General features: G+C 44.2%; 1 protein-coding gene and 1 pseudogene across 5 annotated transcripts; both read left to right on the plus strand.

Moving 5' to 3' along the window:
* The first annotated feature begins 16203 nt into the window (after window positions 1–16203).
* LOC129820847 (E3 ubiquitin-protein ligase Midline-1-like) lies at window positions 16204–79126 on the plus strand. 5 transcript variants are annotated; one of them, XM_055877879.1, is made up of 11 exons: window positions 16204–16409; window positions 50444–51165; window positions 53655–53720; window positions 69066–69161; window positions 70704–70811; window positions 74677–74825; window positions 74940–75067; window positions 75726–75869; window positions 76548–76709; window positions 77130–77337; window positions 77575–79126. In XM_055877879.1, exons 2-11 carry the CDS (start codon window positions 50500–50502, stop codon window positions 77921–77923), a joined length of 2076 nt encoding a protein of 691 aa, XP_055733854.1. In that variant the 5' UTR covers window positions 16204–16409; window positions 50444–50499; the 3' UTR covers window positions 77924–79126. The 5 variants fall into 5 exon arrangements, with proteins under 5 accessions (XP_055733854.1, XP_055733850.1, XP_055733855.1 ...); XM_055877875.1 differs by lacking the exon at window positions 16204–16409 and adding an exon at window positions 21514–21756; XM_055877877.1 differs by lacking the exon at window positions 16204–16409 and adding an exon at window positions 39278–39489.
* Window positions 79127–88040: 8914 nt separating this feature from the next.
* LOC129821570 (conserved oligomeric Golgi complex subunit 3-like) lies at window positions 88041–118534 on the plus strand (annotated as a pseudogene).
* The last annotated feature ends 25645 nt before the right edge of the window (window positions 118535–144179 follow it).

Consider the following 144179-nt stretch of genomic DNA (forward strand, 5'->3'; position numbering starts at 1 on the left):
GAAACCTAGAGAGGAACCAGGCTATGAGGGGTGGCCAGTCCTCTTCTGGCTGTGCCGGGTGGAGATTATAACAGAACATGGCCAAGATGTTCAAATGTTCTTAAATGACCAGCATGGTCAAATAATAAAAATCACAGTAGTTGTCGAGGGTGCAGCAAGTCAGCACCTCAGGAGTAAATGTCAGTTGGCTTTTCATAGCCGATCATGAAGAGTATCTCTACCGCTCCTGCTGTCTTTAGAGAGTTGAAAACAGCAGGTCTGGGACAGGTAGCAAGTCCGGTGAACAGGTCAGGGTTCCATAGCCGCAGGCAGAACAGTTGAAACTGGAGCAGCAGCATGGCCAGGTGGACTGGGGAGAGCAAGGAGTCATCATGCCAGGTAGTCCTGAGGCATGGTCCTAGGGCTCAGGTCCTCCGAGAGAGAGAAAGAAAGAGAGAAAGAGAGAATTAGAGAGAGCATACTTAAATTCACACAGGACACCGGATAAGACAGGAGAAGTACTCCAGATATAACAAACTGACCCTAGCCCCCCGACACATAATCTACTGCAGTATAAATACTGGAGGCTGAGACAGGAGGGGTCAGGAGACACTGTGGCCCCATCCGATGATACCCCCGGACAGGGCCAAACAGGAAGGATATAACCCCACCCACTTTGCCAAAGCACAGCCCCCACACCACTAGAGGGATATCTTCAACCACCAACTTACCATCCTGAGACAAGGCCGAGTATAGCCCACAAAGATCTCCGCCACGGCACAAACCAAGGGGGGGGCGCCAACCCAGACAGGAAGATCACGTCAGTAACTCAACCCACTCAAGTGACACACTCCTCCTAGGGACAGCATAGAAGAGCACTAGTAAGCCAGTGACTCAGCCCATGTAATAGGTTTAGAGGCAGAGAATCCCAATGGAGAGAGGGGAATCGGCCAGGCAGAGACAGCAAGGGCGGTTAGTTGCTCCAGAGCCTTTCCGTTCACCTTCACACTCCTGGGCCAGACTATACTCAATCATATGACCCACTGAAGAGATGAGTCTTCAGTAAAGCCTTAAAAGTTGAGACAGAGTCTGCGTCTCTCACATGGGTAGGCAGACCATTCCATAAAAAGGGAGCTCTATAGGAGAAAGCCCTCCCTCCAGCTGTTTGCTTAGAAATTCTAGGGACAATTAGGAGGCCTGCGTCTTGTGACCGTAGCGTACGTGTAGGTATGTACGGCAGGACCAAATCGGAAAGATAGGTAGGAGCAAGCCCATATAATGCTTTGTAGGTTAGCAGTAAAACCTTGAAATCAGCCCTTGCCTTAACAGGAAGCCAGTGTAAGGAGGCTAGCACTGGAGTAATATGATCAAATTTTTTGGTTCTAGTCAGGATTCTAGCAGCCGCATTTAGCACTAACTGAAGTTTATTTAGTGCTTTATCCGGGTAGCCGGAAAGTAGAGCATTGCAGTAGTCTAACCTAGAAGTAACAAAAGCATGGATTAATTTTCTGCATCATTTTTGGACAGAAAGTTTCTGATTTTTGCAATGTTACGTAGATGGAAAAAAGCTGTCCTTGAAACAGTCTTGATATGTTCGTCAAAAGAGAGATCAGGGTCCAGAGTAACGCCGAGGTCTTTCACAGTTTTATTTGAGACGACTTTACAACCATCAAGATTAATTGTCAGATTCAATAGAAGATCTCTTTGTTTCTTGGGACCTAGAACAAGCATCTATGTTTTGTCCGAGTTTAAAAGTAGAACGTTTGCAGCCATCCACTTCCTTATGTCTGAAACACAGGCTTCTAGCGAGGCCAATTTTGGTGCTTCAGCATTGAAATGTACAGCTGTGTGTCATCCGCATAGCAGTGAAAGTTAACATTATGTCATCGAATGACATCCCCAAGAGGTAAAATATATAGTGAAAACAATAGAGGTCCTAAAACGGAACTTTGAGGAACACCGAAATTTACAGTTGATTTGTCAGAGGACAAACCATTCACAGAGACAAACCGATATCTTTCCGACAGATAAGATCTAACCAGGCCAGAACTTGTCCGTGTAGACCAATTTGGGTTTCCAATCTCTCCAAAAGAATGTGGTGACCGATGGTATCAAAGGCAGCACCAAGGTCTAGGAGCACGAGGACAGATGCAGAGCCTCGGTCTGACGCCATTAAAAGGTCATTTACCACCATCACAAGTGCAGTCTCAGTGCTATGATGGGGTCTAAAACCAGACTGAAGCATTTCGTATACATTGTTTATGTTCAGGAAGGCAGTGACAACACTGGATTAGTGATGAAACTGTGAATTGTGTTCATGATTGAGTTTTTGCATAACTTTCTCCATGACTTTCACTTGCGTCTCTCAGCTTCTAAATTGCTGCTGACTCACCATTGTTGTCTCCCCTGCACATTGTGCACAAGGCAGAGAATGTGATTTGATTAGGGATTGCAGAGTGATTAGGATAACACATCCTCAGTATTGCCTTAGAAGGGACCATAAAAAGACTTCATCAATCTCTTTTATATGAATATTCATGAGACTTAGAGCCCAACGTTGTTTGGATTTTCCTTCCACTCTGATAAACAGCAGAATAGAAATGGACTGTAAGTGAATTACTGTGACTGTGTGTGTGTGTGTGTGTGTGTGTGTGTGTGTGTGTGTGTGTGTGTGTGTGTGTGTGTGTGTGTGTGTGTGTGTGTGTGTGTGTGTGTGTGTGTGTGTGTGTGTGTGTGTGTGTGTGTGTGTGTGTGTGTGTGTGTGTGTGTGCGTGCGCGTGAGAGAGAAAGTGTGTGTTCAGATTAAGGAGGAGCAGGAATTGCTGAGGTAGAATAAGTTAAGACTGGTGTGAACATGAATCATACCATCTGAGACAAAGAGGAAACTGATATGACTGGTCCAGTGAGTTACCAGGTACCACAAAGAGGAAACTGGTCTGACTGGTCCAGTGAGTTACCAGGTACCACAAAGAGGAAACTGGTCTGACTGGTCCAGTGAGTTACCAGGTACCACAAAGAGGAAACTGGTCTGACTGGTCCAGTGAGTTACCAGGTACCACAAAGAGGAAACTGGTATGACTGGTCCAGTGAGTTACCAGGTACCACAAAGAGGAAACTGATCTGACTAGTCTAGTGAGTTACCAGGTACCACAAAGAGGAAACTGATCTGACTGGTCCAGTGAGTTACCAGGTACCACAAAGAGGAAACTGAACTGACTGGTCCAGTGAGTTACCAGGTACCACAAAGAGGAAACTGATCTGACTGGTCCAGTGAGTTATCAGGAACCACAAAGAGGAAACTGGTCTGACTGGTCCAGTGAGTTACGAGGAACCACAAAGAGGAAACTGGTCTGACTGGTCCAGTGAGTTACCAGGTACCACAAAGAGGAAACTGGTATGACTGGTCCAGTGAGTTACCAGGTACCACAAAGAGGAAACTGATCTGACTGGTCCAGTGAGTTACCAGGTACCACAAAGAGGAAACTGGTCTGACTGGTCCAGTGAGTTACCAGGTACCACAAAGAGGAAACTGATCTGACTGGTCCAGTGAGTTACCAGGTACCACAAAGAGGAAACTGGTCTGACTGGTCCAGTGAGTTACCAGGTACCACAAAGAGGAAACTGATCTGACTGGTCCAGTGAGTTACCAGGAACCACAAAGAGGAAACTGGTCTGACTGGTCCAGTGAGTTACCAGGAACCACAAAGAGGAAACTGGTCTGACTGGTCCAGTGAGTTACCAGGTACCACAAAGAGGAAACTGGTCTGACTGGTCCAGTGAGTTACCAGGTACCACAAAGAGGAAACTGGTATGACTGGTCCAGTGAGTTACCAGGTACCACAAAGAGGAAACTGATCTGACTAGTCTAGTGAGTTACCAGGTACCACAAAGAGGAAACTGATCTGACTGGTCCAGTGAGTTACCAGGTACCACAAAGAGGAAACTGAACTGACTGGTCCAGTGAGTTACCAGGTACCACAAAGAGGAAACTGATCTGACTGGTCCAGTGAGTTATCAGGAACCACAAAGAGGAAACTGGTCTGACTGGTCCAGTGAGTTACCAGGAACCACAAAGAGGAAACTGGTCTGACTGGTCCAGTGAGTTACCAGGTACCACAAAGAGGAAACTGGTATGACTGGTCCAGTGAGTTACCAGGTACCACAAAGAGGAAACTGATCTGACTGGTCCAGTGAGTTACCAGGTACCACAAAGAGGAAACTGGTCTGACTGGTCCAGTGAGTTACCAGGTACCACAAAGAGGAAACTGATCTGACTGGTCCAGTGAGTTACCAGGTACCACAAAGAGGAAACTGGTCTGACTGGTCCAGTGAGTTACCAGGTACCACAAAGAGGAAACTGATCTGACTGGTCCAGTGAGTTACCAGGAACCACAAAGAGGAAACTGGTCTGACTGGTCCAGTGAGTTACCAGGAACCACAAAGAGGAAACTGGTCTGACTGGTCCAGTGAGTTACCAGGTACCACAAAGAGGAAACTGGTCTGACTGGTCCAGTGAGTTACCAGGAACCACAAAGAGGAAACTGGTCTGACTGGTCCAGTGAGTTACCAGGAACCACAAAGAGGAAACTGGTCTGACTGGTCCAGTGAGTTACCAGGTACCACAAAGAGGAAACTGGTCTGACTGGTCCAGTGAGTTACCAGGTACCACAAAGAGGAAACTGGTCTGACTGGTCCAGTGAGTTACCAGGTACCACAAAGAGGAAACTGATCTGACTGGTCCAGTGAGTTACCAGGTACCACAAAGAGGAAACTGGTCTGACTGGTCCAGTGAGTTACCAGGTACCACAAAGAGGAAACTGATCTGACTGGTCCAGTGAGTTACCAGGAACCACAAAGAGGAAACTGGTCTGACTGGTCCAGTGAGTTACCAGGAACCACAAAGAGGAAACTGGTCTGACTGGTCCAGTGAGTTACCAGGTACCACAAAGAGGAAACTGGTCTGACTGGTCCAGTGAGTTACCAGGTACCACAAAGAGGAAACTGGTCTGACTGGTCCAGTGAGTTACCAGGTACCACAAAGAGGAAACTGGTCTGACTGGTCCAGTGAGTTACCAGGTACCACAAAGAGGAAACTGGTATGACTGGTCCAGTGAGTTACCAGGTACCACAAAGAGGAAACTGATCTGACTGGTCCACTGAGTTACCAGGTACCACAAAGAGGAAACTGATCTGACTGGTCCAGTGAGTTACCAGGAACCACAAAGAGGAAACTGGTCTGACTGGTCCAGTGAGTTACCAGGAACCACAAAGAGGAAACTGATCTGACTGGTCCAGTGAGTTACCAGGTACCACAAAGAGGAAACTGGTCTGACTGGTCCAGTGAGTTACCAGGTACCACAAAGAGGAAACTGGTCTGACTGGTCCAGTGAGTTACCAGGTACCACAAAGAGGAAACTGATCTGACTGGTCCAGTGAGTTACCAGGTACCACAAAGAGGAAACTGGTGTGACTGGTCCAGTGAGTTACCAGGTACCACAAAGAGGAAACTGATCTGACTGGTCCAGTGAGTTACCAGGAACCACAAAGAGGAAACTGATCTGACTGGTCCAGTGAGTTACCAGGAACCACAAAGAGGAAACTGGTCTGACTGGTCCAGTGAGTTACCAGGTACCACAAAGAGGAAACTGGTCTGACTGGTCCAGTGAGTTACCAGGAACCACAAAGAGGAAACTGGTCTGACTGGTCCAGTGAGTTACCAGGAACCACAAAGAGGAAACTGGTCTGACTGGTCCAGTGAGTTACCAGGTACCACAAAGAGGAAACTGGTCTGACTGGTCCAATGAGTTACCAGGTACCACAAATAGGAAACTGGTCTGACTGGTCCAGTGAGTTACCAGGTACCACAAAGAGGAAACTGATCTGACTGGTCCAGTGAGTTACCAGGTACCACAAAGAGGAAACTGGTCTGACTGGTCCAGTGAGTTACCAGGTACCACAAAGAGAAAACTGATCTGACTGGTCCAGTGAGTTACCAGGAACCACAAAGAGGAAACTGGTCTGACTGGTCCAGTGAGTTACCAGGAACCACAAAGAGGAAACTGGTCTGACTGGTCCAGTGAGTTACCAGGTACCACAAAGAGGAAACTGGTCTGACTGGTCCAGTGAGTTACCAGGTACCACAAAGAGGAAACTGGTCTGACTGGTCCAGTGAGTTACCAGGTACCACAAAGAGGAAACTGGTATGACTGGTCCAGTGAGTTACCAGGTACCACAAAGAGGAAACTGGTATGACTGGTCCAGTGAGTTACCAGGTACCACAAAGAGGAAACTGATCTGACTGGTCCACTGAGTTACCAGGTACCACAAAGAGGAAACTGGTATGACTGGTCCAGTGAGTTACCAGGTAACACAAAGAGGAAACTGGTTTGACTTGTCCAGTGAGTTACCAGGTACCACAAAGAGGAAACTGATCTGACTGGTCCAGTGAGTTACCAGGTACCACAAATAGGAAACTGATCTGACTGGTCCAGTGAGTTACCAGGTACCACAAAGAGGAATCTGGTCTGACTGGTCCAGTGAGTTACCAGGTACCACAAAGAGGAAACTGATCTGACTGGTCCAGTGAGTTACCAGGAACCACAAAGAGGAAACTGATCTGACTGGTCCAGTGAGTTACCAGGAACCACAAAGAGGAAACTGGTCTGACTGGTCCAGTGAGTTACCAGGTACCACAAAGAGGAAACTGATCTGACTGGTCCAGTGAGTTACCAGGTACCACAAAGAGGAAACTGATCTGACTGGTCCAGTGAGTTACCAGGAACCACAAAGAGGAAACTGGTCTGACTGGTCCAGTGAGTTACCAGGAACCACAAAGAGGAAACTGGTCTGACTGGTCCAGTGAGTTACCAGGTACCACAAAGAAGAAACTTGTCTGACTGGTCCAGTGAGTTACCAGGTACCACAAAGAGGAAACTGATCTGACTGGTCCAGTGAGTTACCAGGTACCACAAAGAGGAAACTGATCTGACTGGTCCAGTGAGTTACCAGGTACCACAAAGAGGAAACTGGTCTGACTGGTCCAGTGAGTTACCAGGAACCACAAAGAGGAAACTGGTCTGACTGGTCCAGTGAGTTACCAGGTACCACAAAGAGGAATCTGGTCTGACTGGTCCAGTGAGTTACCAGGTACCACAAAGAGGAAACTGGTCTGACTGGTCCAGTGAGTTACCAGGTACCACAAAGAGGAAACTGGTGGGACTGGTCCAGTGAGTTACCAGGTCCCACAAAGAGGAAACTGGTCTGACTGGTCCAGTGAGTTACCAGGTACCACAAAGAGGAAACTGGTCTGACTGGTCCAGTGAGTTACCAGGAACCACAAAGAGGAAACTGATCTGACTGGTCCAGTGAGTTACCAGGTACCACAAAGAGGAAACTGATCTGACTGGTCCAGTGAGTTACCAGGAACCTTAAAGAGGAAACTGGTCTGACTGGCCCAGTGAGTTACCAGGTACCACAAAGAGGAAACTGGTAGGACTGGTCCAGTGAGTTACCAGGAACCACAAAGAGGAAACTGGTCTGACTGGTCCAGTGAGTTACCAGGTACCACAAAGAGGAAACTGGTCTGACTGGTCCAGTGAGTTACCAGGTACCACAAAGAGGAAACTGGTCTGACTGGTCCAGTGAGTTACCAGGTACCACAAAGAGGAAACTGGTCTGCCGTTGGCTTATTAAACAGAAAAAGGAATGCGTACCACAGGAGGTTGGTGGCATCTTAATTGGGGTGAACGGGCTCATGGAAATGACTGGAGCAGAATAGTGGAATGGTATCAAATACATCAAACACATGGTTTCCAGGTGTTTGATGCCATTCCATTTGTTCCGTTCCGGCCATTATTATGAACCGTTCTCAGCAGCCTCCTGTGAATTTCATTCTTATTTTCAGGCAACCATTTAACTGTCAGGCAGCTACTGTACTTAGCGGGTTTCCATTCCATGTAACTTTACACTATAAAGCTTATCATTTGAAATAAACATTATGGCATATATCTTAACCTAAAGCTTTTTGGTTAAAATGACACCAATGCCATGTTATTTTAGGAAAGGATAAAATACATATAACTGTGCCAACACTTGTAAAAGTGGGAATCTGGTAAATTCATTTTGGTTTCCTTTAAAAAAGCATCTGGTGGTGTTTGAACACTCTAGAGACTCTTTGTAGACTTCATATTAAAGGGACTGACGCAGTAGTATTTTCTCTCTACATTCATCTGTAGCGTCTTTTCCTTTTAGCAGATGCTCTTATCCAGAACAACTTTAGGTAGTGAGTGCATACATTTTTCCTACTGGTCCCCCATGGGAATTAAACCAACAACCCTGGCATGGTGCAAGCACTATGCTCTAACACACTGAGGTAAACAGAACCTTTCTCTCACTGCTGGACAGAATTCCTTACCCACCTCTTTTTTTTCAGCTAATATCTCATGAATATGTGGATTTCTCGTGATTTTTGTATTTACGTTTAAAAGTGTGAGTTTTTGTTGCTCTTGCTTTATCACCTCTTAAATTCCACTTCATCCTCAATACTGTTCTCCTTAATGATAAGTACAGTAAACCCATACAGTAAATCACAGATCAATAGAGGCAAGGCCACTAGTGAGTGTGAGTTCCCCAGACCTGGGTGTTGTGAAGGAACACGACTCTGTGTTGATGTGAGCCCCAGTGCTGTGCCAAAATAGCGACTGTGGAAGGAGAGATGCTGAGTCTGTGTGTCAGTCACCACAACGTGTGGTTGGATACTCCTCTGCTGTTGTAGGCTGGAGCACAAGCTCTCGTTCTCAGAGAAGACAATCAGAGCTCAAGGGATAAGGCGACTGTTTAACCCATTTTGAAATGGGAGTCTATTGTTCGAGCCAAGTTTGGGGAATGAGTCCTGCAAATACTTTAAAGCATGTGAGATACATATGGAGAAGGAGTGAAAGAAGGATATTCTGCATTCCTCAAGTAGGCCAAAGCAGTTAAACTTTCAGCTATGTCAGTAAACTGATAGACTACTCAACACCATCTAACCAGAACCTTCTCAATTCTCATGTAGGACAACAATGATATATGCCGACAAGTGATAGCTAACTTATATCCACTGTGATAAGCTATTCTGCCATCCAACAACCCAGCATGGGACCATTCCCAGTGAGGGAATAAAGTAGGGTTAGTGTTTTGATGATCCCTCAGAGCTAGTAGTCTAGTTAGGATGGAAGGATGGAGCCACACCCAGAGATCAGACCCAGAGCTCAGACCCAGACCTAGACCCAGACCCAGAGCTCAGATCCAGACCTAGAGCTCAGACCCAGACCTAGACCCAGACCCAGAGCTCAGATCCAGACCTAGAGCTCCGACCCAGACCTAGACCCAGACCCAGAGCTCAGACCCAGACCTAGACCCAGACCTAGACCCAGATCCAGACCCAGAGCTCAGACCCAGACCTAGACCCAGACCCAGACCTAGACCCAGACCCAGAGCTCAGACCCAGACCCAGACCTAGACCCAGACCCAGACCCAGACCCAGAGCTCAGATCCAGACCTAGACCCAGACCCAGAGCTCAGACCCAGACCTAGACCCAGACCCAGACCCAGAGCTCAGACCCAGACCTAGACCCAGACCCAGAGCTCAGACCCAGACCTAGACCGAGACCCAGAACTCAGACCCAGAGCTCAGACCCAGAGCTCCGACCCAGACCCAGAGCTCAGACCCAGAGCTCCAACCCAGACCCAGACCCAGAGCTCAGACCCAGAGCTCCGACCCAGAGCTCCGACCCAGAGCTCCGACCCAGACCCAGAGCTCAGACCCAGAGCTCAGACCCAGACCCAGAGCTCAGACCCAGAGCTCAGACCCAGAGCTCAGACCCAGACCCAGACCCAGAGCCAGACCCAGAGCCAGACCCAGAGCTCCGACCCAGACCCCGAGCTCAGACCCAGATCTCCGACCCAGGTCTCTAACAACTGGGCTCCAGCAGTGCTCAGCCTGTCCTATGATAGGCCACAGTAGTCTAGATAGTAGTAGTCTAGTCTCCACTTTGTTCAGTTTTTTAAGACTGTTTGTTTGTGGGAGGATGCAAGGCACAGTACAATAGAGTCTGTATTAAAGTTAAGTGATGATTTGATCAGGGGTATCATGAATGTACTAATGACTACTATAAGTTTAATTAAGCAGTTGTTAGCTGTGTAAATGTATGACCTGGACATTTCTCATCTCATCTGAATTGAGAAAAACATATTTAATGTGTCAATCAGCAGTTGAAACAATTATAAAGCCAAATCCCCATCCCTGTTTTGGTAAAAATCTGAGGGATAGGGCTGGACACATTCCTAGACAGAACTATGGATGCAAGGACTGACCATCCATGATATCAAAATTTTAGTTTTAACCATGTTTTGAGGCTACCGTATATAGTGTTTGTTTACATTTTGCTTTGTTTACAAACATTGGAGTAAAACAAGCTTATATTTTTGGTTCTCATGGAGTGTGACAGTTGAACTGAGCTCATGAGGTGTTTCTAAGTTATATTCTTCAAGAATCAATGGATTCATTTAATTAATTCAGAAGCCCAGAAATGGATGAAGCAACTGCAGATTGCCCCTTTAAGTTATGATGATGCTTAATGAAGACATCTCATAGTCTAACAGTGTCTCAGAAAACCCTCAGAACCTGCTGGAAGCAATTATAGGGCTCTCCAAGCAGTAAAGAATGTGGCTGGCTTTCACCACAGTCCTACAAAAGAATGATACATTTTTTCAAGAGAAAAATAAAGCAAACAGTCTTTGGCTATGGGCTATTCTGTGGAACTAAACACAACACAAGACCTTATTTTCCCATAAGTTACTCCCTGTTTAACTGGGAAAACGACAGATATTCAGTATCACATTGTGCTGCTCTAAAAACCACAGATTTATCTGTGCTGGACATTTGAGTCATACATTGTCTGCAGGCTTTGTGTCCAAGTTGTGGGTTTGTAGAGTGAGCCAGGCTAGCTAGTCATAACCTGCCTCATCGTAAACAGTCTAATCCTGACATGTGTCTTTGAAAGGAGATTACATGACCTCTGACCTTTTGAGGAGTCAGGTATCAGGAACACAGTGGACCACCAGAGGTGAAACTCGAAAGTCATCTCTTTATGCAAAAGTTATTGTATAGTCTTAATCGTGGTAGAAGTGCTGTTTGATACACATACCAGCACTGTTATGATATTTTAAGAGTCTACAGTGTATCGGTAGATAAGAACTGTACAGAGTAATATTGACTAGGGAATGCCCCACCCAAGCAATATGGGAAATGTAGACATCCTCCATATTACACTGTTAAACAGCATACAGTTCCTCCAAGTCCCTTTCTATGCTCCTGATAACATCCTACACTGTGTCAGTTCAGACCATGGCTGCTGTTGGTTGGCTACAGCTCATGTGATGCCACAGTGCTGGCAGGCAGGGCCGTAGCCATGGAGCCAATCACGCTGTAGTATACCGTAGCAGCCTACAGCCAGAGGAAAAGCATCACTTCCAGGTCAATGACTCCTATAGCCCCTCATAGACAACTATATGTTATCCGGGCTAATCAGAAAGCAGCTCAAAGGTTGTTTACATTCAGTGGATCTCTTGCTGTGGCGTATATACATTTGGCTTTCCAGTTCCACGCGCTAGACACTAAACCACAGCTTCTCAAACTGAAAACATCAAACAAAGGTTATGAGGATACTAGGCATCGGCATTGCTATTCTATCGCTATTCTATAAGTCATATTTTTGACAGAGTTAAAAGTAGGTTCATTAGTTATTGTAGGACTCTGTGATGCAGCTGTAAACGCATTTCTATATTGATTTATACCACAGCGTTATTGAATACTCGCTTCTGATTGGCTAGAAGGGAATTCTCAAATGTCTATTAAAACCAGATAACTTACAGTTGGAAAATATATCGGGACTCTGTTCGAATAGATATCCCAGACACCTTGAAATCATGACGCAACATGTGCCTACACAACTGTACATGCTGCAAAGTTACAGAGAGCTAAACCAACAACCACACATAATGAAGTTGTATACATTGTAAATGCAGGTTCAAGGAGGAAAAATAGACATCTATTTATTGGGAGCATCTGATGACCTGACGTGGTGAGTGCTGACCATGAATTTCTCTGGTCCCTACTGTTGCAGTCATGACACAAGTGACTCTATGCTGTCAAATCCTCCCATGTTTCTAGTTTGACCATCTGTTTCAAGCAAATATTTGTTCATTTGGTTGTCATCTTGGCAGGTTTGCTAGCAACAAACTATTTAGCTAAGGTAGCTAGCTTCTAGCCTAGAGTTTGATATGCAATGCGATTTCCTCGTAATGTCTTGACGAGAAGCCAACATTTTCTAGCTTTGCCAGGCAAACTTAGGCATCATCTTCCATTTGGATGAATCCAACTGAATGTCAATAGAAAACAGCTTAAACAAACGCAAATGCAGCTACTTTGCTGTTATTCTGTCTGCAGAGGTCGTGACTGTGTTCGCCATAGTTAGTTGGCTAGCTAGCGAGCATGGGACAAGAACGTTGCCAGCGAGCATGGCAGTGAAACATGTAAAACAAACAACCAGTGCTTGTCTTGGGTCTAAGCTGTCTGGAGGGTTGTACCAGCACCTCCATTTTATGGGGAACTGCGTTTCAGCTCCTCTATAAAATAAAATGGCCTATCACCGGCCTGGATTCACACAAAAAGTTTGATCAAAGCGGAATGAAGACAGGAGCGGCATTGAATAGCAACGGAGAGTGGGAATTCATGTCCTTATTTCGCTTTGTTTAAGTTTATTTGCTGCTAGTCTGTGAATCCGGTGTATGCGTGCCAGTCTACAGTATATGGTGTCAGCTTCAGAATGCACAGATTGAGAATGTGCCAGCCTGAATGGGCAGGATACGGTGTTCCAAGTTGTCAAATGAGGGTTCTTATGGTCTTGAAAATCTTAGAAAAGTCATTGAATTTTAATATAGTGTTTTGCTCTTTCCTAAATATATCATCACTCACTTAAAAGTTGACATATCAGACATCTTCAGAATTAGGCCAGCACACACACAGTGTGATGTGCATCATCTGTGTGTGAGTGTGCCATGCCGTTGCCCGAGGAGAGAGACACATTTCAGAAGCAGGTAGCCAATCAAAATAATGATATACTTACTATATAGTCGATTCAAAACATAGCTTGTAGCATGGCTACTGATCTCGCTAGTTAACTATTTAGCTATAAGCATTAATGTCTTTGACTCGTGCCGAAAATCTCCCCCCTGACAGAACCCCCCCCCATAATAATTTCCTTAATATTGTGGCTAGAGTCAAATACTTTCTGTGGCGCACATCAGAGTCAAATACTTTCTATAGAACAATCTTCACATCAGGATAGGCAAGCAAAATTACTAATTAATGTATGTGTGTTATATTAAACATAGAGGAGGGTGTCAAATGTAGGCAAACAATACACATTTCAGAACAACTATGGCTGAATTATTATCCTTACGCTTTCAAAAATACTAGTTGAATAAGACATGGGAGAGATGACGAATTTTGGCAAAGAGATTTATTTATAGACTAATACAAATCAGTAGCGGATTTAGGTACGGGCGACATGGGCAGCTGCCCAGGGCGGCGTCTTGCCGGGGGCGGACATGGGCTCCCCCGGGTGCGGGAGGGGGCGGGCGCAGGCGCTGAAGGGGGGAGTTTGCCAAGGGCGCCATACAAGCTAGAACCACCACATACACTTGAAATAAATAGCTCAAACCGAAAACTAAGTGAAGAGCAGATATCTCAACTAGCAAGCAAGTCGCAGCAATGAAGAACGCGAAGGGGGGAGAATTCTGGCAGGGGGGAGATTTTTGGCACAACACCAGCACTGTTGAGAAATAAATCTGACATTGTTATTTGAAAGCTGGGATTCCCCTCTATTTAATAGTAGGCTATGTAATGCAGACAATGTTAAAAATATCCAAAGAAAAGCCTAATTGACAAATAACTTCCATGCTGTGCATAGATCTCCCCTGAAACATGAATATTTTAGCCTTTTCAAGGTTATAGATAAACATGTATTAGCTACTTTGCTTTGAAGTAGCCTAGCTTATCCATTTTATCGCTGAATCATTGAATCAGGGAATAATTGTAGAAAGATAGAAAACTATTTGGTTGTAATGTTACAACCTTTTATGTAAAGGGTTGCCAGCCGTCCTCCAGGAGGAATAAGCCTACTGGGTGTGCTGGCTTTTGATTGGAGCCCTGCTCTAACACACAACAGTACATGTATATATTATTAAATCCATTCCTTTACTTTCAGATTTGTGTGTATTGTGTGTATTGTTGTGACATTGTTAGATATTACTTGTTAGATATTACTGCACTGTTGGAGCTAGAAGCTACAAGCATTTCACTACACCCGCAATAACATCTGCTAAACATGTGTATGTGACCAATAAGATTTGATTTGATATAGCCTGAACACCAGCTTCTCAACAGGACCTTGATAAGCAGACTCGGTGTGTTTCAGGGCTAGATCAAAAGACTGCGCGCCCAGTACTTCTCCAGGTGCAGGGTGGACCACATGGTTTTATACAGTAGCCTAACAGTGCAGTTATTCTACTTTGTGGAGCCTTGATTGATTTGAGAGCGCAATGGCAGGAAATAGTAGGTCTACATGGGATCAGAGACCAGCAGCCTTCTAGTGTCAATACCACATTTATGAATACTTTTTAATGTAGGCTATATAGAGACGCTACCAATTATTTATAATTTTTGTAAAAATTGTTTAAAAGTCATGGAGAAGTCATGGAAAAGTCATTGAAATTCCATCTGTCAAAATGTGTATGAACCCTTAGCAGTGAATAATCAGAGGTCTCTATAGCATACTGTCGTTTGAGAATTTCTGTGAACATAGTCTAACGAACTGACTTGGAAAAAGACAGCTCCTGCACTTCTTTCATCCAACTGGGTCACGTCCATAAATATACAGCCAAAAGATAATAAAGTATGAATTTGCTTATAATGAAAATATCAACTACAATAAAAAAATATTCTACGGATAAATTTATGCTTGAGTATTGTTTTCTTTGGCAGCTGTGGTATAAGAGGAGATAATTCCTCTGTTCTGTACATTACCTTGGGGGGATGAACTCCTCCAAGGGACTCAGCCTCGTCCTGCTGCGTCGTCCATTATTTCCAAGGTAATGTACAAAACGTGTGCGTTTATCCCTTATTTGATTCATTAGCCTTGTGTTTTTCAGAAGTGAGCCTTGGGGGAGATCCTCTTACTGATGGGGCAGCAGAGAAATTAAAATATTGAACCTTTGCCATGGTTACCGTGGGCACATCCACATCAGATGCTAATCTACATTGCCAATAGAACTGTCTGTGGGGGACAATAAAGGTAGAATAAAACAATGATAGGGTTCTCACAAAATGATGCAGATTTAGTTCAGTACAGTGTCGTTGATACTGGATTTAACCCTCAATTTAACGTTAAGTCTCCTGGCTGGTTGAATGCAGAAATATTCAATACAGCCTCATAATGAATCTGATAAACATTTATCGTTAAAACATGCTCGCATTCACTTGCATTACATCTCTGTTCTCACAGCTGACCATGCTAACATCGGAGGCATCAACGAAGACGTCGCCCTTCCACCCTAGATCCTAGAAAATAACATCAAATTGATCAGAAATACAGTATAGACATGGTTAATGTTGAAAAGGACTTTTGTAGCTGGTACTGTGTATATATGAAACAAAATAACCACTTTCAATTTATTGATGAATATTCAACGCCTTCTGGATCAGATGAAGCTGTATTTGCTGCCTGTCTAATGTTCATCTAAAACCTCACTGTCACTTTTTGTCGTCTTGGAATTGAACATTTATTTGACTATTCGTGATCTCGTGAGTAGCTTTCATTGACCAGTGTTGTCTATCTATTGCGATGATGAATGGGTGTGTGGATGGGATGCAGCGAAGCAGTCGAGCCTTGGAGGCTGACCCCATCTGGCTTCAGCCTGGTTATGTTCTATAGTGAGTTCCAGCCCCATCCCCAGCCTCATCACAATAGAGTCCCCAAGGTTCCCCCTGCTCCCCAGCCTTTGTCTTCACATTGGCTTACCTTTTGTCTCATGGCGTGGAGAAGGGATAGATGGGAAATAGAGCCTAGCCCTTAATGGAGGCAGCGTCCTTGAAATAACCCAGTAGAAATGACGCTTCCCCAGCATGTTACACGCTTCCGTGAGCATACAGCCAGGGCTGGGGCTGAGGCAGAGGGAGGGAAGGCACCACAGTAACTAGGTGGCTGTGTTATGTTTGGAGGCAGAGTTTCATCCATGTGCCAGTGACATGCAGTAGAGGGTTTGATAACCGTTCAGTGGGAGTTGCATCATTCCTCTCTGTTGGATAGGACCACCCTGGAACATATTATGTGAGTACTGCTTACTCTGTGAAGGCTTGTATATTGTGGAAAGTTGTTGTAATTTATGAGTGTAGCTATTTATTATGATGTCATAGAGAGCGGTAGAGTCTTCAGATTCTTTACATGCTGATTCATGATATCAACAGTATACTTTTACTTGTAAGTGAGTTACAGGAATCCTTTAGATTTTCGTTTCTAGTTTGAAGTGTTTGAAGGATATCACATTACTTTTGTGGAGCATTATCCTCTTATTTAGTATATTTATGAACCTAAATAAACTATTGTTTGATGATGGGGAATAATGTGGCTAGTTTTGATACACCTGTACCTGAAACCCTATACATTTGAGAAGTGTATTATGTTCAGAAAACTTCATGTATGAATCTGTTTAGTTGCAATCATATGGACTAGTTAAACAGTTCAATAACCAGACTAAACCAAGAGTCCTGGGAGAAGTAGATTAATTATTGGATGGTCGTTGTGAACCCAGTCCATAATATGACACATCCTACATCTGACTCACCCATGTGCTTTAGACTCTTCGAACCATTAGGCCTCAGTGTTTCTCTATTCCGTCCCTTATCTTGTCTTTCAGGAAGGTTTTTTCCAACCTGAAATATCTTCTAATTGTCGTGCCAAGCACCACCAAGGAAATAGCCCCTGGCTACTAATGGCCTTATTTAGAACGGATTAATATTAATCTGTTTGGAATATTTGTTCTATATTATGGTAGTCATCCGAGCAAACGGTAAATGCTTTATATATATACATATATATTATATATATACACACACTACTCTTCAAAAGTTTGGGGGCACTTAGAAATGTCCTTCTTTTTGAAAGAAAATCACCTTTTTTGTGCATTAAAATAACATCAAATTGATCAGAAATACAGTGTAGACATTGTTAATGTTGTAAATGACTATTGTACCTGGAAACGGCTGATTTTTTATGGAATATCTACATAGGCGTACAGAGGCCCATTATCAGCAACCATCACTCCTGTGTTCCAATGGCACGTTGTGTTAGCTAATCCAAGTTGATCATTTTAAAAGGCTAATTGATGATTAGAAAACCCTTTTGCAATTATGTTAGCACAGCTGAAAACTGTTGTCCTGATTAAAGAACAATAAAACTGGCCTTCTTTAGACTAGTTGAGTATCTGGAGCATCAGCATTTGTGGGGTCGATTAAAGGCTTCAAATGGCCAGAAACAAAGAACTTTCTTCTGAAACTCGTCAGTCTATTCTTGTTCTGAGAAATTATGTTTATTCCATGTGAGAAATTGCCAAGAAACTGAAGATCTCGTACAACGCTGTATACTACTCCCTTCACAGAACAGAGCAAACTGGCTCTAACCAGAATAGAAAGAGGAGTGGGAGGCCCCGGTGCACAACTGAGCAAGAGCACAAGTACATTAGAGTACAGATGCCTCACAAGTCCTCAACTGGCAACTTCATTAAATAGTACCCGCAAAACACCAGTCTCAACGTCAACAGTGAAGAGGTGACTCCGGAATGCTGGCCTTCTAGGCAGAGTTGCAATGAAATAGCCATATCTCAGACTGGCCTATAAAAAGTAAAGATTAAGATGGGGAAAATAACACACTGGACAGAGATATACATTTTTCTTTGCAACTCTGCATATGTGGTAACTCCTTCAAGACTGTTGGAAAAGCATTCCAGGTGAAGCTGGTTTAGAGAATGCCAAGCGTGTACAAAGCTGTATCAAGGCAAAGGGTGGCTACTTTGAAGAATCTCAAATATAAAATATATTTTGATTTGTTTAACACTTTTTTTGCTTACTACATGATTCCTTATGTGTTATTTCATAGTTTTGATGTCTTCACTACAATTCTACAATGTAGAAAATTGTCAAATAAAAGAAAAACCCTTGAATGAGTAAGTGTGTCCAAACTTTTATATATATATATACACTACCGTTCAAAGTTCGGGGTCACTTAGAAATGTCCTTGTTTTTGAAAGACATGCAGCTGTTTTGGCCCTTAAAATAACATCAAATTGATCAGAAATACAGTATAGACATGGTTAATGTATTAAATGACTTTTGTAGCTGGTACTGTGTATATATGAAACAAAATAACCACTTTCAATTTATTGATGAATATTCAAAGCCTTCTGGATCGGATGAAGCTGTATTTTCTGTGTGTCTAATTGGCCTCTAAAACCTCACTGTCTCAGTTTGAAGCTGTATTTTCTGCCTGTCTAATTAGCCTCTAAAACCTCACTGTCTCAGTTTGAAGCTGTATTTTCTGCATGTCTAATTAGCCTCTAAAACCTCACTGTCTCAGTTTGAAGCTGTATTTTCTGCCTGTCTAATGTTCGTCTAAAACCTCACTGTCTCAGTTTGAAGCTGTATTTTCTGCCTGTCTAATGTTCATCTAAAACCTCACCGTCTCAGTTTGTACTCTATGTAATACCTCAGTTAACTATGACACTGTGAGATGTGGCTTACACAATTATGTACCAGAAGTTCATTGTTATCGGTATGATTATGTTGTTGAGGGAAGTTTGTTTAGAAGTGAGTTATAGTTAAAAACCTTAAGGCTTTGACTCTTTTCTCTCAGAAAATCATAAATGCAGCTTTGTTTGCCAGCCTGGATTCAGGATCAAGTTGGATTTCATGTGGGCGAGGTGGAGACAGTTGCTAAGCCGCAGTCAAGACATGTCCTTTTGGAGTGTTTCAAAATAACGTTGCCTCTCAAGACTTATTTCAGCTCCAAATGGGTGTGATATTGGACTTGACCTTCTGCTGCTAAACTAGTTGTTACCAGTAAAAAGAGTCTTGTCCCCAAATAACCTGGACTGCTGAGGCAATGACACTGCAGCATCTGTCATAGTGGCATTTCTAAAAAGCTGAGTGGAAATGTTATTATGGAGCAATCCTGTTTCCTCTGGAGCTTTACCTGGAAACTATACAAAGGGAATAGAATAAGAGCTATTTCAATACAGGCCTTCCAGGAGGATTCCTGTCACGTGCTGTAATAAGGGTGGGGGGGGGGACGTACTTCTGTCAAGCGAAGTGAGAATAATCTAACGTGGCGTGTATATACAGCATGTGCGAAGTAGTTCTTGGTACATCTTTTTAGTCTTATCTTTAGAAACGAGGGACATTTTTCATAATGATGTATGCATTTCATATTTCACAATTATCACGCTGCTTTTGACCCATTTTATTGGAAGCTCCTCTCAAGCTACGATGTGAAGAGAGGGTCAGGTGACGCAGGTATACTAGACACCAACTTGAGCGCTTCTGTTGGGAAGCCTTTGTACAAACCTTCCATCTGTACCGCTCCTCAAGCCTCTCCATGTCAAACCGTCAGTTTGAGTATATTTGGGGTCGGTGGGAACAGAAAGACCCTTCACACGTCCAGTCCCATTGTGCGGAGAAAGCCTTTGTAAACAAATTGCTTCGCCTTTTGAAAACATTCTACCCGTCTTCACAGTAGGCGGTGGAGACAAGGAGAGCAGGAGTGACTGGCAGCCATGGGCCTGACTCGGAGACAAGCAGGCTTTCATCTGAGATGGAGCGAGAGAGCTGAGCTGAAGGACTTGCCATGAAAAGATTAGAGTGCTGTTTGGCACAAGAATCAAGATGCACTGTGGATCTGTTGCACACCACCATGGCAACCAAAGCCTTACCAAAGCACTGCCAACTCTCCTCAATGCCATCCCTTCTCATGCAATTAAAAAGGATCTTACTGTATGGGTTGAATACTTTTTTCGTACTGTACTCGCTTGTAACTGTAGCATATGAGCAGTGAAATCGTACGGTGAACAATAATGCATCTACAGTACATAGCTAAGTACACATATATTTCATGTGTCAAGTCTCTTATTGCAAAATAATAGGAGTAAGTTATCTCCATTATCAATATACAGGCCAGCTCAGCTGTCCCAACTCCCTATCCCAAAATCCCCATATCCCCATCCCGTATCACCATATCCTCACCCCCATATCCCATATCACCATCCCCATATCCCCATCACCATATCCCAATATCCACACCCCTATATCCCATATCCCCATATCCTCACCCCCATATCCCATATCACCATCCCCATATCCCAATATCCTCACCCCCATATCCCCATCACCATATCCCAATATCCTCACCCCCATATCCCATATCCCCATATCCTCACCCCCATATCCCACATCACCATCCCCATATCCCAATATCCTCACCCCCATATCCCCATCACCATATCCCAATATCCTCACCCCCATATCCCATATCCCCATATCCTCACCCCCATATCCCATATCACCATCCCCATATCCCCATCACCATATCCCAATATCCTCACCCCCATATCCCATATCCCCATATCCTCACCCCCATATCCCATATCACCATCCCCATATCCCCATCACCATATCCCAATATCCTCACCCCCATATCCCATATCCCCATATCCTCACCCCCATATCCCATATCACCATACCCATATCCCCATCACCATATCCCAATATCCTCACCCCCATATCCCATATCCCCATATCCTCACCCCCATATCCCATATCACCATACCCATATCCCCATCACCATATCCCTTATCCCCGTCCCCATATCCCTTATCCCCATCACCTTATCCCCATCCCCATATCCCCCCATCCCCACCCCCATATCCCCCCATCCCCATGTCCCATATATCTCCATGCAGGGCACTGCTGTACCCTAATTACCAACCAGGGATGTCTCCTTGGAAGCCAGACTCCCCAATCCCCGCCACCAAGTTTGATTGACAGCCTCCCACCACAGGAGGGGGATTATTTACCTCCTAAAGTCTCCAGGGACTAAGTTAACGATCCCAGCCAACAACACAACACAAAGAGGAAGTTAATGATCCCAGCCAACAACACAACACATAGAGGAAAAGCCTGAGAAGTCACTTCTGCCTGCTGGAGTTATTTGAAGCACACTCTGCTTCCTTCTGAGGGGGATTAGAGAAGAGAGAGAAACGATTGTGTGTGTGTGTGTGTGTGTGTGTGTGTGTGTGTGTGTGTGTGTGTGTGTGTGTGTGTGTGTGTGTGTGTGTGTGTGTGTGTGTGTGTGTGTGTGTGTGTGTGTGTGTGTGTGTGTGTGTGTGTGTGTGTGTGTGTGTGTGTGTGTGTGTGTGTGTGTGTGTGTGTGTGTGTGTGTGTGCGTTTGAGGAGAATTTCAGAAATAGTGGCAAAGGCAGATAAAGCAGGAGAGACCAACCAAGGCTGAGAGAGAGAAAGAGGCTCCTGAAGTAAGAAAACTGATGTTCTCAGCACTTTGCCACTCTTCAAGGTGTCTGTGACAGTGCTGTGTTCAACTGTCACCCAGGCTGTGTGTGGAGAAGTAACTGGTAAGGGATAATGGCAATGTTTTTGTGTTTTTATTAGCAAATACAAGATATGACATTTAATCATGGTAGTAAGTGTGGTGGTGGTGATTTATCCTTTGTAGGGTGATGTCTCTACTGTTTAGTTTGTTTAGTTAGCAGTCTTACTCTTATTTTACTTATAGACTTAGACCATATTATACAATGTGTCATCAAAAAGAAAGGAGGACCAAGGCACTCTTCATATAATTCAAATGCCTTTATTTGTAACGCATGTTCAATGGAAACAAAAAATAAAGCTGATCCGGTTGAAGAAGTAACTGTATACTAAGGTCAAATTCAATAAGCTTGGCTGCAGTCACTTTCTTTATGTGTGTGTGTGTGTGGGGGGGGGGGGGGTGTGGGGGGGGGGGAATATTCAATCAATAATTTGTTATTTCCCTCTGGCTTTGTTTGCATTGTTCATCTGTAAGTTTCATCAGCTGGAACATGATGGGGAAGTATGCATGAAGTCGCTATCGATTGACAGTGTCAGTATTTGCGTGCAGCTGTTGGCCAGTGTCCTATACAGTACACAGGGCTGGGAATAAAACAAATACAGCTGAGACTAATACAGCTCCACTGTTGTTGTTGTGGCATCAGAGGAGCTGATATGCCAGTGTTGATTAGGAAGCAGAACAGTATGATCCTGTTAAATGTTGATTTCCCGCCTACAGTAGATGGACAATCTCAAAAGTAATGATTTATCATTAGAGGATCATAAACAATAACTAATAATGCCTATACTGCCAGAAAAATTTTAATATCACCTTTCTAGTAAAACTAGTCACATATCACAGTTTTCCTGTACAACAAAAGTGGGAGCTTGAAATAATCAAAATGATTTCTAAATATAGTGAGAATCAAATTATAAACAAAATGTCTTATAACTGTAAAATATATCAACAAATCAAATTTTATTGGTCACGTACACATATTTAGCAGATGCTTTGTGGGTGTAGTGAAATGCTTGTTTTCCTAGCTCCAACAGTGTAGTAATATCTAACAATTCACAACAATACACACACATCTAAAAGTAAAAGAATGGAATTAAGAAAAATATAAATATTAGGACGAGCAATGTCGGATTGGCATTGATTAAAATACAGGAAATAGAATACAGTATATACATATGAGATGATTAAAGCAGTATGTAAACATTATTAAAGTGACTAGTGTTCAATTATTAAAATGGCTAGGGATTCCATGTCTATGTATATAGAGCAGGAGCCTCAAAGGTGCAGGGTTGAGTAACCGGGTGGTAGCCGCTAGTGATGGCTATTTAACAGTCTTATGGTCTTGAGATAGAAGCTGTTTTTCAGTCTCTCGGTCCCAGCTTTGATGCACCTGCACTGACATCGACCTTCTGGATGATAGTGGGGTGAACAGGCCGTGGCTCGAGTGGTTGATGTCCTTGTTGATCTTTTTGGCCTTCCTGTGACATTGGGTGCTGTAGGTGTCCTAGAGGGCAGGCAGTGTGCGCAGTGATGCGTTGGGCAGACCCCACCACCCTCTGGAGAGGATGCTCTCAATTGTGCATCTGCAAACGTTTGTGAGGGTTTTAGGGGCCAAGCCAAATTTCTTCAGCCTCCTGAGGCTGAAGAGGTGCTTTTGCACCTCTGTGTGGGTGGACCATTTAAAATTGTCAGTGATGTGTATACAGAGGAACTTGAACCTTTTCACCTTCTCCAATGCGGTCCCATTGATGAGGACAGGGGTGTGCTCCCTCTGCTGTTTCCTGAAGTCAACGATCAGCTCCTGTTGGCGTTGAAGAGAGGTTATTTTCCTGGCACCACTCCACCAGGGCCCTCACCTCCTCCATGTAGGCTGTCTCGTCATTGTTTTATAATCAGGTCTACTAGTGTTGTGTTGTCTGCAAACTTGATGATTGAGTTGGAGGTGTGCATGGCCACACAGTCAAGGGTGAACAGGGAGTACAGGAGTACACCCTTGTGGGGCCCCCGTGTTGAGGATCAGCGAAGTGGAGGTGTTGTTTCCTACCTTCACCACCTGGGCGGCCCGTCAGGAATTCCAGGACCCAGTTGCACAGGGCGGGGTTCAGACCCAGGGCCCTGAGCTTAATGATGAGCTTGGAGGGTACAATGGTGTTGAAGGCTGAGCTGTAGTCAATGAACAGCATTCTTACAAAGGTATTCCTCTTGTCCAGATGGGATAGGACAGTGTGCAGAGCGAATTGAAGTGGGTCTAGGGAGTCAGGTAAGGTAGAGGTGATATGATCCTTCACTAGCCTCTCAAAGCACTACATGATGACAGAAGTGAGTGCTACTGGGCGATTGTCATGTAGATCAGTTACCTTTTGCTTTCTAGGGTACAGGAACAATGGAGAACATCTTGAAGAAAGTGGGGACAGCAGAATGGGAGAGATTGAATATGTCCAGCCAGCTGGTCTGCGCATGCTCTGAAGACGCGTCTAGGGATGCAGTCTGGGCCGGCAGCCTTGCGAGGGTTAACATGCTTAAATGTCTTACTCACGTCGGCCACGGAGAACGGAGCCCACAGGCCTTGGGAGCGGGCCGTGTCAATGGCACTATATTATCCTCAAAGTGGGTGAAGAAGGTGTTTAGCATTCCCTGGAGCAAGACGTTGGTGTCCACGACGTGGCTGGTTATCCCTTTGTAATCTGTGATTGTCTGTAGACCCTGCCACAGACGTCTCGTGTCTCAGCCGTTGAATTGTGACTTACAGAGAGAAAGACTACACTGTTTGTATTCAACCATATTACCCGCCACCTTGCCATGGTAAAATACCGTGCTTCGTGCTTTCAGTTTTGCGCTAATGCTGACATCTATCCACAGTTTCTGGTTTGTTTAGGTTTTAATAGTCACAGTGGGAACAACATCCCCTATACACTTTCTGATGAACTCCGTGTATACGTCAATGTTATTCTTAGAGGCTATCCGGAACATATCCCAGTCTGCGTGATCAAAACAATCTTTAAGCATGGATTCCGATTGGTCAGACCAGCGTTGAATAGACCTTAGCACTAGTATTTCCTGTTTGAGTTTCTGCCTATAGGAAGGGAGGAGCAAAATGAAGTCGTGAAATGATGATCAATGGTGTTTACTCTCAGGTGTGGCCGGATATTGGGAGGTTGTTATTTGTAGATGATGTGGCCTTATGGAAGAGAGGAAGAAATGTGCCTTACTTAGTCAGGAAGGTACTGGAAGCTATTGATGAGATAGAGTGGTAGGCATTAATGTTGGAATTCAGGTTCTCTGTAGAGAATTTAGACAATGTTCTTTACCAGGGGGAAGGTGGAAGATGAGGTATGCTTGAGGTTATATGGGAGAAACTTGGAGAGCTTGGGGGCCTTCAGGTTTCTTGGGGTAAACTTTGATACTAGACTGACCTGGGCAGAACACATTGAGAGAGTGGTGGGAAAGTGTAAGAAGGTGCTAAATGTGACGCGCTGGGAAGGAGTGGGGGGCTGGGTGTTCCTCATTGAGGACCATGTATGTTACATTGATCCTGTCTGACAGGGAAGGAGTGGGAGGATGGGCGTTCCTCATTGAGGACCATGTATGTTGCATTGATCCTGTCTGACAGGGAAGGAGTGGGAGGATGGGCGTTCCTCATTGAGGACCATGTATGTTACATTGATCCGGTCTGACAGGGAAGGAGTGGGAGGCTGGGCGTTCCTCATTGAGGACCATGTATGTTGCATTGATCCTGTCTGACAGGGAAGGAGTGGGAGGATGGGCGTTCCTCATTGAGGACCATGTATGTTGCATTGATCCTGTCTGAGGGGGAAGGAGTGGGAGGCTGGGCGTTCCTCATTGAGGACCATGTATGTTACATTGATCCGGTCTGACGGGGAAGGAGTGGGGGGCTGGGTGTTCCTCATTGAGGACCATGTATGTTGCATTGATCCGGTCTGACGGGGAAGGAGTGGGGGGCTGGGTGTTCCTCATTGAGGACCATGTATGTTGCATTGATCTGATCTGTAATAGACTATGGCAGTATAGCGTATGGTTCTGCAGCCCGGACCTGATTAGAAAGGCTAGATGTCATACAGGGACAAGGACTCAGAATATGTAGTGGGGCGTTTCTGACCTCCCCAGAGGCTGCATTACAGGTGGAGATGGGGGGAAATGCCATTGCAGATTAGGAGACAGCAACTGGCAATTAATTATTGGGTCAACCTACAGAGACATGGGGTGTCTCATCCTGCGAAAGGGATTTTACAGGCATGCTTGGAACATGAGCAAGGACAGAACACAAGCTTTGGGTGGGAGGGTAATACCCAGGCGAAGGAGATGGGAGTGTATGGAAGGGAGTTTAGTCCAACAGTAGCTATTCCTGTAAATCCATCATGGCTATTCCCACCTCCAGTAGGTGATCTAGAAGTGTTGGAGAGACTACAGGAAGATAGGGAGGGTGTTGAGCCATCTGATTTGTTTAATAGACGTCTGGATTGTGTGTATCAGGATGTTGTGCCATTTACACAGATGGTTCAAAAGATCCAATGACAGGACGTACTGGGTCAGCATTTGTAGTGCAGGAATGTGGGGTGAGAGTCAGGAAACGTATTACAGATCATCTGGCTGTGTATACAGCGGAGATGATGGCCATAGTGTTGGCCTTGCAGTGGATGGAGGAAGTCAAGCCAGACAGAGTAGTTATTTGCTCTGATTCATGTGCAGTGTTGATGAGTCTCTAGTCCTTTAGCTCACATAGCAGACAACATGTTTTATGAGATGCTACAAGCCCATTGCAGGATTAGAGTAATGAATATACAAATAAGATTTACTTAGGTCCCAGCCCATGTGGGGGTGGAGGGGAGCGAGGCAGTTGATGTACTGGCTAAACAAGCACTTAGTACTGGAGATGTTAAGGTTGTAGTTTCCATGAGCAAGGCAGAGGCAAAAGGCCTGATATGGACAGTAGTGGTGCAGAGATGGCAGGCGCAGTGGAATAGAGATACTAAGGACAGGCATTTATTTAAAGTACAGAGGAAAGTCAGGGAGATGAGGACAGCAGGAAGGGACAAGATTAAGGGTGGGACACAGCCAGTTGAATAAGACCTTAAGTGTGATAGGAAAGCATCCAACAGGAAATTGTGATTATTGCCAGGAAACCGAGACAGTTCAGCAAGTATTGCTACAGTGTGGGCAGCATCAGAGGGAAAGAGAGAGGCTGAGATCTAGTATGAGGGAGAAGGGGATTCAGGAAATTAGTTTAAAGAGTATATTGAGTAGAACGTCATTAGACATAGTCTCAAATATGTTGTTATCTTTTTTTAAGAGCAACTGGGCTGGCAGGTAGGATTTAGATTCTCCCTGTCTATGGCCCACACTCCAGAATGGTAATGCACCATGACATTGGATGCCAACCGCCGATAAACCCCACTGAAGAAGAAGATGGAGTCGTGATCTGATTTGCCGTAGGGAGTGCGGTGGAGGGCCTTGTAGGCATCTCGAATGGGGAATTTTCAGTAGTTGAGTGTTTTTCCAGAACTTCGGTAGCATTGTCCTCAAATTTGCTTAGTTAAAATACCCAGCTACAATAAATGCGACCTCAGGATATGTGGTTTCCAGTTTGCATAAAATCCAGTGTAGTAGTTCCTTGAGGGCCGTCGTGGTATCGGCTTGAGGGCTGGGACTACAGCCGAAGAGAATTCTCTTGGGAGGTAATACGGTTGGCATTTGATTTTGAGGTATTCTAGGTCGGGTGAAAAAAAGGACTATGTTATCACAATCACACCATGAGTAATTAATCATGAAACATACACCACTCCTTTCTTCTTCCCGGAGAATTCTTTATACCTGTCTGCGCGATGTACTGAGAACCCAGCTGGCTGTATGGACGGGGACAGTATATCCCGAGAGAGCCAGGATTCCGTGAAATAGAGTATTTTACAGTCCCTGATGTCTCTCTGGAAGGAGAACCTCGCTATGAGCTCGTCTACTTTATTGTCCAGCGACTGAACAAGAGCGAGTAATATACTTGTAAGCGGTGGATGGTGTGCACGCCTCCTGAGCCGGAGTAGAAGTCCACTCTAAATACCTCTTCTCTGCCGGCGGCATCTTGGAACCTCTGGGACTTCAGTTCAATTGCCCTGGGGGGGGTACGAACAAAGGATCCAATTCGGGAAAGTCATATTCCTGGTCGTAATGCTGGTGAGTTACCGCCGCTCTGATATCCAAAAGTTGTGTCCCGGCTGTATGTAATAAGACAAAAAACGCTCTGAGATAATAATGTAAGAAATAACACACACAAAAACGAAATACAGCAAAGGCGCTTTGGACCTAGAAGTAGAGCTGTCTGTCGGCACTTACTTAATGACAATATACAATTGGAACCATTCAAATGCCTGCTGGCTCGTTACAACTTCAGCTTTAAGCACACATTGATTTTGGCCCTCTGTGACCAAGAGAAAGTAGTCTTGTTTCAATTCTAAATCCATCTGAGAACATCACAGCGAGATGAGACTATGTTTGCTGTAACCGCTAGAGCCCTCAAACTCAACTCTGGACCTCGAAGCCAGTTCCACTGCATTTTTTCAATGTTCACCTCCAATCAGGGACTGATTTAGACCTGGGACATCAGGTGTGTGCGATTAATTATAAGGTAGAACAGAAAACCAGCAGGCTCTGGACCTCGTAGGGTAAGAGTTGAATACCTCTGCTCTAGAGTCCTCACTCTAGAGATTTCACATACTGGGGTCGGGTTCCCCTGCTCAGACATTGCGTGCATCAACCAATGGTTGTGTGCCACGTCATCGACTGTGTCATCGACTGACAGATTGCTGTAACATATGATGTGGTTAGATGATGCGTAAAATACCTATCCTGGCATGGAAAGATCTGGGCAGAGGAACGCAACCTGTGTCTCAGATGAGAGCGGAGCCGGACAACCAGAGATGTCACGGAGCAATTCACAGAGCGCTCTGTACAGAAAAATGTTGGTCAGAACAGTTCCAGAATCGCTCAAAGTCACCCAAATAGTGGACTTAATGTTTAGGAGGATTACTGTAGACCATCAACGTCATATTGAGGCAGATTTCCATGACATTTACGTCATTTAGCAGACGCTCTTATCCAGAGCGACTTACAAATTGGAAAGTTCATACATATTAATCCTGGTCCCCCCGTGGGAATTGAACGCACAACCCTGGCGTTGCAAGCGCCATGCTCTACCAACTGAGCCACACGGGACCACCGTGTGGCTCAGTTGTTGGGTAATGTTGGGTAATGACAGATGCCATGCCGTGCGCTGTCCACTCACCCACTATTTATCTCGGAAGCTTCTGTTTTGATGAGTTTGCAAAATCAACTATACTGAACAAAAATATGAACGCAACATGTAAAGTGTTGGTCCCATGTTCCATGAGCTGAAATAAAAAAATCCCAGAAATGTTCCATTCTGACATGACTTGCCCTTTTGAGTGAGGATCATAGGAGCCAGATTCCCCCCCCCACCCCCCCCCCGCTCTCTCTCTCTTTCCCGCAGCGGGAGTGAGGGGTGAAGTTGAACGTTTTATGACGGTCTATGAAAGGGGAGTAAAAAAATCCCTTTGTTACAACAGAGAGAGATCTTGTAGTACTGTGACATCCAATGTTGGGTAATGAAACAATATTTCTGTAATCCAAACGGTTGAAAGGGTCCGTGGGTACTTAAATAACAATCATGTTGAATTCATTACTAATTTGTGAAGTAACTAAGGACAGTAGAACAACATAACTGTATCTCTGAATGTGTATATTTCCCAGTGATCAGATTCACATCTAGATGTTGTGGAACTTATACGATTAAATATGAAACTATTTGTGAGAAGATGTAATGTCATGTTAGCCTGTTAAATGAGATAATTGTTTTTGATATGAAGTCTTAACCAGTCACTGACCACACCCACGTGAGCACAGGCATTATGTCGGCGTCATGGCAAGCCCTTTTGACCAGAGTGCATAAAAGGGCCCGTGATGAAATTTACATCAGACCAGTGGGACCGACAGCGTGAGCTGGAAGGTACGAAATGGTTAGACGCTCTGAAACTTTCAGAAGAGAAGAAGAAAACCTCTATAGACCAGATAGCATAAAGCAGTGGCTACATGGCTGAGAAATGGTTTAAAACTAAAGACCAAGCAGGCGGACGGTGTGAACCGGACGTCACGAATGATTAGACTCTACAAGACCGGTACATGGATAGCATGAGATGAAAGGTACAAAATGGTTAGAAACTCTGAAACTTTCTCGAGTGAGGAAGATGAAGGCTATAAAGGAACATTCCTTCTGCAGCTGTTTAAGTACTTTAGTCTAGTAAACGCAACCGAGAACCACCGGGTGGTACTCTGAAAGATCCATTATATAGAACATTTCCCTATCAAACGACCATTGGTACGTCTGACGTATACATTATAACAGAGCTACAACTACGAAAGACTTTGATCTCTGGTGAACAAACCAGAGACTTTCTGTCAAATTACTCCCCAGACGGACCGGCGATTTCAACAGAGAGACAACAAAGACATACACACGTAAATGTGTACATTGCAATTCTTTCGAATGAGCTCATGTGCAAAGTATTCGCAATTCCCAGAGCATAAGTTCTCAGCTGTATGTACGTTAGTGAAGTCCTTTCCCTTTTTCTCCAGCTCTTTCTTACACGCCCCTCCCTTTCCCTCTCTTTTGAATCCGCCATTTTGTGTAACAAGCCGTCATATCGGTTTAGTCCACTAGGGACTTTTCATTGCATTATGTAGTAATCAATGTGTAAGCTATTCTGTTTGTGCGTTTATGTAATTCTGTGTGATTATTTAGTTAGTTAGTAAATAAAAAATTAAGCCAATGTGTATATCACTGATTCATTACTTATGCTGGGGTTGTGCAGATATCCAAGGATTTTGCAACATCCAGAATGAGACTAAATGTAAATTAATTAATGACTGATTGATGACTGAAATGTAATGTCTTTATATCTTTAAGAGTTAATTCGGAAAACGGTAACTCGTTAACCTGTTTGGCGTGCAAGCCCGACCTCGGACCGAAAATGACACCCCTGCAGAGCGCGAAATTCAAAATCTATTTTTTAAAAATATTTAACTTTTACACATTAACAAGTCCAATACAGCATTTGAAAGATAAACATCTTGTCAATCCAGCCAACATGTCCGATTTTTTAAATGTTTTACAGAGAAAACACCACATATATTTATGTTAGCTCACCACCAAATACAAAAGTGGACAGACACGTATGAATTATGATTATGAAGTATGAATTATGATTGAAGTAGCATGCACAACCAACCGAAATAAACTAAAACCAACCTAAAGAGCCCAGAAAAAACGACCTCAGATTACAGTCATATAACATGTTACACAATAAATCTATGTTTTGTTCATAAAAAGTGCATATTTTAGCTATAAATCAGTTTTACATTGATGCTACCCAAAAATGCTAATACATAGCTACAGTCTGAATCCAGCCGGGAGTAGCCAGAGAAAATACATACACCAACGTCGGCTACTAATTACACCTCATAAAACATTTCAGAAAAACATATGGTGGATAACTAATGAAAGACAGATATCTTGTGAATACAGACAACATTTCCGATTTTTGAAGTGTTTTACAGCGAAAACACAATATATCGTTATATTAGCTAACATCATAAGCTAGCATAAAGCAGCATTGATTCTAGTCAAGCGCTAGCCTAGCATAGTTAGCAGAGTTAGCATTCAACAGTTCGACATTTTTATGAAAAAGCATCCCAAATTGGGTCTTATCTTTCTTGGTACTCCATCAGAATGTTGTAACGGGGTCCAATGTCCAGTAGAGTCTTTAGTTGGGTTCCAGAACGAATGATTTCCCTCTTTGGTTAGCTAGCACGGTAGCATTGCTGCGCCAGAAAGCGTTTCTTCAAAAAATTCTTCCGTCGTTTCACATCTAAAGTCCAGAATAAATTGCAATAATATAATTAAAGTATATTGAAAAAACATACTTTAGGATGATTTTGTGACATGTAGCAAATAATATCGTAGTCAGGCATCATATTCAACGTTATCTACCTTGTTCCAGAAGCCGAGATCAAATTATCCTTCGCGCCCGGATTTTTATTTTAACTGCGCAGGTCTCACAAGAAGTTCTGTTATTCAGTCCAGGGACGAGATATTCGACTCCTTTCAATTCTCACTTCCGCATTACATCCATATGAAGGCGTATGACGTGTTTCTACGGTCCTAAGTGTAATGACCTTTTATAGACAAGGTCTTAAAGAGACACATCGCATTTTGGGAAACTCAATTCGGCTGGGAAAATGGCTGTAAAAATATTTCTGTTCGACTTAGAGAAACAATTCAAACCTTTTTAGAAACTACAGACTGTTATCTATCCAACAGTAGTAAATATATGCATATTGGAAAATAAAAAGTTTCTTAGGAGGCCGTTTGAAAATGTGCACACATTTTCCAGTTTTTTCAATATTCAGCGTGCAGCCATAACAGGTTAAATAAACTTTTTCCGTGGTTCCCCAAGATTGCTAATGAGTTAATTGTTACAGGATTAATTTAATAATCATAATAATTAAACATAGTTAATTGATTTGATAAAATCGTCATCACCTTAATGACAGTAAAGACACAACAATTCTCACAAAAAGCTTATTTCTTTCAAATTGTGTGCACAAATTGCTTTACATCCCTGTTAGTGAGAATCCATCCATTTGACAGGTGTGGCATATCAAGAAGCTGATTAAACAGCATGATCATTACACAGGTGCACCTTGTGCAGAGGACAATAAAAGGCCACTCTAAAATGTGCAGTTTTGTCACACAACACAATGTCACAGATGTCTCAAGTTTTGAGGGAGCATGCAATTGGCACACTGACAGCAGGAATTTCCACCAGAACTATTGCCAGATACTTTAATGTTAATTTCTGTACCATAAGCCGCCTCCAATGTCATTTTAGAGAATTTGGCAGTACGTCCAACCGGCCTCACAACCGCAGACCACGTGTAACCGCGCCAGCCCAGGACCTCCACACCCGACTTCTTCACCTGCAGGATGGTCTGAGACGAGCCACCCGGACAGCTGATGAAATTGTGGGTTTGCACAACCTAAGAATTTCTGCACAAACTGTCAGAAACCGTCTCAGGGAAGATCATCTGTGTGCTCACCATCCTCACCAGGGTCTTAACCTGACTGCAGTTTGGCGCCATAACCGACTTCAATGGACAAATGTTCACCTTCGATGGTCACTGGCACGATGGAGAAGTGTGCTCTTCACGGATGAATCCCGGTTTCAACTGTACCGGGCATATGGCAGACAATGTGTATGGTGTTGTGTGGGCGAGCGGTTTGCTGATGTCAACATTACGAACAGAGTGCCCCATGGTGGCAGTGGTTATAGTATGAGCAGGCAGAAGCTACGGATAGCGAAAACAAATGCATTTTAACTTGAAGGCAGAGATTCCTTGACGAGATCCTGAGGCCCATTGTTGTGCTATTCATCATCCACTGCCATTACCTCATGTTTCAGTATGATAATGCATGGCCCCATGTCGCAAGGATCTGTACACAATTCCTGGAAGCTGAAAATGTCCCAATACTTCCATGGCCTGCATACTCACCAGACATGTCACCCGTTGAGCATGTTTGGGATTCTCTGGATCAATGTTTACGACAGAATGTTCCAGTTCCCGCCAATATCCAGCAACTTCGCACAGCCATTAAATATTAATTGGACAACATTCCACAGGCCACAATCAACAGCCTGATCAACTCTATGCGAAGGAGATGTGTCACGCTGCATGAGGCAAATGGTGGTCACACCAGATACTGACTGATTTTCTGATCCATGCTCCTACTTAAAAAGAAAAATGTAACGTCATCATCGTAACCCTACTGACTGGGCAGACGTCAATTCATCGTCTTTTCCAAGTTGGTTCAACGTAATTTAATTGAAATGAAGTGGAAATAACATTGATTCAACCAGTGTGTGCCCAGTGGGTAGTTGCTCTAGTCTAGTGCAATGGGCCACTGAAATGGATTACTGCCAAAGCTCTGTAGCCGGCATGCTGTTCTGTTAGTGCTGTAAACTAAAACGGGGCGTTATTACGAGATATCAATAGTCATGTTTTGCATCTCAAATGGTACCCTATTCCCTATATAGTGCACTACTTTTGACCAGAGCTTTATGGGCCCCTGGTCAAAAGTAGTGCACTAAATAGGGAATAGGGTGCCATTTTGGGAGAGAACCGTAGTGATCCCATGAGGTCATTGATAAAAGGTCATCCGAGGTAGTGGAACGTGTGAGCTGAGTTACGGGACATACATCAGCCTTTGGCTATGGAGGTGGGATGGAGGCCAGGGTTTAGCATTGATCAGATGTTATACGATGTGATTGCATCAACGGGCGGCTGCCAAACATGTCTAGTAGCTGCAGACGTTTAGAGAGGGTGCATTTTTCCACATGACCACAGAGAGAGAGAGTGGTGGAACTGGTGCCAACAAACTGGGGAGACTTTCAACACTGTCTCAGTCAACTGTTTCAACCACAAATACATTCCGCTGTGTCTCCATGTCCATTCAGTGTGTTTACATGGGAAGATGGAATGAGGGTGTGTTCAGTGCGAGAAACTGACATGTGGCTTGTAAAGTTTAATGAAAGTCAAGATAAAACTTCCAAGTGTTTGGCTTTACCATCACCTCAGCATTATGATCATGATCCCATTGAGGATGATGGAATTTTTTTGTTGTGACTGTGACCACAACATTTTCGTACAGAAGCTAATGTATTCACTGTGGTAAACAGCACAGCCAGTATGATCTTGATAACTCTTTACCATGGACGTCTAGCTTTCGTTCCACTGTGGGTGTTTCTGTTCTGTTAGGCCGGTAGTCTCATTCTGTACAGGTGTAATGATGCATGGTGACATCATTCATTGTTATGTTTGGCTATTTGTCACTGGGCTATATAGTGTTTCCCTGGGACTGGGATGAGACCCACCACCTCACATTGGACTGGGATGGGACCCATCACCTCACATTGGACTGGGACGAGACCCACCACCTCACATTGGACTGGGACGAGACCCACCATCTCACATTGGACTGGGATGAGACCCACCACCTCACATTGGACTGAGATGAGACCCACCATCTCATATTGGACTGGGACGAGACCCACCATCTCACATTGGACTGGAATGAGACCCACCATCTCACACTGTACTGGGATGAGACCCATCACCTCACATTGGACTGGGATGAGACCCACCATCTCACATTGGACTGGGATGAGACCCACTATCTCACATTGGACTGGGACGAGACCCACCACCTCACATTGGACTGGGACGAGACCCACCATCTCACATTGGACTGGGATGAGACCCACTATCTCACATTGGACTGGGACGAGACCCACCACCTCACATTGGACTGGGACGAGACCCACCATCTCACATTGGACTGGGACGAGACCCACCACCTCACATTGGACTGGGACGAGACCCACCATCTCACATTGGACTGGGACGAGACCCACCATCTCACACTGGACTGGGATGAGACCCATCACCTCACATTGGACTGGGATGAGACCCACTATCTCACATTGGACTGGGACGAGACCCACTATCTCACATTGGACTGGGACGAGACCCACCACCTCACATTGGACTGGGACGAGACCCACCACCTCACATTGGACTGGGACGAGACCCACCACCTCACATTGGACTGGGATGAGACCCACAATCTCACATTGGACTGGGATGAGACCCACCACCTCACATTGGACTGGGACGAGACCCACCACCTCACATTGGACTGGGATGAGACCCACAATCTCACATTGGACTGGGATGAGACCCACTACCTCACATTGGACTGGGATGAGACCCACCATCTCACATTGGACTGGGACGAGACCCACTACCTCACATTGGACTGGGACGAGACCCACCATCTCATATTGGACTGAGATGAGACCCATCACCTCACATTGGACTGGGATGAAACCCACCACCTCACATGGGACGAGTCCCACCATCTCACATTGGACTGGGATGAGACCCACCATCTCACATTGGACTGGGATGAGACCCACCATCTAACATTGGACTGGGATGAAACCCACCACCTCACATGGGATGAGACCCACCATCTCACATTGGACTGGGATGAGACCCACCATCTCACATTGGACTGGGACGAGACCCGCCATCTCACATTGGACTGGGACGAGACCCACCATCTCACATTGGACTGGGACGAGACCCACCATCTCACATTGGACTGGGATGAGACCCACCATCTCATATTGGACTGGGACGAGACCCACCATCTAACATTGGACTGGGATGAGACCCACCATCTCACATTGGACTGGGACGAGACCCACTACCTCACATTGGACTGGGACGAGACCCACCATCTCACATTGGACTGGGATGAGACCCACCACCTCACATTGGACTGGGATGAGACCCACCATCTCATATTGGACTGGGATGAGACCCACCACCTCACATTGGACTGGGATGAGACCCACCATCTCACATTGGACTGGGATGAGACCCACCACCTCACATTGGACTGGGATGAGACCCACCATCTCACATTGGACTGGGATGAGACCCACCATCTCACATTGGACTGGGATGAGACCCACCATCTCACATTGGACTGGGATGAGACCCACCATCTCACATTTGACTGGGATGAGACCCACCATCTCACATTGTACTGGGATTAGACCCACCATCTCACATTTAACTGAGATGAGACCCACCACCTCACATTGGACTGGGATGAGACCCACCATCTCACATTGGACTGGGATGAAACCCACGACCTCACATGGGACGACACCCACCACCTCACATGGGATGAAACCCACCACCTCACATTGGACTGGGATGAAACCAACCACCTCACATTGGACTGGGATGAGACCCACCACCTCACATTGGACTGGGATGAGACCCACCACCTCATATTGGACTGGGATGAAACCCACCACCTCACATTGGACTGGGATGAGACCCACCACCTCACATTGGACTGGGATGAGACCCACCATCTCACATTGGACTGGGATGAGACCCACCATCTCACATTGGACTGGGATGAGACCCACCATCTCACATTGGACTGGGATGAGACCCACCATCTCACATTTGACTGGGATGAGACCCACCATCTCACAATGGACTGGGATGAGACCCACCATCTCACATTTAACTGAGATGAGACCCACCACCTCACATTGGACTGGGATGAGACCCACCATCTCACATTGGACTGGGATGAAACCCACGACCTCACATGGGACGACACCCACCACCTCACATGGGACTGGGATGAGACCCACCACCTCACATTGGACTGGGATGAGACCCACCACCTCACATTGGACTGGGATGAGACCCACCATCTCACATTGGACTGGGATGAGACCCACCATCTCACATTGGACTGGGATGAGACCCACCATCTCACATTGGACTGGGATGAGACCCACCATCTCACATTTGACTGGGATGAGACCCACCATCTCACATTGTACTGGGATTAGACCCACCATCTCACATTTAACTGAGATGAGACCCACCACCTCACATTGGACTGGGATGAGACCCACCATCTCACATTGGACTGGGATGAAACCCACGACCTCACATGGGACGACACCCACCACCTCACATGGGATGAAACCCACCACCTCACATTGGACTGGGATGAAACCAACCACCTCACATTGGACTGGGATGAGACCCACCACCTCACATTGGACTGGGATGAGACCCACCACCTCATATTGGACTGGGATGAAACCCACCACCTCACATTGGACTGGGATGAGACCCACCACCTCACATTGGACTGGGATGAGACCCACCATCTCACATTGGACTGGGATGAGACCCACCATCTCACATTGGACTGGGATGAGACCCACCATCTCACATTGGACTGGGATGAGACCCACCATCTCACATTTGACTGGGATGAGACCCACCATCTCACAATGGACTGGGATGAGACCCACCATCTCACATTTAACTGAGATGAGACCCACCACCTCACATTGGACTGGGATGAGACCCACCATCTCACATTGGACTGGGATGAAACCCACGACCTCACATGGGACGACACCCACCACCTCACATGGGACTGGGATGAGACCCACCACCTCACATTGGACTGGGATGAGACCCACCACCTCACATTGGACTGGGATGAGACCCACCACCTCACATTGGACTGGGATGAGACCCACCACCTCACATTGGACTGGGATGAGACCCACCACCTCACATTGGACTGGGATGAGACCCGCCACCTCACATTGGACTGGGATGAAACCCACCACCTCACATTGGACTGGGATGAAACCCACCACCTCACATTGGACTGGGATGAGACCCACCACCTCACATTGGACTGGGATGAGACCCACCACCTCACATTGGACTGGGATGAAACCCACCACCTCACATTGGACTGGGATGAAACCCACCACCTCACATTGAACTGGGATGAAACCCACCACCTCACATTGGACTGGGATGAAACCCACCACCTCACATTAGACTGGGATGAAACCCACCACCTCACATTGGACTGGGATGAGACCCACCACCTCACATTGGACTGGGATGAGACCCACCATCTAACATTGGACTGGGATGAGACCCACCACCTCACATTGGACTGGGATGAAACCAACCACCTCACATTGGACTGGGATGAAACCCACCACCTCACATTGGACTGGGATGAGACCCACCATCTCACATTGGACTGGGATGAAACCAACCACCTCACATTGGACTGGGATGAGACCCACCACCTCACATTGGACTGGGATGAAACCCACCATCTCACATTGGACTGGGATGAAACCCACCACCTCACATTGGACTGGGATGAGACCCACCACCTCACATTGGACTGGGATGAGACCCACCATCTCACATTGGACTGGGATGAGACCCACCATCTCACATTGGACTGGGATGAGACCCACCACCTCACATTGGACTGGGACGAGACCCACCACCTCACATTGGACTGGGATGAGACCCACCACCTCACATTGGACTGGGATGAAACCCACCACCTCACATTGGACTGGGATGAAACCCACCACCTCACATTGGACTGGGATGAAACCCACCACCTCACATTGTGACAGTGTTATGTGTTTTCCATCAACATTGGTGTGTCGTGGTGTATAATAATCATTGTGGGATATACTGGATTGATACCGTGGCTCTACCCGCTGTGTTTCTATATGTCAACGACAGGTCACTGAAACCACATACATTATGATTAATGGTTATTGGATTATGTAAACATTCTCTAGTAACACCATATGTGCCGTTTTGGAAATAGTTTCTGAACACAGCAAAGCTTCTCAGCTCACAATCCCTGAGCAGACACACCCACCATCTCAGAGGTCCCTCCCCCCTCTGTGTCATTGGTTAGTTTGCAGCCCACGGCAGACAGTTTCAACCCTCCTAGAGGGCCAGAAACTCACAGAAGAGTCAATACTGGTACTGGAGGTAAAAAACAGACGAGTCAATACTGGTACTGAAGGTAAAAACAGACGAGTCAGACGGTTCTTCCAGAGCGTTGCAGTGGATTGGCCTATTATAGTGTAGTGTTACCAGACTCGTCAACTGTGAGGCATTTCTTATTTTCCCCCTGTTTGTGGATAATGGGATTTTAACCATGTGGCAGGTAAATAAAGAGGTTACTGCTTACTTTATCTTCAGGTTTTGCATATTTTCTTACACAGAAACAAGTGGTGTCTGTGTGCTGTGTGTGTTTCGGTGTCAGTGTGTTGACATGTTAGGGAGCAAAATGTTGACTCAGCCTTGAGGCAGGGCGTAGTTCAAGAGCTGATGTCACTCTGCTGTTCTGCACTTAGAAAATTCCATTAGTGTGGAATTATGAAAGTGACATCACAGAGTGTAGAATAACACGGTGGTTGAGGGAGGCAGTGGGTGAAACGACAGTGTAGAATAACACAGTGGTTGAGGGAGGCAGTGGGTGAAATGACAGTGTAGAATAACACAGTGGTTGAGGGAGGCAGTGGGTGAAACGACAGAATGTAGAATAACACAGTGGTTGAGGGAGGCAGTGGGTGAAACGACAGTGTAGAATAACACGGTGGTTGAGGGAGGCAGTGGGTGAAACGACAGTGTAGAATAACACGGTGGTTGAGGGAGGCAGTGGGTGAAACGACAGTGTAGAATAACACGGTGGTTGAGGGAGGCAGTGGGTGAAACGACAGTGTAGAATAACACAGTGGTTGAGGGAGGCAGTGGGTGAAACGACAGTGTAGAATAACACGGTGGTTGAGGGAGGCAGTGGGTGAAACGACAGTGTGTAGAATAACACGGTGGTTGAAGGAGGCAGTGGGTGAAACGACAGTGTAGAATAACACAGTGGTTGAGGGAGGCAGTGGGTGAAACGACAGAATGTAGAATAACACAGTGGTTGAGGGAGGCAGTGGGTGAAACGACAGTGTGTAGAATAACACGGTGGTTGAGGGAGGCAGTGGGTGAAACGACAGTGTAGAATAACACGGTGGTTGAGGGAGGCAGTGGGTGAAACGACAGAGTGTAGAATAACACGGTGGTTGAGGGAGGCAGTGGGTGAAACGACAGTGTAGAATAACACGGTGGTTGAGGGAGGCAGTGGGTGAAACGACAGTGTAGAATAACACAGGGGTTGAGGGAGGCAGTGGGTGAAACGACAGTGTGTAGAATAACACGGTGGTTGAGGGAGGCAGTGGGTGAAACGACAGTGTAGAATAACACGGTGGTTGAGAGAGGCAGTGGGTGAAACGACAGTGTAGAATAACACAGTGGTTGAGGGAGGCAGTGGGTGAAACGACAGTGTAGAATAACACGGTGGTTGAGGGAGGCAGTGGGTGAAACGACAGAGTGTAGAATAACACGGTGGTTGAGAGAGGCAGTGGGTGAAACGACAGAGTGTAGAATAACACGGTGGTTGAGGGAGGCAGTGGGTGAAACGACAGTGTAGAATAACACGGTGGTTGAGGGAGGCAGTGGGTGAAACGACAGTGTGTAGAATAACACGGTGGTTGAGGGAGGCAGTGGGTGAAACGACAGTGTAGAATAACACGGTGGTTGAGGGAGGCAGTGGGTGAAACGACAGTGTGTAGAATAACACGGTGGTTGAGGGAGGCAGTGGGTGAAACGACAGTGTAGAATAACACAGTGGTTGAGGGAGGCAGTGGGTGAAACGACAGAGTAGAATAACACAGTGGTTGAGGGAGGCAGTGGGTGAAACGACAGTGTAGAATAACACGGTGGTTGAGGGAGGCAGTGGGTGAAACGACAGTGTAGAATAACACGGTGGTTGAGGGAGGCAGTGGGTGAAACGACAGAGTACAACACGGCAAAATGTGTGTGATCATGTGCAATGGATTGTCTGTGATCCTCGTACTTTTGACGTGACTCATTCTAAAGCTGCGAACGTTGTGACTCGGAAAGCTGGTGTGTCAACTTCAGTGATGATACCAGTACCAACGGTTGTACCACCTTGATTGTCACGAAAACATTATTTATGAGTTAGATCAATCCTAAGAAGTGTTGCCTGTCTTTTTAATCAAACATTCCATTTGCAAAATGCAGTTGGAATATCAGGCTTCATTGTTATTCAGTTCATATAAATTCTCGTCTTGCTCGCACACATTTCAATAAAAGCTATTTTTGTGTTGAGTGAAGCTGTTATTTTTCAAATGTTTATTACCAATAACATTCTCCGTTTGTTCCACAGTATGAGAGTTATACCAGTGCTAACAGGGGAATGAGAATATCCCGGTGTCTCCCAATGACCCACTAAATGTCTTTTACTACTTAAGATAAGATAAACACAAGTGACATATAGCAGTGTTTGCTATCTGAGTTGCCTGTCTAGCTTCAAAGCAGTACTATTGTATCAAAATATTGCCTGTAGTTTTATAAAAGAGCTTATCTGTGTACTTCCTTATTACTTTATAAGTGTAAAATGGAGACTTGTTGGAGCCTGGGGGGGTTTCCTTGATTAATTAGTAACTAACTATCTCCCAGTGGAACAGAGGAACGCCTGACTTTTCTCTCTGATCACTCTTAGATCACATGTATCCCCATGGAAACCTTGTCAGTGTGTGAAGGGTTTGTTTAGGTTGATTGTAGTCTAGTTGTTGAAAGAGGTCAACAAGGAAAGGTACAGGCGGGGATAGTGAATAATGACTTTGGGAGTCTACATCCGTAACGTTTTGTTTGACACTAATATAGATGAGTTATTATGGCAGTCTGTGTGCATAGTGCATGATTTATCATCAGTTTAAATAGTCAATTTGTCAGGGATTGTCAGTGTCATGCGGTTTACAGCCACTAGGTGTCCCTCTTTTACCTCTGTTTTGTAGTGGCTAAATTGCCCATCAATATATATGTGGTAATCTGAAATAACTAGGCAGCAATATAAACAGTACACTTTATGTATAAGAATGACAAAATATGTACTTTATTAACCCATACATTTTTTGAAGTAGTTTCAATGATGCATAATAAACCCTCATTTTAATCCAGTGAGTACTTTGTACAGTATTTTGGGATCAAGGGAGAACGTTAGATTATATTTTAATCATACGATTGGAGTACGAGATTAGTGCAATCCAACAGCGACCAATTCTGTTATCAGGAAATCTATGCTGGGCCAGGGCTTTGCTGGAAAATAATGAGTCTGAGGGGGATTCAGTGAAAGTTCATGTGGTCATGGAAAGAAAACACTATTTTCCTGCTGATGCCACCTGCCAAACCGCAGAGAGGAAATGGGAGAGTTTGGCTGTTCTGATTACTGACCAGGATGACCTACAGAAAGACCGGCCCTGCCAGCAGCAGGCGTAGCTAACAGACCCTCTGTTCTAAAGCTGCTTGACTGCTTGGCTGGCTAAAGGCTAACTGGCAATGTATCAATCCAACTAGTGGCCTCTGTTTCCAATTTCTTATCTATGGTCAAATCCACATTGGATTGTCTCTCTCAACTGCACACAAACTCCTTTGCAGTGTATCTCCTTCAACCGGTTGCATTTCATAACTGTAATATTAATATAATATTTTTACATGTACACTCCTTACTGTAGGCTATTGTTTATTGGCACACATTGTAATCAATATCCCTCATCAAGACATCAACACTAAACAAATGAAATACCTATTGTCATGTCACAATCAATACATATGTACAATCTTAATTTGATCACTCTTTTGCTGCTGAAAAATGTCCTGCTCAGCAGGATATGCAAACTTGTAGTGTTTTCAAGGTTTAAAAAAGGCCTCTTAAAGTTTGAGATTTCACTTTGAAATGTCAGACTTGATGTCAACCTTGACAGGAGTGGGCTGTTGGACCTCTCTATTGAACCGGCTGCTTTAGGGGGCAGAGCCAGGCCACACAAGTGCTTTAGGGGGCAGAGCCAGGCCACACAAGTGCTTTAGGGGGCAGAGCCAGGCCACACATTGGTCACAGATACGCCACAAAAACAGGACTACAGATAAACAAGTTTAGATATCTGCCCCGGGAAAAAGAGAAAGTTCTCTCTCTCTCTCTAATGATGAATACAAGGATAAAGGTCGTCATTATAGATGATCAAATAGCGTGTCAAAGCTGATTAGAAAGAGCTTGAGTTGAGAGAAAAAACAATCCAAGTATAGCTCTCGTTTAAAAAAAAAATCTATTTAGTTATACAGATGTAGGATCTTAATTTTGATCACTCTTCTGTTGCTGAGCATTTTCATGCATAGCAGGAATTGCAAAGTTGTAGTGTATTCAAGGTTTTAAAAAGGTTTCTAAAGTTTTGTAATTTTACTGCTGTAGCAAACTGACTCAAATTGAAATCCTACATCTGTAAGCTCTAATAGAAGCTCTAATATTCAAATTCAGTTTCACGGAAGCACCGTATTGCTTAGTAGAGTACTAATGCTTGATTCGTGCATATATCCCAACTGGAAAACCTGTCAGTGCCCACATGCCGAGAACCTTATCCCTGTGTACTGTTTCTCTGGTAGTTCAGCGTTTACACCACCATGCACGCCTGGGCCCTGGGGATAAACCATTTACACTTTATCCTATTATTAAGCGTATATTATTGGCTTTCCTGCACTTAATCTTGCCCGGTCTGCTGGCACTAGATGTCGGGGATTAACAACCTTTATGACAACAGCTCTGTGGGTCTCTGTTTAGGCTGCTGGTGTCTAGATGTGGTTACTCATTAGACACAGTGTTAGTTGGCTTTTTAAAAGTGGTGTTTCTCTCTCTCTCTCTCAGGCCACGTGAATGCACAGTCCTATTGGCTATTGATTGTGAGTCTTGTGCCAACCAATGACTGTAGGTGACAAACCCCCCCCCGGGTTGGTTGTGGCGCCTGTCCCAGCCCCAGTGTAAAGTTCACATGTTTCCATTGCTGGCAGTGGGCAGACAGGGGGCTGGCTTCAAGGATATTGATCATTCAGATCCACCCATATGCATTTACTAATCCAAGTTAATGCAGCATGATTTTTGTGTATGATGAGACTGCTGACTCAGTGTTACATCTCTTATAGATGAGCACAGTTTGAACTATTTATTTTTATTTTTTACTAGGCAAGTCAGTTAAAGAACAAATTGTTATTTACAATGACGGCACACCCCGGCCAAACCCTAAACCAGATGACGCAGGGCCAATTGTGTGCCGCCTAATGGGACTCCCAATCACGGCCAAATGTGATACAGACTGGAATCGAACCAGGGACTGTAGTGACATCTCTTGCACTGAGATGCAGTGCCTTAGACCGCTGTGCCACTCCGGAGCATGTCACTCAATTTATTTAGTATTCTGCATGAATGTTGCATACTTGTGAAACTATTCCTAGAGGACTTTGTGTATAACAAAACATTATTTTTTGAAATAGCAGGCATGTGTTAGGCTACTATAGGTGTAGAAAGGAACTAGGACCATGTTTTCAGGAACCTCTGGGTCCCGGGTGTGTGAAGATGAGCCTCACTCTTCTCCACTGAAACTCACTGACACTAAAATGCACCAGTACAGTATACTACCTAACAGTACAGTACACTACAGTACAGTACAGTACCTAACAGTACAGTACATTACACTACAGTACAGTACAGTACACTACCTAACAGTACATTACACTACAGTACACTACAGTACACTACCTAACAGTACAGTACATTACACTACAGTACACTACAGTACAGTACTCTACCTAACAGTACAGTACACTACAGTACAGTACAGTACACTACATTACACAACAGTACATTACAATACACTACAATACACTACAGTACACTACCATATACTACATTAAACTACAGTACATTACACTACAGTACAGTACACTACAATACACTACAGTACAGTACAATGCACTACAGTACAGTACACTACATTACATTACACTACAATACACAACAGTACAGCACCCTACAATACAGTACACTACAGTACAGTACTTTACACTACAGTACAATACAGTACAGTACACTACATTACATTACACTGCAATGCACTACAGTACAGTACACTACAATACATTACACTGCAGTACAGTACACTACAATACACTACAGTACAGTACAGTACATTACAATACACTACAGTACAGTACAGTACAGTACACTACAATACACTACAGTACAGTACATTACACTACAATACACAACAGTACAGCACACTACCGTACACAACATTACAGTACAGCACTTTACACTACAGTACAATACAGTACAGTACACTACATTACACTGCAATACACTACAGTACTGTACAGTACACTACAGTACACTACCGTACACTACATTACACTACAGTACTTTACACTACAGTACAGTATAGCACACTACACTACATTACACTGCAATACACAACAGTACACTACACTACAGTATACTAGACTACAGTACACTACTGTACACTACCGTACACTACATTACACTACAGTACTTTACACTACAGTACAGTACAGCAAACTACACTACATTACACTGCAATACACGACAGTACACCACACTACAGTATACTAGACTACAGTACACTACTGTACATTACCGTACACTACATTACACTACAGTACTTTACACTACAGTACAGTATAGCACACTACACTACATTACACTGCAATACACAACAGTACACTACACTACAGTATACTAGACTACAGTACACTACTGTACACTACCGTACACTACGTTACACTACAGTACTTTACACTACAGTACAGTATAGCACACTACACTACATTACACTGCAATACACAACAGTACACTACACTACAGTATACTAGACTACAGTACAGTACAGCAGGTATTGCTGCCCAGCTGGAGGCTTCACAGGAAATCAGACAGGGGAATGCCATTGACATTCCGATGCCATCTCCAACACCATATGGTACTCACTCTCACACCCACCGCTTTGTGTTCACCAAGATGTCTAGAATGTCTACAATATGGATCTGTCTATCAGGGAGGGGATTGAGAGAGCAAGGGAGGGAGGGAGGGTGGGACGGTGGGAGCGAGGTAGCGAGGGAGGGAGAGAGGGAGGGTGGGAGGGTGGGAGCGAGGGAGGGAGGGAGGGGAGGGAGGCACATGGAGAGCAGATGGTAGATGGTACCCTCCTTAATTTAAAGTGATCCATCCCCACTTTATAAAACTTGAGTGATGGGAACACACAGATTAACCAGAACAGATTAACACAGGGTTTATCATAAAAACACCGGAACAGATTAACACAGGGTTTATCATGAACACACCAGAACAGATTAACACAGGGTTTATCATGAACACACCGGAACAGATTAACACAGGGTTTATCATGAACACACCGGACCAGATTAACACAGGGTTTATCATGAACACACCGGAACAGATTAACACAGGGTTTATCATGAACACACTGGGAAGTTTCATGTGGTAGAGAGACACATTTTTACAGATTTTACTAGTCTTGCGGAGGGGTCGAGAAATGTAATGGTTTCACTTTGAAACAGCAATTCTTACATTTCTCATTCTCTTTTGTAATCTAATGATGATTTTGTGAAACTTTGTATGCTTACTGCCTCAACCCAGTGAGACATTTGAGAAGCACTGACGTTTTGAGCAGGGAGAAAGAGTTCAGACTGGGGATGTGATCCCTGTGTTCCAGGTCAGCTTGTTGTTTGGGAGGAGAGGGAATCAGAGACCCCTGTCCCTGCTCCAATCCCAACCCATCCCCTGCGGGTGTGTGTGCGTGCCTGCGTTCCTGCGTGCGTGTGTATTTGTGTGCATGTGTATCGTCAGCCTTTCTCAGTTTTTAATCCCTGGTGACAGAGCTAAGAACAGTTCTACCACACAGGGCAGCATTGTACCGCTAGAGAGGCAGAGGAGACGGTCACAGAGGGAAACTGATCCTGACTCTCTCCTCTCTGTCTCCTCTCTGGTTTACAGCCCAGAGGGCAGGGATCAGAGGACAGAGGACACTGACCTGCCTGTCCTGTGTGAGGGCCAGAGTTACACTGACTAGGCCTACCCCCCTGTGGTCCTGGAGAACTCTGTCTCTGCTTATGTCCTGCCTCTCTCTCTCTCTCTCTCTCTCTCTCTCTCTCTCTCTCTCTCTCTCTCTCTCTCTCTCTCTCTCTCTCTCTCCCTCTCTCTCTCTCTCTCTCTCTCTCTCTCTCTCTCTCTCTCTCTCTCTCTCTCTCTCTCTCTCTCTCGCTCTCTCTCTCTCTGTCTGTCTCTCTCTCTTCTCTCTCTCTTCTCTCTCTCTGCCTGTATTTCCAGTGATTGCTGGCCAGCTCTCCTACTGTAGGTGGAGCTGTCTGTCCTGGAGTTGTGGGGCAGGTCTTCCTGTTGTGCTGGCTACCTTTTGCTCTCTGTCTCTGGTTCCTGGTTAATGACAGCCGTGCTCCGGTACAGCAGGATTACTGCCTGACGAAGACTTTTGTCATCTGGATGCTCCACCGTCTGTTACTGCATACCGCCGCCTTCTCGTTACGGGGGGGTGTTTCCTTTGATGTCCTTTAATACGTTTTCATGATTTTGGTCAGAAGTTTTCCCCTCAACCGAAATGTCTCTGCAGTGCAAAGCGGGAGGAAATCCATCGGTGGGTAAAGTAAACTGCGTGTGAATAGAAAACTTTCAGGAGGAGTGGAGTAACGTGTAGTTGATGTGAAACACTCTCCTCTGGCTTTCTGCCACAGTCTACTTTGACAGGGTTTCAGCGTAACTCTGGGGCTTTTGTAAGTTTGTATGATGACATCATTGGCCGGGACATTTGTCTTTATGTACAGTATTTGCACTTCACGCAAAGCTCTTTGATCGTTTTTTGAATATTATGAACTATTATTTGCCTTCACTGAACGGAGACTTAGTCATTTGCCGGGGATGTTCAGTCACACGTGGCTGTTTATTTGCATGCTACTGTTGTATTGTAATTTGCTTTGAGGAAATGTACGAAAATATTCAGACGTACACTCTTAGAATAAAGGGTTGGAAAAGGGTTCTGAGGCTGTCCCCACAGGAGAACCCTTTTTGATTACAGGTAGACCTCTTTTGGGTTTCGTGTAGAACCCTCTGTGGAAAGGGTTCTACATGGAACCCAAAAGGGTTTTATCTGGAACCAAGAGGGTTCTACCTGGTACCAAAAGGGGTTCTTCAAAGGGTTCTCCTATGAGGGCAGCGCAGAACCTTTTTTTGGAACACCCTTTTTATCTGAATATTTTTGTATATTTCCTCAAAGCAAATTACAATACAACAGTAGCATGCAAATTAACAGCCACGTGTGACTGAACATCCCCAGTAAATTATTAAGTCTCCGTTCAGTGAAGGCAAATAATAGTTCATAAATATTGTTCTAGATATACTGTAGCACCTTTTCTTTCTAAGAGTGTACGTGTCAGTCGAGTTGTGTTGAATACTTACCCACACTATGAGTGGCGCAGCGGTCTGAGGAACTCAGTGCTAGAGGCGTCACTAAAGACCCTGGTTCCATTCCAGGCTGTGTCACAACTGGCCGTGATTGGGAGTCCCATAGGGCGGCTCACAATTGGCCCAGCGTCGTCCGGGTTTGGCCGGGGGTAGGCCGTCATTGTAAATAATCATTTGTTCTCAACTGACTTGCTAAATAAAAGATTCAATAAAATCTGATAAAAAAAGGATGACAGACAGACATTACAGGACAGTGATCTTGTGTGGATTAAGTAGACACTTCTAATTCTACTACTATTCTTAGTAGACATGAGCACTAATCTACTTTGTAGATCTTACTGTCGAAATTTTATAACTTCCATTTCACCAGATTAATTTACTTCAGTGTACAAACAATCAAAATGTTATATTGTTTGCACTGTGCATTTTAAAATGGATAATTTAACATTGCATTAAAAATAGACTCTATTTTTTGTGGAGGAAACCATAAGCCATAATAATATTTGTGTGTATTTCTGGCAACTGCTATACAGTAACCTATACTGTATGTTTTCTTAGTACTGACATCACGTTTGAACATTGGGTACACTAATTCTACCCTCCTTAGCTTGACTTGGCTCATCAACTTGGATAACAGAGAGAAGGTTTCTGTTAAAACAAACTTCATGTCCCGGGACAAAGCACCAACAGTAGCACAACAAAACCCCACAGATGAATTCATATTGTCTACATCACAGACATGTGAGACGAGTGCAACAGTTGTATCTTCCAGTAGGTTAACTGAGTGTCTCTGTGGATTTGAACAGAACAGGGGGAGAGAACAAACCCGTCCTGAGCTATAGCTCTCTGCGAGTTTCTGTGTCCTCAACTTCAAAGACCACTTGTGCCCGGCTGGCCTGATAATGAGCTTTTGCCTTCTTTCATACATAATGCGTGGAGGTAGAGTTCACACAGGGAGACGCGACGGGCACAGCGCATCCACTCGCAGCTGGGGTGTCTGACTGGCCTGGAACAAAGGCCCTGTGTCCATCAGGACAGTCACAGTAAGGAGCTCCAGCCGTGAACAGGCAGGGACTTCTGCTTCAGTGAGCTGCCTGGCTTCACTGCCCTGGGCTAGCTAGCCTAGCCAAGCCTCTCCATAGACATGGGCCACTTGACCAAAATGACTCATTTATGGTGTTTCCAGAGTTATATCATCAAAACAACTCAAAGCTCTTATAAAATATGCAGCGTTTGTTTGTTTTTCTTCCCAATTTCGGTCTTTTTTGTTTGGCTGTTGCATCACAGGAACTATGGACAGATGTGCCTCCCTATAAAATATTGTAGGAATTAGTTCTAGGGAACTCAATATCTACATGGATTGCTTTACTTTTAACCAAACAAGTTTAATTTCGATTGAGCTTTAATTTATATTTCTGTAAGGGGTTTAGAATACACTGAAACTCAATTTAGAAGTGTCTGCATTTCATGCAATACCCCTGATGAAGATACCAGAGATGTGTTATCCAATAATTGCTATTTATTCCTCTAATACACCAAGTAATCTCCAGTTCCCTTTAGATTAGGAATGTGGTCAGACTACTCATTAATTTATATTCTGGGAAAGTTGACAACCCCCTACTGTTTAACCCTTTTGAACCCCTTGCTTCTCTCTCTTTCTCTCTCTCTATCTCTCCCATTCTCCCATTCTCTAATGATGAAGTCCATGTCATCCCTACAGATAGCTGATCAGCTTCCCTGGATTTCGCTGACGACATCGCTTTGTTGTGTGTGAAGATGGAAACACTGGAGTCGGAGCTGACCTGCCCAATCTGTCTGGAGCTCTTCGAGGACCCCTTGCTCTTGCCCTGCGCTCACAGCCTGTGCTTCAACTGTGCCCACCGTATCCTGATCTCCCACTGCAGCCCCAACGAGCCTGTGCAGTCCATCAGCGCCTTCCAGTGCCCAACCTGTCGCTATGCCATCACCCTCAACCAGAGGGGCCTAGAGGGACTGAAGCGTAACGTCACTCTGCAGAACATCATCGACCGCTTCCAGAAGGCTTCCGTGAGCGGGCCCAACTCCCCCAGCGAGACTCGCCGTGAGCGGGTCGCCCCGGACGGCTCGGCCATGACCTCCCCCAGCGAGACGGTGCAGTGCCAGTTCTGTGAGCAAGACCCTCCCCAGGATGCCGTCAAGACCTGTGTCACCTGTGAGGTGTCCTACTGCGATGAATGCTTGAAGGCCACCCACCCCAATAAGAAGCCCTTCACCAGCCACCGTCTGATCGAGCCCATGCCGGACTGCCACATCAGGGGACTCATGTGTCTGGAGCACGAGGACGAGAAGGTGAACATGTACTGTGTCACAGATGAACAGTTGATCTGTGCCTTGTGCAAACTGGTCGGTCGGCATCGGGACCACCAAGTAGCCGCCCTCAGCGACCGCTATGAGAAACTCAAGGTAAGAGATGCTCTGTGCTGTACTATGCTATACTGTACACAGCTTCAGGAATGTCTGGGGAGTATGAGAAGTTAATGACTGACTGTGAAGAGCTCACTATGTGCAATAATTTGTGTCCACTAAGTGGAATAAATGGTGGTATTAAAAAATCATATTTGATTCAAATCAAGTGAAAACATTTGGGTATTTTAGATAAACAACATTGTGCCTGAATTGCCTGTCACATCAGATTCAATATCTGACCTTTCTTTTTTTGGTTTGTTGAGATTCACCACACACATTTTCAGAGATGCAAAAAATAAAGTGATTGTTAAATGTGTTGTTTTACAAATGTTGCCTTATCCTAAAAAATCTATGTGACATACTGCAGCGTGAAAAAAAACCCAGTTGTTCCACAATTCATAGAGGCATCATGACAAGGGCATTTTAAGATTTAAAATTGAGGTAGGATCCAATATTTCAATAAATCGTCTATCTCCTATTAATATCCTCTGCTAACCAACGAGGAATGTTTCCTCAGACTCATGGGTAAATCAGGAGTCATTGTGGTTGGAAACAGTGTAGCACAAGAGAACAATACAATCAGGTAAACTCACAGTTATACGCTTTGTGTAATACTGTATCTACTGGCCCTCTTGGCTTACGACACGTCAAAACAAAGCTAACAGTATTAGAAACATGTCAAATGGAATTCCCCATTCAGTCAGATTTCCCCAGTAATGCAGCAGCAGTAAACTCATGTGATGTCTGTTAATATTTCAAAGAGCAAGAGCTTTGGGAACAAGGAGTGATCACACACCATCACACTTTCTTTTAGCGGCTTAAATATAACATTTTGCCACAAAATTACAACCAATAAATACTGATTGGTTTCAGGTTAAGTTGAACTAACCTCTTTCCCTCCATGTGTGTCCATATTAATACGGTATCATGAGAGGCTCTTTGCTGGAACACACAAAAAGGTGGCCACGCATTCCTTGCACTTAAAACTTGAATGAGCTCCTGTCAAAGCACTGACGTTTGGGCTTTGTGGGCTAGTATTTTGCCAACACGCCATGGGACTCGATCATGGCTCCAGAAACCTCATGGGAGCGATTAATGCTTTATTACCAGGCAGAACCATGCGGCTGTGTATTATAGTTAGCCTTTCACATGGAAATGTACCCTCACATTTGACAGGTTCTATCAAGAGACATAACAAATAGGGCTGTGATGTCAGTAGACCTTAACCCCTATACATTCTGTTGAACAACATGTATCTAAGTATTTTATCAGTAAATTCATTTTGTTTTTGTATTTACAGTAGCAATACCTATTAGCGTTTTTTTTTTTTTTTTTTACAGTTGATTGATAGCCAATTGATGTTTTATTTGAATGAGGCAGTGTTTAGCCAATGCCTTTATTAAAGGAGAAGTCAGTGTAATAATGTAATAATGTGTCTAGATAAAGGGTTCCTAAGGTCCACATGGGCACCTTTATTAAAGGGGAAGTCAGTGTAATAATGTAATAATGTGTCTAGATGAAGGGTTCCTAAGGTCCACATGGGCACCTTTATTAAAGGGGAAGTCAGTGTAATAATGTAATAATGTGTCTAGATGAAGGGTTCCTAGGGCACCTTTATTAAAGGGGAAGTCAGTGTAATAATGTAATAATGTGTCTAGATGAAGGGTTCCTAGGGCACCTTTATTAAAGGGGAAGTCAGTGTAGTAATGTAATAATGTGTCAAGATGAAGGGTTCCTAAGGTCCACATGGACACCTTTATTAAAGGGGAAGTCAGGGTAATAATGTAATAATGTGTCTAGATGAAGGGTTCCTAAGGTCCACATGGACACCTTTATTAAAGGGGAAGTCAGTGTAATAATGTAATAATGTGTCTAGATGAAGGGTTCCTAAGGTCCACATGGACACCTTTATTAAAGGGGAAGTCAGTGTAATAATGTAATAATGTGTCTAGATGAAGGGTTCCTAAGGTCCCATGGACACCTTTATTAAAGGGGAAGTCAGTGTAATAATGTAATAATGTGTCTAGATGAAGGGTTTCTAAGGTCCCATGGGCACCTTTATTAAAGGGGAAGTCAGTGTAATAATGTAATAATGTGTCTAGATGAAGGGTTCCTAAGGTCCCATGGACACCTTTATTAAAGGGGAAGTCAGTGTAATAATGTAATAATGTGTCTAGATGAAGGGTTTCTAAGGTCCACATGGACACCATTGCATGGCTTTGAAAGACTTCAGGACTTTTCACAAATAAATACGAATGTTACACTATTTATGCATGAATAACAAAAAGAGATTTTGCATTACATAGTACACACGGACTACTTTTTGCTTGGCCTTTCACCAAAAACAAAGAGAATGCCAAGCTTGGTCCCAGAATCCCAGTGAATCTGAGATGCAGTAATCTTAGATTGCAACACTATGGCGATCGAGGTCAGAGCATCAGCGTTAACCGGTGTTTCCTTTGTTTGATCATGCTGTCATTGTGCAGAGAACTCCAGGCTGCTATCTCAGTGAGAGGAGTGAACAGGAGGAAGCAGACCAGGAGTTATCTACGGTATCTACAGTATTAATCCAACTCCACATTCAGGGACAGGTCTACTAAGAGTTAACAGCTGTTATTTTCAATGGGGAATAAAACCTGCAGACTAAACAATACCAATAAGTTATATCAAGGTCAAATCTAAAAATGTTGGGCTCTTTTATTCCCCTCTGAAAATAACAGGAGAATATTTTGCACAGGTGCAAATGCTCTGTAAACCTGACCCGTAGAATATAGTCCACATTTTACTATGGGTGGCTTCACGGCCTCTATGTGATATCTGCTTTGTTTATGTAACGAGTAGTGCCATACAGTATATATACATTATAAAGATAATGTATGTACTCTGGAGCATAGTTTACTATCAGGTTTTTACATAACCCCCCTAGGGAGATTACTATTTAAATTCATACTGTATTTGATTCTATGCAAAGTTATCCATTTGGAAAAAGTGCACATTAGTTCCACAATAGATAAAAGATTTACATATTTATCATAACTGAGGAGATTGTGAAGGATAATGACAAGCCCCTCCTTATTGTTGTTCTGTATTTGACTAATGTTACTCAGGGCTCATTCCTCTCCTTATTGTTGTTCTGTATTTGACTAATGTTACTCAGGGCTCATTCTCCTCCTTCCTGTTGTTCTGTATTTGACTAATGTTACTCAGGGCTCATTCCTCTCTTTATTGTTGTTTTGTGTTTGACTAATGTTACTCAGGGCTCATTCCTCTCTTTATTGTTGTTCTGTATTTGACTAATGTTACTCAGGGCTCATTCCTCTCTTTATTGTTGTTCTGTATTTGACTAATGTTACTCAGGGCTCATTCCTCTCCTTATTGTTGTTCTGTATTTGACTAATGTTACTCAGGGCTCATTCCTCTCTTTATTGTTGTTCTGTATTTGACTAATGTTACTCAGGGCTCATTCCTCTCCTTATTGTTGTTCTGTATTTGACTAATGTTACTCAGGGCTCATTCCCCTCCTTATTGTTGTTCTGTATTTGACTAATGTTACTCAGGGCTCATTCCTCTCCTTATTGTTGTTCTGTATTTGACTAATGTTACTCAGGGCTCATTCCTCTCCTTATTGTTGTTCTGTATTTGACTAATGTTACTCAGGGCTCATTCTCCTCCTTATTGTTGTTCTGTATTTGACTAATGTTACTCAGGGCTCATTCCTCTCCTTCCTGTTGTTCTGTATTTGACTAATGTTACTCAGGGCTCATTCCTCTCCTTATTGTTGTTTTGTATTTGACTAATGTTACTCAGGGCTCATTCTCCTCCTTATTGTTGTTCTGTATTTGACTAATGTTACTCAGGGCTCATTCTCCTCCTTATTGTTGTTCTGTATTTGACTAATGTTACTCAGGGCTCATTCTCCTCCTTATTGTTGTTCTGTATTTGACTAATGTCACTCAGGGCTCCCGAGTGGCGCAGCGGTCTGAGATACTACATCTCAGTGCTAGAGGCGTCACTACAGACACCCTGGTTTGATTCCAGGCTGTATCACAACCTTCCATAATTGGGAATCCCATAGGGCGGCGCACAATTTGCCCAGCGTCGTCCGGGTTAGGGTTTGGCCGGGGTAGGCCGTCATTGTAAAATAAGATTTTTTTCTTAACTGACTTGCCTAGTTAAATAAATGTTAAATAAATCGAAAAGGAAGAGTGGCAGACTTTAAAGTAGTTGTGGTCAAACTTGAGCTCTGCATTTCTGATATTTCTTGCCAGTTGTAAGATACCTACTAGGTGGTCATGTCAGCACAAATCCTACATTATATCTGATTACAACGTCCGTGGCCATGTCAACTCCTTCATTCTTCAGATACAAACGAATGAAGTTATTCTGAGCATGACAGTAAATGTCAAAACTAACCAACAAACCCAGAACTGGTGCTCATTACTCTTTATCCAGATGTTAATACCCTTGTCTTGTGTGGGATTACTTTTTGTCTGTTTGTAATTCCCCCCTGACCTCTGTGCCAAGGTATTGTCACACTGTGTCCCTGAGTCAGTCTATAGTACTAGAATGACCAGGTTTTAGGGGTTGTTTGTTTTAGTCTACAAAGATTCATTTTTTTTGTGGTTGCAGCATTTTTCTTTGTGCTCCCTCGCTTTCACATGGGGCAATTGTCTTGAGTTTTTAAATATTTTTTTAAGAGGCTTTATCTTTTACAAAAATGATTATTCACCCCGCTTCACCTTTTTGAAAATTAAGCGTATAAAATATAAAACAGCCAAAAGTACAAAACAACCTAAATAAATAATGTTAACAGAGACTTTATGAAAAACAAAGATATTTAATTTATATGGAGATGCAGCCATAGACCTCACTGCAAAAAGGCAGCGTTGCTAAATGAATTGCACTTAGCATGCTCCAAGTCTTGACAAGCTGGACTCAAGTATGCCGATGTTACCCACTGCGAAGCCACATCTTAGCTCTATTCGTTTACATCCCAGAAGGAACATGCAATGTAGTGCTCTCTGGCTAATGTAGAAGGAATGCAAATCATAAACGTAACAGAAGTATTTCGATACCTGTACATGTCTGAAATCTCTTATGTTAAGCAAAATAAAAGTAAGAAAGAGAAGGGAGGGGTACAAATATTTCCAATTTTATTGGTTCTAGAGTTAGAAGAATCAAATCAAATAAATTGTATTTGTCACAAGCCCTTAACCAACAATGCTTTAAGAAGTTAAGAAAATAAATAAAAAATAAGTGGTCAGTAAAAAAATAGATAAGTAAAAAAAATAGAAAATAAAAATAACAAATAATTAAACAGCAGCAGTAAAATAACAAACGAGGCTATATACAGGGAGTACCGGTACAGAGTCAATATGCGGGGGCACCGGTTAGCTGAGGTAATTGAGATAATATGTACAGTACATGTAGGTAGAGTTAAAGTGTCTATGCATAGATTATAAACAGAGAGTAGCAGCAGCATAAAAGAGGGGTCTGGGTAGCCCTTTGATCAGCTGTTCAGGAGTCTTATGGCTTGGAGGTAGAAGCTGTTTAGAAGCCTTTTGGACCTCAACTTGGCGCTCCGGTACTGCTTGCCGTGCGGTAGCAGAGAGAACAGTCTATGATTAGGGTGGCTGGAGTCTTTGACAATTTTTAGGGCCTTCCTCTGACACCGCCTGATATAGAGATTCTGGATGGCAGGAAGCTTGGCACCAGTGATGTACTGGGCTGTACGCACTACCCTCTGTAGTGCCTTGCGATCGGAGGCCGAGCAGTTGCCATACCAGGCAGTGATGCAACCAGTCAGGATGCTCTCGATGGTGTTGGTTCTAGAGTTAGAAGAATCATTATTGGTTCTAGTTAAAAGTATCATTATTGGTTCTAGAGTTAGAAGGAACAGTATGTGTTATGGTTCAAGTTCCAAAGGTTCTACATTGTTTCCTCACGTTCATCTGACATGTTTTTCATCTTCATGACATATTTTTAAAATTAATTTCCATTAGACTATAATGATAAATTATACAACGGTGTGCCTCAGCTATAGTACATTGTCATGCTCTTAGTCTTTAGACAGTTCCCTGCAATGGATTTCTATTTTCCTAAATCAATTCAGACATGATGAGAGGAAGGAATAGCTGCTTCCTCTGGATGAGGAATGCTTTTGGTCCCATACCTTTGGTTTTGGCTTGCTCAGTCTCTCTTCCTTCCTGACAAAAACATGACCGGTCAGGTCACTGTCTGTGTTTCGAAAACGGTTCTGCCAACTTTTCTGTCATTTTACCACCTGATCTCAGGACAGTGTTAGTTCTGACTGTGCCGATTGTAAAAAGGCAGATGATAGCCTGACATATGATATCAGCAGTCCACTATTTCCAGATGTAAGAAACAAAGCAGAACTCTGTAAATATATGACAAAAGAGAGCATTTCTCAGGAAAGAGTGTCACACCTTACATTCACATTACAAAACAATGAAATTCACAATTTAGATGACTTGCCAGTGACAACGATTACAGTGCATCAACCCTCAAAAGGCTGAAGGAAGTCCATCTGAAGGAAGTAACAGAGAAATGGAGTTGGCCCGAGTGGGTTATGTAGTCTGGACCTGCTGTCTGTCTTTCAGTGTTGGACAGGGAGGTTCTTGGAAGAGTGGGTTATGTAGTCTGGGCTTGCTGTCTGTCTTTCAGTGTTGGACAGGGAGGTTCTTGGAAGAGTGGGTTATGTAGTCTGGGCCTGCTGTCTGTCTTTCAGTGTTGGACAGGGAGGTTCTTGGAAGAGTGGGTTATGTAGTCTGGGCCTGCTGTCTGTCTTTCAGTGTTGGACAGGGAGGTTCTTGGCAGAGTGGGTTATGTAGTCTGGGCCTGCTGTCTGTCTTTCAGTGTTGGACAGGGAGGTTCTTGGCAGAACGGGTTATGTAGTCTGGGCCTGCTGTCTGTCTTTCAGTGTTGGACAGGGAGGTTCTTGGAAGAGTGGGTTATATAGTCTGGGCCTGCTGTCTGTCTTTCAGTGTTGGACAGGGAGGTTCTTGGAAGAGTGGGTTATGTAGTCTGGGCCTGCTGTCTGTCTTTCAGTGTTGGACAGGGAGGTTCTTGGAAGAGTGGGTTATGTAGTCTGGGCCTGCTGTCTGTCTTTCAGTGTTGGACAGGGAGGTTCTTGGAAGAGTGGGTTATGTAGTCTGGGCCTGCTGTCTGTCTTTCAGTGTTGGACAGGGAGGTTTTTGGAAGAGTGGGTTATGTAGTCTGGGCCTGCTGTCTGTCTTTCAGTGTTGGACAGGGAGGTTCTTGGAAGAGTGGGTTATGTAGTCTGGGCCTGCTGTCTGTCTTTCAGTGTTGGACAGGGAGGTTCTTGGAAGAGTGGGTTATGTAGTCTGGGCCTGCTGTCTGTCTTTCAGTGTTGGACAGGGAGGTTCTTGGCAGAGCGGGTTATATAGTCTGGACCTGCTGTCTGTCTTTCAGTGTTGGACAGGGAGGTTCTTGGCAGAGCGGGTTATATAGTCTGGACCTGCTGTCTGTCTTTCAGTGTTGAACAGGGAGGTTCTTGACAGAGCGGGTTATATAGTTTCGACCTGCTGTCTGTCTTTCAGTGTTGGACAGGGAGGTTCTTGGAAGAGCGGGTTATGTAGTCTGGGCCTGCTGTCTGTCTTTCAGTGTTGAACAGTGAGGTTCTTGGCAGAGTAGGTTCTATAGTCTGGGCCTGCTGTCTGTCTTTCAGTGTTGGACAGGGAGGTTCTTGGAAGAGCGGGTTATGTAGTCTGGGCCTGCTGTCTGTCTTTCAGTGTTGGACAGGGAGGTTCTTGGAAGAGCGGGTTATGTAGTCTGGGCCTGCTGTCTGTCTTTCAGTGTTGGACAGGGAGGTTCTTGGCAGAGTGGGTTATATAGTCTGGGCCTGCTGTCTGTCTTTCAGTGTTGGACAGGGAGGTTCTTGGCAGAGTAGGTTCTATAGTCTGGGCCTGCTGTCTGTCTTTCAGTGTTGGACAGGGAGGTTCTTGGAAGAGTGGGTTATGTAGTCTGGGCCTGCTGTCTGTCTTTCAGTGTTGGACAGGGAGGTTCTTGGCAGAGCGGGTTATATAGTCTGGACCTGCTGTCTGTCTTTCAGTGTTGAACAGGGAGGTTCTTGACAGAGCGGGTTATATAGTCTGGACCTGCTGTCTGTCTTTCAGTGTTGGACAGGGAGGTTCTTGGAAGAGCGGGTTATGTAGTCTGGGCCTGCTGTCTGTCTTTCAGTGTTGAACAGTGAGGTTCTTGGAAGAGTGGGTTATGTAGTCTGGGCCTGCTGTCTGTCTTTCAGTGTTGGACAGGGAGGTTCTTGGCAGAGTGGGTTCTATAGTCTGGGCCTGCTGTCTGTCTTTCAGTGTTGGACAGGGAGGTTCTTGGAAGAGCGGGTTATGTAGTCTGGGCCTGCTGTCTGTCTTTCAGTGTTGGACAGGGAGGTTCTTGACAGAGCGGGTTATATAGTCTGGACCTGCTGTCTGTCTTTCAGTGTTGGACAGGGAGGTTCTTGGAAGAGCGGGTTATGTAGTCTGGGCCTGCTGTCTGTCTTTCAGTGTTGAACAGTGAGGTTCTTGGAAGAGCGGGTTATATAGTCTGGGCCTGCTGTCTGTCTTTCAGTGTTGGACAGGGAGGTTCTTGGAAGAGCGGGTTATGTAGTCTGGGCCTGCTGTCTGTCTTTCAGTGTTGGACAGGGATGTTCTTGGAAGAGCGGGTTATATAGTCTGGACCTGCTGTCTGTCTTTCAGTGTTGGACAGGGAGGTTCTTGGAAGAGCGGTTTATATAGTCTGGGCCTGCTGTCTGTCTTTCAGTGTTGGACAGGGAGGTTCTTGGAAGAGCGGGTTATGTAGTTTGGGCCTGCTGTCTGTCTTTCAGTGTTGGACAGGGAGGTTCTTGGCAGAACGGGTTATATAGTCTGGGCCTGCTGTCTGTCTTTCAGTGTTGGACAGGGAGGTTCTTGGCAGAGCGGGTTATATAGTCTGGGCCTGCTGTCTGTCTTTCAGGGTTGGACAGGGAGGTTCTTGGCAGAGCGGGTTATATAGTCTGGGCCTGCTGTCTGTCTTTCAGGGTTGGACAGGGAGGTTCTTCAGGGATCCAAGCACTTTAAAATGAATGGCACAGGATAAATCATCTCTGAGAGGAAGTGGATGCTTTATCTCCTGTTGGGAGTTGAAATGCCAACTGGCATGCCACCCTAACTGTCAAACGTTTATGGAAGAGAGACAGGCGAGGCGGGGAGATACCCTATTTACATAAAAGCAATGTTATTTTGACCTGGCAACAGTATTAACCAACCATAACTATTCCCTTTATGACTCCTTATCTCATCACATGATGTTTTCTTCACCAAGTCAATTATTTCAAGTGCATTATACAACTAGACGTGCAAATATACTACTAGACATACAGCTGTATAAAATAAATGTATTTTTCAGCCGATTAAAATATCATAATGAGTCCATTTAAACTTTATGAACTGCATTAGAGCATTTATCATGGAGTTATGGGCTGTTTCTGTGAGGCTGCATCAGCTGTTCTTCAGCCAGGGCTCTATGGATCTCCAGGCACCTTCCATCCATCCATCCACAGCAGGCAGCACAGAGCTATTATAATTGCTTTCGTCACCTCTGCTTTGATATAAATAAATAATTTTGATGAGCAGTTTAAAAAATAAAAAAAATGCTATTTCTGTGCACGCTGACGGCTGAAGCACAGAGCCTAATGAAATGTAAATGTGAAAAGGCCGACCTGAGAGAGCTTCCCAACATTAGCTAAACAGTGACATCACAGACACCTTCAGTTCTCCAAAGTTCTCTGTTTACTAAATTCTTCAATTGTTTTCATCATACTGTACTGTACAGCGCATTCGGAAAGTATTCAGACCCCTTGACTTTTTCCACATTTTATTACTTTACAGCCTTATTCTAAAATGGATAAAATACATTTTTTTCCTCATCAATCTAAACACAATACCCATAATGAAAAAGCAAAAACAGGTTTTTAGAAATGTTTACAAACGTAAAAAAATAAAAAATGAAATATTACATTTACATAAGTATTCAGACCCTTTACTCAGTACTTTGTTGAAGCACCTTTGTCAGCGATTACAGCCTTGAGTGTTCTTGGGTATGACGCTACAAGCTTGGCACACCTGTATTTGGGGAGTTTCTCCCATTCTTCTCTGCAGATACTTTCAACGTCTGTCAGGTTGGATGGGGAGAGTCGCTGCATAGCTATTTTCAGGTCTCTCCAAAGATGTTCGATCGGGTTCAATTCCGGGAACTTGACCCGAAGCCACTCCTGCGTTGTCTTGGCTGTGTGCTAAGGGTCATTGTCCTGTTGTAAGGTTAACCTTTGGCCCATCTAAGGTCCTGAGCGATCTAGAGCAGGTTTTCATCAAGGGTCTCTCGGTACTTTGCTCCGTTTATCTTTCCCTTGATTATGACTAGACTCCCAGTCCCTGCCGCTGAGAAACATCCCCACAGCATGATGCTGCCACCACCATGCTTCACCGTAGGGATGGTGCCAGGTTTCCTCCAGATGTGACGCTTGGCATTCAGGCCAAATAGTTCAATCTTGGTTTCACCAGACCAGAGAATGTTGTTTCTCATGGTCTGAGAGTCCTTTAGGTGCCTTTTGGCAACCTCAAAGAGGGCTGTCATGTGCCTTTTACTGAGGAGTGGCTTTCGTCTGACCACTCTACCATAAAGGCCAGATTGGTGGAGTGCTGCAGATGGTTGTCCTTCTGGAAGGTTCTCCCATCTCCACAGAGGAATTCAGGAGCTCTGTCAGAGTGACCATCAGGCCACCTCCCAGGCCCTTCTACCCCGATTGATCAGTTTGGCCGGACGGCCAGCTCTAGGAAGAATCTTGGTGGTTCCAAACTTCTTCCATTTAAGAATGATGGAGGCCACTGTGTTCTTGGGGACCTTCAATGCTGCAGAAATATTTTGGTACAATTCCCCAGATTTGTGCCTCGACATAATTCTGTCTCGGAGCTCTACGGACAATGCCTTCGACCTCATGGCTTGATTTTTGCTCTGACGCGCACTGTCAATTGTGGGACCTGTATATAGACAGGTGTACGCGTTTCCACAACATGTCCAATCAATTGAATTTACCACAGGTGGACTCCAATCAAGTTGTAGAAACATCTCAAGGATGATCAAGGGACACAGGAATGCGTCTGAGCTCATTTTCCAGTCTCATAGCAAAGGGTCTGCATATGTATGTAAATAAGGTATTTCTGCATTTTGTTTCCTAAAACCTGTTTTCACTTTGTCATTATTTGGTATTGTGTGTGTATATTGATGAGGAATTGTTTTTATTTAATCAATAAGGCTGTAACGTAACAAAATGTAGAATAAGGGAAGGTGTCTGAAAACTTTCCGAATGCACTCTATATATCACAATGACTTTATGGCGTTGCAATACGAAGGGCTTGTACTTAATATGATAAAACCAAGGGGGAAAACATGGTGGACAATTACTTCAACATAGGCCTTAGGATTTCAACAAGCAGTTGATTTAAATTCTTTGTTTTGTTGAGCAAAGTGTTCTGGCATTAACAGTCCATTTTGGTATTATCTTGCTGTTTTCATTCAGGGAGGTAAGCCCATGATGCTATCTATAGACCCATACATGGAACAATTCTTCTGGAACATAATCCCAATATTAAGTCCATCCAGGATTATATAACCATTAACGAATAACCCTCTCAGACATCAAACCAATGTTCTCGTATTCTCCTTATGCCTCACTGCTTAACCCTGGTGGAAATACAAAGTAATCCTTGGAGCAAAGTTAAAACAGAGAAGAGTTATACTACATTGTTGTGCAAGACAATCAAACAACATAAAATGTACTTGCTTTGACTGTTATATGTGGTTTAATATAATGGGTGGGTCTAATCCTGAATGATGATTGGTTAAAACTGAATTCCAGCCGGTGTCTATTCCACAAGTTACCACCGACTAAATTCATGATGTTAAAAATGCCTATTTACTCTGTTCCATCTGACTGCGCAATCCACTGTCTCGTCAGCCCAGCCATGCAATTTATAAACTTGATCACCACTATAAAAAGCATCTAGACATTATCTTACATGTATTTTAGACTACCATTCCGTATTCAACAGCAGAGATTTGTATAAACCTTGCTGTCTGTCTCTCCGACATCTGTAACATTGTTTCAATATTCAATATTCAAATTCAAACTCCTGCTGTCCCATAGTAATAAACGTGTCGGGAGTCGAGACGAGACGAGACAGGTAGCGTTTCTCAGCCAGTCGAAATCATGAATCACCTGGCATAATTTTTATGGAGATATACAAAGAAATGTAAATTGAAAAAAGGTAAAACAAGAAACAAAGTGCAGTTAGTTTGAAGTCTTTCCAGCTTCAGTTTGAAGTGATTGTGTTAGCTGTGTTTTTGGCTAGCTCCTCTGAACAACAGTGTCCTGACGAGAGAACATTTTCTATGCCAGACGATATCATGCCTCATTAACTCATTGTTATGGATGTGTCTAAATAAATTTTACTGGAAAACAGCTTAAACAAATGCAAATGCAGCTACTGTTGTTATTCTAGCTGTGCTATTTGATGTGACTGTAAGTTAGCCGTAGTTGACTAGCAAGCAAGGGATAAGAACGTTGCCAGCCAGTATGGCAATGGAACATTTAGAATGAACGACTGGGTCGAGTCTCTGGCAACCGAACCGATAGAACAAAACAACCAGCCGGCTTGGGTACGAACTCTATATTTGTGTCGGGGCTATATCTTGTGGAAGGATGAAATAGTATGAATACATTCATAAAAATAATGGTTTTAATGAAAATGTCAATCATTATTTTAATATGTTGGTAACCCATTGTATCAAAGTGATAATGCCCTCGAATCCGGTGTTTGGAGGATATATTGGTGTAACAGTTTAGCTTTCGTCCGTCCCCTCACCCCGACCCGGGCTCGAACCAGGGACCCTCTGCACACATCAACAACTGACACCCATGAAGCATCGTTACCCATCCGTGCTTCTACACCTGCATTGCTTGCTGTTTGGGGTTTTAGACTGGGTTTTTGTACAGCACTTCGAGATATTAGCTGATGTACGAAGGGCTATATAAAATAAACTTGATTTGATTTGATGGTGACATCACCATGCGGTAAATTGGTTAATAAGACCAATAACAAAGAGAGTTCCAAACCTCTCTGCCAATAACAGCTAGTTTTTAGTTTTCCCCTCCCCACTCAGACCACACCCAGACAGTTCTAGCAAAATTCTTGCTTGAGAAATCGTTAAAAAAAGTAACATTTTTTGGGGGGGGGAAATCTATTACAGTAAGGTACTTAATTGTTACCCGATATTATTTGAAATTGATATAAAAACGGCATCATTGGGCCTTTAAGATTTGTTTTCTTCAAAAAATAATAACAGTTGGGAGCTTAATAACTGGTTGTTTGGATCCTGGATACTGATTGGACGAGCAGCATTCCAAGCTGTGCTGTAATGGCCGTCACAAACACACTGCTAACAGTACCATCTGAAAAAAATAATAATATAAAAAAATATATATTAAAAAAATAAATGAAATAAATAAGTTCCATCTGAAAACGATCACTGCACCTCCATCAGAATATCATGTTCATGTTGCTGTCAGAATCATCTCTTGTATTTATCTCAACTCACACATTATTTCCCTTTGCTTCCAGCCTAGCATTTAGTTTGGTACAGTGGGGGTTTAATATAAGCCTAGCATTTAGTTTAGTACAGTGGAGGTTTAATATAAGCCTAGCATTTAGTTTGGTACAGTGGGGGGTTAACATAAGCCTAGCATTTAGTTTGGTACAGTGGGGGTTTAATATAAGCCTAGCATTTAGTTTGGTACAGTGGAGGTTTAATATAAGCCTAGCTTTAAGTTTGGTACAGTGGGGGTTTAATATAAGCCTAGCATTTAGTTTGGTACAGTGGAGGTTAATATAAGCCTAGCATTTAGTTTGATACAGTGGGGGGTTAACATAAGCCTAGCATTTAGTTTGGTACAGCGGGGGTTAATATAAGCCTAGCATTTAGTTTGGTACAGCAGGGGTTAACATAAGCCTAGCATTTAGTTTGGTACAGTGGAGGTTTAATATAAGCCTAGCTTTAAGTTTGGTACAGTGGGGGTTTAATATAAGCCTAGCATTTAGTTTGGTACAGTGGAGGTTAATATAAGCATTTAGTTTGGTACAGCAGGGGTTAACATAAGCCTAGCATTTAGTTTGGTACAGCAGGGGTTAATATAAGCCTAGCATTTAGTTTGGTACAGTAGGGGTTAACATAAGCCTAGCATTTAGTTTGGTACAGCAGGGGTTAATATAAGCCTAGCATTTAGTTTGGTACAGTGGAGGTTAACATAAGCCTAGCATTTAGTTTGGTACAGCAGGGGTTTAATATAAGCCTAGCATTTAGTTTGGTACAGTGGAGGTTAACATAAGCCTCACTGTCTGCCTGTCCAACCTCGGAAACAATGTTTCACTCTTGAACATCGATCTCAGTAGTACCATACATATAGTGAACGGTTCCCAGACGAGACCACTTTTCCTGAGCCAGTCGAAATCACGCAACATCATGGACATATCCAAGTAAATGCCATTATCAAAAATGCTAAAAAAAAATATGAAAATGCAGCTAGTCTACTGTCATTCCAGTTTCAATGTCTGACGTGGCTTGAGTTAGGCTAGCGAGCTAGCTAGCTACAAGAAAGTTATCCAGCCTGCATAGCAACCATTTTGTTGAGAATGGATGACAAGTCTTTTTGCATAGCAACTATGCAAAAACAATTAAGGATGAACTAAAAACATGTCTGTAGCAACATGACCAAAATAACTAACAACCAGATTTTTGTCCGGACTATATTTACTGGTGGAAAAATGTAATTGTATGACTTGACTTATCAAAATAACATTTTAATGAAAATATGTAATTCATTGTTATTTAAATATTTTGGTAACAGTTTTATAATTAAGCAATAAGGCAGGGCTGCGTATCAGGAATACAGTTACAGGAGGTAAATGGGTTGACTGAACAACGTTTACCTGGGGCTGGATTCATGATAAAGCCCTGCCTCGCGAATGTCTTATTGCTTAAATAATACATTTTACATTACTTTTCACAATGCAAATTGTTCATAATAATACAGTAATTTCAATAGGCCTTTAATCTGTTACATTCGTGTTAAACTTTACTCTAAATTTGACGCGAAATATATTTTATGTAAAACAATTCTGGGACTCCAGAATTTGACGGTGAATTAGTGAATTTGACGGTGAATTAGTGGTCCCGGAACATACATTAAAAGGCTGGAAACCGCTGCTGTAGACTATAGCCATGGATGTACTATACAGCAATGTCATAATTAGTAAAGTTGTGAGAGAGTTGGATCTGAGTCATCATTGGGTGATTAATGCATGAATGGTTTAGTTGCCTAGAGCTCGATTAAATACGTATCGCCAATGTTCACCGCTATACTACGCTTGAAATTTAAAGATCATTACCGATTGGGCCGGAATATGCAGTCTCCACTAATGCAGGAAACATTGCATTTACATTTTTATCGCGCTGTAGCGCAGGTCTTCATTGTTAAGAATTGAATTTACACACAAAGGCACACCACACACATGGACACCTCCTAACACACGCACTCTACACACACGCACATTGTAATATTGCTGCATTGTGGATTTTGTATTGTAGATATGTAGTGGTAGACTAATGGTGTAATAATGTGTTGTATTGTAGATATGTAGTGGTAGAGTAGTGGTGTAATAATGTATTGTATTGTAGATATATAGTTGTAGAGTAGTTATAATAATGTGTTGTATTGTAGATATGTAGTGGTAGTGTAGTGGTGTAATAATGTGTTGTATTGTAGATATGTAGTGGTAGAGTAGTGTGTAATAATGTGTTGTATTGTAGTTATGGTAGTGTAGTGATGTAATAATGTGTTGTATTGTAGACATGGTAGATATATAGTGGTAAAGTAGTGGTGTAATAATGTGTTGTATTGTAGATATATAGTGGTAGAGTAGTGGTGTAATAATGTGTTGTATTGTAGATATGGTAGAGTAGTGGTGTAATAATGTGTTGTATTGTAGATATGTGGTGGTAGAGTAGTGGTATAATAATGTGTTGTATTGTAGATATATAGTGGTTGAGTAGTGATGTAATAATGTGTTGTATTGTAGATATATAGTGGTTGAGTAGTGATGTAATAATGTGTTGTATTGTAGATATATAGTGGTAGAGTAGTGGTGTAATAATGTGTTGTATTGTAGATATATAGTGGTAGAGTAGTGGTGTAATAATGTGTTGTATTGTAGATATATAGTGGTAGAGTAGTGGTGTAATAATGTGTTGTATTGTAGATATGTAGTGGTAGAGTAGTGATGTAATAATGTGTTGTATTGTAGATATATAGTGGTAGAGTAGTGGTGTAATAATGTATTGTATTGTAGATATATAGTTGTAGAGTAGTTATAATAATGTGTTGTATTGTAGATATATAGTGGTAGAGTAGTGTGTAATAATGTGTTGTATTGTAGTTATGGTAGTGTAGTGATGTAATAATGTGTTGTATTGTAGATATGGTAGATATATAGTGGTAAAGTAGTGGTGTAATAATGTGTTGTATTGTAGATATATAGTGGTAGAGTAGTGGTGTAATAATGTGTTGTATTGTAGATATGGTAGAGTAGTGGTGTAATAATGTGTTGTATTGTAGATATATAGTGGTTGAGTAGTGGTGTAATAATGTGTTGTATTGTAGATATATAGTGGTAGAGTAGTGGTGTAATAATGTGTTGTATTGTAGATATATAGTGGTAGAGTAGTGGTGTAATAATGTGTTGTATTGTAGATATGTGGTGGTAGAGTAGTGGTATAATAATGTGTTGTATTGTAGATATATAGTGGTTGAGTAGTGATGTAATAATGTGTTGTATTGTAGATATATAGTGGTTGAGTAGTGATGTAATAATGTGTTGTATTGTAGATATATAGTGGTAGAGTAGTGGTGTAATAATGTGTTGTATTGTAGATATATAGTGGTAGAGTAGTGGTGTAATAATGTGTTGTATTGTAGATATATAGTGGTAGAGTAGTGGTGTAATAATGTGTTGTATTGTAGATATATAGTGGTAGAGTAGTGGTGTAATAATGTGTTGTATTGTAGACATATAGTGGTAGAGTAGTGGTGTAATAATGTGATGTATTGTAGATATATAGTGGTAGAGTAGTGGTGTAATAATGTGATGTATTGTAGATATATAGTGGTAGAGTAGTGGTGTAATAATGTGTTGTATTGTAGATATATAGTGGTAGAGTAGTGGTGTAATAATGTGTTGTATTGTAGATATATAGTGGTGTAATAATGTATCCGTTTTGTTTTGTATGTAATTGCCTTAATCTTGTTTTGGACCTCAGGAAGAGTAGCTGCTGCCTTGGCAGCCGCTAATGGGATCTGTAATAAAATACCAAGAAATAATTGAGCCCTAGGATATATCTCTGGCAGACGCTCTGCTTGTACCTCTCAGCTTTGGCAGCTCAGTGAGCAGGCTGGATGATGGGAGCTCTGGCACTGGGGCTAGCTCAGAGGTGACTGACTGACTGACTGACTGACTGACTGACTGACTGACTGACTGACTGACTGACTGACTGACTGACTGACTGACTGATCACACACCAAATGGGACACAACCAGACCCTATGTCTGTTAGTGCATCGTCCTTTTCCAGTGGACAGCCATGATTGTGATTATGATTTTTCCTTCCCTTCTTTCCACATTTAGTTTAACTGTTTACATTTTGCTAGAGGAATATTTTCAGCTACAGACTCTCACTGTTGTTCATAATTGTTCTATTCTTTTTTTCCCCCCACAGCAAACCTTGGACTCCAACCTCAGCAATCTGATTAAGAGGAACAATGAGTTGGAAACTCTGATGGGCAAGTTGATCCAGATCTGCCAACATGTGGAGGTAAGTAAGGATGTTTATCTGTTTCCATATTAGGCTATATGATACAGCTCTCAGTTTCAGTGGCATTTCTATTGTTTGATAGGTTAAGCCTTTTAGATTGTTTTACTTATATCGTAAATGTAAGTCGCTCTGGATGAGAGCGTCTGCTAAATGACTTAAATGTAAATGTAAATATTAGTTGTCAGATAAGAAACATTTTTAAAAAATCTTTGGAGTTTAAAAAATCTTTGGGGTTTAAAAAATATGTTTTATCCTTAATGTTGTTATTTAGCATTCAAGCTGAGCTCACCAGATTCTGTCACATGCAAGGCTTTGAAATTCATTGAACATGTTAGAATACTGTAACATACTATCTCACGGACACAGTTACTGAGATGAATATGTTGACCCGGGTATACAGTCAAGTTGATATGCCATTAAACTTAACTAGACAAAGTAGGCTAACCTCACATAAACAGTGCCATATTGCCAATTTGACCGTGTGTGTGTGCGTGTGTGTGTGTGCATGTGCGTGTGTGTGTGTGCATGTGTGTATGTGTTCGCACGTGCGTGTGTGTGTGTGTGTGCATGGTAGTGTGTTGTTTGTGGAATAGGCATGAATGGGACATAGCAAAACATATGTGCATGAACCAATTGAGGAATAAAATGGCACAGATAACACAATGTGCCCACAGAGAGATGAAGGAGAGAGATGTAGGAGAGAGTGGGCCAGCAGCTCCTCTGGCTGTATGTGGGAAAGCAAAAACAACTGTTGCAATGACTAGGCTCAGCTGACTCTCGCCTGTGGCACTATGCCACCCTGTGTATGGTGACAGCGTTTTGTACATAGAATGACATGCTAGAAATGTAATTTAATAGCATCTCTGTGGCTGTGTAGATCTATCCTGGGAAATACTAGATAGCCTACTGCCTCAGGTGCACTGTTATATATGAGCCAGGGGGGCTTTGTTACAGTCTATGAGCATTATCTAATTAATTGTACTAAATCAGGGTCACCCAGGGTGTTTCTTGGTAGTCTTAAACAAATCTACTTTGAAACAAAAGTCTACCTCTCACACACCTGGTTATGGACTTCAGAAAAGAAGAGACCTGTACCATGTCAGATATAGAGCTGATAATGTATACATGTTGAGTTTGCATCCCAATATTACACGTTGTATACATCACAGAAGACTTTTAAAATAATTAAAAAAAAACATTTGACATAGAAACACCAGATTTTATGGGTAAAAAAAAAAAGGTTTCATAACATTCCACCCATGAAGCCAATAGAGTGCATTCTGGTCATTTGACTGCAGGAAAGGGTGACACAACCGGGCCGTGACTGGGAGTCCCATAGGGCGGGGCACAATTGACCCAGCGTCATTCGGGTTTGGCCGGGATAGGCCGTCATTGCAAATAAGAATTTGTTCTTAATAACTGACTTGCCTAGTTAAAAAAAAGGTTAAATAAAAATATACAAATAAATCAAAAAATACAAATGTCTGTAAATGCTATGTTTTATCCTGTAGATTCATATCCCTGTCCTGATCTGTTTCCAAGGGTAATGCATCAAGACAAGAGAACAAGCTCCTTGAAGAGTGTGACCTTCTGATGGACATCATACATCAGAGAAGACAGATCATAGCCACCAAGATAAACGAGGGCAAGGTAATACTTCCCTCCTCCTTCCCACATACTGTAGATGTTTGCAACTATCAACAACAGCTACAAGTCAAAACTTGCAAGTAGACATTGCAGCCCTTATGGCAAATCACCTCACTACATTACAATGACAATGTAATCAGTGACAAGGCAATGTTCTGATTCCACCATGTTGTGACCGATGACAATGTTCTGATTCCACCTTGTTGTGACCGATGACAATGTTCTGATTCCACCTTGTTGTGACCGATGGCAATGTTCTGATTCCACCTTGTTGTGACCGATGACAATGTTCTGATTCCACCTTGTTGTGACCGACGACAACGTTCTGATTCCACCTTGTTGTGACCGATGACAATGTTCTGATTCCACCTTGTTGTGACCGATGGCAATGTTCTGATTCCACCTTGTTGTGACCGATGACAACGTTCTGATTCCACCTTGTTGTGACCGATGACAACGGTCTGATTCCACCTTGTTGTGACCGATGACAATGTTCTGATTCCACCTTGTTGTGACCGATGACAATGTTCTGATTCCACCTTGTTGTGACCGATGACAATGTTCTGATTCCACCTTGTTGTGACCGATGACAACGTTCTGATTCCACCTTGTTGTGACCGATGACAACGTTCTGATTCCACCTTGTTGTGACCGATGACAATGTTCTGATTCCACCTTGTTGTGACCGATGACAATGTTCTGATTCCACCTTGTTGTGACCGATGACAACGTTCTGATTCCACCTTGTTGTGACCGACGACAACGTTCTGATTCCACCTTGTTGTGACCGATGACAATGTTCTGATTCCACCTTGTTGTGACCGATGACAATGTTCTGATTCCACCTTGTTGTGACCGATGACAATGTTCTGATTCCACCATGTTGTGACAGATGACAACGTTCTGATTCCACCTTGTTGTGACCGATGACAACGTTCGGATTCCACCTTGTTGTGACCGATGACAACGGTCTGATTCCACCTTGTTGTGACCGATGACAATTCCATTTGTCTAGGCCCAGATTTGTTTGTGCCTGTAATCGTTCTACATCGCCCAGGGTTTTATAAGAGCCTGGGAATATTTCCCAGACAGTAGTATGTTTTGACGGTTACTGAGGAGGGCACATGGGTCAGGATGTCTAACTCTTGGGAGCTGGCATGCTTAGTCTTCCTCGTCCTCTTTGTAACGATCGTTGTCTTCGTCGGATGAGGAATAGGAAGGATCGGACCAAAACGCAGCGTGGTAAGTGTCCATGTTAATTTTTATAAATAAACTGAACACTGCAATAACAAAAAAAACAACCAAGAGAGTGAACGAAACGAAGCAGTTCGGTAAGGTGAAGACACACTAAACAGAAAACAACTACCCACAAACACTAGGTGGGAAAAGGCTACCTAAGTATGGTTCTCAATCAGAGACAACGATAGACAGCTGCCTCTGATTGGGAACCATACCAGGCCAAACACATAGAAATAGAAAACATAGAAAAACAACATAGAATGCCCACCCCAACTCACGCCCTGACCAAACCAAAATAGAGACATAAAAAAGGAACTAAGGTCAGGGCGTGACACTCTGCCTCCAAGGTGGAAAAGGAAAGGGGGGATACCTAGTCAGTTGTACAAACAAATGCCTTCAACTGAAATGTGTTTTCCTGCATTTAACCCAACCCCTCTGATTCAGAGAGGTGCGGGGGGCTGCCTTAATCAACATCCACGTCTTCGGTGCCCGGGGAACAGTGGGTTAACTGCCTTGCTCAGGGGCAGAACGACAGATTTTTACCTTGTCAGCTCAGGGATTCGATCCAGCAACCTTTTGGTTACTAACCCTCTATAAAGACTGAGGATGAATGTTGTTACCGTGCCATACATCTCTGCTAGACATGCACAGCTTTCACTGACTGTGTTATTTTATTTAACCTTTATTTAACCTTTATTTAACGAGTCAAATCAGTTAAGAACAAATTCTTATTTACAATGGACTGCCTCCCCCGTCCAAACCCTAACCCGGACGACGCTGGGCCAATTGCACACCGCCTTAAGGGACTCCCAATCACAGTTGGTTGTGATACAGCCTGGAATGGAACCAGGGTCTGTAGTGACGCCTCTAGCACTGAGATGCAGTGGCCTCAGACCGCTATGATACAGCCTGGAATGGAACCAGGGTCTGTAGTGACGCGTCTAGCAGTGAGATGCAGTGCCTCAGACCGCTGCGCCACTCGGGAGCCACAGTGCCACTGCAATGTACCTCAAGAGGCAAACATAAGCAAGAGTCTGCTTGCTTCTTTAATGGAATGTATGACGAACATCATTTACTCTGGAATTCCTATTTGATGAAAATCAGTGTTGTCAGGTCATCGCTATGTGACTGATCTAACTAGAGTAGCTTTGTTTTGTGTGTGCTATACAGTATTGTATTCTGTACTATGCCAGCTCACTGGTAGTAATGGAGGAGAGTTAACACAGCATTAATGCATCTGAAACAAATCCACTCTGCTCCTTGAGTGGTTTCCCTTCCTTTCCCCCCATTAAGTGTCATTAGAGAGGGCTCGGGAGGGGGGGGGGATGCCGCTGGCATGCTGTGCCATGTTCAGTGTCAGAGCCACATCAGACCTGTTTCCTGTGATCTGGCCCCTCTGAGGAACACTGCTTCCTTCCTCGCCCCGTGCCTCGTTTCAAAGTCAGGAGGCTGCTCTCTGCTCTCTGCTCCCTGCTCCCTGTTCTCCCCTCTCTGCTCTCCCCTCTCTGCTCTCTGCTCCCTGCTCTCTCCTCTGCTCTCCCCTCTCTGCTCTCCCCTCTGCTCTCTCCTCTGCTCTCTGCTCCCTGCTCTCTCCTCTGCTCTCCCCTCTCTGCTCTCCCCTCTGCTCTCTCCTCTGCTCCCTGCTCTCTCCGCTGCTCTCTCCTCTCTCCTCTCTGATCTCCCCTCTCTGCTCCCTGTTCTCTCCTCTGCTCTCCCCTCTCTGCTCTCCCCTCTGCTCTCTCCTCTGCTCTCCCCTCTCTGCTCTCCCCTCTCTGCTCTCCCCTCTGCTCCCTGCTCTCTCCGCTGCTCTCTCCTCTCTGCTCCCTGCTCTCTCCTTTGCTCTCCCCTCTCTGCTGCCTGCTCCCTCCTCTCTGCTGCCTGCTCTCTCCTCTGCTGCCTGCTCTCTCCTCTCTCCTCTCTGCTACCTGCTCTCTCCTCTGCTGCCTGCTCTCTCCTCTCTCCTCTCTGCTGCCTACTCTCTCCTCTCTGCTCCCTGCTCATTGCTCTCTCCCCTCACCTATCCCCTTTCTGCTCTCTGCTTCCTGCTCTCCCCTCTCTGCTTCCTGCTCCCTGCTCCCTGCTCTCTCCTCTCGGTTCTCTCCTCTGTTCTCTGCTTCCTGCTCCCTGTTCTCTGATCTCTCCTCTCTGCTCTCCCCTCTCCGCTCTCCCCTCTCCACTCTCCCCTCTCTGCTCTCTGCTCCCTCCTCTCTCCTCTCTGCTCTCCCCTCTCTGCTCTCTGCTCTCCCCTCTCCCCTCTCTGCTCTCTCCTCTCTGCTCCCTGACGATGGACAGACGGGGCAAGCAGGCACGTTCCATTACCATGGTGATGTTTTGGATGATGTAGATACTTCTCATTCCATCCTCAAAGTTGATCACTTGGCTAATCATGATGGTCGATGCAAATTTGATTATATAAAAACACGCAAAGCATGTTTTTTGAATTCGAGAAAGATGGTGACATGATTATGTACAATCGAATGGCCTCTCGATTGTGACCTTTTAAATAAAGAACTGTCAACTCAATTGAACCTGCTGTATGTAGTACAGTCGTTTCTGAATACCGCAGTAGCAACAGTCTATTGGTCTGTCCCTGCACCGCGGTATTCAATAATCCATTGTTTCCTCTCAGGCTATCCGGCTGCGAAAGCTAGCCCAGCAGATCGCCACCTGCAAGCAGATCATCGAGAGATCGTCATCCCTCATCACTCAAGCGGATCACACCCTGAGGGAGACAGACCACGCCCGCTTCCTGCAGACAGCCAAAAGCACCTGCGAGAGGTGAGCTATCAAGTCAACTGATTGTTGTGATAATGCTCCAAACAGTCTCAACTGACAGATTCCCAGGTTGTAACGAGAGAAATGTCATGTGAATTATATATCGTTGTGTTTTAGAGTGTCCATGGCAACAGCATCCTCTCAGATCCTGATACCAGAGATAAACCTGAATGACACCTTTGATACGTTTGCGTTGGACTTTACAAGGGAAAAGAAAATGCTGGAAAGCTTGGATTACCTCACAGGTGAACGTAATTCCACCTGTTATCCATCTTCTTAAATGTTTTTCCATCTTTTCAGTCAGAATTATATTTAGGACATATCTATAACTCAGGTCTGACTGAAATGGGACATTCTGGTACAGTGCAATTTCTCTGTTTATCTATTTTCTCCAGCAGTCAAATAGAAAAACATCTACACTGTAGCTTCTCAAATAGTTTTTGTCACATGCTTTGTAAACTACAGGTGTAAACTAACAGTTTAGGGTTTGTTTACAGTTGAATGAATTGGATTTGGATTGTTCTGGCTTTTAGGGAATTCTCCACAGGATGTCTTCTGTACTACATTTAACTCTATGGCCAGTAACTTAACCAACTGAATTACACGGCACAATTTGATTTGATTATTTTCACCTTTATTTAACCAGGTAGCTAGTTGAGAATAAGTTCTCATTTACAACTGCGACCTGGCCAATGAAGTCACAACGCCTTGCAAGAGTGGACTAGAATTTATTTACCAACCCAAATATCCAACCCATTTTGGTCATAAAAAAAAGAGTGTTTTTTTTTTGTTTGTAAATCCAATATAGTGTAGTGAGTATGTCTACTGTTCATCATTGTTGTCCTAAATAACTGACAAATACCAGAGACGTGAAGAAAAACAACTATATATTTCTATTTTCAGCACCAAATCCCCCAATAATCCGGGAGGAATTATGTACAGCATCGTACGACACCGTCACTGCTCACTGGACATCAGATGACGAGTTCTGTGTCGTCTCCTATGAGCTGCAGTATGCCATCTTCACTGGACAAGCCAATGTCGTCAGTAAGTTACCAAAGAATGTCCTAGATCTCCTCAGAACAGTTTGCTGTGTGACTGTACAGTTTGCCTGTTGTGGTATAAACGGTTAAATCATGAAAGGTAGACTATCTGAGTGGCTCCTGCTGTGAATAGCTTTTTTTTGGGGGGGGGGGGGTCATTACATTACTCCGATCAAATAAAGCATTTTTTCATTTCAGAAGGGAGGCAACAACCATGCTTTCCTTTCATTGGATAATAAAATTATAATAAGATTATCAGAGATCTCTGCTGTGTATCTCTGCTAGAGACTGATCCAGGCCAGAGTATATAGGCTGAGTCAGACTGGATTCCAATCCAGATGGAGATTTGTGTTTCCCTGCGGCTCATGTAAGTGGCAGACTGTTGGAACAGATCACCCTAGCAAGGGTTGCAAGCAATTGGCCCTCTTCTGCCCCAGTGCCCGTTCATACTACAGTGAACTGGTAATGTTATTGTGTACGACGGATCACGCAGAGAAATAACAGCCGTAAGTGGTTATGACAATACAGATCCTAGTATTACCACAATCTTGATTTGACGACAACAAAGTATTAATCGAAGGTGTTGTTATGTCAACGAATGCCTGTTACATGTGTGTGTTTGTTGCAATACAGTGGTTGTAGCTCCTGTTATTTGACTGACTTGACTTTGTCTGTGGTCTAGGTTTGTGTAACTCAGCTGACAGCTGGATGATTGTGCCCAACATCAAGCAGAACCACTACACAGTGCATGGACTCCAGTGTGGCACCAAGTACATCTTTATGGTCAAAGCTATCAACCAGGCAGGGAGTCGCAGCAGTGTACCTGGGAAGCTCAAGACCAACAGTATGTCAGAGTTTCCAGTACCGTGCTGACGTCATCAAGCGTCTTAGGAGATATTGACATATGGAGATATTTACTATTTACTAGTGTATTTACTATAGTTTACTGTTAAATTATAAACCGGGTGGTTCGAGCCCTGAATGCTGATTGGCTGAAAGCCGTTGTAAATCATACCATACCGGGTTTGACCGGGTTTGACAAAACATGTATTTTTACTGCTCTAATTACGGTGGTAACCAGTTTATAATAGCAATAAGGCACCTTGAGGGTTTGTGATATATGGCCAATATACCACAGCTAAGGGCAGTATCCAGGCACTCCGCGTTGCGTCGTGCTTAAGAACAGCCCTTAGCCATTGTATTTTGGCCATATTCCACACCCCCTCGGGCCTTATTTCTTAATTAATCTATGGTCCATTCACAGGTCAGCCGTTCAAGTTGGACCCAAAGTCTGCTCACAAGAAGCTGAAGGTCTCCCACGACAACCTGACGGTGGAGCGAGACGAGACGTCGTCCAAGAAGAGCCACACCCAGGACCGCTTCACCAGCCAGGGCAGCTACGGCGTCACGGGGAACGTGTACATCGACAGCGGGCGCCACTACTGGGAGGCCTTGATAGGAGGGAGCACATGGTAAGAATATGGACCAGTCGTGCCTGAGATACCTCAGACTAGAACATACGGAGAGATAAAGGTGTGTGAGATTCAGATTGGGAAGTCCAATCACAGTCTCTGGTTACACTATAATAAAACTCAATCTTGAAATCTAAAAATCTCTTGGACGCTAGGAGTCCTGTCATTTCCCACAGGTGCTATTTGACCTCTACTAGAGAACGAGCCATTAACATGCTATTTTTCTATCTTCATCAGGTTTGCTGTGGGCGTTGCTTACAAGTCAGCACCGAAACACGAGTGGGTCGGCAAGAACTCGGCCTCGTGGGTATTATCTCGATGCAACAACTCCTGGGTAGTACGTCACAACAGCAAGGAGATGCCCATCGAGCCGTCCCCCCACCTGCGTCGCGTGGGGGTGTTGTTGGATTACGACGCCGGTTCCCTGGCCTTCTACGATGGTGCCGGCTCACAGCACCTGTACACGTTCGACATCACCTTCGCTCAGCCAGTCTGTCCCGTGTTCAACGTGTGGAACAAGTGTCTGACTGTTCTCACGGGGCTGCCCATCCCAGACCACCTCGAGGGGACAGACTGCCAAGATTAACAGACCAGCTGATGCAACACAAAGACACAAAGGGAGCAGAACAGACGCACTTCAGCCTCACCTGGCTGCCTTTTGTGTCACACCATCCATGCTGTATGAAACAGAACAAAGCCATGGTGCCAGATAAGTCTCCAATCATGCTCTTATAGAAGCAAATACATTTTTTTTAAATTATTTATGGAAACAATTTATTGGGTTAAAAAACTATTGTAGATTTTATTTCTTGCTTAACACATTGATATTCACTGCTATATTTATGCTTGTTGGTTTTGGGATGCACTTAGAGAGGACGGTGGGTATAACCTTTTGAAGTTCAGTCAAATTTAGAGTATTTTTAAGCAGGCAGTGGTTAGAGCGTTGGGCCAGTAACCAAAAGGTTGCTAGTTCAAATCCCTGAGCTGACTAGGTAATATGTTTTTTTGTTGTTCTGCCCCTGAACAAGGCAGTTAATCCACTGTTCCTAGGCCATCATTGTAAATAAGAATTTGTTCTTAACTGACTTGCCTAGTTAAATAAAACAAAATTAAAAGCTCTGAGATTAGTTTATTTCATTCTTACACATACAGTAGATTGTTGATCTTTGTCCATGTATCAATCGTTAGCAGCATGTTGCTAAATGTTTTACGTGTAACCGGTTTATTTTGACATGTCATCATGACACCAGTTCCTCTGATTACAGAGCAGTTATAACAGGAGTATTCATCTACAATCTTCTGTTTCATACAAGATCCTCTCTATGATTTTTCTTATGTATTAGGATGATGTTTGTGAAAATAAACACAGTAAGAGTTATTTTAATAGTTAATCTGCCTCTTTTACAATTCTAAAATCACAGCACTTCTAATGCACTTGACTATAATTGACAAACTCACAAAGACACAATTCTTCATCTCTTTGTCAAAAAAAAGCACTACGATGTTTTAAAAAAGTTGATTCATGTTGAAAATGTACATTTTTAAAGAAAAGCCATTTTAAGTGAAATTTCAATACAGAAATAATGTCTTAATTGTAATTAAATACAACATGTGCAATCTCTGTAAATACTTTAATGTTTTCTTCTCGCGTGTTGGCTCTGTATGTTCATGTGCCGGTACATTTGGTATTTGAGCAATTTCACTTTTTCCGATGCATCATTATTTTAACACATTCCTTGTTAAAAATGTAATAAAATTACATAAATAAAGTGTGAATTGTAAATTGTAATGATAATGCTTTTTATTTGCTTTTTATTTGTCTGCTACCTAATCTTAACTGTAATTTTCATTTAATTCAGACACACACTGTAGGCAAAACAAAGAAAACCACTTGATATTTCTTGTCTTAGATTCATTTCACTGATTATAAGGTCTCATGAATGTTAGGTGGCTGTATCGCTATTATTCTACAGACCACTTCAGCATCGTACAACAACGATTAAGCTGTGATGAGATTCCTTCTGACATCTCTTTTTATCCTCCAGTAAGACCACTGGGACCCCGATCCTTTCAACTAGTAGTAGACTTAAAAAAAGATGTGAACTTACTGTGACCTCACCATCAGACACCCTCGTGACATGGATCATGACAGAGCCCGAGTGCACGAACACAATCCAGCTAGAATGATGTTGATTGGAGACGTCTGTACATAATTTGTTTACAAAAAAATTATATTTAAAGACTGAAAAAGTATTGCTGGTCAATTTGATCAAATGTGCATTTCTGTTATTTACACAGTAGCTTAACATACACTTATTTGTTTAAATAACATTATACAAGCTGAAAAACAAGGTATTTACACAGTACAATAACATTTCTTTATTCGTTTAAATAAAAGTATACAGGGTGAAAATAGCAGGTGCATTAGTTAGGCCTACCTAGTTTTCAGAATAAGATGTTTTTATGTTGGACTGTAGCTGTGTAACGTCTTTCGTCGGTGGAAAGAGAGGAGGACCAAAACTCAGCGTGGTATGTTTCCATATTTATTGGAATACTTTTTCAATACGAACAAAAAAACAATAAACAGACGTAACCCAACGAAGCTACAGTCCTGAACTAGTGAATATAGAACACATGAACGCACGAACAGGAACAATCACCCACAAACCAATAGTGAAAAACAGGCAACCTAAATATGGTTCCCAATCAGAGACAATGTAAAACACCTGCCTCTGATTGAGAACCATATCAGGCCAATCAGACAAACCTAACCTAGAAACATAGAACATAGACTATACCCACCCAGCTCATGTCCTGACCAACTAAATAAAGACAAAACAAAGGAAATAAGGTCAGGAACTTGACAAGCTGTGTATTCAAAACTAATGCACAAACACAGCTAAGGCAGGATGGAACGTATTAAATCTGCCCTTTAATCTTGGACAAAGTATTGGCTTGTGGCTTCACCGAGGTTGGCGGTTGTTTCAGTGATACGGTACCGGAGACAATCCCAATAGAGAGGGGATAGAAAGAGATTCTATCCATGCCAACTGATTAAGAGGTTATCTAAGTCACTGAAAACATGATTCAAGAAATCCTATTTATTTTATTGCATGAACATTTTATCATTTCAGAGCATTGAGAGAACAGTGGATTTGCATGCAATCTGACACAGAATGGGGTTAACAGCAGTCTGAATGCCCTGAGGCAATTATGAAGCAAAGATGGTGTTCAAGTAGTCATACAGTAAGATTCTTTTCAAAAGAAGTAAGGAAACAAATACATTGCTTCATCAATAGGGTGTACTATTTGATGACTGATGAACAATCTAAAGCTGTAGTCTTAAACACTATATTTTTTAACATACTGTATTAATGAATAACACATATTGGAAAGACTTATTAAGCAACAATATCAGGTGATTTTTATATCAAATTATTATTTGAAATGTATAATCGGATGTGGATTATGTGTCTTGGATATACTTTACAGTACATTCACCATTTTTCCAGGGAATAGCGAAGAAACATGGAACATATCAACGTTGGGCAAGAAAATTATATTTTAACTGACGGTAAATTGGTTGTTTTTCTACCACAACAAAGAAAGAACATTGTGTTAGAAGAACATTATCTATGTAATTGAATTTTCTCCTTTATTCCCCCACTCTTTTATATATATATATTTTATTTATTTAACCTTTATTTAACTAGGCAAGTCAGTTAAGAACAAATTCTTATTTACAATGACCAAACCCGGATGACGCTGGGCCAATTGCACGCCGCCCTATGGGACTCCCAATCACAGCCGGTTGTGATACAACCTGGAATGGAACCAGAGTCTGTAGCGACGCCTCTAGCACTGACCCGCAGTGGCTTAGACCGCTGCGCCACTCAGGAGCCCCTTATGAAGATAAACATTTCACATAAATAAAAGCAGATTGTTTGGTTGAAAACAGAGCATAAAAACTACAGAGAAGGAAACACAGACGAAACTAGTGATATGTATGTCTGCCTAATGTTTGTGTCATTACTAGATGCAGATCTCTGAAGTTTCTTGGGACTTATCGATCCACGTCTAGACAGACTGCATGCTGGGGGCAGAAACTGTCTCATATACCCGTCATAATAAAATGGTTGATTAGACACAACACGTGGCCCTCAACGAGTCTGTCAGTCTGGTTCAAGGGTTCTTGCTTTCACAAAACATTCCACAGACAGTACTTTTGGGATTGCTCTTTGTATAAGTGTCTCTTTTAAAAATACATTCAGCACAACCTATGTTGATTTACAAACCAGTACAGTTTGATATAGTTTTGTCTGATATTATTGTAATTCTGAGAGTCATACAGAAGTGTTCCGTATGCCTAGTTATATCCTTAGGTTGTGGAAAAATCAGTTATTGGATGTAAAATCTGATCCAGGGCTCCACCTGGTGGTATATGTCACTGTCTCTGTATGGTAGCAGGTAAAACACACACATTACAATCTACCTACACATTACACATACTAACAGTGTCTGTTACCTAGCCAAGAATTCTCAACTCAACTCCACCCAGGTAGCAGATACCAAAAGGACATTCTTATTAATCTAATTCTAGGAGCGATGGGCAACAGCAGTGAGTGCTTCTATGCTGTCATGCAAATTGATGCTTTGGGTTATGTTATTCCTCTGTTTAGTGAAACAATGTCAAAGAGTTTCCTCAATGGGGGTGTGTGTCTTTTTGGGTGAGTGTGTCTTTTTGCCAATAACAGCTGGTGCGCGATGTCTAATATTAAAGAAGTCTCGAGATATTGCTTGCCTGAGGTAGAGTACCTTATGATAAGCTGTAGACCACACTGACTACCAAGAAAGTTCTCATCTATATTATTGGTAGCCGTCTATTTACCACCCCAAATCGATGCTGGCACTAAGACTGCACTCAACCAATTCTATAAGACCATAAGCAAACAAGAAAATGCTCACATAGAAGCAGCGCTGCTAGTGGCCAGTGATTTTAATGCAGTGCAAACTTAAATCAGTTTTACAATTTTTTTACCAGAATGTCACATGTGCAACCGGAGGAAAAAAATCTCTAGACCACCTTTTCTCCATAAACAGAGTTGCATACAAAGCTCTCCCCTGCCCTCAATTTGGCAAATCTGACTGTAATTCTATCCTCCTGATTCCTGCTTACAAGCAGAAATTAAAGCAGGATGTACCAGTGACTCGCTCAATACGGAGGTGGTCAGATGACGCAGATGCTACGCTACAGGACTGTTTTGTTAGCACAGACTGGAATATGTTCCGGGATTCATTCAATGGCATTGAGGAGTAAACCACCTCAGTCATCGGCTTCATCAATAAGTGCATTGATGACGTCGTCCACACAGCGACCATACGTACATATCCCAACCAGAAGCCATGGATTACAGGCAATATCCGCATCGGGCTAAAGGCTAGAGCTGCCGCTTTCAAGGAGCGGGAGACTAATCCGGACACCTATAAGAAATGCTGCTATGCCCTCAAACGAACCTTCAAAACAAGCAAAGCGTCAATACAGGATTAAGATTGAATCCTACTACATCGGCTCTGATGCTCGTCAGATGTGTCAGGGCTTGAAAACTATTACCGACTACAAAGGGAAACCCAGACGTGAGCTGCCCAGTGACACGAGCCTACCAGACGAGCTAAATGCGTTTTATGCTCGATTCGAGGCAAGCAACACTGACGCATGCACGAGAGCACCAGCTGTTCTGGATGACTGTGTGATAACGCTCTTAGTAGCCGATGTGAGCAAAACCTTTAAACAGGTCAACATTCACAAAGCCGCGGGGCCAGATGGATTACCAGGACGTGCACTCAATGCATGCTCGACCAACTGGCAATTGTCTTCACTGATATTTTCAACCTCTCTCTGACTGAGTCTGCAATTACCTACATGTTTCAAGCAGACCACCATAGTCCCTGTGCCCAAGGAACCAAAGGTAACTTGCCTAAATGATTACTGCCCCGTAGCACTCACTTCGGTAGCCATAAAGAGCTTGAAAGGCTGGTCATGGCTCACATCAACAGCATCCTCCCGGATACCCTAGACCCACTCCAATTCTCATACCGCCCCTACAGATCCACAGATTACATAATCTCAATTGCACTCCACACTGCCCTTTCACACCTGGACAAAAGGAAAACCTATGTGAGAATGCTGTTCATTGACTACAGCTCAGCATATCCAGGATCCTGGACTTCCTGACAGGCCTCCCCCAGGTGGTAAAGGTAGGCAACAACACGTCTGCCACTCTGCTCCTCAACACTGGGGCCCCTCAAGGGTGTGTACTCCCTGTTCACCCTGTTCACCCTCCGTGTTCACCCACGACTGCGTGGCCAAACACGACTCCAACACCACCATTAAGTTGCTGACGAACCAACAGTGGTAGGCCTGATCACCGACAACGATGAGACAGCCTATGGAGAGGAGGTCAGAGAACTGGCAGTGTGAGCAAGACAAAGGAGCTGATGGAGGACTACAGGAGAAGGCAGGCCGAACAGGCCCCCTTTAACATCAACGGGTCGAGAGTTTCAAGTTCCTTGGTGTCCACATCACCAACGTTCTTATCATTGTCCAAACACACCAAAACAGTCATGAAGAGGGCATGACAACCTTTCCCCCTCAGAAGGCTGAAAGTATTTGGCATGGGTCCCCAGATCCTCAAAAAGTTCTAAAGCTGCACCATCGAGAGCATCCTGACCGGTTGCATCTCCACCTGGTATGGCAACTGCTCGGCATCTGACCGTAAGGCGCTACAGAGGGTAGTGGCTCCAGTACATCACTGGGGCCAAGCTTCCTGCAATCCAGGACCTATATAATAGGCGGTGTCAGAGGAAAGCCCATAAAATTGTCAGAGACTCCAGTCACCCAAGTCGAAGACTGTTTTCTCTGCTACCGCACGGCAAGCGGTACCAGAGCACCAAGTCTACAACCAAAAGGCTCATTAACAGCTTCTACCCCCAAGTCATAAGACTGCTGATTATATAGCTACTCGTTGTTTATTATTTATGCATAGTCACTTCACCCCCACCTACATGTACAAATTACCTCAACTAACCTGTACCCCCGCACACTGACTCGGTACCGGTACCCCCTGTATATAGCCTTGTTTATTGTTATGTTTATGTGTTACTTTTTATAATTTTTTACTTTAGTTTATTTGGTAAATATTTTCTTAACTCTTCTTGAACTGCACTGTTGGTTAAGGGCTTGTAAGTAAGCATTTCACTGTAAGGTCTACCCTTGTTGTATTCGGCGCATGTGACAAATAAAGTTTGATTTGATGTTACAGACTTGCAACTGCATTGGAACAACACTGTTCACTAAATTCCAACTGAGCATAAACCCTAATTTATCACCTTAATTTCCGTGTGCAACGTTTTAAGCCTTTCAACGTTTCAACCAATGAAGTCTGCATGTGTTCTGAAAATAGTCATACTATTGGAAGCTGTAGTCACAGTCCTCCCCCTTTTTGGAACTCCGCCCTTTTCCCGGAACAGGACCTAGTCTGCTGCTGACGGGTTCCACTAGATAGCACAGCCACAACGAAAAATTGGCAACGCCTGTATAGTAAAAATGTATGAAAACAAAACATGTATTGTTGGTGTTCATTTAAGGTTAAGGCGTAAGGTTAGCAGTGTGGTTAAGGTTAGGATTAAGGTTAAGGTTAAGTTTGAAATGAAATGTTAAAAAGGTAAATTGTAGAAATAAGAGGGGTTTATGACTTTGTGGCTGTGGTAAATAGCGACGACCGCGCTGACGTTGGATGTTGCTGAGGAGGATGATGATGGCGTATACAGACCATTCTCTCCTGGATCTGACAGATTAAGAAAGGCGTGAAAAACTGTCACAGTTGGACCGGCGGACAGATGCCATGGCTCCTCTGACAGATAAACAAACGGACTCAGTTCTTGACATTCGAGCTGCTGCTGAAACCCTAGGCTAACTAGCTAGCTACTTCCCAGAGTTGATCAACTTGTGTGATTACTTATTTTGAAGCTAACTCACATACCCGGCCAAGTATTGAAGTGGGTCATGTCATTGTAGTTAACTGCTCAAACCCGGTGGCTAACCTTAGCTATCTTAACTGTTTAGCATTTTGAGATCTAAATCATCAACTTTGATTTGACACATGCGATGAATACAACAGGTAGACCTTACAGTGAAATGCTGAATACAAACCCTTAACCAACAATGCCGTTTTAAGAAAAAACTAGTCTAAGGTATTTACTAAATCAACTGAAGTAAACTACTTATAAAAATATATATTTTTAAAGAGTAACAGTAACACGGAACCCAAACCGGCTGCGCGGTTTCCCCCCGCACACCAAACGCGATCACGACATGCAGGTTAAAATATCAAAACAAACTGAACCAATGACATTAATTTGGGGACAGGTCGAAAAGCATTAAACATGTATGGCAATTTAGCTAGTTAGCTTGCACTTGCTAGCTAACGTTAATTAGACCTATTTAGCTAGCTTGCTGTTGATAGCTAATTTGTCCTAGGATATAAACATTGAGTTGTTATTTTACCTGAAATGCACAAGGACCTCTACTCTGACAATTAATCCACACATAAAACGGCCAACTGAATCGTTTCTAGTCATCGCTCCTCCTTCCAGGCTTTTTCATCTTTGAATTTATATGGTGATCTCATCTAAACTTTCATAGTATTACCACGACAACCGGCAACAAAGTTCGTCTTTCAATCACCCACGTGGGTATAACCAATGAGGAGATGGCACGTGGGTACCTGCTTCTATAAACCAATGAGGAGATTACTTTCAGCGTGATCTGCGTCAGAAATAGGAATAACTTCTATTTTAGCCCTTGGCATCGCAGACGCTCGCGAGCAGTGTGAGTGCAATAATTGAATAACATGGATTTCTAGATTTATTTTGCGACGCTCGTGTAACAGTATAACTTTAGTACGTCCCCTCGCCCCGACGCGAACCAGGGACCCTCTGCACACATCAACAACAGTCACCCACGAAGTGTCGTTACCCATCGCTCCACAAAAGCCGCGGCCCTTGCAGAGCAAGGGGAAACACTACTTCTAGGTTTCAGAGCAAGTGACGTAACTGATTGAAACGCTATTATCGCGTATCCGCTAACTAGCTAGCCATTTCACATCCGTTACACTCACCCCCCTTTAAACCTCCTCCTTTTCCGCAGCAACCAGTGATCCGGGTCACGGCACCAATGTAACAGTATAACTTTAGTAGGTCCCCTCACCCCGACGCGAACCAGGGACCCTCTGCACATCTCAACAACAGTCACCCACGAAGCGTCGTTACCCATCGCTCCACAAAAGCCGCGGCCCTTGCAGAGCAAGGGGCAACACTACTTCTAGGTTTCAGAGCAAGTGACGTAACTGATTGAAATGCTATTAGCGCGTACCCGCTAAATAGCTAGCCATTTCACATCCGTTACACTCGCACACGCGACTGTCCGTTCTGGTCAGCATGTAAAGAGGCTATATACAGGGTACCTTGGAGGCACAGGTTAGTCGAGGTCATTGAGGTAATATGTACATGTAGGTAGAGGTAAAGTGAATGCATAGTTAATAAATCTGACATTACCGGTCTCATTCAACCTCCTTTTGCATTTCCCATTCAGATGCCCATTGAGAACTTGTGTAGCCTGACGTCTCGCTCTCTGTGGTCCCCATTCAGACAACTGTGCTAAGCTCCTCAAAGAACAGGTAGGGGAACACCTGCATGTAGGCTATGTGACTGTCAGAACCAACATGTAGACTATGTGACTGTGTCAGAACCAACATGTAGGCAATGTGACTGTTACAGAACCAACATGTAGACTATGTGACTGTTACAGAACCAACATGTAGACTATGTGACTGTGTCAGAATCAACATGTAGGCAATGTGACTGTCAGAACCAACATGTAGGCTATGTGACTGTCAGAACCAACATGTAGGCTATGTGACTGTATCAGAACCAACATGTAGGCTATGTGACTGTGTCAGAGAACCAACTTAGGCTACAGTGGTTCGTCCTTTAAAAATTGCAGTCTACTGCGGTACAGTTTGCATGGTGCCGACAGAATTCAATGGCACTTTATTTAAGTGTGAAGCACTGGGACCATTAATGCTGGTTAGTGCTAGTTTGACCACTAGAGGGCATCTTTGAGAAGCATTTGATAGTCGCCCTGGGTGATATGGCCTATAAGTAATATCGGAGGTTTGGACGATTCACAATATATATCTCGATTTCTTGTTTTTCTCTAAACAAATTAAAAAAGGCCAAGACATAATTCTTAACTTAATTTTCTTTATTAAAATAAAAAAAATATACAAGACCTCAAGGCCTATTTGTGCAAAACAACTGAACAACACACACCCCCGCACGTCTATTCTATTGTTTAGGAATGTTTGACCACAAGCTGTTTGAATATGTAATTTATATAATAATTTTGATTGAAAATGTATTAATTTAGGTAATTTGTTATAATTAGAACAGCCTGTGGTTATTTGTTATTGGACTGGCAGAATGACACAACTACTAACACATTCGCCTACAGCTGGCCTGAACATCACTTTTTTGTATGCACTTTAATTATCCAATGTCACGCTTAGCGCTTAGCGCTGGCGAGGTGAAGCCTGAGCCCAAAGCACTGCTGGCGGGTCCAGTTATTCAAGCGCAGTGCTTTTATCATGTTGCTCCCGCTGTCAGTTGTCATGCACACCTGTCGGACTTTGCTCATCTTCCACGATGCCAGAGAGTCTTTGAGACCCTTTGAGACCCGTATGATCATCGGGGAAGTACGACGTCTGGAGGCAGACATTTAGCAATTTCCAGTCTTCGTTTATGTCTGTCAAACTTAGGTATGGCTCTAATGTTCTGCTCGGCTGTGGTGGAAAAATAAGAAACACTAGCCAGCTTCTCTGCCAGTCTTTCGCGGGTAGCAGTGTATAATCACGGCAGGGCCTCTTCCGTGAAGCACGTGAAGCTTGGCAGCTGATATTTGTGGTCAACTGTACCTAGCAGCTTTTTAAAGCCTGGCTTTTCTACTGTAAAGATTGAAACCATATCTTTCGCTATGTAATAAGTGACTGCATCTGTTATCTCCTTCCACATCAAACTTTTCTTGTCATAAGGGATTACGTTTGAAAAGGATGCGGCTGTGGTAGTTTGTCTTTCAGCAGACGTTTTGGGAATGGGGCGACTGGAATCGGCATTGTGAAGTCTCACGCATTCCTCCCATTCCACCTCGTGTTTCAGTTGCAGGTGATGGAAGAGGTTGGTTGTGCTGCTGCTTTTCGTAGCATTTGTCTTTCCACACATTTTGCACAGGACATTCGTTTGCTGAACATCAGACCTCTTAAACCCGAACCACTTCTATATTACTGAAAAAACATTGCCTCCCTTTTTTGGGGATGATTTCATCCTCACGAGAAGCTGAGCTGGCTTCCTCACTTTGCATGTTGGTGGAACTCTTACCGCCGCTACACTTCTCCGGCGTGGTTACAATTCGTGAAAGGCTGTCTAGGGTTGTGATTGGTGGATAACCTCTGTGCATGTGCTGTCACGCAATTGGGACATGATTTGACATTGGGCTGACAGAGAAGACCGTGAGATGCTGCATTTGTAAAACGTTACAACATTATAACATAACCTCGATTCTTGCGATACAGGCATTTTCCATACAACATAAAACATAAACTCGAATATATCGAAAACAATTGATATCGCCCAGCCCTATTTGATAGCCTTCAATACTGGCTGTACTAGAGAATTTAAAACCTTTTTTTTGTAAGAACATAGTATATGGGACTGATTTTAAGAAATTTTGCTCAATTAATTTGATTAATATTAGGGGTTTTCTATTCAAAGAAAAATGAAAAACCCTCTGGGTTTCTGCTAGGATCGAACGGAAAATATGGTACTGTACAACGTGACAGTCGGGAGTACAGTACTGGGCTATTTAGCTAAAGATTCCTCGTGTCGTGCATGCACGCGGGAGACTGGGGTTCAATTCCCCGACGGGAAGGAAGGAGTAGGCTGTCCTTGTAAATAAGAATTTGTTCGTAACTGACTTTTAAATAAAGGTTAAACTAAGAGCATAACATTTCTACATCATAATTGTAGTCTAACCAATACCCAAACGGAGAGTCAGTGAAAATAAAAATCTCATTGATTTATCAAGACCAGTCATGCTTGTCTCAGAGCAGCGCAAAACAGTGCTAAAATAGTTGTACGCTTTTGCTTCAAATCCTATTGCTTCCAACTTCAATATGCTCTTTAATAAGACCTACACCACTATTAACAGCACATTACTCAACACTAGTGAGACTCACATCGCCTACGGTAGGCCTACTGTATATCGAAAAATATGGTGTGACCCTGCGACAATAATTACATATAGAGGATTGGAGAATATTTCTGTAATTCAGTGATATTTATTCCCGTTGTAATTCGTTATGGATCCATAACTAAATAAACCTTGGCATTTTGAAAGACTATTTTTATCATTATTTTATTAACGAAAGACTAAATATGCCATTATTAGTTACATTATTTTAGTTTGAACGTGCAGACTATCACTAAGAACAGAACAGCGGGAACGTTTCCCTAGTCAGTGCCATTATTAGTGCAATGCCCCTTAAACTGTTGCTCTGTGCTACCTCGGGTGGGGTCCCCCCCCCTTCCTCCTCCTCCCGTCCCCATGGGCTAGATCGGTCTTCTGTGCGCGGCTCTGCGGCACATCCCGAGCACCCTGCCCTCGTGCCTTGAACCTTGTGCGGTTTCAGTGGATACAGCTGAATCCCATTGTGCGCCACTCGGGAGCCATGACCAATATATATTGTCCTGCTAATAACAGGGTTAATAATATATCTGTGAGAATATCCAAACAGATATCCACAAGCCAAAAATGAACTTGTGCACAATTATCAGTTTCTATTTAGGTTTATGTCGCCCATTCATTGTCAGTTAGAGACACAGTAGGACCCAAAAGCATAATCAGTGCTCTAACTCCCCCTTGTGGTGGTCTGGAGCAATGAAGTGGTGACGCAGGGTATTGTACTAAACCACAAATTACCTCTAAGTCCCGCAGCATAATCGCAAAACATTTAGTGGAGAAACCACTGTAGATGTAGGTTCTTTGACACAGTCACGTAGCCTACGTGTTGGTTATCTGACGGTTACATGTTGGTTATGTGACTGTCAGAGGCACAAAAAGTACCAACAGAACAAAGTAGTATGGACCTTGTTTCCATTTGTAATGGAATAAAACGTCAGACATGAAATGTCAGCCTGTTATCTAAATCCTAGTTCCCTGCCAACAGATAGTTTTCTCTTAAACAGTCAGAACTGGTGGCTCTGACTGAGAACGTACAGCAGAAGCTTTCTTACAACAACAAGTTGGAGAACATCAACACGGTTAGCTGTCTTTTACATTTTTTTATTAAACCCTGTATCCATCCTCCTTTCTGTGGCATTTTAAATCCTTTAGCAAATGTCATTGGTTAATCTTTTTCCTGACTCGAGCCTTGCAAAAGATCATTCTCGCCCTGTCTCTGCAGAAATTAAACCCGCCCACACTGTCTGTAAACAGTGAAGGATTTATACCAATGCTTTCGAAATTGGATGACTGTATACAGTATGTTTCTTCCCATGTAAGTATATTTTCAGCCCACAATGGAAAGTATGTATTCTACTGTAGAGCTGTGTCTTCATATTGGCTGATTAACTTTTTTTTCAGCCACAAACTTTAAGGATTACCCAGGATTACCCAGTGGCCAAAGTTCCAACAGTGTCTGTCTAAAGCCATGCTCTTCATGAAGACTCACAGTGTGAACGCTATGCAGAATCTCACCAGCCAGTTAACACAAAGGGTAGGAAGAAGTCCTCGGACGCTTTTTTATTATCGATTTTGACTTGGTACTGGTACACACAAGTCTTCTGTCTTGAGTTGTCTGTCTGATTTCAAATTTATTTTTCTTTCAGGATCCATTGGACAATGTCTTCACACTGTGTCAAGTTCAGAGCAGCTGCACCCAAAGTCAGAGTGAGTATAATGATTTATTTATTCTGTTGGAATTTAACATCAAATTCGCTAAGCCATCCTTTTGGTTGCAAAACTCTGTGTTGTGTTTGTAGAGATGAATAATAGTGATTGTTCTTTCAGATGCTGATTGAACAAATGGAACAGAGGTCAGAGAGAATACTTGAGTGAGTATTGGGTTCATGTACTGTATGATCATGGCTTATCAGGATCGCCTCACCTACTGTGGTGTGTTCTGTTATCTTTATGTAATTCAAATCAACTTTTATTTGTCACATGCGCCAAATACAACAGTTGTAGATCTTTACAGTGAAATTCTTACTTACAAGCCCTTAACCAACAATGCAGTTTATAGAAAAATAGAAATATAAGTAACAAATAATTAAAGAGCAGCAGTAAAATAACAATAGCTAGGCTATATACAGGGGGTACCGGTACAGAGTCAATGTGCGGGGGCACCAGTTATTCGAGGTAATTGAGGTAATATGTACATGAAGGTAGAGTTATTAAAGTGACTATGCATGGATAATAATCAGAGTAGCAGCAGTGTAAGGGGGGGGAAATGCAAATATTCTGAGTAGCCATTGCTTAGATGTTCAGGAGTCTTATGGCTTGGGGGTAGAAGCTGTTTAGAAGCTTTTTGGACTTAGACTTGGCGCTCCGGTACTGCTTCCCGTGTGGTAGCAGAGAGAACAATCTATGACTATGGTGGCTGGAGTCTTTGACAATTTTTAGGGCCTTCCTCTGACACCGCCTGGTATAGAGGTCCTAGATGGCAGGAAGCTTGGCATCGGTGATTTACTGTGCCGTTCGCACTACCCTCTGAAGTGCCTTGCGGTCCGAGGCCGAGCAGTTGCCATACCTAGCAGTCATGCAACCAGTCAGGATGCTCTCGATGGTGCAGCTGTAGAACCATTTAAGGAGTTGAGGACCCATGACAAATCTTTTCAGTCTCCTGAGGGGGAATAGGTTTTGTCATGCCCTCTTCACGACTGTCTTGGTGTGCTTGGACCATGTTAGTTTATTGGTGATGTGGACACCAAGGAACTTGAAACTCTCAACCTGCTCCACTACAGCCCCGTCGTTGAGAATGGGGGAGGGTGCTTGGTCCTCCTTTTCATGTAGTCCACAATCATCTCCTTGGTCATGTTGAGGGAGAGGTTGTTGTCTTAGCACCACACGGCCAGGTCAAGACCCTGTTTAAAGGTCTTACTCACATCGGCTACAGAGAGTGTGATCACACAATCGTCCGGAACAGCTGGTGCTCTCATGCATGTTTCAGTGTTACTTGCCTCGAAGCAAGCATAGAAGTAATTTAGCTCATCTGGTAGGCTTGTCTCACTGGGAAGCTCGTGGCTGTTCTTCCCTTTGTAGTATGTAATAGTTTGCAAGCCCAGCCACATCCAGATTAGCCACTCATCACCGGATCCTTACAAGGCACCCCGATCTCCTTCCGCACGGTTGGTTAAGAGCCAATAAAATGGCAGCCATCCCCTCCGGTGCCATTATTATTTACATTTATTTCCTAATTCCTACACATGTTCTGTCATCTATGTGTAATGCCTACCCGTGTTCTATCATCTATGTGTAAAGCCTACCCGTGTGCTGTCATCTATGTGTAAAGCCTACCCGTGTTCTGTCATCTATGTGTAAAGCCTACCCGTGTTCTGTCATCTATGTGTAAAGCCTACCCCTGTGCTGTCATCTATGTGTAAAGCCTACCCGTGTTCTATCATCTATGTGTAAAGCCTACCCGTGTTCTGTCATCTATGTGTAAAGCCTACCCGTGTTCTATCATCTATGTGTAAAGCCTACCCGTGTTCTGTCATCTATGTGTAATGCCTACCCGTGTTCTATCATCTATGTGTAATGCCGACTTTTGTTCTGTCATCCCCAAGTACCATCAGCTGTTGGAGGAGATCCACCACTGCTACCTGGACCAGAGGGAGCAGCTCCTCAGCCCCAGCATCACAGCCACAACTGCAGACTTGACCAGCCAAAACAATAAAGACCACTGTGCATTAGTAAGACCAGATGGCTGCCGTTTTATGGGCTCCTAATCAATTGTGCTATTATTTAGTGTGTCTTTTTGCGTTATTTGTAACGTATTTTGTACATATTATGACCGAAAAGAGCTTCTGGATATCAGAACAGCGATTACTCACCTTGAATTGGACAAAGATTTTTTTCTTTAGCGAGTCGGACGCAAAGGATTTACTCCAGATACCCGACCAGGCCCAAATCTCAGATATTCGCGTGAAGAGAAGACACAGATACAAGGGACGCAGGTCAGGGTGCCTTGTGAGAATTTGTCTAAGAGTGGGTAACCCGCCTCTACCATCCATCCTATTGGCCAATGTGCAATCACTGGAGAATAAACTGGATGACCTCCTGTCAAGACTATCCTACCAACAGGATATTAAACAGTGATATCGTATGTTTCTCTGTGTTCTAGACTGAACGACGACATGGATAACAAGGGGTGGCGTTCTGTGTCTATTTGTTAATAACAGCTGGTGCGTGAAATCAAATATTAAGGAAGTCTTGAGGTTTTGTTCGCCTGACGTAGAGTATCTCATGATAAGCTGTAGACCACCCTATTTACCAAGAGAGTTTATCTATATTTTTCGTAGCTGTCTATTTACCACCACAAACCGATGCTGTCACTTTGACCGTACTCAACGAGCTGTATAAAGCCATAAGCAAACAAGAAAATGCTCATCCAGAGGTGACGCTCCTAGTGGCCGGGGACTTTAATGCAGGGAAATTTAAATCTGTTTTACCTAATTTCTACCAGCATGTTACATGTGCAACAAGAGGAGAAAAAAAACTCGAGACCACGTTTACTCCACACAGAGACGCTTACAAAGCTCGCCCTCCATTTGGCAAATCTGACCATAATGCTCTCCTCCAGCTTACAAGCAAAAACTAAAGCAGGAAGTACCAGTGACTCGCTCAATATGGAAGTGGTCAGATAACGCAGCTGCTAAGCTACAGGACTGTTCCGCTAGCACAGACTGGAATATGTTCTGGGACTCATCCAATGGCATTGAGGAGTATACCACATCAGTCACCGGCTTCATCAATAAGTGCATTGATGACGTTGTGGTAGGCCTGATCACAACGAGACAGCCAATAGGGAGGAGGTCAGGAACCTGGAAGTGTGGTGCCAAGACAACAACTTCTCCCTCAATGTGATCAAGACAAAGGAAATGATTGTGGACTACAGGGAAAGGTGGGCAGAGTGCGACCCCATTCTCATCGACAGGGCTGTAGTGGAGCAGGTTGAGAGCTTCAAGTTCCTTGGTGTCCACATCCCCAGCAAACTATCATGGTCCAAATACACCAAGACAGGTGTGAAGAGGTCACGACAACGCCTATTCCCCCTCAGTAGAGTGAAAAGATGTGTCATGGGTCCTCACATCCTCAAAAAGTTCTACAGCTACACCATCGAGAGCATCCTGACTGGTTGCATCACCGCCTGGTATTTCAACTGCTCAGCCTCCAACCGCAAGGCGCTACAAGCTTCCTGCCATCCAGGTCCTCTACCAGGCGGTGTCAGAGGAAGGCCCTAAAAATTGTCAAAGACTCCAGCCACCCTAGTCATAGAGTGTTCTCGCACGGCAAGCGGTACCAGAGCGTCAAGTCTAGGTCCAAAAGGCTTCTGAACAGCTAATTAAATGGCTATTTGCATTTATGCTGCTGCTTCTCAATGTCTGTCATCTATGCATAGTCACTTAACCCCTACCTACATGTACATATCACATCAATTACCATGACTAACCTGTACCTCCGCACATTTACTCGGTACTGGTACCCCCTGTATATAGTCTTGTTGTTATTTTATTGTTGCTCTTATTTTTTTATTGTAGTCTTATTTATTTTTATTTATTTTATTTTTTCTTAACTGCATTGTTGGTTAAGGGCTCATAAGTAATAACTTCACTGTACGGTCTACACCGTTTTAAACAACAAGGACCGCTGTGCATTAGTAAGCTCACAGTATTTTACTAAGATCTATTCACTTGTGATTGGTTTTATTTTATTTGTCAGATACAATTGCATAGATACTGTACAAACACATTACTGAAATGATGTTATCTGAGAAGCCTTCAACATGTTTTGCCAGCGCTGTCTTTTTGTCCTGTGTTCTCTTCCCAGGTGCGTAGTGGCTTTGCCTTCATGTTTCACGTCTGTCAGGATGAGCACCAGCTCTACACTGACTTTGTCTCCAAACCCACACCTAGACTAGAGGAACTACAGTACCCAAACCCACACCTAGACTAGAGGAAGTACAGTACCCAAACCCACACCTATACTAGAGGAAGCACTGTCTCCAAATCCACACCTAGACTAGAGGAAGTACTGTCTCCAAACCCACACCTAGACTAGAGGAAGTACTGTCTCCAAACCCACACCTAGACTAGAGGAAGTACTGTCTCCAAACCCACACCTAGACTAGAGGAAGCACAGTACCCAAACCCACACCTAGACTAGAGGATGTACTGTCTACAAACCCACACCTATACTAGAGGAAGCACTGTCTCCAAACCCACACCTAGACTAGAGGAAGTACAGTACCCAAACCCACACCTAGACTAGAGGAAGCACAGTACCCAAACCCACACCTAGACTAGAGGATGTACTGTCTCCAAACCCACACCTAGACTAGAGGAAGCACAGTACCCAAACCCACACCTAGACTAGAGGAAGCACTGTCTCCAAACCCACACCTAGACTAGAGGATGTACTGTCTACAAACCCACACCTAGACTAGAGGATGTACTGTCTCCAAACCCACACCTAGACTAGAGGATGCACTGTCTCCAAACCCACACCTAGACTAGAGGAAGTACTGTCTCCAAACCCACACCTAGACTAGAGGATGTACTGTCTACAAACCCACACCTAGACTAGAGGATGTACTGTCTCCAAACCCACACCTAGACTAGAGGAAGTACAGTACCCAAACCCACACCTAGACTAGAGGAAGCACTGTCTCCAAACCCACACCTAGACTAGAGGATGCACTGTCTCCAAACCCACACCTAGACTAGAGGAAGTACTGTCTCCAAACCCACACCTAGACTAGAGGATGTACTGTCTCCAAACCCACACCTAGACTAGAGGATGCACTGTCTCCAAACCCACACCTAGACTAGAGGATGCACTGTCTCCAAACCCACACCTAGACTAGAGGATGTACTGTCTCCAAACCCACACCTAGACTAGAGGATGTACTGTCTCCAAACCCACACCTAGACTAGAGGAAGTACTGTCTCCAAACCCACACCTAGACTTTGTTTTTTGTAGCATCATCCCGTAATGCTAATGCTCACTGAAGTTCAGAGCTCTGTACAGTATATGTTTGTCTTGACATAAAGGCTCACATGAATGGATATTTCCTTGTTATTATTCTCCTTTCTTTTTCTTTAATTTATTTTCTTTCTTTTCTGTCTGTCCTGTCTGTCTTGTCTTTTTACACCTGATGGCTTTACTGTTGAATTAACAACTGTCAGCTGTAACATTCTACCCAGTGAATGTTACACACAACATGTATCTAAACATTCCACACAAAACATGTATCTAAACTGATCAGATACTAGCTAGTGTTTCTCTCATGTAGAAGAAATGCATTTTCAACATACTGTCATTTCCCAGAGGACAACTCAAATGTGACCTTTTAAAATGCAGTGAGTGAACTCACTACAGAGCCTTTTGCTCACTGGTGGGAAAGTGAAGGAGTCCCCCCCCCCTCCAGTGAACTGCTGGAGAAGCTGTGTCTTTCGCTGTATGACGTCCTGCGATCGCTCATCGTCCACGGTATCCACCTGGAGACCCTGTCAGAACTCTGTGGAATTCTAAATAATGAGATGCTAGAAGACCACGTCCACAAGAACCGTACTGTCACTCGCAATACAAAGGACCTCCTCTGGCCATCAAGCTATGGTATGTTACATATTTACCATAACATATTTTCAGAGAGCAGTGTAATTAGGCCTACACGTCAACAGATAAAACATGTCCTAGGACATGGTATTTCTTTCTAAAAGCGAGGGTGTGTAACCAGGCTGAGTAGATGTGTATGACATCATGGTGTGTGTAGCTGGTCAGCTGGGGGTGTTTGAGGCGGTGGTGAAACATGCTGCAGGACGTCCAGGAGAGTCTGGTCTACAGGACACACATCTACATCCAAGCTGACATCCCCGGGGACCTGACCTATCCTGAGAAACTGGAGATGATGGAGGTGGGTTTGACTGACTGCTGTCTTCAGTCAGTAGGAGGAAGTTGCCCCTATATACTAATCTAAGGTCTGTTTCCCTTGGAATGGGAATATATAACATTTCAGGGTTTTTTTACCTTAATTTAACTAGGCAAGTCAGTTAAGAACCAATTCTTATTTACAATGACGGCCCTCACTGGTCAATTGTGCGCCGCCCTATGGGACTCCCAGTCATGGCCGTTTGTGATACAGCCTGGAATTGAACCAGGGTGTCTGTAGTGACGCCTCAAGCCCTGAGATGCAGTGCCTTAGACTGCTGTGCCACTCGGGAGCCAAGTTAAGAGTGATTAACACAATGTTCCCTTTCTGTAATATTTCCAGTGTTCTGGTGATAGTGATTGACACTGATTCATTATTGATTCTGTGAAACACTGATTCTGTAGCAGCTGAAAGTCACTGCCCTTTGTTTTGACTTGTACACGGTCTTGGCCTGGCGTTTTACAGTACAGATGTTGACAGTCCACTTGCTGCTGTCTGAGTAGAATAGAAAGAGCCTGTCTCCAAGAGGCCTGCTAGATGTTTTCTGTGCTGGAGGCGTCTCCCTGTTCAACTTGTAATAAACTACGGCCGGGCATGAGTAATCGAACAGACGTCAAAGCTCGATCTTTAACCAGAGATTTCAAAAAAATGAATTGAATACTGTAAAACTATTTGCTGCCTGCCCGAACGGGCAAGTGACATTTTGTCTTAAAGACAATGTTAATTTGCTTTGACTCTAGTGTTCCATGTGTACATGTGCATTTGCAGGGCACAACAAAAAGGAAACCAAGCCAAGCATCACGCCCTTCTCCCTAAATTCCCTTTCCCCTCCGTGTCTCATTCATTCAATTGCGTTTCGACCTCTCCATATACACACAGGGACACACGTCCTGAGTGTGCACACTAACTCCTGTTAGCCCTACAGAAATAAATGCCTAAAGAAATGTATCTAACCAATGGGATACACAAGCTACAGTCCTTGCCAAGTGATCATAGTTTTTATCACAAATTTAAAAATCTGAAAATATTGTGTTGATGGTGTCCACCATGTTGTCCCTGTGTTGATGTTGTCCACCATGTTGTCCCTGTGTTGATGGTGTCCACCATGTTGTCCCTGTGTTGATGGTGTCCACCATGTTGTCCCTGTGTTGATGCTGTCCACCATATTGTCCCTGTGTTGATGTTGTCCACCATGTTGTCCCTGTGTTGATGCTGTCCACCATGTTGTCCCTGTGTTGATGCTGTCCACCATGCTGTCCCTGTGTTGATGCTGTCCACCATGTTGTCCCTGTGTTGATGTTGTCCCTGTGTTGATGCTGTCCACCATGTTGTCCCTGTGTTGATGCTGTCCACCATGCTGTCCCTGTGTTGATGCTGTCCACCATGCTGTCCCTGTGTTGATGCTGTCCACCATGTTGTCCACTATGCTGTCCCTGTGTTGATGCTGTCCACCATGTTGTCCCTGTGTTGATGCTGTCCACCATGTTGTCCCTGTGTTGATGCTGTCCACCATGTTGTCCCTGTGTTGATGCTGTCCACCATGTTGTCCCTGTGTTGATGCTGTCCACCATGTTGTCCCTGTGTTGATTCTGTCCACCATGTTGTCCCTGTGTTGATGCTGTCCACCATGTTGTCCCTGTGTTGATGCTGTCCACCATGTTGTCCCTGTGTTGATGCTGTCCACCATATTGTCCCTGTGTTGATGTTGTCCACCATGTTGTCCCTGTGTTGATGCTGTCCACCATGTTGTCCCTGTGTTGATGCTGTCCACCATGCTGTCCCTGTGTTGATGCTGTCCACCATGTTGTCCCTGTGTTGATGTTGTCCCTGTGTTGATGCTGTCCACCATGTTGTCCCTGTGTTGATGCTGTCCACCATGCTGTCCCTGTGTTGATGCTGTCCACCATGCTGTCCCTGTGTTGATGCTGTCCACCATGTTGTCCACTATGCTGTCCCTGTGTTGATGCTGTCCACCATGTTGTCCCTGTGTTGATGCTGTCCACCATGTTGTCCCTGTGTTGATGCTGTCCACCATGTTGTCCCTGTGTTGATGCTGTCCACCATGTTGTCCCTGTGTTGATGCTGTCCACCATGTTGTCCCTGTGTTGATGCTGTCCACCATGTTGATGCTGTCCACCATGTTGTCCCTGTGTTGATGTTGTCCACCATGTTGTCCCTGTGTTGATGCTGTCCACCATGTTGTCCCTGTGTTGATGCTGTCCACCATGTTGTCCCTGTGTTGATGCTGTCCACCATGTTGTCCCTGTGTTGATGCTGTCCACCATGTTGTCCCTGTGTTGATGCTGTCCACCATGTTGTCCCTGTGTTGATGCTGTCCACCATGTTGTCCCTGTGTTGATGCTGTCCACCATGTTGTCCCTGTGTTGATGCTGTCCACCATGTTGTCCCTGTGTTGATGCTGTCCACCATGTTGTCCCTGTGTTGATGCTGTCCACCATGTTGTCCCTGTGTTGATGCTGTCCACCATGTTGTCCCTGTGTTGATGCTGTCCACCATGTTGTCCCTGTGTTGATGCTGTCCACCATGTTGTCCCTGTGTTGATGCTGTCCACCATGTTGTCCCTGTGTTGATGTTGTCCACCATGTTGTCCCTGTGTTGATGTTGTCCACCATGTTGTCCCTGTGTTGATGCTGTCCACCATGTTGTCCCTGTGTTGATGTTGTCCACCATGTTGTCCCTGTGTTGATGTTGTCCACCATGTTGTCCCTGTGTTGATGCTGTCCACCATGTTGTCCCTGTGTTGATGCTGTCCACCATGTTGATGCTGTCCACCATGTTGTCCCTGTGTTGATGTTGTCCACCATGTTGTCCCTGTGTTGATGCTGTCCACCATGTTGTCCCTGTGTTGATGCTGTCCACCATGTTGTCCCTGTGTTGATGTTGTCCACCATGTTGTCCCTGTGTTGATGCTGTCCACCATGTTGTCCCTGTGTTGATGCTGTCCACCATGCTGTCCACCATGTTGTCCCTGTGTTGATGCTGTCCACCATGCTGATGGGATTTGTTGGCCCTCCAGAGAGCAGTCTTCCAGGGTTTATCTCAAGAGGCCTTATCTGCTTGCATCCAGTCCCTGCTCAAAGCCTCTGATGTCGTCCTCAAGAACAAGGTTGGTGCAGATTTATTTTAGGCACAAGGACAATGCGATGCACGTAATGTGTTACGTTATACATTCAGTGGCAGAGTCAGGATTTGGTGTAAGCAGTATGAGTCCATGGCCCCATTCGGCCTGGTGTCAACAGTACAGGCTGGTGGCGGTGGTGTGATGATGTGGGGAGTGTTTTCCTGGCACATGTTAGGTCCCTTGATGCCAATTGAGCAATGTTTCCATACCCCAAATAATTCAGACTGTTCTGGAGGCAAAGGGCGGTCTGACCCAGTACTAGAAAGTTATACCTAATAAACTGGCCACTGAGTGTACATTTCTGATTGTAAAGGGTGTCATACCAAAACAACTGTAGCCCTTCACCTGTTCACCTTTTTTCTTCTGTGAAAATGGGTCAATACTGGTTTTCTTTTTGGGGAAAAGGTTAACATTTTAAATATTCTGATGTTAAAGTTACTGGTATGGTTTCATCTTGTACGGACACAAGTAGACGGTCAGCTGTTTCTGATCAAACACTTGTTCATCATGAGGGAACAGATGGTCCCATCCCACACAGTCTTTGCCATCAAGGAGATCTCTCTGGACCTGAAGAGAACCAGAGGTGAGATGGTGAGGAAGGGAGAGAAGAGGTTCCTTAAAACCTGTCATCACATTAGCATAATCAGTCGTGGATGACTGTTGTGTCCAAATGCACATATGACTATTATAACTTGAGTTACTGTATAGCCTTCTGTATCTGTCGGTAGAATTGCTCCTGTTCTGGTACTTCCAAGGGCGGATGTAATTTGTAACACTAGAGAGCACTCTAATCCTTCTTCAGCAAGATCCATCTTTTCTTTTTCCTTTTTTTAAAGCAGATGCTGCCTTCAAAATGATGAACCCAAAATCTGTACCTAGTTTCTTCAGACTGAACAGCCACAATGCCATCCTATAAGTTATTTTAGATGTAAAGCTTTAGATTTAGTTTAAATACATCATACACATATAGGACCAGGGGTTTCTATGTCAGGAAAACATCATGGCCCTATATGTTATCTGAGAGGTCCCTCATCTACAATACCAGTTACTAGTAACTCATTTAACCTCTCTCTGGACCTCATCTATAGTAGTAGTAACTAACTAACCTCTCTCAGGATCTAATCTACAGTACTATGTACTAGTAACTAACTAACCTCTCTCTGGACCTAATCTACAGTAGTAGTAACTAACTAACCTCTCTCTGGACCTAATCTACAGTACTATGTACTAGTAACTAACCTCTCTCTCGACCTAATCTACAGTACTATGTACTAGTAACTAACCTCTCTCTCGACCTAATCTACAGTACTATGTACTAGTAACTAACTAACCTCTCTCAGGACCTAATCTACAGTACTATGTATTAGTAAATAACTAACCTCTCTCTCGACCTAATCTACAGTACTATGTACTAGTAACTAACTAACCTCTCTCTGGACCTAATCTACAGTACTATGTACTAGTAACTAACTAACCTCTCTCTGGACCTAATCTACAGTACTATGTACTAGTAACTAACCTCTCTCAGGACCTAATCTACAGTACTATGTACTAGTAACTAACTAACCTCTCTCTGGACCTAATCTACAGTAGTAGTAACTAACTAATCTCTCTCTGGACCCAATCTACAGTACTATGTACTAGTAACTAACTAATCTCTCTCTGGACCTAATCTACAGTATTATGTACTAGTAACTAACCACTCTCTGGACCTAATCTACAGTACTATGTATTAGTAACTAACCACTCTCTGGACCTAATCTACAGTACTATGTACTAGTAACTAACTAACCTCTCTCAGGACCTAATCTACAGTACTATGTACTAGTAACTAACTAACCTCTCTCAGGACCTAATCTACAGTAGTAGTAACTAACTAATCTCTCTCAGGACCTCATCTACAGTACTATGTACTAGTAACTAACTAATCTCTCTCTGGACCTAATCTACAGTACTATGTACTAGTAACTAACCTCTCTCTCGACCTAATCTACAGTACTATGTACTAGTAACTAACCTCTCTCTGGACCTAATCTACAGTACTATGTACTAGTAACTAACTAACCTCTCTCAGGACCTAATCTACAGTACTATGTATTAGTAAATAACTAACCTCTCTCAGGACCTAATCTACAGTACTATGTACTAGTAACTAACTAACCTCTCTCTGGACCTAATCTACAGTAGTATGTACTAGTAACTAACCTCTCTCTGGACCTAATCTACAGTACTATGTACTAGTAACTAACTAACCTCTCTGTGGACCTAATCTACAGTACTATGTACTAGTAACTAACTAACCTCTCTCTGGACCTAATCTACAGTAGTAGTAACTAACTAACCTCTCTCTGGACCTAATCTACAGTACTATGTACTAGTAACTAACCTCTCTCTGGACCTAATCTACAGTACTATGTACTAGTAACTAACTAACCACTCTCTGGACCTAATCTACAGTACTATGTACTAGTAACTAACTAACCTCTCTCTGGACTTAATCTACAGTACTATGTACTAGTAACTAACTAACCTCTCTCTGGACTTAATCTACAGTACTATGTACTAGTAACTAACTAACCTCTCTCTGGACCTAATCTACAGTACTATGTACTAGTAACTAACTAACCTCTCTCAGGACCTAATCTACAGTACTATGTACTAGTAACTAACAAATCTCTCTCTGGACCTAATCTACAGTACTATGTACTAGTAACTAACTAACCTCTCTCAGGACCTAATCTACAGTACTATGTATTAGTAAATAACTAACCTCTCTCAGGACCTAATCTACAGTACTATGTATTAGTAAATAACTAATCTCTCTCTGGACCTAATCTACAGTAGTAGTAACTAACTAATCTCTCTCTGGATCTAATCTACAGTACTATGTACTAGTAACTAATCTCTCTCTGGACCCAATCTACAGTAGTATGTACTAGTAACTAACTAATCTCTCTCTGGACCTAATCTACAGTACTATGTACTAGTAACTAACTAACCTCTCTCAGGACCTAATCTACAGTAGTAGTAACTAACTAATCTCTCTCTGGACCCAATCTACAGTAGTATGTACTAGTAACCAACCTCTCTCTGGACCTAATCTACAGTAGTAGTAACTAACTAACCTCTCTCAGGACCTAATCTACAGTACTATGTACTAGTAACTAACTAACCTCTCTCAGGACCTAATCTACAGTACTATGTACTAGTAACTAACTAATCTCTCTCTGGACCCAATCTACAGTACTATGTACTAGTAACTAACTAACCTCTCTCAGGACCTGATCTACAGTACTATGTACTAGTAACTAACTAATCTCTCTCAGGACCTAATCTACAGTACTATGTACTAGTAACTAACTAACCTCTCTCAGGACCTAATCTACAGTAGTAGTAACTAACTAATCTCTCTCTGGACCTAATCTACAGTACTATGTACTAGTAACTAACTAACCTCTCTCAGGACCTAATCTACAGTAGTAGGAACTAACTAATCTCTCTCAGGACCTGATCTACAGTACTATGTACTAGTAACTAACTAACCTCTCTCAGGACCTAAGCTACAGTAGTAGTAACTAACTAACCTCTCTCTGGACCTAATCTACAGTACTATGTACTAGTAACTAACCTCTCTCTGGACCTAATCTACAGTACTATGTACTAGTAACTAACTAATCTCTCTCTGGACCTGATCTACAGTACTATGTACTAGTAACTAACTAACCTCTCTCAGGACCTAATCTACAGTAGTAGTAACTAACTAATCTCTCTCTGGACCTAATCTACAGTACTATGTACTACTAACTAACTAACCTCTCTCAGGACCTCATCTACAGTACTATGTACTAGTAACTAACCTCTCCCAGGACCTAATCTACAGTACTATGTACTAGTAACTAACCTCTCTCTGGACCTAATCTACAGTAGTACTAACTAACTAACCTCTCTCTGGATCTAATCTACTGTACTATGTACTAGTAACTAACCTCTCTCTGGACCTCATCTACAGTACTATGTACTAGTAACTAACCTCTCTCTGGACCTAATCTACAGTACTATGTACTAGTAACTAACCTCTCTCTGGACCTCATCTACAGTACTATGTACTAGTAACTAACCTCTCTCTGGACCTCATCTACAGTACTATGTACTAGTAACTAACTAATCTCTCTCTGGACCTAATCTACAGTACTATGTACTAGTAACTAACCTCTCTCTCGACCTAATCTACATTACTATGTACTAGTAACTAACTAACCTCTCTCAGGACCTAATCTACAGTAGTAGTAACTAACTAATCTCTCTCTGGACCCAATCTACAGTACTATGTACTAGTAACTAACTAATCTCTCTCTGGACCTAATCTACAGTACTATGTACTAGTAACTAACCTCTCTCTCCACCTAATCTACAGTACTATGTACTAGTAACTAACCTCTCTCTGGACCTCATCTACAGTACTATGTACTAGTAACTAACTAATCTCTCTCTGGACCTAATCTACAGTACTATGTACTAGTAACTAACCTCTCTCTGGACCTCATCTACAGTACTATGTACTAGTAACTAACTAATCTCTCTCTAGACCTAATCTACAGTACTATGTACTAGTAACTAACCTCTCTCTCGACCTAATCTACAGTACTATGTACTGGTAACTAACTAACCTCTCTCTGTTGGACCTGATCTACAGTACTATGTACTAGTAACTAGAGGTCGACCGATTATGATTTTTCAACGCCGATTACCGATTATTGGAGGACCAAAAAAAGCTGATACCGATTATTCGGCCGAGTTTTCTATATATATATTTTTAATAATGACAATTACAACAACACTGAATTAACACTTTTATTTTAACTTAATACATACATAAAAATCTATTTAGTCTCAAATAAATAATGAAACATGTTCAATTTGCTTTAAATAATGTAAAAACACAGTGTTGGAGAACGAAGTAAAAGTGCAATATGTGCCATGTAAAAAAGCTAACGTTTAAGTTCCTTGCTCAGAAGATGAGAGCATTTGAAAGCTGGTGGTTCCTTTTAACATGAGACTATTTCTCTCTATACCATTTATATTTCATATACCTTTGACTATTGGATGTTCTTATAGTATTGCCAGCCTAATCTCGGGAGTTGATAGGCTTGAAGTCATAAACAGCGCTGTGCTTCAAACATTGCTAAGATCTGCTGGCAAACGCAGGAAAGTGCTGTTTGAATGAATGCTTACGAGCCTGCTGGTGCCTACCACTGCTCAGTCAGACTGCTCTATCAAATATCAAATCATATACTTAATTATAATATAATAACACACAGATAATATAATATAATAACACACAAGCCTTAGGTCATTAGTATGTTCAAATCCGGAAACTATCATTTTGAAAACAAAACGTTTATTCTTTCAGTGAAATACGGAACCGTTCTGTATTTTATCGAGCAGGTGGCATCCATAAGTCTAAATATTGCTGTTACATTGCACAACCTTCATTGTTATGTCATAATCATGTTAAATTCTGGCAAATAAAGTACGGTCTTTGCTAGGAAGAAATGGTCTTCACACATGTTAGGAAGAAATGGTCTTCACACATTCACAATGAGCCAGGCAGCCCAAACTGCTGCATATACCCTGACTCTGCTTGCACAGAACGCAAGAGAAGTGACACAATTTCTCTATTGCCTGCTAACATGAATTTATTTTTAACTAAATATGCAGGTTTAAAAAATATACTTCTGTATTGATTTTAAGAAAGGCATTGATGTTTATGGTTAGGTACATTGGTGTAACGACAGTGCTTTTTTTGCGAATGCGCTTTTATTAAATCATCACCCGTTTGGCGAAGTAGGCTGTGATTCGATGATAAATTAACAGGCACCACAGTGATTATTTGCAATGCAGGACAAGCTAGTTAAACTAGTAATATCATCAACCATGTGTAGTTTGACTGTTTTTTATGAGATAAGTTTAATGCTAGCTAGCACCTTATCTTGGCTCCTTGCTGCACTCGAGTAACAGGTGGTCAGCCTGTCACGCAGTCTCCTCGTGGAGTGCAATGTAATCGGCCATAATCGGCCATAATCGCCAAAAATGACGATTACCGATTATGAAAACTTGACATCGGCCCCAATTAATCTGCCATGCCGATTTAATCGATCGCCCTCTACTAGTAACTAACCTCTCTCTCTGTCGCTCTGTCTCTGTTGGACCTTAGGGATCAGCTGAGATAAAAGAACACTACATCGACTGGAAGTAAGACGCCACCTGAAGTTCATCTGTGAGCAGTTCATCCAGCAACGGACTCACCTCTCTGTGGGGAATCGGGAGGAGTTCCTCACCAAGGTAACGTGTAAGTCGGACCGAGGAGAGGACAGGCAGACGTAGCCTGGGGCTCTGACTGCACAACATGATGCTTCCACCCCTGTGATTCACGGTTGGGATGGTGTTCTTCGGCTTGCAGGCCTCCCCCTTTTTCCACCAAACATAACGATGGTCATTATGGCCAAACAGTTCTATTTTTGTTTCATCAGACCAGAGGACATTTCTCCATAAAGTACAATCTTTGTCCCCATGTGCAGTTGCAAACCGTAGTCTGGCTTTTTATGGCAGTTTTGGAGCAGTGGCTTCTTCCTTGCTGAGCAGCCTTTCAGATAATGTTGATATAGGACTCGTTTTACTGTGGATATAAATACTTGTGTACCTGTTTCCTCCAGCATCTTCACAAGGTCCTTTGCTGTTGTTCTGGGATTGATTTGCACTTTTTGCACCAAAGTACGTTCATCTCTAGGAGACATAACACGTCACCTTCCTGGGCATTATGAAGGCTGCGTGGTTCCATGATGTTTATACTTTTGTACTATTGTTTGTACAGATGAATGTGGTACCTTCAGGCGTTGAACCAGACTTGTGGAGGTCTACACATTTTTTTTCCTGAGGTCTTGGCTGATTTCTTTTGATATTCCCATGATGTCAAGCAAAGAGCACTGAGCTTGAAGGTAGGCCTTGAAATACATCCACAGGTACACCTCCAATTGACACAAATTATGTCAGTTAGCCTATCAGAAGCTTCTAAAGCCATGACATCATTTTTTGGAATTTTCCAAGCTGTTTAAAGGCACAGTCAACTTAGTGTATGTAAACTTCTGACCGACTAGAATTGTGATACAGTGAATTATAAATTAAATAATCTGTCTGTTAACAATTGTTGGAAAAATGACTTGTGTTATGCACAAAGTAGATGTCCTAACTGACTTGCCAAAACTATAGTTTGTTAACAAGAAATGTGTGGAGTGGTTGAAAAAGAGTTTTAATGACTCCAACCTAAGTGTATGTAAACTTCTGACCTCAACTGTGTGTGTATATATCTCTCTAGTCCAGGGGAGGGTTATGTGTGTGTATATATGGGTTATGTGGGTTATGTGTGTGTATATATCTCTCTAGTCCAGGGGAGGGTTATGTGTGTGTATATATGGGTTATGTGGGTTATGTGTGTGTATATATCTCTCTAGTCCAGGGGAGGGTTATGTGTGTGTATATATGGGTTATGTGTGTGTATATATCTCTCTAGTCCAGGGGAGGGTTATGTGTGTGTATATATGGGTTATGTGTGTGTATATATCTCTCTAGTCCAGGGGAGGGTTATGTAACTGATGATTTCTATAATTGTCATTGTTTTAGAATGTGTTGCTTATGAGGCTATACACTGACTATACCAAACATTAGGAACACCTTCCTGATATTGAGTTGCACTCCCTTTTGCCCTCAGAACAGCCTCAATTCATCAGGGCATGGACTCTCCAAGGTGTCGAAAGCGTTCCACAGGGATGCTGGCCCATATTGATTCCAATGCTTCCCACAGTTGTGTCAAGTTGGCTGGATGGTGGTGGACCATTCTTGATACACACAGGAAACTGTTAAGCTTGAAACCCAGCAGTGTTGCAGTTTTGGACACAAACCAGTGTACCTGGCACCTACCATACCCTGTTCAAAGGCACTTCAATATTTTGTTTTGTCCATTCACCCTCTGAATGGCACACATACAATACATGTCTAAATTGTCTCGAGGCTTAAAAATCCTTATTTTAACCTGTCTCCTCCCCTTCATCTACACTGATTTGAAGTGGATTTAACAAGTGACCTCAATAAGGGATCATAGCTTTCACCTGGATTCACCTGGTCAGTCTATGTCATGGAAAGCGCAGTTGTGCTCCCGAGTGGCGCAGCGGTCTAAGGCATTGCAACTCGGTGCAAGAGGCGTCTCCCTGGTTCAAATCTAGGCTCTATCACATCCGGCCATGATTGTGAATCCCATAGGGTGGCGCACAATTGGCCCAGCGTCGTCCGGGGTAGGCCGTCATTGTAAATATTAATTTGTTGTTAACTGACCTGCCTAGTTAAGTAAAGGTTACATTTAAAAAAAATCTATAATAATAATTGTACACTCAGTGTATATCGAATCATCTCTGATTCTCCGCTGGGCAAGAAATATGAAGTGCGTCTTTTGGCTATTTAGTGTGGTCTCAATCAGATGATTTATAGGCTACGAAGCGCGTGATTGGAGAAGCACAGAGCAAAGTTATATTTTTCTAAGATGGATGGTGTAAATTAAACTAGTCTGCATTACACACTGCAATGGATATTCCACCCTGAGCGCTGGCCTGCTCTGCTCTTGCTGATCAAACACATTGTGTGCTGCCTAACCAGTGGCTGTGCTGTGTAGGGCTACTGTACGTTGGCAGTTCAGGAGTCAAAGAAAACATGTATTAGGTCTATTTCTCCCAAATTCTATGTCTTCTGCGCAGACTAGCCTATAGCCTATGTTCTGTTCAGTTTGAGAAAGGAGGGGCGCAAAGATGAGAAGGAGGACTGGAGGTCAACTTTGATAACTTGCTTTTTGATTTGATTTTAATACAAACAATATGTTTCTTTCCCATGATGTATTTATCAGAGTTATTGACCTCACAATAAGCCAGAGTCTAGTCATTTACTTGAAGCAGCAGCCGGGGGCACAATCAATCAGAAATGGACAGTACATGGTGCTGAAAGTTGGCAAATTCGAGTAGACATTCATTTGAACCATCTTCATTTTAATTACACTTTACTAACAACAAAAGGGGCTTTGTGTTGGAGCCTATTTCTGTTTGACTGATGAAATTAAGCTATAGACTGCTATATCCATAGATTTGTCGGTCAATTCCTCCTCCCACCATGCACTCTTTAAATAGCCTCCCTCCTTGTCAGTGAGGGGCTGTTATGTTAAAACCAAGACTCGAATTGAGGGAGTGTGAGAGAGTATGCCTTAGGCCTTCATTTTAATAAAGAAAATGTCAAAAATCGCAAGTCTACCCTTTTGTTAGCGTAAGATTTTGAAGAAAATAAAACCGATTTGAAGGATATCAAGTCATTTATAACAGCATTTTGATCGGTGATGCTTTATGCTACAAACCAGCTATATCCACTGTGATTTATTATTTCACCCTGTTGGTCATCTATAAACGTTTGAACATCTTGAAGAACTATCTGGCCTTAATGGCCATGTACTCTTATAATCTCCACCCAGCACAGCCAGAAGAGGACTGGCCACCCCTCAGAACCTGATTCCTCTAGGTTTCTTCCTAGGTTCTGGCCTTTCTAGGGAGTTTTTCCTAGCCACCGTGCTTCTACACCTGCATTGCTTGCTGTTTGGTGTTTTAGGCTGGGTTTCTGTACACCACTTTGAGATATCAGCTGATGTAAGAAGGGCTATATAAATACATTTGATTTGTTAGCTTACGGATCCGATTATATAAAGTGATTTATAATAGCGTTTCGGTCTGTGATGCTTTATGCTAGAAACAAGCTGTAAAATACCTGGGAAAGATGTGACTGATGCATTATGGGAATATCATTGTTTTAGTTTCTTTGACATTAAGAGGCGGAGCTACAATCTTCTATAGCCAAGGTAGACCAAAAAATGTCCTTTGCGTTGAAATCGAATTCTGTCACTGTCAATTGGTATAAGCTATTCACTTTCTGTACAATAGAAGATGTTTAAAGCCAAACAACTTTTAGGGAAACCTGTTGACCTTCTCTCGTTGGGTTAAGCCACGGAAGAGTAGCAGTTAAAGCTTACATTTGCCTGTGTCAGTAAACCTTCTGTGTCTGGGGAGGGAAGGTAGGCCTAACTTTTGAAAGTACTATTCTCCCCCGATTCCTAATTATTAAATTATTTGCAAACAAGATGCACTGATTTGGCATTGGAGAAATAGGATAAGATGACAACATAAGCCTATCTCTCTGTCCATTCTTAGCCTGGGATTTGTGTGGTATTATTAAAAAAGATTCTACTAATGTGTAAAATTACGTAGAATTGCATGACATTTTTATAAAAGGCCTTTCATTTTTTTCCCGACCTGCAAATATGATGATAGATTCATGCAATGCTTTTACTATAAACATCTTTCCATCCCTACTCTTGTCCACAGGGGTCTGTGTACCCACAACCTTCTGGCCCGCAGCCCTGTGCTCTATAAACATTCCTGCGTTGCCATATAGTGCTTACAGGATGAAGAACAGTTTATAAAACTGCATATCTCAGGCTCTGTTCTGTCCAGGAAGTGAGGGTAAACGGTATATCTCAGGCTCTGTTCTGTCCAGGAAGTGAGGGTAAACGGTATATCTCAGGCTCTGTTCTGTCCAGGAAGTGAGGGTAAACGGTATATCTCAGGCTCTGTTCTGTCCACGAATTGAGGGTAAACGGTATATCAGGCTCTGTTCTGTCCAGGAAGTGAGGGTAAACGGTATATCTCAGGCTCTGTTCTGTCCAGGAAGTGATGATAAACTGTATATCTCAGGCTCTGTTCTTTCCAGGAAGTGAGGGTAAACTGTATATCTCAGGCTCTGTTCTGTCCAGGAAGTGAGGGTAAATGGTAGACATGTTCTCTGCCATCCACTTCTGTTTTAATTATTATTTTGGGTGTAGGGGAGGGTCACTGGTTAGCTAGCTTGGAGGAAGTATTTATTGTTGTGTGCATTGCGTTTGTGCACTTAGCTAGCTACCATTGCATATGAAGTGTGACTGGCTCATCCGCGGATGTTCGCCGCTACCGGGTTGGTACGCAGCAGGTACAACTTTTTGTTCAAGCAGGAGAAGGAACGGCCTCCCGCTGTGATGAGTACCAGTCTATCAGCAGTGAGATTCTCTGTGTGTTTCATGCTTTAGACTGTTAAAAGATTAGTAGGACTATGTTAATTAATCACTTCTTGATCTGTCCTCTTGAAAGAAAGTGCCTTCATAAAGTATTCACACAGCTTGGATTTAAAATGTATTACATTTAGATTTTGTGTCACTTGCCTACACACAATACCCCATGATGTCAAAGTGGAATTATGTTTTTAGAAGTTAATAAAAAATGAAAAGCTGAAATGTCTTGAGTCAAGTATTCAACCCCTCTGTCATGGCCTAAATAACTTCAGCAGTAAGAATGTGCTTAACACGTCAGATCATTTGCATGGACTAACTCTGTTTGAAATAATAGTGTTGAACATGATTGTTGAATGACTACCCCACACATACAACTGTCTGTTAGGTCCCTGATTCAAGCAGTGAATTTCAAGCACATATTCAATGAGAAAGACCAGGGATGTTTTCCAATGCCTCGCAAAGAAGGGCAACTATTGGTAGATGAAAAATATATATATATCCCTTTGAGCATGGTGAAATTATTATTTACAGTGCATTCGGAAAGTATTCAGACTCCTTGACTTCTTCCACATTTTGTTACGTTACAGCCTTATTCTAAAATAGATGAAATTGTTATTTTCCCTCATCTACACAAAATAGCCCATAATGACAAAGCAAAAACAGGTTTTTAGAATGTTTTGCTAATTTATAAAAATATATCACATTTACATAAGTATTCAGACCCTTTACTCAGTACTTTGTTGAAGCTTTACAGCCTCAAGTCTTCTTGGGTATGACACTACACGCTTGGCACTTGTATTTGGGGAGTTTCTCCTATTCTTCTCTGCAGATTCTCTCAAGCTCTGTCAGGTATTTTTTCAGGTCTCTCCAGAGATGTTCGATTGGGTTCAAGTCCGGACTCTGGCTGGGCCACTCAAGGACATTCAGAGACTTGTTCCGAAGCCACTCCTGCGTTGTCTTGGATGTGTGCTTAAGATCAGTGTCATGTTGGAAGGTGAACCTTCGCTCTGGAGCAGGTTTTCATCAAGGATCTCTGTACTTTGCTCCATTCATCTTGCCTCGATCCTGACTAGTCTCCCAGTCCCTGCCACTGAAAAACATCCCCTCAGCATGATGCTGCCACCACCATGCTTCACCATAGGGATGGTGCCAGGTTTCCTCCAGACGTGACGCTTGGCCACTCTACCATACAGGCCTGATTGGTGTAGTGCTGCAGAGATGGTTGTCCTTCTGGAAGGCTATCCCATCTCCAGAGGAACAAGTGAGTGCTGTCAGTGACCATCAAGTTTTTGATAACCTCACTGACCAAGGGCCATCTCCCCCAATTGCTCAGTTTGGCCAGGCAGCCAGCTCTAGGAAGCCAGCCAGCTCTAGGAGTCTTGGTGGTTCCAAACTTCTTCCATTTAAGAATGATGGAGGCCACTGTGTTCTTGGGGACCTTCAATGCTGCAGAAATGTTTTGGTACCCTTCCCCAGATCTGTGCCTCGACACAATCCTGTCTTGTTGGTCTACGTACAATTCCTTCAACCTCATGGCTTGGTTTTTGCTCTGACATGCACTGTCAACTGTAGGACCTTATATAGACTGGTGTGTGCCTTTCCAAATCATGTCATCAATTGAATTTACCACAGGTGGACTCCAATGAAGTTGTAGAAACATCTCAAGGATGATCAATGGAAACAGGATGCACCTGCGCTCAATTTCGAGTCTCATAGCAATTGGTCTGAATATTTATGTAAATACGGTATTTCGTTTTTTTTAAATGTATACATTTGCTAAAATTTCTAAACCTGTTCTCACTTTGTCATTATGGGGTATTGTGTGTAGATTGAGGATTGTTTTTATTTAATAAATTTTAGAATAAGGCTGTAACGTAATACAATTTGGTAATAATCAAGGGGTCTGAATACCTTCCGAATGCACTGTACACTTTGGATGGTGTATCAATACACCCAGTCACTACAAAGATACAGGCATCCTCCTAACTCAGTTGCCGGAGAGGAAGGAAACTGCTTGGGGATTTTAGCATGAGGCCAGTGGTGACTTTAAAACACTTAGTTAAAGCTGCAATATGTCACAATTTGGGCGACCCGACCAAATCCACATAGAAATGTAGATTGTCATTCCCGTTGAAAGCAAGTCTAAGAAGCAATAGGTCTGTTCTATGTGCGCAATTTCTATGAATCCCGGCCTTAAATTTCATTTTTGCGTCTTTTACTTTCGTGTTTTGTACACCAGCTGAAAATACAATATTTTGGGTTATGGATTTCTGCATAGTGCATCTTTTTAAATGGCTGTGACTAGAGAAACCTGAGGTTAGATCAACTACATTGTAAACTCTGCAAAAAAATAAACGTCCTCTCACATGTGTAAATATGTGTATGAACATAAGATTCAACAACTGAGACAAACTGAACAAGTTCCAGAGACATGTGACTAACAGAAAAGGAGTAATGTGTCCCTGAACAAAGGGGGGTTCAAAATCAAAAGTAACAGTCAATATCTGGTGTGGCCACCAGCTGCATTAAGTACTGCAGTGCATCTCCTCCTCATGGACTGCACCAGGTTTGCCAGTTCTTGCTGTGAGATGTTACCCCACTCTTCCACCAAGGCATCTGCAAGTTCCCGGACATTTCTGGGGGGGGATGGCCCTAGCCCTCACCCTCCGATCCAACAGGTCCCAGACAGGCTCAATGGGATTGAGATCCGGGCTCTTCGCTGGCTATGGCAGAACACTGACATTCCTGTCTTGCAGGAAATCACACACAGAATGAGCAGTATGGCTGGTGGTATTGTCATGCTGGAGGGTCATGTCAGGATGAGCCTGCAGGAAGGGTACCACATGAGGGAGGAGGATATCTTCCCTGTAACGCACAGCTTTGAGATTGCCTGCAATGACAACAAGGTCAGTCCGATGATGCTGTGACACACCATGACGGACCCTCCACCTCCAAATCGATCCCGCTCTAGAGTACAGGCCTCGGTGTAACGCTCATTCCTTAGAAGAAAAACGTGAATCCGACCCACGAATCCGACTCACCGCTGGTGAGACAAAACCGCGACTGGTCAGTGAAGAGCACTTTTTGCCAGTCCTGTCATGTCCTGCTACGGTGGGTTTGTGCCCATAGGCAACGTTGGTGCCGATGATGTCTGGTGAGGACCTGCCTTACAACAGGCCTACAAGCCCTCAGTCCAGTCTCTCTCAGCCTATTGCGGACAGTCTGAGCGCTGATGGAGGGATTGTGCGTTCCTGGTGTACCTCTGGCAATCCTGTACCTGTCCCGCAGGTGTGATGTTCGGATGTACCGATCCTGTGCAGGTGTTGTTACACGTGGTCTGCCACTGCGAGGACGATCAGCTGTGCAATTTATTGCCCTGGCCACATCTGCAGTCCTCATGCCTCCTTGCAGCATGCATACGGCACGTTCACGCAGATGAGCTGGGCATCTTTTTTTTGTGTGTTGTTCAGAGTCAGTGTAAAGGCCTCGTTAGTGTCCTAAGTTTTCATAACTGTGACCTTAATTGCCTACCGTCTGTAAGCTGTTTGTGTCTTAACGACCGTTCCACAGGTGCATGTTCATTAATTGTTTATGGTTCATTTGACAAGCATGGAAAACAGTGTTTAAAGTCTTTACAACGAAGATCTGTGAAGTTATTTGGATTTTTACGAATTATATTTGAAAGAGGGTCCTGTAAAAGGGACGTTTTCTTTTTTTGCTGAGTTTAGTTACTCCACAATAATAACCTAAATGACTGAGTAAAAAGAAGGAAGTCTTTACATAACAAAAATATTCCAAAACATGCATCCTATTTGATATTAGGCACTAAAGTAAAACTGCAAAAAATGTGTCTCAGAAAGTCACTTTATGTCCTGAATACAAAGCATTCTGTTTTAGGCAAATCCAACACATCTCATCACTGAGTACCACTCTTCATGTTTTCAAGCATGGTGGTGGCTGCATCATGTTATGGGTATGCTTTTCATCGTCAAGGACTAGGGAGTTTTTTTAGGATAAAAATAAATTGAATAGAGGTAAGCACAGGCAAAATCCTAGAGGAAGACATGGTTCAGTCTGCTTTCTAACAGACACCGGGAGACAAATCCACCTTTCAGCAGGACAATAACCTAAAACGCAATAACCTAAATCGTCTTGTAACTCTATAGCAAGACTTGAAAATGGCTGTCTAGCAATGATCAACTTGACGGAGCTTTGAGAATTCTTAAAAGAATAATGGGCTAATATTGTACAATCTAGGTTTGCATGGCTCTTAGAGACATACCCAGAAAGACTCACATCTGTAATTCTAACATGTATTAACTCAGGTGGTTGAATACTAATTTAATCAAAAGATATGTTTTATTTTCCATTAATACATTTTTTGTTGTTGAATGTTTTCTTCCACTTTGACATTCAAGTATTTTGTGTAGCTTGTTCACATACATGACAATTAAATACATTTTAATTCCACTTTGTGAAGCAACAAAATGTGGAAAAAGTCAAGTCATGGGATGTATGTACGTTCTGAAGGCAACGTAGCTGTACTGTGTGTTAACAGTAGGCTGCTCATGCTGTCATAAGGCAGTTGACCAATGAAAACAAGGCATGTTGAATGATTGGTAGCCCAGTAGTCAGACCGAACTTGATGGATGAGGTGAGGGTGATCTGATACAAGCTCATATAGGCCTAGTTCAGTTATTTCATATTCCAAATAGCCTACAGTAAACTAGACTACTATAAAACTAAGACAGTTGACATTTTCCCAAGACTATCCACATAAGACACCTATTAATTACAATAATCATTGCCCCCCCCCCCCCCTAAATTTCACCTTGAAAAATGTCAGTGTCATTGAGACAACCTCTATTTTATTAACGATCAAACACCTGACTTCTGTGTTGGCTACTTTGTTTGATATAATTTAAGACTCTGCAGTAGGTTTCAGGAAACAGCAGTTATAGGTTTTTAAAATCAAATAGTTAAATTCTGATGGGGAAGTTGGCTGACCCCCTCCAGACCCACCCCCCCCTACTCAACCTTAGGCCTACATCAGAACCACCTTGTTAGAAAATCCTAAGGAGACCCCTGATTGTACATTTAAACATATTTCTAGTTAGCTAATGAAGAGCAGCCAATTACCAAATACTCCTAACAGTCTATAGCCTACGATTCCTACACAGGCAGCCTTCTGCCAACATCCTTATTAGGCAACAAAAGGTGCATTTCCCTATGATTTGAGCAGTGTGGGGTCCCGGGGTTCCACCGCCGCACTGAAGTGGTACTCATACAAATTCTTCAAGGTTGGCAGGTGTGAGATTACTCATGTTGTCCTTGAGTGAGGGTGATGGACTTGTGTTGTTTCAGGTGTCTGCTCTGAAAACCATGGTGATCCTAGGAGGTCTCACCCGCAACCTCTCTCAACAACCTTGGGCAACAGCCAGGTAAGAAACAGTAGCATCATATTTCAGTGGAACCTCTAAATCATGTGTTGGAAGGAAGGTATGGAACTGGAAAATGACTTTCTGTGCCTCCCCTTTTAGCCAAGATCAACGACATAGTGATGTCTACCTACCGGGTGATGAAGAGCAAGCTGCCAAGCACGTTACAAAGAATGTCCTTGTACCTGGCCAAAGGAGACACAGAGTTTATCCTCTTCAAGCCTGTTCGGGTGGGTGTCTGTTAGACGCTGGAGGAATTGAAACTCTCATTCTCCTTTTTCCAACCCTGTACTAGCCTGGTCTCAAATCTGTTTGCGCTTTCCTGACAAAAATGGCAATACAGCACAAACAGATCTGGAGCCAGGCTAACCGTGTTCGGGATCTCATGAGGGTTTTGCTACACACCTACAAAACAAATAGATGTTTTCAGCAGGTGCTGAGGCTGAGCAATGCGCAGTTACCATTTTCAGCCTCATTTCTGCTTGTTAAAGAGAAATCATTGTTCAGTAATTATTGTGGCTCTTTGTGTACGGCTAAGTGCTAATCTAAGTGCTAATCTAAGTGAATCTAAGTGCACAACAACGGCGTTGACATGGCAACTAGGATACAAAGGGGGCCGGCGAGGGTGTACTTTCTCTCCAGCAGCTCTCTGGCTAGCATGCTGTTTTCTCCAACAGAACAACATTCAGCAGGTGTTTCAGAGCCTGCACACTGTGATTCAGGAGGAATACAGCAGAGAGGACCTTCAGATCATCGCTTGCCCTTCTATGGAACAGGCAAGTCTTGTACTGGCTACACTACAAAATCAGAACCAAGGGCATGGTATTACAAGGTTCATCACTCTCACCCTGGGGATGGCTGTTGGATCTCAAGGTCTTTTTGTTAAAGTGTATTTAATAAACTTTGTTTTTTTTCAGATTATCCAATTGGGATCACAATATATTTTTCACTGTGTGTAGTGGCGTCTGGAGTGACATTGAGTCATGCTGGATATTGTTAGCTCTGTGTTTCTGTTCTTTCTCTCTCTCTCTCTCTCTCTCTCTCTCTCTCTCTCTCTCTCTCTCTCTCTCTCTCTCTCTCTCTCCAGATTAACCTGCTGTTGACTTTGAATAAGTAGCCTGAAGGGCTGGTCAGTAGAAGATGACGAGCTCTGTCTGACCAGACAGTTGTGTTACTCCAGCCCTGACCTGACAGCAGTGTTACTCCAGCCCTGACCTGACCAGACAGTAGTGTTACTCCAGCCCTGACCAGACAGTAGTGTTACTCCAGCCCTGACCAGACAGCAGTGTTACTCCAGCCCTGACCTGACAGCAGTGTTACTCCAGCCCTGACCTGACCAGACAGTAGTGTTACTCCAACCCTGACCAGACAGTAGTGTTACTCCAGCACTGACCTGACCAGACAGTAGTGTTACTCCAGCCCTGACCAGACAGTAGTGTTACTCCAGCCCTGACCAGACAGTAGTGTTACTCCAGCACTGACCTGACCTGACAGTAGTGTTACTCCAGCCCTGACCTGACCAGACAGTAGTGTTACTCCTGCCCTGACCTGACCAGACAGTAGTGTTACTCCAGCCCTGAACTAACAGTAGTGTTACTCCAGCCCTGACCTGACAGTAGTGTTACTCCAGACCTGACCAGACATTAGTGTTACTCCAGACCTGACCAGACAGTAGTGTTACTCCAGCCCTGACCAGACAGTAGTGTTACTCCAACCCTGACCAGACAGTAGTGTTACTCCAGCCCTGACCAGACAGTAGTGTTACTCCAGCCCTGACCAGACAGTAGTGTTACTCCAACCCTGACCTGACAGTAGTGTTACTCCAGCCCTGACCTGACAGTAGTGTTACTCCAGCCCTGACCAGACAGTAGTGTTACTCCAGCCCTGACCAGACAGTAGTGTTACTCCAGCCCTGACCAGACAGTAGTGTTACTCCAGCCCTGACCAGACAGTAGTGTTACTCCAGCACTGACCTGACCTGACAGTAGTGTTACTCCAGCCCTGACCAGACAGTAGTGTTACTCAAGCCCTGACCAGACAGCAGTGTTACTCCAGCCCTGACCAGACAGCAGTGTTACTCCAGCCCTGACCAGACAGTAGTGTTACTCCAGCCCTGACCAGACAGTAGTGTTACTCCAGCACTGACCAGACAGTAGTGTTACTCCAGCCCTGACCAGACAGCAGTGTTACTCCAGCCCTGACCAGACAGTAGTGTTACTCCAGCCCTGACCAGACAGCAGTGTTACTCCAGCCCTGACCTGACCAGACAGTAGTGTTACTCCAGCCCTGACCTGACCAGACAGTAGTGTTACTCCAGCCCTGACCTGACAGTAGTGTTACTCCAGCCCTGACCTGACAGTAGTGTTACTCCAGACCTGACCAGACATTAGTGTTACTCCAGACCTGACCAGACAGTAGTGTTACTCCAGCCCTGACCAGACAGTAGTGTTACTCCAACCCTGACCAGACAGTAGTGTTACTCCAGCCCTGACCAGACAGTAGTGTTACTCCAGCCCTGACCAGACAGTAGTGTTACTCCAACCCTGACCTGACAGTAGTGTTACTCCAGCCCTGACCTGACAGTAGTGTTACTCCAGCCCTGACCAGACAGTAGTGTTACTCCAGCCCTGACCAGACAGTAGTGTTACTCCAGCCCTGACCAGACAGTAGTGTTACTCCAGCCCTGACCAGACAGTAGTGTTACTCCAACCCTGACCAGACAGTAGTGTTACTCCAGCCCTGACCAGACAGTAGTGTTACTCCAACCCTGACCAGACAGTAGTGTTACTCCAACCCTGACGAGACAGTAGTGTTACTCCAACCCTGACCAGACAGTAGTGTTACTCCAGCCCTGACCAGGCAGTAGTGTTACTCCAGCCCTGACCAGACAGTAGTGTTACTCCAGCCCTGACCAGACAGTAGTGTTACTCCAACCCTGACCTGACAGTAGTGTTACTCCAACCCTGACCTGACAGTAGTGTTACTTAAACCCTGACCTGACAGTAGTGTTACTCCAGCCCTGACCAGACAGTAGTGTCACTCCAGCCCTGACCTGACAGCAGTGTTACTCCAGCCCTGACCTGACAGTAGTGTTACTCCAGCCCTGACCTGACCAGACAGTAGTGTTACTCCAGCCCTGACCAGACAGCAGTGTTACTCCAGCCCTGACCTGACAGCAGTGTTACTCCAGCCCTGACCTGACCAGACAGTAGTGTTACTCCAGCCCTGACCTGACAGTAGTGTTACTCCAGCCCTGACCTGACCAGACAGTAGTGTTACTTCAGCCCTGACCAGACAGTAGTGTTACTCCAGCCCTGACCAGACAGCAGTGTTACTCCAGCCCTGACCAGACAGTAGTGTTACTCCAGCCCTGACCAGACAGCAGTGTTACTCCAACCCTGACCTGACCTGACCAGACAGTAGTGTTACTCCAGCCCTGACCAGACAGCAGTGTTACTCCAGCCCTGACCAGACAGTAGTGTTACTCCAGCCCTGACCAGACAGCAGTGTTACTCCAACCCTGACCTGACCTGACCTGACAGTAGTGTTACTCCAGCCCTGACCTGACAGTAGTGTTACTCCAGCCCTGACCTGACAGTAGTGTTACTCCAGCCCTGACCAGACAGTAATGTTACTCCAGCCCTGACCTGACAGTAGTGTTACTCCAGCCCTGACCAGACAGTAATGTTACTCCAGCCCTGACCAGACAGTAATGTTACTCCAGCCCTGACCTGACAGTAGTGTTACTCCAGCCCTGACCAGACAGTAATGTTACTCCAGCCCTGACCTGACCAGACAGTAGTGTTACTCCAGCCCTGACCAGACAGTAGTGTTACTCCAGCCCTGACCTGACAGTAGTGTTATTCCAGCCCTGACCTGACAGTAGTGTTACTCCAGCCCTGACCTGACAGTAGTGTTACTCCAGCCCTGACCTGACAGTAATGTTACTCCAGCCCTGACCAGACAGTAATGTTACTCCAGCCCTGACCTGACAGTAGTGTTACTCCAGCCCTGACCAGACAGTAATGTTACTCCAGCCCTGACCTGACCAGACAGTAGTGTTACTCCAGCCCTGACCAGACAGTAGTGTTACTCCAGCCCTGACCTGACAGTAGTGTTATTCCAGCCCTGACCTGACAGTAGTGTTACTCCAGCCCTGACCAGACAGTAGTGTTACTCCAGCCCTGACCAGACAGTAGTGTTACTCCAGCCCTGACCAGACAGTAGTGTTACTCCAGCCCTGACCAGACAGTAGTGTTACTCCAACCCTGACCAGACAGTAGTGTTACTCCAGCCCTGACCAGACAGTAGTGTTACTCCAACCCTGACCAGACAGCAGTGTTACTCCAACCCTGACCTGACCTGACCTGACAGTAGTGTTACTCCAGCCCTGACCTGACAGTAGTGTTACTCCAGCCGTGACCTGACAGTAGTGTTACTCCAGCCCTGACCAGACAGTAGTGTTACTCCAGCCCTGACCAGACAGTAGTGTTACTCCAGCCCTGACCAGACAGTAGTGTTACTCCAGCCCTGACCAGACAGTAGTGTTACTCCAACCCTGACCAGACAGTAGTGTTACTCCAGCCCTGACCAGACAGTAGTGTTACTCCAACCCTGACCAGACAGTAGTGTTACTCCAACCCTGACCAGACAGTAGTGTTACTCCAACCCTGACCAGACAGTAGTGTTACTCCAGCCCTGACCAGACAGTAGTGTTACTCCAGCCCTGACCAGACAGTAGTGTTACTCCAGCCCTGACCAGACAGTAGTGTTACTCCAACCCTGACCTGACAGTAGTGTTACTCCAACCCTGACCTGACAGTAGTGTTACTTAAACCCTGACCAGACAGTAGTGTTACTCCAGCCCTGACCAGACAGTAGTGTTACTCCAACCCTGACCTGACAGTAGTGTTACTTAAACCCTGACCAGACAGTAGTGTCACTCCAGCCCTGACCTGACAGCAGTGTTACTCCAGCCCTGACCTGACAGTAGTGTTACTCCAGCCCTGACCTGACCAGACAGTAGTGTTACTCCAGCCCTGACCAGACAGCAGTGTTACTCCAGCCCTGACCTGACAGCAGTGTTACTCCAGCCCTGACCTGACCAGACAGTAGTGTTACTCCAGCCCTGACCTGACAGTAGTGTTACTCCAGCCCTGACCTGACCAGACAGTAGTGTTACTCCAGCCCTGACCAGACAGTAGTGTTACTCCAGCCCTGACCAGACAGCAGTGTTACTCCAGCCCTGACCAGACAGCAGTGTTACTCCAACCCTGACCTGACCTGACCAGACAGTAGTGTTACTCCAGCCCTGACCAGACAGCAGTGTTACTCCAGCCCTGACCAGACAGTAGTGTTACTCCAGCCCTGACCAGACAGCAGTGTTACTCCAACCCTGACCTGACCTGACCTGACAGTAGTGTTACTCCAGCCCTGACCAGACAGCAGTGTTTCTCCAGCCCTGACCAGACAGTAGTGTTACTCCAACCCTGACCAGACAGTAGTGTTACTCCAGCCCTGACCTGACAGTAGTGTTACTCCAGCCCTGACCAGACAGTAGCGTTACTCCAGCCCTGACCAGACAGTAGTGTTACTCCAGCCCTGACCAGACAGTAGTGTTACTCCAGCCCTGACCAGACAGTAGTGTTACTCCAACCCTGACCAGACAGTAGTGTTACTCCAGCCCTGACCAGACAGTAGTGTTACTCCAACCCTGACCAGACAGTAGTGTTACTCCAGCCCTGACCAGACAGTAGTGTTACTCCAACCCTGACCAGACAGTAGTGTTACTCCAGCCCTGACCAGACAGTAGTGTTACTCCAACCCTGACCAGACAGTAGTGTTACTCCAGCCCTGACCAGACAGTAGTGTTACTCCAACCCTGACCAGACAGTAGTGTTACTCCAACCCTGACCAGACAGTAGTGTTACTCCAGCCCTGACCAGACAGTAGTGTTACTCCAACCCTGACCAGACAGTAGTGTTACTCCAGCCCTGACCAGACAGTAGTGTTACTCCAACCCTGACCTGACAGTAGTGTTACTCCAGCCCTGACCAGACAGTATTGTTACTCCAGCCCTGACCAGACAGTAATGTTACTCCAGCACTGACCTGACCAGACAGTAATGTTACTCCAGCCCTGACCTGACCAGACAGCAGTGTTACTCCAGCCCTGACCAGGCAGTAGTGTTACTCCAGCCCTGACCTGACAGTAGTGTTACTCCAGCCCTGACCAGACAGTAGTGTTACTCCAGCCATGACCAGACAGTAATGTTACTCCAGCACTGACCTGACCAGACAGTAGTGTTACTCCAGCCCTGACAAGACAGTAGTGTTACTCCAGCCCTGACCAGACAGTAGTGTTACTCCAGCCCTGACTAGGCAGTAGTGTTACTCCAGCACTGACCTGACAGTAGTGTTACTCCAGCCCTGACCAGACAGTAGTGTTACTCCAACCCTGACCAGACAGTAGTGTTACTCCAACCCTGACCAGACAGTAGTGTTACTCCAACCCTGACCAGACAGTAGTGTTACTCCAGCCCTGACCAGACAGTAGTGTTACTCCAGCCCTGACCAGACAGTAGTGTTACTCCAACCCTGACCTGACAGTAGTGTTACTCCAACCCTGACCTGACAGTAGTGTTCCTCCAACCCTGACCTGACAGTAGTGTTACTCCAGGCCTGACCAGACAGTAGTGTTACTCCAGCCCTGACCAGACAGTAATGTTACTCCAGCACTGACCTGACCAGACAGTAGTGTTACTCCAGCCCTGACCAGACAGCAGTGTTACTCCAGCCCTGACCAGGCAGTAGTGTTACTCCAGCACTGACCTGACCAGGCAGTAGTGTTACTCCAGCCCTGACCAGACAGTAGTGTTACTCCAACCCTGACCTGACAGTAGTGTTACTCCAACCCTGACCTGACAGTAGTGTTACTCCAGCCCTGACCTGACAGTAGTGTTACACCAGCACTGACCTGACAGTAGTGTTACTCCAGCCCTGACCAGACAGTAGTGTTACTCCAGCCCTGACCAGACAGTAGTGTTACTCCAGCCCTGACCAGACAGTAGTGTTACTCCAACCCTGACCTGACAGTAGTGTTACTCCAACCCTGACCTGACAGTAGTGTTACTCCAACCCTGACCTGACAGTAGTGTTACTCCAGCCCTGACCAGACAGTAGTGTTACTCCAGCCCTGACCTGACAGCAGTGTTACTCCAGCCCTGACCTGACAGCAGTGTTACTCCAGCCCTGACCTGACAGTAGTGTTACTCCAGCCCTGACCTGACCAGACAGTAGTGTTACTCCAGCCCTGACCAGACAGCAGTGTTACTCCAGCCCTGACCAGACAGTAGTGTTACTCCAGCCCTGACCAGACAGTAGTGTTACTCCAGCCCTGACCAGACAGTAGTGTTACTCCAGCCCTGACCAGACAGTAGTGTTACTCCAGCCCTGACCAGACAGTAGTGTTACTCCAGCCCTGACCTGACAGCAGTGTTACTCCAGCCCTGACCTGACCAGACAGTAGTGTTACTCCAGCCCTGACCTGACAGTAGTGTTACTCCAGCCCTGACCTGACCAGACAGTAGTGTTACTCCAGCCCTGACCAGACAGTAGTGTTACTCCAGCCCTGACCAGACAGCAGTGTTACTCCAGCCCTGACCAGACAGTAGTGTTACTCCAGCCCTGACCTGACAGCAGTGTTACTCCAACCCTGACCTGACCTGACCAGACAGTAGTGTTACTCCAGCCCTGACCAGACAGCAGTGTTACTCCAGCCCTGACCAGACAGTAGTGTTACTCCTGCCCTAACCAGACAGCAGTGTTACTCCAACCCTGACCTGACCTGACCTGACAGTAGTGTTACTCCAGCCCTGACCAGACAGCAGTGTTACTCCAGCCCTGACCAGACAGTAGTGTTACTCCAACCCTGACCAGACAGTAGTGTTACTCCAGCCCTGACCTGACAGTAGTGTTACTCCAGCCCTGACCAGACAGTAGCGTTACTCCAGCCCTGACCAGACAGTAGTGTTACTCCAGCCCTGACCAGACAGTAGTGTTACTCCAGCCCTGACCAGACAGTAGTGTTACTCCAACCCTGACCAGACAGTAGTGTTACTCCAGCCCTGACCAGACAGTAGTGTTACTCCAACCCTGACCAGACAGTAGTGTTACTCCAGCCCTGACCAGACAGTAGTGTTACTCCAACCCTGACCAGACAGTAGTGTTACTCCAGCCCTGACCAGACAGTAGTGTTACTCCAACCCTGACCAGACAGTAGTGTTACTCCAGCCCTGACCAGACAGTAGTGTTACTCCAGCCCTGACCAGACAGTAGTGTTACTCCAGCCCTGACCAGACAGTAGTGTTACTCCAACCCTGACCAGACAGTAGTGTTACTCCAACCCTGACCTGACAGTAGTGTTACTCCAACCCTGACCTGACAGTAGTGTTACTCCAACCCTGACCTGACAGTAGTGTTACTCCAGCCCTGACCAGACAGTAGTGTTACTCCAACCCTGACCTGACAGTAGTGTTACTCCAACCCTGACCTGACAGTAGTGTTACTCCAACCCTGACCTGACAGTAGTGTTACTCCAGCCCTGACCAGACAGTATTGTTACTCCAGCCCTGACCAGACAGTAATGTTACTCCAGCACTGACCTGGCCAGACAGTAATGTTACTCCAGCCCTGACCTGACCAGACAGCAGTGTTACTCCAGCCCTGACCAAGTGGTAGTGTTACTCCAGCACTGACCTGACCAGGCAGTAGTGTTACTCCAGCACTGACCTGACCAGGCAGTAGTGTTACTCCAGCCCTGACCAGACAGTAGTGTTACTCCAACCCTGACCTGACAGTAGTGTTACTCCAGCCCTGACCAGACAGTAGTGTTACTCCAGCCCTGACCAGACAGTAATGTTACTCCAGCACTGACCTGACCAGACAGTAGTGTTACTCCAGCACTGACCAGACAGTAGTGTTACTCCAGCCCTGACCAGACAGTAGTGTTACTCCAGCCCTGACCAGGCAGTAGTGTTACTCCAGCACTGACCTGACAGTAGTGTTACTCCAGCCCTGACCAGACAGTAGTGTTACTCCAACCCTGACCAGACAGTAGTGTTACTCCAACCCTGACCAGACAGTAGTGTTACTCCAGCCCTGACCAGACAGTAGTGTTACTCCAGCCCTGACCAGACAGTAGTGTTACTCCAACCCTGACCTGACAGTAGTGTTACTCCAACCCTGACCTGACAGTAGTGTTACTCCAACCCTGACCTGACAGTAGTGTTACTCCAGCCCTGACCAGACAGTAGTGTTACTCCAGCCCTGACCAGACAGTAATGTTACTCCAGCACTGACCTGACCAGACAGTAAGGTTACTCCAGCCCTGACCTGACCAGACAGCAGTGTTACTCCAGCCCTGACCAGGCAGTAGTGTTACTCCAGCACTGACCTGACCAGGCAGTAGTGTTACTCCAGCCCTGACCAGACAGTAGTGTTACTCCAACCCTGACCTGACAGTAGTGTTACTCCAACCCTGACCTGACAGTAGTGTTACTCCAGCACTGACCTGACAGTAGTGTTACTCCAGCACTGACCAGACAGTAGTGTTACTCCAGCACTGACCTGACAGTAGTGTTACTCCAGCCCTGACCAGACAGTAGTGTTACTCCAGTCCTGACCAGACAGTAGTGTTACTCCAGCACTGACCTGACAGTAGTGTTACTCCAGCACTGACCTGACCAGGCAGTAGTGTTACTCCAGCCCTGACCTGACAGTAGTGTTACTCCAGCCCTGACCAGACAGTAGTGTTACTCCATCCCAGCCCAGCCCTGACCTGACCAGACAGTAGTGTTACTCCAGCCCTGACCAGACAGTTGTGTTACTCCAGCCCTGACCTGACCAGACAGTAGTGTTACTCCAGCCCTGACCAGACAGTTGTGTTACTCCAGCCCTGACCAGACAGTAGTGTTACTCCAGCCCTAACCTGACAGTAGTGTTACTCCAGCCCTGACCAGACAGTAGTGTTACTCCAGCCCTGACCTGACCAGACAGCAGTGTTACTCCAGCCCTGACCAGACAGTAGTGTTACTCCAACCCTGACCAGACAGTAGTGTTACTCCAGCCCTGACCAGACAGTAGTGTTACTCCAGCCCTGACCAGACAGTAGTGTTACTCCAACCCTGACCAGACAGTAGTGTTACTCCAGCCCTGACCAGACAGTAGTGTTACTCCAGCCCTGACCAGACAGTAGTGTTACTCCAACCCTGACCAGACAGTAGTGTTACTCCAGCCCTGACCAGACAGTAGTGGTTCTCCAACCCTGACCAGACAGTAGTGTTACTCTAGCCCTGACCAGACAGTAGTGTTACTCCAACCCTGACCAGACTTTAGTGTTACTCCAACCCTGACCAGACAGTAGTGTTACTCCAGCCCTGACCAGACAGTAGTGTTACTCCAGCCCTGACCAGACAGTAGTGTTACTCCAACCCTGACCTGACAGTAGTGTTACTCCAACCCTGACCTGACAGTAGTGTTACTCCAACCCTGACCTGACAGTAGTGTTACTCCAGCCCTGACCAGACAGTAGTGTTACTCCAGCCCTGACCAGACAGTAATGTTACTCCAGCACTGACCTGACCAGACAGTAATGTTACTCCAGCCTTGACCTGACCAGACAGCAGTGTTACTCCAGCCCTGACCAGGCAGTAGTGTTACTCCAGCCCTGACCAGACAGTAGTGTTACTCCAGCCCTGACCAGACAGTAGTGTTACTCCAGCCCTGACCAGACAGTAGTGTTACTCCAGCTCTGACCTGACCAGGCAGTAGTGTTACTCCAGCTCTGACCAGACAGTAGTGTTACTCCAACCCTGACTTGACAGTAGTGTTACTCCAAACCTGACCTGACAGTAGTGTTACTCCAGCCCTGACCTGACAGTAGTGTTATTCCAGCCCTGACCTGACAGTAGTGTTACTCCAGACCTGACCAGACAGTAGTGTTACTCCAGCCCTGACCTGACAGTAGTGTTACTCCAGCCCTGACCAGACAGTAATGTTACTCCAGCACTGACCTGACCAGACAGTAGTGTTACTCCAGCCCTGACCAGACAGTAGTGTTACTCCAGCCCTGACCAGACAGTAGTGTTACTCCAGCCCTGACCAGGCAGTAGTGTTTCTCCAGCACTGACCTGACAGTAGTGTTACTCCAGCACTGACCAGACAGTAGTGTTACTCCAGCACTGACCTGACAGTAGTGTTACTCCAGCCCTGACCAGACAGTAGTGTTACTCCAGCACTGACCTGATAGTAGTGTTACTCCAGCACTGACCTGACCAGGCAGTAGTGTTACTCCAGCCCTGACCTGACAGTAGTGTTACTCCAGCCCTGACCAGACAGTAGTGTTACTCCATCCCAGCCCAGCCCTGACCTGACCAGACAGTAGTGTTACTCCAGCCCTGACCAGACAGTTGTGTTACTCCAGCCCTGACCAGACAGTAGTGTTACTCCAGCCCTGACCTGACAGTAGTGTTACTCCAGCCCTGACCAGACAGTAGTGTTACTCCAGCCCTGACCTGACCAGACAGCAGTGTTACTCCAGCCCTGACCAGATAGTAATGTTACTCCAGCCCTGACCAGACAGTAGTGTTACTCCAGCCCTGACCTGACAGTAGTGTTACTCCAGCCCTGACCAGACAGCAGTGTTACTCCAGCCCTGACCTGACCAGACAGTAGTGTTACTCCAGCCCTGACCTGACAGTAGTGTTACTCCAGCCCTGACCTGACCAGACAGTAGTGTTACTCCAGCCCTGACCTGACAGTAGTGTTACTCCAGCCCTGACCAGACAGCAGTGTTACTCCAGCCCTGACCTGACCAGACAGTAGTGTTACTCCAGCCCTGACCTGACAGTAGTGTTACTCCAGCCCTGACCTGACCAGACAGTAGTGTTACTCCAGCCCTGACCTGACAGTAGTGTTACTCCAGCCCTGACCTGACAGTAGTGTTACTCCAGCCCTGACCTGACCAGACAGCAGTGTTACTCCAGCCCTGACCAGACAGTAGTGTTACTCCAGCCCTGACCTGACAGTAGTGTTACTCCAGCACTGACCTGACCAGACAGTAGTGTTACTCAAGCCCTGACCTGACAGTAGTGTTACTCAAGCCCTGACCTGACAGCAGTGTTACTCCAGCCCTGACCAGACAGCAGTGTTACTCCAGCCCTGACCTGACCAGACAGTAGTGTTACTCCAGCCCTGACCTGACAGTAGTGTTACTCCAGCCCTGACCTGACAGTAGTGTTACTCCAGCCCTGACCTGACCAGACAGCAGTGTTACTCCAGCCCTGACCAGACAGTAGTGTTACTCCAGCCCTGACCTGACAGTAGTGTTACTCCAGCACTGACCTGACCAGACAGTAATGTTACTCAAGCCCTGACCTGACAGTAGTGTTACTCAAGCCCTGACCTGACAGCAGTGTTACTCCAGCCCTGACCAGACAGCAGTGTTACTCCAGCCCTGACCTAACCAGACAGTAGTGTTACTCCAGCCCTGACCTGACAGTAGTGTTACTCCAGCCCTGACCAGACAGTAGTGTTACTCCAGCCCTGACCTGACAGTAGTGTTACTCCAGCACTGACCTGACCAGACAGTAGTGTTACTCAAGCCCTGACCTGACAGTAGTGTTACTCAAGCCCTGACCTGACAGCAGTGTTACTCCAGCCCTGACCAGACAGCAGTGTTACTCCAGCCCTGACCTAACCAGACAGTAGTGTTACTCCAGCCCTGACCAGACAGCAGTGTTACTCCAGCCCTGACCAGACAGTAGTGTTACTCCAGCCCTGACCAGACAGTAGTGTTACTCCAACCCTGACCAGACAGTAGTGTTACTCCAGCCCTGACCAGACAGTAGTGGTTCTCCAACCCTGACCAGACAGTAGTGTTACTCTAGCCCTGACCAGACAGTAGTGTTACTCCAACCCTGACCAGACTTTAGTGTTACTCCAACCCTGACCAGACAGTAGTGTTACTCCAGCCCTGACCAGACAGTAGTGTTACTCCAGCCCTGACCAGACAGTAGTGTTACTCCAACCCTGACCTGACAGTAGTGTTACTCCAACCCTGACCTGACAGTAGTGTTACTCCAACCCTGACCTGACAGTAGTGTTACTCCAGCCCTGACCAGACAGTAGTGTTACTCCAGCCCTGACCAGACAGTAATGTTACTCCAGCACTGACCTGACCAGACAGTAATGTTACTCCAGCCTTGACCTGACCAGACAGCAGTGTTACTCCAGCCCTGACCAGGCAGTAGTGTTACTCCAGCCCTGACCAGACAGTAGTGTTACTCCAGCCCTGACCAGACAGTAGTGTTACTCCAGCCCTGACCAGACAGTAGTGTTACTCCAGCTCTGACCTGACCAGGCAGTAGTGTTACTCCAGCTCTGACCAGACAGTAGTGTTACTCCAACCCTGACTTGACAGTAGTGTTACTCCAAACCTGACCTGACAGTAGTGTTATTCCAGCCCTGACCAGACAGTAGTGTTACTCCAGCCCTGACCAGACAGTAGTGTTACTCCAGCTCTGACCTGACCAGGCAGTAGTGTTACTCCAGCTCTGACCAGACAGTAGTGTTACTCCAACCCTGACTTGACAGTAGTGTTACTCCAACCCTGACCAGACAGTAGTGTTACTCCAGACCTGACCAGACAGTAGTGTTACTCCAGCCCTGACCTGACAGTAGTGTTACTCCAGCCCTGACCAGACAGTAATGTTACTCCAGCACTGACCTGACCAGACAGTAGTGTTACTCCAGCCCTGACCAGACAGTAGTGTTACTCCAGCCCTGACCAGACAGTAGTGTTACTCCAGCCCTGACCAGGCAGTAGTGTTTCTCCAGCACTGACCTGACAGTAGTGTTACTCCAGCACTGACCAGACAGTAGTGTTACTCCAGCACTGACCTGACAGTAGTGTTACTCCAGCCCTGACCAGACAGTAGTGTTACTCCAGCACTGACCTGATAGTAGTGTTACTCCAGCACTGACCTGACCAGGCAGTAGTGTTACTCCAGCCCTGACCTGACAGTAGTGTTACTCCAGCCCTGACCAGACAGTAGTGTTACTCCATCCCAGCCCAGCCCTGACCTGACCAGACAGTAGTGTTACTCCAGCCCTGACCAGACAGTTGTGTTACTCCAGCCCTGACCAGACAGTAGTGTTACTCCAGCCCTGACCTGACAGTAGTGTTACTCCAGCCCTGACCAGACAGTAGTGTTACTCCAGCCCTGACCTGACCAGACAGCAGTGTTACTCCAGCCCTGACCAGATAGTAATGTTACTCCAGCCCTGACCAGACAGTAGTGTTACTCCAGCCCTGACCTGACAGTAGTGTTACTCCAGCCCTGACCAGACAGCAGTGTTACTCCAGCCCTGACCTGACCAGACAGTAGTGTTACTCCAGCCCTGACCTGACAGTAGTGTTACTCCAGCCCTGACCTGACCAGACAGTAGTGTTACTCCAGCCCTGACCTGACAGTAGTGTTACTCCAGCCCTGACCTGACAGTAGTGTTACTCCAGCCCTGACCTGACCAGACAGCAGTGTTACTCCAGCCCTGACCAGACACTAGTGTTACTCCAGCCCTGACCTGACAGTAGTGTTACTCCAGCCCTGACCTGACCAGACAGTAGTGTTACTCCAGCCCTGACCTGACAGTAGTGTTACTCCAGCCCTGACCTGACAGTAGTGTTACTCCAGCCCTGACCTGACCAGACAGCAGTGTTACTCCAGCCCTGACCAGACAGTAGTGTTACTCCAGCCCTGACCTGACAGTAGTGTTACTCCAGCACTGACCTGACCAGACAGTAGTGTTACTCAAGCCCTGACCTGACAGTAGTGTTACTCAAGCCCTGACCTGACAGCAGTGTTACTCCAGCCCTGACCAGACAGCAGTGTTACTCCAGCCCTGACCTAACCAGACAGTAGTGTTACTCCAGCCCTGACCTGACAGTAGTGTTACTCCAGCCCTGACCTGACAGTAGTGTTACTCCAGCCCTGACCAGACAGTAGTGTTACTCCAGCCCTGACCTGACAGTAGTGTTACTCCAGCACTGACCTGACCAGACAGTAGTGTTACTCCAGCCCTGACCAGACAGTAGTGTTACTCCAGCCCTGACCTGACAGCAGTGTTACTCCAGCCCTGACCAGACAGCAGTGTTACTCCAGCCCTGACCTGACCAGACAGTAGTGTTACTCCAGCCCTGACCAGACAGCAGTGTTACTCCAGCCCTGACCAGACAGCAGTGTTACTCCAGCCCTGACCTGACCTGACCAGACAGTAGTGTCTAGAAAAAGTACCACCGGACAGGACTGTGCTAGTCTTTGGCCCTCGGGGACCAGCCTAAGAAGACGGGAGGTGCACAAAACGCCTACACAAGGCCAAAGATACCCTGACACAACTGCTCTGAGCATGTCAAGGTCCAGTTATCAATTCAGTCAGTCACTCAGTTGGTAGGTAGGTAGGTTCGTCAGTCACTCAGTTGGTAGGTTCGTCAGTCACTCAGTTGGTAGGTAAGTAGGTAGGATCGTCAGTCACTCAGTTGGTAGGTAGGTAGGTAGGATTGTCTGTCACTCAGTTGGTAGGTAGGTAGGATCGTCAGTCACTCAGTTGGTAGGTAGGTAGGATCGTCAAGCACTCGGTAGGTAGAATCGTCAGTCACTCGTTAGGTAGAATCGTCAGTCACTCGGTAGGTAGGTAGGTAGGTAGGTAGAATCGTCAGTCACTCAGTTGGTACAGTGGTTCTTCCTTTAAAAGTTACGAATTTATGCTGCGGCTGTTAGTGGTAGATGGTGATGTCATTGCACCACACTATCACAAGTGGCAGTTAGAACGCTGATCTATCGGTATTCTAAACTACGGCAATTAATGAAGGCGTTTTCAGTCTGAGTCTCTCCTGCATCAGGCAACAACAACAAAAACTATCGGTGGTCCTGGAGTTAAGAGAGAACTTGGGTAAATACAATGGGAGAATTTCACTTGACATGTGGACTGATGATTTTCCAAGAAATAGGCACGGTGGGCTTTTTCTTTCTCTCTAAAAACATAAATAAATCATTCTAAATAACAAACTGGCTTTATCTACAAATTAGTAAGAATGTCTCGCCCCATGTTCAAGAATGGCCTTTTTCCAATATTTCAGATTACAATCGCTCACTTTTGGTTATTTGAAACGAAATCATCTCCAAAATAGAGTTATTTTTTAAAACACAGCAATGTATTATTATTAACCCTGCATTATAATTATATAAAAGCCCCTTAGATATTCTCACAGACCAGATTTGCCCTAACGGAAAATGGCCCTTAGATATTCTCACAGACCAGATTTGCCCTAACGGAAAATGGCCCTTAGATATTCTCACAGACCAGATTTGCCCTAACGGAAAATGGCCCTTAGATATTCTCACAGACCAGATTTGCCCTAACGGAAAATGGCCCTTAGATATTCTCACAGACCAGATTTGCCCTAACGGAAAATGGCCCTTAGATATTCTCACAGACCAGATTTGCCCTAACAGAAAATGGCCCTTAGATATTCTCACAGACCAGATTTGCCCTAACGGAAAATGGCCCTTAGATATTCTCACAGACCAGATTTGCCCTAACGGAAAATGGCCCTTAGATATTCTCACAGACCAGATTTGCCCTAACAGAAAATGGCCCTTAGATATTCTCACAGACCAGATTTGCCCTAACAGAAAATGGCCCTTAGATATTCTCACAGACCAGATTTGCCCTAACGGAAAATGGCCCTTAGATATTCTCACAGACCAGATTTGCCCTGACGGAAAATGGCCCTTAGATATTCTCACAGACCAGATTTGCCCTAACAGAAAATGGCCCTTAGATATTCTCACAGACCAGATTTGCCCTAACAGAAAATGTCCCTTAGATATTCTCACAGACCAGATTTGCCCTAACAGAAAATGGCCCTTAGATATTCTCACAGACCAGATTTGCCCTAACGGAAAATGGCCCTTAGATATTCTCACAGACCAGATTTGCCCTAACGGAAAATGGCCCTTAGATATTCTCACAGACCAGATTTGCCCTAACAGAAAATGGCCCTTAGATATTCATTTAGAATCCTCTAAATGTAATTATTTTTTGATATACTGTAGGCCTACCGTAGGCGGCATGAGTCTCACTAGTGTTGAGTAATGTGCGGATTACACAGGCTGCTTTATATAATTAACATTATATTGTTTATTTATTTTTCCATATTTTCTCATTGTTTCTGTGATCCCCCAAAAAAGTATTAACATTTCAATTAAATTCTTTGAGTCCTGTTTAAGTATTATTTTAGTAATTTGATACTTTGTGGAAGGCAATTGATAAGCATTAAAAACTTTGAATGGGGCCTCCCGAGTGGCGCAGCGGTCTAAGACACTGCGTTTCTACAGATGCTGGTTTGATACCCGTGCCGGCCACGACCGGGAAACCCATTTAGCCCAGCGTCGTCCGGGTTAGGGGAGGGTTTGGCCGGGCGGGCGGTGGGCTTTTGGTTTGTCTTCCTCTAAAAACAGGGAGAGAAAACAAGTGTAGCAGGCTGTGAATTAGGTAACAACGTTTCTAGGATGGCTGTTAGCAGGACAATAGACTCTTCAACCTTTACAAAGGATAGTCTAGTAGCTCGGCTACTGTAGGTGTGAAACAATGTATTAAGTACTCTAAAGTTTTACATTTCTAACTTCATGCAATTGCAAAATGTCGGACCAAGCATATACTGTACATAAATGTATGCTTTCCTTAATAAAATGATAAAAATACTCTTTCAAAATGCAGATGTTTATTTCAACTATCAGCAGAACAATAGGGAATAAATATCACTGAATGACAGAGCATGGGGACTGATCTTGATAAATCAATCAGATTTTTATTGTTTTAAGTACTCTAAAACCAGATTTGCCCCAACAAAAAATGCATCAACCCCTACAAATATATAATTGTAATGCAGGTGTTTATTTCGTTATGGATCCATAACTAATTACTATTGGAATAAATATCACTGAATGCCATGTGGTCAACTATTTCAGCACGGTTTTGCGCTGCTCTGAGACAAGCATGGGGACTGACATTGATAAATCAATTAGATTTTTATTTTCAGTGAATCTCCGTTTGGGTATTGGTTAGCCTACAATTAGGTTGTGGAAATGTTAGGATTATTTTGCTCTTAGTACAGTAGCCTACACCCGACCAGTCACGTTGTACAGCGCCATATTTTCCTAACGGTTTAGTTTTTATTGGAATAAAAACACCATAATATGAATCTAATTAATTAAGCAACATTTCTTAATCAATCCCATGTTCTTACAAAGAAAAGTTTTAAATTCTCTAGTACAGGAAATTTTAAAGTCAAATGGTTCTCAAAGATGCCCTCTAGTGGCCAAACTAGCACTAACTAGCATTAATGGCTGACAAAAATAACGTGCCATAGAATTTTGCGGCAGCCTGCAAGGTGTCCTGCAGTATGACGCAACTTTTAAAGGAAGAACCACTGTAGGTAGGATCGTCAGTCACTCAGTTGGTAGGTAGGATCGTCAGTCACTCAGTTGGTAGGATCGTCAGTCACTCAGTAGGTAGGATCGTCAGTCACTCAGTTGGTAGGATCGTCAGTCACTCAGTTGGTAGGTAGGATCGTCAGTCACTCAGTTGGTAGGCAGGATCGTCAGTCACTCAGTTGGTAGGTAGGATCGTCAGTCACTCAGTTGGTGTGTAGGATCGTCAGTCACTCAGTTGGTAGGTAGGATCGTTAGTCACTCGGTAGGTAGGATCGTCAGTCACTCAGTTGGTAGGTAGGATCGTCAGTCACTCAGTTGGTAGGTAGGATCGTCAGTCACTCAGTTGGTAGGTAGGATCGTCAGTCACTCAGTTGGTAGGTAGGATCATCAGTCACTCAGTTGGTAGGTAGGATCGTCAGTCACTCAGTTGGTAGGTAGGATCGTCAGTCACTCAGTTGGTAGGTAGGATCGTCAGTCACTCAGTTGGTAGGTAGGATCGTCAGTCACTCAGTTGGTGGGTAGGATCGTCAATCACTCAGTTGGTAGGTAGGATCGTTAGTCACTCGGTAGATAGGATCGTCAGTCACTCAGTTGGTAGGTAGGATCGTCAGTCACTCAGTTGGTATGTAGGATCGTGGGAAATGAAGACCCTTTATGGTACTGATCTTGAATCAGTACCATAATGGACTAGGGCAGTGGTCACCAACCAGGTGATCGACTGGTCTGTGCCCCCTTTTCTCAGCGGAGGGAGAGAGGAAGGACGGTGAGTCGTGTCAGAGGCAGCCTCACCGCTGCTCCCTCCACTCAAACTGACCATCAGATGCAGGCCATCAGTCCAGTTCAAAAAATTCAAAAGCTATTTATTATGCTCACTCAGCTGTGCCTTACAAGTAATACAACAAATGATCTATTACCAGTGTGATCGTATACCTACGTTTTGTTAATAATATTACTTCAAAGTGGTCTGAGAAGAACAACATTGGCAGGGCAATTCAAGCATAGCCAATATGCAGTGATAATGTATTGGGCCTATAGCCTACTGCACAAACCTCATCGATCTCGGCTTGCATTTTGACTCAGAAAGGGTTGATGACCACTGGACCAGGGTTATTAGCTATGTCAACTGCATTTCTCTACACATTAACATGTTCTAATTCAAGAGTTAGGTCTGCACACCTAGTGAGTGTATCAAACCAGGGTGAATGTTGTGCGGCAGGAAGGAGGATGCTCTAACCAGGCGAGGAGAGAAAGGTTTATTCATTAGTCAGGTAGCAAATGAGTGACAAGCAGCTGCCACATTTATGCTACATTTGGTTTTCTTAATGTATTGAGAGACGTAGTGAAAATAATTCTGTATAGTATCTAATGTCTCTACTCATTCCTTTCTCTATGGACATGGAGGTCTCTGGTCTATGGGTCTATACTCCTTCCTTTCTCTATGGACATGAAGATCTCTGGGTCTCTACGCCTTCCTTTCTCTATGGACATGAAGATCTCTGGGTCTCTACGCCTTCCTTTCTCTATGGACATGGAGGTTTATCAGTCTTTACTCCTTCCTTTCTCTATGGACTTGAAGGTCTCTGTTCTATGGGTCTCTACTCCTTCATTTCTCTATGGACATGGAGGTCTCTGTTCTATGGGTCTCTACTCCTTCCTTTCTCTATGGACATGGAGGTTTATCAGTCTATACTCCTTCCTTTCTTTATGGACATGGAGATCTCTGGTCTATGGGTCTCTATGCCTTCCTTTCTCTATGGACATGGAGGTCTATTGGTCTCTACGCCTTCCTTTCTCTATGGACATGGAGATCTCTGTTCTATGGGTCTCTACGCCTTCCTTTCTCTATGGACATGGAGGTCTCTGGTCTATGGGTCTATACTCCTTCCTTTCTCTATGGACATGGAGGTTTATCAGTCTATACTCCTTCCTTTCTTTATGGACATGGAGATCTCTGGTCTATGGGTCTCTATGCCTTCCTTTCTCTATGGACATGGAGGTCTATTGGTCTCTACGCCTTCCTTTCTCTATGGACATGGAGATCTCTGTTCTATGGGTCTCTACGCCTTCCTTTCTCTATGGACATGGAGGTCTCTGGTCTATGGGTCTATACTCCTTCCTTTCTCTATGGACATGGAGGTTTATCAGTCTATACTCCTTCCTTTCTCTATGGACATGGAGATCTCTGTTCTATGGGTCTCTACGCCTTCCTTTCTCTATGGACATGGAGCTCTGGTCTATGGGTCTCTACTCCTTCCTTTCTCTATGGACATGGAGGTCTATGGGTCTCTACTCCTTCCTTTCTCTATGGACATGGAGGTCTCTGGTCTATGGGTCTCTACTCCTTCCTTTCTCTATGGACATGGAGGTCTATGGGTCTCTACTCCTTCCTTTCTCTATGGACATGGAGGTCTATGGGTCTCTACACCTTCCTTTCTCTATGGACATGGAGGTCTCTGGTCTCTGATGGCCTGTGGTGCGAGGCTCTCAGGTTTTAACGACTCCTTTGGTCTGTTTTTAAATAAAAGAAACCCTTCTAACCGTTGTCTTGTATGTCAGTGGTTTCCAACGGATACTTCCACCTGTTCTCTCTGTGACTGTTTTTGTCAAATTGTTGCATATATGTAAAAAAAACTAACATTTTTTATTTTGTATTTGGGATGCTTTTAACTTCTCTATGGCCTGGCGATGTTAAGGAATGGATAAGTCATTTGTCTACTCAGTAATTGAATATACTATGGTTATATTTGCCTGATACAATTCACACAAATTCAATCAATTACAAGGTGAATATAAACTGCAGCCTCCTTTGTATAGAATTAACTACTGTGTTTATCTATGAACATTCTGATAAAAAAAAAAAAGGATTACAAATTGGAATATCTGCTGTCCTTGTCTCATTGTCCACCACTATCCAAAAGTACTAATGTCTCATTGTGCAATTTTCATTGCAGAAAACTAACAAAAGCCGCTGTATCCAATAAAGTATAGCCTTTAATTGAAAAAGAAAACACAGGCATACGAGTGTTGAATGATATGGCTTAGGTAGCTGAACAGTGCTTATCCAGAGGTGTCTTCAGTTTCCATCTGCGACACCAGACTTTACTAGGGGGGTGGACTGGCGGCCTGTTGCTAGGTGATCTAGCTCTGGATCCTCTGCAGCAGGTTGTAGATCACTTCATGTGGAGGTGTCTCTGGCCCGTCATGTGCTCCATCTGCGGAAAAGCAGAGTAATAAACTCAACAACAAAAAAGTATATTTTTCAGGACCGAGTCTTTCTGAGATAATTTGTAAAAATCCAAATAACTTCACAGATCTTCATTGTAAAGGGATTAAACACTGTTTCCCATGCTTGTTTAATGAACCATAAACAATTAATGAACATGCACCTGTGGAATGGTCGTTTAGACACTAACACCTTACAGACGGTAGACAATTAAGGTCACAGTTATGAAAACTTAGGACACTAAAGAGGCCTTTCTACTGACTCTGAAAAACACCAACAGAAAGATGCTCAGAAAGGTTGAAAGTTCGAATCCCCGAGCTGACAAGGTACAAATCTGCCCCAGCATCCCAGCTGGGTCAGTTAACCCACTGTTCCTAGGCTGTCATTGAAAACAAGAATTTGTTCTTAACTGACTTGCCTAGTTAAATAAAGGTATAAAAAAATATATGTATGTATGGGTGGGTTTTGCTATAGTGATGAGTTGCGGTTTTGTCATGGTCGGATTTGCATTTATCGTCGAAGGAATGGGCGTTATACTGTACTCTGGAGCGGTATGGATTTGGAGGTGGAGGGTCCGTCATGGTCTGGGGCGGTGTGTCACATCATCGGACTGAGCTCGTTGTCATTGCAGGCAATCTCAACGCTGTCCTCAACGCTGTCCCTTATGTGGTACCCTTCCTGCAGGCTCACCCTGACATGCCCCTGCAGCATGACAATGCCACCAGCCATACTGCTCGTTCTGTGTGTTATTTCCTGCAAGACAGGAATGTCAGTGTTCTGCCATGGCCAGCTCAACCCCGGATCTCAACCCCATTGAGAGCGTCTGGGCCCTATTGGATCGGAGGGTGAGGGCTAGGGCCATTTCCCCAGAAATGTCCGGGAACTTGCAGGTGCCTTAGTGGAGGAGTGGAGTAACATCTCACAGCAAGAACTGGCAAATCTGGTGCAGTCCACGAGGAGATGCACTGCAGTACTTAATGCAGCTGGTGGCCACACCAGATACTGACTGTTACTTTTTATTTTGACCCCCCCTTTGTTCAGGGACACATTATTCCATTTCTGTTAGTCACATGTCTGTGGAACTTGTTCAGTTTATGTCTCAGTTGTTGAATCTTATGTTCATACAAATATTTACACATGTTAAGTTTGCTGAAAATAAACACAGTTGACAGTGAGGACGTTTCTTTTTTTTGCTGAGTTTATATAATATAAATGCCATTTACCAGATGCTTTTATACAAAGTGACTTTGTCACACGTGCACACGTTTTACGTATGGGTGGTCCAGGGAATCAAACCCACTCTCATAGCATTGCAAGTGCCATGCTCTACCAACTGAGCTACAGAGGACTTCAGATCAGTCTTGATATGAGTGGGTGTTAGGAGAGAATTGCAGATTTCTTTGGGGGGGAAACTGAGTCACTTCCGTGCCCATTATAAATCACCGTTTGCTCATTCTGTGCTTCTAACATGATTAGAGTACTGCATGATTATCACATTTTGTATTGGTTGGGGTTAATTCAATTCCAGTCAGGGAGGGGCACGAATGTGAGGCTTGTGGTCCAGCCAATTCCCGGTGTCACTGCAGCAGAAGCATCCCAGCTGGGTCAGGTTCATCCTGCCAACCAGGCAAAACACACAGACATACCCAACATGCAAAACAGCAAGATCACAGATACATTTGTAAACTTGACATTAAAGTAAGCCAACACAGGCCCCAATGAAGCTGAAAAGATGTAGGCGATTTTTTTTTTTTTTCAAGCAAGCGCACACTGTCAGAAAGTCCCACCCAACATGTCACCTTGGAGAACAGCAGTTTCCCAAATGCACACAGAACTCATGAAGTCAAAATGGCACTGCATTTCTTCATAAATGCCATTATATGATATGAATGTAAAGACAATCTGGATTTCTGGTAGGAGATCTTTGTCCTCTAGTATCACAGAAGATATGAGACCGGTGAGCGAGTCTTCATGATGGATGGCTTGTACACCATTCGGGTAAACGATCCCACCATCCTGTTTACTCTCAAATCATCAATACTTTTGAAAAAGTTATAATGAAAATACAGGAACTTAGTAATTGTATTTTTATAAATGTCATTACTGTATTTTTTATAAATTACATTACTGTATTTTGTATACATTCTCTGAGTAATCTCTACAAAAGAATGCAAAACCTCTCCTGTTCCATCTGGCAAATTGATGACAAATGATTGCCTGTTCTTAGAGCTTGTAAAGCGTGGGCTTTCTCTGTAAAATCTAACCCGTGGTCATGAATTGACTGTATAGTAACATAGCCCAAGCCATTGGCCTCTACTCTAGTATATTGAGTGAGCTAATCTATTTGTTAGCATCACCGGCGCTGTAAATCACCATTAAGAGTTCAGTTTGTATACCTTCTGTCCTTGTTCTTCTCCATAAAAGGGGCAGAGTTTCTGGAGAATCAATGATTTCCATTTCGGCGAATGGTTCTTCTCAGCAGTTCAGACCTCATTTGAAAGTCGATAGCAAATGGTTACGCAGGTTAACCCCCAGTGTTGATACTTTTAACAGAACCTATGAGGTTGAATGTCAATGGAGTCCAGCAGCCTAACATGTCCGTTTGTATTAATAAAAGGTTTTCACTTTTATCAGTGGATACAAAATAACTTTCAGCACCTTAAATGACATACTACATTTCATGTAACAAAGGGGTGGTGACCTTGTGAGTAGACTTATCTTGTTAAGTTGAAAATTGGTTATTCTGAGGACAAAAAAAACTCTGAATTTAGAGTCGTGGGAACAGTACCATTAGGATTTCAGTGATGATTTAAAGTAGTGCTGAGTGATATCATATCAAAAGTACAGGCAATTAGAGTTGCTTTTATTAGTACCCAAAGATCAGGACCTAGACTGGTCCTGACCTTTGCTCCGCCCGCTCCTTCGCAGCCTTTTTGAAGGGCAGGTGAGGGCCCACATCCTGGATCACGGAGAACACAGGCTCCTCCTCCAGAAAGTCAGCCATCCTCCAGGCCACTTCGTAACAAAAACAACTGACAAACATTTCAAACGCAGCAGAGGAATACACACATATATATATATATATATATATATATACACACACACACACACATATACACACACACACACTTTATCTACACCATATATACATATATATTTGGCAGATGCCAGGAGAACGCTACCTGCCCGAAGGCATAGTGCCAAATGTAAAGTTTGGTGGAGGAGGAATAATGGTCTGGGGCTGTTTTTCATGGTTTGGGCTAGGTCCCTTCATTCCAGTGAAGGGAAATCTTAACGCTACAGCATATAATGACATTCTAGACCATTCTGTGCTTCCAACTCTGTGGGAAAAGTTTGGGGAAGGCCCTTTCCTGTTTCAGCATGACAATGCTGAAACAAAGCAAGGTCCATGTGGAAATGTTTTGTTGAGATCAGTGTGGAAGAACTTGACTGGCCTGCATAGATCCCTGACCTCAACCCCATCGAACACCTTGATGAATTGGAGGGCCGACTGCGAGCCAGGACTAATCACCCAACATCAGTGCCCGACCTCACTAATGCTCTTGTGGCTGAATGGAAGCAAATCACTGCAGCAATGTTCCAACATCTAGAGGAAAGCCTTCCCAGCAGATTTGTTTTATTTAACAAAGTAAAGAATAAATTCTTATTTACAATGACGGCCTACACCGGCCAACGCTGTGCCAATTGTGTGCCGCCCAATCATGGCCGGTTGTGATACAGCCTGGTATTCGAACCAGGGTGTCTGTAGTGACGACTCTAGCACTGAGATGCAGTGCTTTAGACTACTGCGCCACTCGGGAGCCAGAGAGACGGCTGTTATAGCAGCAAAGGGGGGACCATCTCCATATTAATGCCCATGATTTTGGAATGAATGTTCGACAAGCAGATGTCCACATACTTTTGGTCACATAGTCTGGTAGGAATTAAGATCCAATTTGTTGAAATGCCATTTAATTAGAATAAAATCTGTACAATATAAATACACAAAGTCATCACAAAAAAAAAATACTATTCATTGTATAATCTTGATTTTGAAATCTAAAATTGCGTACAAGTGATTTTTTTCAGCAATCTAAGTGGCAGGTGAACCTAACAAAGGGCTCTGCCTCTAATGGGAGATTTCAAACTATCAAACCAGGGAGATTACATCCAGAGGGACAAATGTTACTGAAGGTTCTTTGCAGGTTGGAATGAATTTCAGTTTCACCAAAAAAAAGGGTCTGTGCTTATTGGCTGAGTTAGAGTTGTGTATGTGGTTTGTGAAGGCCTCATCTCCTCTGGGTCTGTATTGTTGACTAGCTGGTCTCTGGGGGCTTCCTGTGCTGCTGGCAGTACTCACAGGTAATAGAGTCCAGCTCACTTTCCAGGAGCTCCCCTGACGAGTCCGAGCAGGATGCCCTTGTGCTGTAAAAGGAAACCAAGCATTCAGCTCTGCTGACAACATCCAGCACGGTGTCAAGCCTGTCCTTTTTAGCCATGTCCGTAAAGCCAGTCGCCTGTAGTGGCCTATGTACCAGCAATACACTATTTTCACCCCACCCCCAAAAAGTTATACAAGAAAATATTGTATGCGTAATACAATTGGTGTATTACTGTGCCGTGGCAGTGTTCAGTGGAATCAGCTAAGCCATAATGTGCTTAGAAAAAACACAGCATGAAGAAAGTTTTCTAAAACAATCCAACAGTGATAATAACAAACATTACCATGTGTCAAAATGTGTTGGTGACTGTTTAGTTTCTACTTGGCAAGCTGTGGCAGTTTGGAGATCCTTGCTGAGTACAGCCAACACTTCATTATCTAGGGATGTATCCATCCCCGGGTCCTCGTTTTTTAGGAAGATTCTAAAGAGAGACAACAAAGGCAGTTCATCATTTATTCAACAGAAGTGCCCACATTGCTCATCATTAATAAGTGAAAATGGAGAAACTCCAGATTTCAGGATTCTGTATCTACAGTAACGCTAA

Source organism: Salvelinus fontinalis, chromosome 23 (genome assembly GCF_029448725.1).
Source record: "Salvelinus fontinalis isolate EN_2023a chromosome 23, ASM2944872v1, whole genome shotgun sequence".
In the NCBI taxonomy this organism is placed as follows: Eukaryota; Metazoa; Chordata; class Actinopteri; order Salmoniformes; family Salmonidae; genus Salvelinus; species Salvelinus fontinalis.

Bases quoted from the DNA above. Each gene is read 5' to 3' on its own strand.
- LOC129820847 (XM_055877879.1), top strand. From the start codon at position 50,500: ATGGAAACACTGGAGTCGGAGCTGACCTGCCCAATCTGTCTGGAGCTC. The intron at 51,166-53,654 runs GTAAGAGATGCT...GTCATTGTGCAG, and splicing joins ACCGCTATGAGAAACTCAAG to AGAACTCCAGGCTGCTATCT. The intron at 53,721-69,065 runs GTATCTACAGTA...TTCCCCCCACAG, and splicing joins CAGACCAGGAGTTATCTACG to CAAACCTTGGACTCCAACCT.